The sequence below is a fragment of the Passer montanus genome, unplaced genomic scaffold (genome assembly GCF_014805655.1).
Source record: "Passer montanus isolate IOZ18808 unplaced genomic scaffold, ASM1480565v1 scaffold39, whole genome shotgun sequence".
In the NCBI taxonomy this organism is placed as follows: Eukaryota; Metazoa; Chordata; class Aves; order Passeriformes; family Passeridae; genus Passer; species Passer montanus.
In genome coordinates, this window is record NW_024368707.1 from 5,510,781 (window position 1) to 5,632,676 (window position 121,896).

At 43.6% G+C, this 121,896-nt stretch overlaps 4 protein-coding genes across 8 annotated transcripts; 2 read left to right on the plus strand and 2 right to left on the minus strand.

Moving 5' to 3' along the window:
- The first annotated feature begins 20,630 nt into the window (after positions 1-20,630).
- Positions 20,631-22,992, plus strand: NDUFB4 (NADH:ubiquinone oxidoreductase subunit B4). The gene is made up of 3 exons (XM_039717993.1): positions 20,631-20,886; positions 21,132-21,278; positions 22,827-22,992. Exons 1-3 carry the CDS (start codon positions 20,686-20,688, stop codon positions 22,890-22,892), a joined length of 414 nt encoding a protein of 137 aa, XP_039573927.1. The 5' UTR covers positions 20,631-20,685; the 3' UTR covers positions 22,893-22,992.
- Positions 22,993-26,394: 3,402 nt separating this feature from the next.
- On the minus strand, positions 26,395-51,264 carry HGD (homogentisate 1,2-dioxygenase). Of its 2 annotated transcripts, none has more exons than XM_039717992.1 (14): positions 51,109-51,264; positions 45,950-46,021; positions 42,785-42,873; positions 41,008-41,113; positions 38,173-38,232; positions 37,608-37,699; positions 36,981-37,015; positions 35,766-35,845; positions 35,537-35,636; positions 33,080-33,204; positions 32,407-32,511; positions 31,136-31,262; positions 27,350-27,531; positions 26,395-26,766 (listed from the first exon to the last, which is right to left on the minus strand). In XM_039717992.1, the coding sequence occupies exons 1-14, from the start codon at positions 51,121-51,123 to the stop codon at positions 26,635-26,637; spliced, it is 1,320 nt and encodes a 439-aa protein (XP_039573926.1). In that variant the 5' UTR covers positions 51,124-51,264; the 3' UTR covers positions 26,395-26,634. The 2 variants fall into 2 exon arrangements, with proteins under 2 accessions (XP_039573926.1, XP_039573925.1); XM_039717991.1 differs by lacking the exon at positions 51,109-51,264 and adding an exon at positions 50,395-50,642.
- Positions 51,265-58,820: 7,556 nt separating this feature from the next.
- Positions 58,821-70,653, minus strand: RABL3 (RAB, member of RAS oncogene family like 3). The gene is made up of 8 exons (XM_039717947.1): positions 70,545-70,653; positions 70,269-70,360; positions 68,557-68,686; positions 65,060-65,174; positions 63,746-63,896; positions 63,033-63,104; positions 62,182-62,220; positions 58,821-59,654 (listed from the first exon to the last, which is right to left on the minus strand). Exons 1-8 carry the CDS (start codon positions 70,588-70,590, stop codon positions 59,589-59,591), a joined length of 711 nt encoding a protein of 236 aa, XP_039573881.1. The 5' UTR covers positions 70,591-70,653; the 3' UTR covers positions 58,821-59,588.
- A 138-nt stretch (positions 70,654-70,791) lies between these two features.
- Positions 70,792-118,299, plus strand: GTF2E1 (general transcription factor IIE subunit 1). Of its 4 annotated transcripts, XM_039717944.1 has the most exons (6): positions 70,885-70,911; positions 71,148-71,401; positions 78,849-79,326; positions 108,179-108,380; positions 113,033-113,280; positions 116,553-118,299. In XM_039717944.1, exons 3-6 carry the CDS (start codon positions 78,879-78,881, stop codon positions 116,981-116,983), a joined length of 1,329 nt encoding a protein of 442 aa, XP_039573878.1. In that variant the 5' UTR covers positions 70,885-70,911; positions 71,148-71,401; positions 78,849-78,878; the 3' UTR covers positions 116,984-118,299. The 4 variants fall into 4 exon arrangements, with proteins under 4 accessions (XP_039573877.1, XP_039573878.1, XP_039573879.1 ...); XM_039717943.1 differs by lacking the exon at positions 71,148-71,401 and having other exon boundaries at positions 70,792-70,911; XM_039717945.1 differs by lacking the exons at positions 70,885-70,911; positions 71,148-71,401 and adding an exon at positions 77,001-77,199.
- The last annotated feature ends 3,597 nt before the right edge of the window (positions 118,300-121,896 follow it).

Sequence of the window (121,896 nt, forward strand, 5' to 3'; positions counted from 1 at the left end):
TACATCTGTAGACCTAGAGATGCTGTCAAACACCAGGAAAAGTGCTACCTATATTCATGCAATAAGTTTTTCAAAACCTTAAAAGTTCATCCTGGGCTTGATCCCAGACCTGTCCAGGGTGCTCTGAGGTGAACAGAAACTGACACCAGACTCAGGGTTAATCAGTTCATAAGGAAATAATTGGGAACTGCTCCTCCCCAAGTTCTCATTTAAATGGTATCCAGTTCTTTTCCAGACTGGAGGTGATTGGCACAGGCTAAAAGGGTGGCCAGGGAACATAACCATTAAGTCATACAGAAGCTGAGCTTTGCCAGTATAGACAAAGCTTCTGCTAACACAGCTGGCCAAACCTGGTGCACTTCTGCAGGGGCTCTGACTCACTGGTATCCCAATTCAATCAGCCAAGGGCAAACCATGCCCCTGGAAGCAAGCCATAACAATGAACAGAAAACATGTTTAAAAGAAAACTAACTCAATTTAAAACTTTTAATGTAAGGCTGTGAGCGTGTCGACCAGGAGCATTCAGCACAGGGAAGGCATAACAAATATCCCTGGCTGAGGTGCCATGAGATCTCCAGGAAGCCTGAAGCTCATTTCATTCATGCTTCTGTGTGAAGCAGCAAAACCATATGCCAAGCACTATCTGCAAATTGAAGTGTTTAAGCTCCCTCCTGGGCAAGGAAAATGTCCTAGCTTTGTGAACAAAGGCATTGTTTAAGACTGGAAGCGGGCTGGAACATTTGAAATTAGGAACAACTCCAAAAGTATATCTTTTTCCTTCAAATTTTATCTTTCTCCTCACAGTGCAGGCTTGGGAAACAAAAAGAAGTGCTTCTGCCATACTCAGGCAGTACTCATACTTCTCCTCTGAGAGACATGAAGAGCTGCTCATGCAGAGGCACAGGAGAGCTGGATCTTTTGCAGACTCCTTCTCCAGCCTCTGCTGATGCATTTCACCCCTCAGCTCTGCTGAGACCACTCCTCCAGTACAGAGGCAGATGAAAGGTGGGAGCAGACTGGCACTGCTGAGACTCACACCAGTGCAGCAGCCACAGCTTTTATCTTTCCTTCAGCCAAGCAGTCTGGGAGATGGTGGCACTTGAGGTGGGTGTCTCAAAGCACGGCACACCTTTCCTCACCATCCTGTTACACTGCAGAAGACAGTCCTGAAAGAAGAGCTACTTCATCCATGGAATCACAGTAACATGGAATGCTTCAGGTGGGAAGGGACCTTGAAGACCATCCAGCTCCAATCCCTCTGCTATGGGTGGGACATTTTCCAGTAGACCAGGGCTCCTAAAGGACCTTGAAGGGAATTTACTCAGGGCAAAGGACTAAGGCTGATGTTTCCAGTGTTAATATTTGCCTTTTCACAGCTAAAGCACATGAAAACAGCTAGATTGTTGTGTGAAGTTTCTTTCAAAAGTTGAGGGCGTTTTTTGAGAATGAGAACATGACATTGCAACAGCCACTAAATAACAAGGATTTCAAGCTGCCTGAGATGAGCACTTCTGCATTTTGTTCTCCTCTAATGAGGACATAAGAAAATAAAGGAGTTTATAGGAGTCTATAGTCTATCAGACACTATAGGAAATACAGGAATCTTTCCTGAAGGGTGGATATTGTTTACTAAGCCACCTTCTGATATACAATACAATAGACCTCCCATGAGTGACTAGTCTGGCACCAAAATGGGTGTTTTAGTGCGGCTGAAGTGGGAGCTACAAGTAAATGAATTCTAACATATTAAGACCCTCAGCCATGTCACCTCTTAGACAGAAAAACCTCCCAGCATCAGGTTGCTGTCTGTGGTCCTCCACTGCATACAAAAGAAGCATCTTTCACAAAATCATGTTTCCCCATCAGCTGCAGGGAAACAGACTTTCCATATTTTTTGCCACTGCATTGTTGCTATGATCATACAGGGACCAATGAACTGAGACAGTATTTTAATATGTAGTTATAAAAAAATCCCTTTGAGAGTTGAATCTACGTAGGCCAGATATCTGTTTGGGTAGAAAAGGCTGGCTGTAAATACACAATGAAATAAATAAATAATTTAAGGGATTAACATACTGAGTACGTGTCACAAAAATACAGTCTCCAAACAAGAAACATTTATGCAAAACTGAAGTTGAGAGTACTCTTTTCTAGTAATTCAGAATCCATAAAAGTTCCTTCCAAATGGCAAGAATAGCTTTTGCTTCTTGTGCGAAAAGAAAAGCAGGAAGCCCTCTTCCAAACAGCAATTTTTTGTCCTGCTAGTGCTTACATGATTCTGAATTTCCTAATATTTGATTTCTTGAAATTTCTGTGAGCAACAAAAAAATTAGCAGTACTATCATACAGGTAATACACCAGTGAGCACAAATTTCAATTGCAAAGTAATTTCTATTGCTATTCATTTTTAAAAATTATTTTTGTTCACTTACTGTTAGAAAAGTTTTGTTTGAATGGCAAACAATTAGGGGAATTTAAGTTTTCTGGTCTTTCAGTTTGGATATGACAACATTCCTATTTCACTGCTGGAACTTTGGCAAATCCTTTATGAACCTGATGAAACTTCAGGCTTTGCATTCCCACTTGAAAGCAAAAATAAAGCAGAAAAAAACCCCAAACCATAAAGACAACAAGCCAACAGTTTTAGGCTCTTAACATATTTGTGAAGAAATAAAATGCCCGTGATTGTGCACTCTGTTACTGTTCCTGGCACACCTATAAAATAAATCTCAATCAATTCTTTCATCATTTGAAACCAATGCTTACAGGCCCACTGGGTTTAGTGAACTGAGCATTCTGCTATGCATAGAGCTAAAGAAACAATTTCTTAGCCAACAGACTATTGCACCAGCCTTCCTTGGCAATTCATTTGAGGTGTGACTAACCATAGAGTCTCCTCACACAAGCTGTTTTAATTGTTTCAAAGATTGCTATGCACATATCTAAGCTCTCCTGAGCTCTCCACAACAGAAAATCTTCACAAGCACCTAACATAATATCCAAGCACAGGCAGCTCCATTTGGTGAGATATCTTTGCAACCACAGCCACGTGCAAGCTTTTTCAGCTATCTATGGACATGTTGCATGCTCCTCCAGCAATAAGAGTTATACCAACTACTGAGCTCTGGGCTTGTTTTGGTAGAAAATGGAGACCAAGCTTCAGCTATCTATGGACATCCATGTTCCTGCAGCAACAAGAGTTATACCAAATACTGAGCTCTGGGCTTGTTTTGGTAGAAAATGGAGACCAAGGCAGAGAGATGCGTTGTGATGAAAGCGTCCTTGCTCTAGTGCTCCATTCTGCTGAAAGGCTGAAGGTAAGGAGAAAGGGGGAAAATGTGTGAAGTTTTTACTTGGAATGTCCTCTTGAAGTTGGCAGGTTTTAAGGTATTGAACTACAGCTCATGGTAACTTGCCACTGTACTGATAAGGAAACAGGTCTGGGGACCTGATGCTCAGGAATTACTTTTATCTTTCTATCTCTTCCTAACTCCACACATTGATTCCTGGCATGATCCTGTGTGGCCAGCATCCAACCATGTGCACATGAAGATGCAGGAGGGGAGAGTCCAGCAGCCAAAGTTTTGCATGAGAAAAGGTGTTACTGGCTTCCTCTAGTGGCAAAGCTCATTAGAAATGAGAAGTTAGCAGGATTTTTGTGGAGGCTGTGTGTGCCTAGGAGCAGCAACACAATTTTGTTCAGGATTCAAGAAGTCTGCAAACTGAGGATCCCCTAATTTCGGTTGCAAGATCCCTTCAGCTGGGGTGAATCTGCCTGTACTGTGCTGCATCTGTAGCGTGATGGAAAGGGATGGTCAGTTGCTCAAGCATCATACAGGTGCTGTGCTGAGGTAGCTCACATAAAGTGCTTTTGCCACACTCCTCTAGGTTAAAAGCAACTGTAAGAAACTCATTCTTCAAGGACAAAACATACACAGTTGGTAAACAGATCACTCACTCTAATCCACAGGTGTTTTTGTCAAAATCTATTTGGACTGTGCTCTCCCTGCAAGCAGGAAAACTCTTCTGCTTGCTTTCCTCCCACATCTGAATCTGAATCAACCCAATATTTCAATATGAACTGTTAGGAGCTTCCAAACTCTGCTGTGTGATGGACTCACCATAAAGCTCTGAGAGACAGATTGGGTATTGAAGCACTCAAATGCTGACAGCCCTGGCTTCATACTTTGAGCTGCAATAACTGTGCTTGGCAGGGAACATGCTTTCATTGAGTAGCTGGAAGACTCCTCCAAAATCTGCCATCCCACCTGGACAATGGCATTCCCATCACAGGCAAGCCTCTGACTGCAGCAAGGAAATCCTGGCTGCAATGAGGGACCCCACCTCACAGGGGAGCTGTTTGAATTTCAAGGGCAGTACAAGCCTAACCGGAGGCTTGTACTGGCACCTGTCAGAATGTACAAACTGCTTTGGTGTCCTTGGATTGGATATTTGAAAAGGTTTTAAACTTCTCCCTCTCCTGTTCTGCCACCAGAGGGCACGGCTCCCCACTCTGCCAGGAGATGCATCAGATTGCAAGGACAAGGGGATTGCCTGCTGGATAAGTTTGATGTCCTATTTCTCCCACCTTCCCTATACCTGCATTTCACACTCTTGGCTGGACCTGAAGCCCTGTCTAGGAAGAAAATACCCTGAGAACTTTAGCCGAGGCAGAAGGGAAGGCAATCAGCTGTCACTTTGCATGGCTTGAGAAAGCATCTGACACGTCTCGTTCCTCCGTTGAGCCCGTCCAGAAGCAGCTCTGCCAACACACCCCATTTCCTATTTCAGCTCTGCCTCGTTCACACTGTGCTGCACATCTGTGCACAGCCACAGCCCTGCCTCAGCAATGCCTGGGCACACGAGGGTGAGGCTTCCTGCAGCTCTTGACCTGTGGGAAGCAAGCTGGGTAGCGAACCAGATGCTCACTCCTCCTTCACAGCCATTGCAGAACTACAAGATGCAGGGCAGCGAGTAATAGGACAGTGACCTTTTTCTGCTATGACCATCCAGTAAACAGCACATTCTATTTTATTTCTTCCCCAATAGTCACTGCCAACACACTGTGACAAGCAGCATATACTCTCCTTTGATGTGACAATAGAAATCTAACCAGAGCAGCCACAGATTTTTACTTTTTTTTCTTTTCTTTTTTTTTTTTTTTACCATAAGTAAAATATGGCTAAAATACAGGATATTAGTCATGCCTTTGGGAAGTCAGAGTAAGGCAAGTTCAGGAACACTGACAGTAAAACAAAGAAGAAACACTGAATTTGCACTAAGCTGAGGTTCAGACCTACTCAATTTACAGTGAGGCTTTCCAACAGCCATTGGGAAGCAAAAAAATTTAGCTTGCAGCAAAGCTGTTAACCTTTTCTCTAAGAAAAGCGCTTCCAAACTGGCATGGCCTCTTTGATGCTGTATGAGGACTCAGGACTAATTTCCTAGAGGTATTTCTCACTGATGAGTGCTCATTCAGGAATTCATGCAAATGTATTTGAGGTTGTGAAGTGCTGGGAAATCACTTGCACTTCCTCATAGGATGTATATGCCTGGTCTCCAAGAGTGGTACCTTTTCTGGCTTGATGATTAGAATAAATAAACTCTGGTTTTGGACATTAAAAGTCAGAAGAAACAAAAACTGAATTAGTGAAACTTTTTGGTTTAGTTTGATGAACTAAGATTTTGTTTCTCCTTAGTTAATGCTAGAACAAGATGCACACAATTGTTCAGATGCAGATATGTATGGAGTTATAAATACCTGTCATTTTCCATCAGTATGAACTAAAGTCCATGCAAAATAGGCAAACATGTTCTTGCCAAAGCAGCCACATATTTTAAAGGAAGAAATATAGTAAAACTTATTTTTATTTTTTGAAGATACAAATGGGTATTGGAAGGTACTCTGAATTGGAGTCTAGCAATTCACTGGTAAAAGCAAAAATAAAAGACAGCCTAAGATATTGCTGTGTGTAAATGCCAAGTATCAGAGCTTGTTGTGCTGAAAAAGGTTAGGAGTTTGAAGCAGTGATATAGGACATATAATTTTCCCAAGCAACCAAGATCGTATTCTTATGCAAATGATGAGGCTACTAAAAATACCAGGCAATTGAAAGGACCAGCTTTATATAAGCAGAAATACATACAAATCAGCATTCCATGAGGCTCACCGGCAGGCACCAGCAGGTTTTTAATGGGTGTTTTAAACATCTGCTTTCACCCTCTCTCCCTGACAATTTGTCTCTCTACGTGCACCAGATGCTTCCAAGGCTGTGGAAATGCCAGGAAGTCAGCCCTGGAGATTCAGAAATGGAAAGGCAATTATCATCAGTAAAGAGGAGCACAACATGGATTAGGTACCTTCCCAGGAGACTGGTGCAGTTCCTGCTGCAGGACACAAAGAATTTGGGCACTAAAACTGTGGGCTGCAAAAGCCCAAGGCAAGGTCTCCAAGGAAATGGTAGGAAGATGCCCAGGTGCAATACAGCTACTGCTCTTCCTCCAGGCCTGATCTGCAGCCTGGCAGCGACAGTCCTGCCACAAGAAGCAGGAACAATGAGAACACATCCTCATCATGGCAAAACTGCTGTGATGTGACCTATGATTTCTTTCCATATCTCCTGCCCAGCATAAAGGAACTGAAGAATTTTGCCATGTCCTTTCTTAAACCTGAGTCCTTCCATTGCCAAATGGCTCTTAGTCTTCTCTGCCAATGGCACAATATTGTGGTACTGAGGGACTCTGATCTGGCAGCACTGCGGCACCACTGCATTGATCTTGGGTGAAAATGTGCTATAAATGCTTCTGTACGTATTTCCAAATAACAAGCAATGTGAGCAATCTATAGCATCCCTTGGCAAAAGTTCTGAATTAGGCACTCAGAAAAAGCTGGACTGACTCCTGACCTTGTGCACTAAGGACCTAGATAACTCAGATGTCAAACTCTCCTTTTGCCCAGAATTTTAGCCTGTGAGAATCCGCTTTGTGGTCCTTTTGCAGTGACCAGAGGGGAACCTTAACTGAGCTTCCCATAAGTTTTTGCTTCAGCACAGAGTTCTTACTCATCCTTTTGTAGCATGACATGTTGTGCATGGACCTCTTTAAGCAGCCCTAAGAATGAGTTTTGACCCCATCATCAGATGGAAAGATGTTTTGACTTTTAATAATCCACCACGACCTGGGCCTGGCAGTGTATGTTCTCTTTCCAGCCCTCCCACACACTGTATCTTTTTAACCTGTGTTGGCTACCAGACCAAGCAGGAGAAGAAATAATCCACCACGACTTGGGCCTAGCAGTGTATTTTCTTCTCTTTCCAGCCCTCCCACACACTGTATCTTTTTAACCTGTGTCGGCTACCAGACCAAGCAGGAGAAGATTGCTTTTGTCCTCTTCCTTTGTGCCTTTGTGCAGCGCCAACACACCAACTTGTCCTTTCTAGGGAAGGACTCCCAAGGAAACACCTGAGAGCCCTTTGACAGGGATCCCTCTAGACAAATCTCTGAAGCTCTCATCTGGGTTGAGATCTTAAGTATTCAGTGTTGCTACATTGGGCTCTGTGTAAAAAAGTCTTGTGTATTTTAATTTTCTTCCTATGTTGTTTTCTTTGGGAAAGTTAACAACAGCTGGAAGAGTTCATTGCAACCCCAATATTATTTTCTGAAACGAATGCTTATTTTAACACTGTACCTAGAAACAACAGGAAGTTCCTCTAGAAGTGATGGCACTGCATCTTCTTTAAAGCAACTAGTATTTTTGGCAACAGCTATTTTTACCCACAGAATGCCACTCAGGGTTAAGAATGAAGGTAGAAGAAACATTACTTATCACAGCTCCATTTTTCTCAGTGTATTATATTATAAACTTTATTTTTTCCCTTTAGAAATTCTTCTTTGGGCTAAACCCCAGCATACTAGTCAGAATTACTTCTGATCCTATATACTTCACTGCTGCAGCCAAGACATATCTTGAAAACATATATCAAGTTTGGCATTAGGCCAGTGATCCCTTCCTTTCTGAACCCTTTACTGTTTTACTAGTTTGGGTCTGCATTGCTCAAACTTCCTTTCCCATTCAGCTGAGTATAATTGTTGGCTACCTGGTGGAAAAGCATTCTAGAACTCAGTAAAGAGAATCAGTTTTGCTAAAATATGTTTGATATTGCCTAAAACTGTACAGAACTTGTTTTGACTCTTGGTTTCTGCAGAGCAGAAAATATTTTTTTCTAGGAAACAGTTTTGCTGCATCACTGCTATTCATCTCCTGCTTTCTGCAGAGCTTCACTGATCTCAGCTCAAGAACGGCAGCTGAAGTTTCTCATCAATAATAATAATTATGATAATAATAATAATAATACTAGTAGTAATAATAACAATAACAACAACAACAATAACAACAACAACAACAATCCTCTTGGAGCAGGACTCCAGCACACCTGCAGTACACCTACCAGACTAGCACATGCAGAGTCTCAGGAGGCTTTGTTTACTGGTGCAGAAAGGAGCAACCTAAAGTTACTTTGTAAAGTGAAGCAGCAGCTATTGATAATTGTTAAGAAAACACTTAAGATTTGCTGTTTATCATTGCATTTCTGCAGTTCTAAAACCAAACCAGCCATGTTGTCCAGGAGCCAGCATTTTCTGGGTATTTCATGCTAGCCTTTGCTACACTTGGGGGGGTAAAATGCAGTAGGAATTGATTTGAGAAAGCACAGAGAACAAGCAGCTTTTGCTGAAAGGAGTTTTCTTGTATTTTTATCATGTTGATATAGCTGGGTTTGGTTGAAAAAATTTATTAAAAATAACAAAGCCTGAATTGTTTTCTTTTCCTTTATCCCAGTTTCCCCCTCTTGTTTACTTCTCTGTTTCCCTTAGCAACTGGTATAAAGAGGAGAAAAGGAGGTGAAAAATAAACAAACAATTTTTTTTAATGGAAGGATGAGAAAGTGCTTCTGTTTCTGTCAAAAACCCCAGAAATGTTGCATCAAAACAGCAAATATGTGAAAATGGTTGTTGAGGGAAATTTTGTCAGACAATTTTTATTGGTATTTTTATCACCATCATCATAAACCCAGTATGCTCTCTGCACTACCTCTTACTGCTGGGAAAGACTGACGACTTCTTCAGAAATCCTGGACTGGATCCAAAGATTTGAAATCCTGAGACAGGGTCAAACCATAAGGAGGGTGCCAAGCAATGTCCCAAAATGCAGTTCTAGCTGTTGGGTTGTTCATTCACTTCTCCTGTCCTAAACTAAAGATCACCTTTTTCTCATCACATTCTGGCCTTTCACTGCCACAGAGCACAAACAAGAAGCAACTCTCAAGCAAGAAAGTGATCTTTATCAGAATAAATCACTTTGAAATATCTATACTCTGATCAGCTAATGTTCTGTCCAAGGGACACCCAATCCTGACTTTTCCTTTCTTCCAAGAATAAGGTATTAGGCAAGGACAAGCCAGTGCTAACATGGTCAGCCCTAAACTCCTAGGGACATCTCTCTGCATGCTGTGCCCCAAGGTCACCCTAGGGCCATGAGCATGGCAGTACTCTCTGTAGGAAACTGTTCAAATTCAGTCCTGATCAAACCTGTGACTGTCTAGACTCTGGGACCAAGAAATACTTTTGCACCTTTGCTTCTGAACAAGGTCAAGATAATGCAGTGAGTGACAACTTCTCCCTCCACAGTGTCACATCTTGCAGTTGTCTTCCTGTGCACCATGCACAGCACATCAAAAAGTCTGTGTGAGCAGTATGCTACATGATAGACAATTCAGAAGAATTTGTCCCAAACAGAGTCAAAAATCCAGACAAAGCTGGTGCCAGGTGCTATATAGGTCCACTCAGAGAAGAGAGAGATGCTGGTATTTGGAAGAGGTTGTGCTGCAAGAAAATGGGATAAAAATCCATAAGCTGTCAACTGAAGTTGTCAACTACCTGACAAATGTCAGAGGTGGGATGATGCAGCCAGAGGTAACTCTGCTCTGAGACTGCTCTGCAGGTCAGAAAGACCTTTCCTATCATTGCCTGAAAAAAAGGCAGCATTGCTGTCAGGAGCAGTTCTCACTTCTGTGATGCAGAAATTATGTCTAAGAACAAGGAAACCAAAGCTTCATAATTTCACTGATCTTAAAAAATATGCAGGAGATTTTTAAGATTAGGAGCTCAGTTTCCTGCTTTGTTCAAGCTCTTTCTACAATGAAGTAAAACAAGTCGATTCAGCCCCACAAGGCAAAGCAAAGGGATGGGAAATGGGGTCTTGCTCTGTGCTGGGGAGAAGTTATATAACTGTATAAAAAAAACCAAACCCACTTTAATTTTGATGACTGTTGTGCTGCAGGTGTTTTATCATATTTCAAATTTTCATTTGGATTTGAGACAGATTTTAGCATATTAGTTTGTCTCATGAGTATATCCCAGACAGTCTCAATTATTCATGAGAAGAACTATCCTGGAAAGAATTAAGCAGGTCGAGAGGTGAGTCACCACCCTTTTTCTTTCAATTGCTGAGATGTGTTCAGTCCTCAGGGAAATTATGGAGAAATGCAACCTTCCTATTAATTGGTCCAGAAGAAGAGGCATCTCAGCCAGCTGTGAAAGACTGATACAGACATAACAGCACCAGGCTTTGCAATTTCCCTTGGAGTCATTCCGTTTGAGACTTTGTGCTGTGGGCAACTCTGGTCACTGCAGGGACTGGTGGACTATGTTTGGAACAAGAAAGGGCTGCCTCCCTGGAGCTTGCAGCAAGACCAATACAGCAACAGAAGGTGGGGACACCATGCCTGCACCTGAGTCACAACAAACTCTCTCCTGACATATGCTGCACACAAAGAAAGGAAGGATTCACCATGAAAAGCATTAGTACAGAGCTGGATGGGCCCTTCTCCATAGCCTTCACCGTGATACTGGTCAGTAAAACTAAAAGGCTGGTTGTAGAAACTGAGTTTGATCAGCCCCCTGTGCTGAGGAGAACCAGCAAGCAGTACAATGGCTGCTTGCACTTCCCTTAGCTTCAGGCCCAGGAAGCTTCTGAAATAATTTTGAAATAATCTCAAAGCAAAGGAGGAAGAACTTCGAATGCTCCTGCTCCCAATGTGCTGTGTACACATTGCTTGATTCAAAGGAGATGAGAAGAATCAGGGAGCAGAGTACCAAAAAGTCATCAGTTGTCATCTATCAAGCATGTTGCAAGTGGCTGCCACCACAACTGGATCTACTTTTGAAGATTTTCGGATGAAAGTGAGCAAGATATGTCCAGTACAGAGCAGGGAAAATACTGAGCAGTAAGTGAAGGAGGCAGAGGAAGTCAAAGTAGGTTGAGGGAGTAAAGAGCCCCTCAGCAGTGCTGGGAGTGTGAGAGAACAGAATTAGGTAGGGCTAAAACATGTGAAGGAAGCAGATGCATGTAAGGGGATGGAGTGGGGGGCAGTAGGAGAGCAGGAAAAGCACTGAGTCTAAAGAGTCCTGCAAGGGTCACACCACGAGTAGAAATCTTCCCTTTAAGGACTGAAATCACAATTACACTGGTTGAATTAGGGAATTATGGCACTCTAAATAGAAGTGGTTTACACAAAGAGCAAACCTCTCTGCTAAGAGATTATCTAGAGAAGTATGGAAACATTAATTTAGGAAGCAATTTTTAACCTAGGCAGCTGCCTTACCCCATCTCCCCAAAAAGACAGGTGAAACCTGTTGGATACAGGGTTCTGCAATGCAAAGGCATATTTCTTGTTTAGTGAATGTTCCTGATTTATACAATGATAACAGTAATCCAGGGACATTGCTCCTCTGCCTTTCTATTCTATGGGTCAGAAGTTTAAAGTTCTAGTATTGCCATAATTTTTTTTAAACACTGAAATACCCAGTCTGGACATGGTGTATCCTTTCCACTAGCTGGCATTCTGCAGCAACAGCCTCATTTGTATTCTGTCTTCTACTTGAGCAAAGAAAAAAACCACTCTGCATTGCCACAACTATAGTCCTTCCCCACTGCAATACAGAGACTGCCAAACAGTCACACTAAATTCAACATGTTCCTACTAACATATTTTATTCATACTTATGGTCTGCTTTCACAATGTGTTCCCAAATACTTGATTTAAAATTTAAGCTCCATATTTCTAACAAAATATATAAAGCAAAACAAAGTGAGTATCTTTTTCTACATAGCAGTTCAACAGAGCTGCTTCTCCTTCAAGGCTCATCTATCACAGATTTCAGGCAGGAGGTTTTTTTCCCCACACAGGGTTGGAGTGTCTTCCTGTACAAAGGAGAAATTTGTGACTTCTAAAAGAATCTTTGTCTATAAAGTCCTACTTCTTTTTTGAGATAAAAATGGATTTCAGGCTATGGATAAGTTTTGGACCTGATGATACCACAAAGTGAGGCATCCTCCAAGGTAATCTTCCTGAGTGGATTCCACCTCCCTAACTCCAAACCAACAGTTGAGGCACTGTATTTCTGTCTTGACAAGCAGGAGTGGCCATGTCTGCTTGAGTGGACTCCACCTGGGCAGGCAAACTAACTAACCCTCCCTAACTCCAAACCAACAGTTGAGGCACTGTATTTCTGTCTTGACAAGCAGGAGTGGCCATGTCTGCTGGGGATTAAAGTTTCCCTGGCCCCTCCTGGTTGGGTGTTTACACAGCAGGCTTTTCTTTACACTCTGATTCTGTTTGTGAAAGAAAGTCCAGCTAAACCCATCAGGTAACTTCAAGTAAGACATTGCAGACAATCTGAAAGCCTTGTGGGCCAGAGCCATTAGGCTCTCCTTTGCTGTCAACAAGTCTAGCATTTCACCTGTGGATCTGAGAAGAACTTACAGCAGCATCCTTCAAGTGCAGTAAAGGCTGTGTAACATTTTGCTCCAAGCTACACAAGCCATGGCACTCTGATACTCAGGGAGCTGGAAAGTATCTGGGCTACATTAAAGTCCTTCCAAAACCCATGAAGAAAAAATTAATTTCTAAGTGATGGCTCACCTCTCAGATATATTTTGTGTTAAGAGGACTCTCCCCATCATGTCAGAAAGAAGCAGGCAGAGCTCACAGTAGGCACTGTTACTTTTCTGATACCCAAACTAAATGAGGCAAATCTATAATTTCTTTTTGTGGGCAGAGCAAAACACCTGCAGAGAAATGGGGGAAAAAAGAAGCATCAGCTTCTGGTGATGGTCTATGTCCGGAGCAGCAGGCCAGAAAAGATGCCTCCCCTTATGCTGCATGAGCCATTTCCTGCAACACTTGAGTTTCTCACTGACTCCTGTTAGCAGCTGCTTTGTGAATTTTTACTGGCAGCCATCTGAGTTCACCCTTGGCACCACATACACACTCCAGAGCCATGAGGCTGAGCACTGCTCCATGGGTGACACTGCAGTCCAGGAGTGGCAGGACTGGGCTGAGCTGGGAGCCAGACAAGGTGATGAGGGCAGGTCCAGTGGCAATAACCATAACCAGCTGCAGTCCAGTGTTGTCCAGGCAAAGCCAAAGTAATGAGGAAGGCCTGAGGTCAAGCTAGGAACTTGAGCCAAGCCTAGATACAACATACATCTCACATAGTTCAGGCCAGCTCTAAGGCCAGGATCTCAGCTTTGTGCTGCACCTGGGCCAGGTGGAAGGTGGTTGGAGCAATGACAGCTTGCTGGAGTACTCCAGGTTCTGACATCCATTGTGAGAGGAAGTCTAGGAACAGTGTTAGCCCTCAACTGGCTAAGCACTTCTAACACTTAACCAACAACAGGACTTACCCTCAGACATGCAGGGTATGTTTCAAATTCCCACCCTACTCTGAGACCTCTTCCTCTCCCACTCTTCATTGATACGTAACTATTAATAGTTTCTCGTGTGAGGAGCTGGAAGCAAAGGGAGAGCTAAGAATATAACACTATTAAATGCTACAATCAATGACTTGCAAAGGAGTGGAGAAGGGCTGCTGGCTGCCAGCTTATCCTTCTCTCACCAGGGCCGCCCAGGCGGCACCAGCTCCCTGGCTGAGGCAGCTCAGCCACAGCTATAATTCAGTGTGAGTGCAAAGTTTTCTTTTGACAGGAAAAGCTGAAACAGCAGAGGGCTTCTTGCCATCATCTCTGGACAAGCCAAGGAGAGGCAGGAATGGTTTGTTTAATGCCATGTCTCATTATTCCTGGCACTTCATGACTCATTAAATGTCCTAGTTTTGTAACTAACTCCTGCTGAGCTCAACATTTGATACACATTTATGGGTGGCCTGTTGGCTGTACTAACAATTCATAATTCCCCTAACCATCTTAACTCCTTCCTTTGCATGCTAGGCTTCCTTTAAACAACTATAAAATAAAGATACTGGGGACTTCAGTTCTTAACACAGAATTAATTACATGTCTCTGGAAAATTTATTAATGCTGCAGTTAGAGGCACTCGTTCTGAGTTCAAATAAACTGTGCTGGATCCCAATGCTTCTTACACTGCTCCCCTTCTGTATCCATTTGGCTTTTACCATGGATATATCCATGCACCTGAATGCTTGATATTGATGTCCCTTCAAAAGAAGCACAGCAGCACACTCAGCAGTATTTATTCTCAAGGAGCCAAGTGACCCTTCTTGGCCATTACATATGGGAATTAGAAGTAAGGGGGCTCGGTTCAGGAATCTTCTTGTGACATGAGTGATTTTGTCAGCTTCCCCCATTTTCCAGCTTGCTGTCTTTGCAAAAGGTCAGTGGGAATTCACAACAGAGCCCAGCAACATGTTGACCCAGTCTGACAACGGATTCAAACAGGGCAACTGCAAGCACTCAGCACAAGTCTGACAGGCACTAGTATTTTTGGAGTTGACAGCATATTTAACCTGCCTCTTCTGAAAACATCATGCATGGTCACCTTGGAGGTAGCTAGACAGGTATGTGATTTAGGTATTTTTTCTCTCATTCACTTGAAGCACAGAATCACTTAGTCTGGTCACATTGAAAAGTGTGGCTTTGGGTACACAGTCAAAAAATCCAGTCTGTGTATTTCAGGGCATGACTGAAAAGCCACTAACAAAATCACACAGTTCTAAACTGAAGGTATCTTGGATTACTTTAAACTCTAGGTGGAAGCTATTTGCAGCTTCAATCAAAGAGTGTCATAGAAGTGTGTCTGATTTCAGGCTACCTTGTATGAGAACAGTCTGAAATTCAGTGGTGTCAGACAGCTTTCAAACTGCCTTTGTACTGGGTTTGGTTGGGATGGACTCAGCTTTCTGCACAGCAGCCTATAGGGTCTGTGCCTTTCATCTGTGGTTAAAAGAGCACGGGTAGCACTTGGGTTTGGGTATTGCTGGGCAGTGCTAGCACAGGGTCAGGGCTTTCTCTCCATCACCCCACTAACAACTTTGAAGGCCTGTAGGCTGGAGATGGGCAAGAGACTGGGAGGAGGAATAACGGGGACAGCTGACTCACATAACCAAAGGGATATCCCATGCCGTATGATGTCCTCCTTAGAAATAAAACTTGAAGAAAAGGAGAATGATGGGAGGACATTTGTGGTGATGTCATCTGTCTTCCCAAGCAACTGCTATGCCTATTGAGGCCTTGTTTCCCAAAAAACAGCTGGACATCTGCCTACTGATGGGTTGTTGTGAATGAATTCGTCTTTTTACTTTGCTTCCATGTGCAGCATTTGCTTTTCTTAACAACCGCACTTTTATCAAGCCATGAGATTTTCTATGTCATTTTCTCCCCCAGCTCTTTCAAGGAGAGGAGTGAAAAAGCAGCTGGGTCGATGTCTGACAGTCAGTCAAGGCCAACCCTCCATGGGGTTCTGGACAAAGATTAATTTTCTTGACTGTTCTTTCCATTTTGGTTACTGCTGATGGCAAAGAAAACAGACGATGAAAACTGCAAAGGCATTTTTATAGGAGAATTGTCAATTTCACTTAATACTGCCAACCTTGAACATTCAATAAACATCAGTCCTAATTAAAAAGAAGAAAAACCACTTGGGGTCTTACCTGTTAAGCCTTGGTGTGTGAGCCCACGAGGATGTGGTTTTACGACCAGCATATTCTAGTTCAAGCCTATGCTACCCTACTGAGACTGGCCCCGCCCTTACTAGAGCCTATTTTACATTCCTGCTGCTTGCTTTAGGTCAACACTGGCAGTCAGGAGGAGAGTCAAAGGAGCTTCAAGATCTGGCTGACAAAACAGGGACAAGAAGGGTCTTGTTCATTCTTGCAAAATCTTTTGTTTCAGAGGTGGTTTGCAGTAGCAGCAAGACTGCGTTCAGCGGCTGCCATAGGGTGGTCCAGGAGGAGCAGATGATGCAGGAGGTCTGCACAGGAGGACAGTTTGTCACTGCAGAATTTCTGCCTGGGAGCAGCAGTTCCTGTCAGCAGGAGAAAAAACAATCACTGATTTCAGTCAAGTGCTTTGTCTGCAGCATTTCTGTCTTTGTCCTGCATTGCTTTATGCAAGGGTGAAACACTGACTATTGGTGACTCAGGCTTTTGCTGAAGGATGTGTTCTAAAGTTAGAAACATGGCTGTTACAAAACAAAGAAAGTGCACAAATTCACCCTGGAAGAGTGAAAACAACAAATTGAAATGCACAGGCTTCAGGGTCAGAGAATATTTTTCTCTGGAAGGGATTTAGTTATTTTCTTACCCCATGAAACAGGTGCCATCTCTCAGAAAAGACTTCCTGTGAGGATTTTGATCCTTTGGGAGGGAGGATGAGTTAGCGGCTAGAGATGAAATGCAAAGGTGTTTTCAGCATAGCAGCTGGCTGCTCGGTTTTCTAATACAGTACATTACATTGTTAATGGAAATGTTGCTTTGTACCTTCTGTTTTTCTCCCAGTAGAATTAATTCCAGCACTGTTTGCATGCCAAGCATGCACACTCACAGCTATGAGCTCTGGGGAGAGGCACAGCTTGGACAGCACTGATAAGATCACAAAGATTCTGCACAGGGCTGGAGCTGAACCCGCTGTCTTTGCCAAGTGACTTCACCGTGAGACCATCTCTGCTCCTGCCCACAGGAACCATCACACACCACTACAGACAGGCCTCAGGAGTCAGCAGATTGGGGCAAAGGCATCTGGCTGTTTTGAAGTCCTTTGGGAGATTTGCAGGAACAGGGTTCTTCTGTTCCACTCTGTGATACAGCAAAGAGGGAAAAAACCCCATTATTTCCCACAGAGCAGCTAACCCTTCCTAGTTTGCTAATCCAATCTGCAGTCCTGCTTCTGCCAGGAATCAATCTGTTTCAAGGCTGCACGTGTCATTTTATTAAGAAATAAGAGAGAGCAGGGAGGAGCAGCTTTAAAAGCAGCAAGCCATGCAGAGGCTGGGAGACACAGGCTGCCAAGTCTTTGGGAACACTCAGAGATGAAAGTACCACAGGAGTGCCACATGGCAGTGCTGCTGGTATAGGTACCGTGCTGCTAAAGCAGCTCTCTACATGGCAGTTATGAAGAGACACAAATTGTGGAGCTGGAGACAAAAAGCTCACTAAATCCAATGGTCACAAAATGGGAAGTAAAGGGAGTTTATTTTTCCATGCTATAGGAGCCACTGACCCAAGCTGAAAGCTCTGGGAGAAAAAGCAACAGGGCATATTAAGTACTTCCCTGGGAGCTGACTGTGAATGAAGCAGCTTGTTTTTCACTTGGATTTGCAGACACATGTTTGTGAAGAAAATGAGGGTGCAAAAGCTGGAGAGATTTCTGAGAGGACTATAGGCTTGTACTTGAGAGAGGGAAATGCATCTAATGCAGCGTGTTATGGTGGGGATGCTCAAGGTACACAAACTGCAGAAACATCCAACTTGTATTTCATCCCGCTGAAAGCAAGTCACAACTCCTAATCAGCTGTTCAGACCAAAAGGAGGTTGTTTATTTTCCAAGTGCTTAAGAAAAAGAGTGAAATTGTAGGATGTGAGGAAGAGCTTGTGCTCTATTATTGCAGTGCCAAAGCACAGTATCTTAAATAAAGTCAGCAGTAATATTTTGTGTATGCTTAGGAGGAAATTGTAATCCCTCATCCAACATTACCCGAGTCTGCAGTTACCACAGTCTGAATCAAGCCATAACTATATATGCACAGCCATTAACTTATTGGGTCCCAATCAGCATAACTATCACTGTTATCACTAGAAGAAGAAAACACAATAGTGAACTTGTTTATTGGCTACTTTGTTTCCATAAAGACAACTTGCATTGTCTTCCTTTATATCACTGGAGACCAAAGTACTGAATATCAACAGGACAAAAACTTCTTAAAGACAAAGCCTAAGAATCATTAAGGTTGCAAAATAACTCTAAGATCATCAGGTCCAGTGATGAACCTGGTACTGCCAAGTCCATCAGTAGACAGTGTCCCCACATGCCATGTCTTTTGAATATCTATGGAGAAGGTTCACTACTTCCTGGAGCAGCCTGTTCCAGTGCTGGATAATCCTTTTGGTGAAAAATTATTCTTAATATCAAATCTAAACCTCAGGTCATTTTCTCTTGTTCAATCACTTGCTATATGGGACCAGAGACCAACTCCACATCTGGCCACAGCCTCCTTTCAGACAGTTACTGAGAGCAATAAGGTCTCCCCTGAGCCTCCTCTTCTCCAGGCCAAACAACCCCAGCTGCTCCTCACAGGACTTGTGCTCCAGACCCTTCACCAGCCCCACTGCCCTCCTTTGGACACGCTCCAGCACTTCCATGTTTTTCTTGCAGAGAGGACCCCAGAACTGTTCACAGCACTCGAGGTGTGGCCTCACCAGTGCCAAGTACAGGAGGACAATCCCTGCCCTGCTCCTCCTGGCCACACCATGGCTGATCCAGGCCCGGTGCCATTGGCCTTCTCGGCCACCTGGGCACACGCTGGCCAAAAGCAGTGCGAGGTCAAACCCTTGTTTTCTTTGCCCAGTGTTCACCAAGCAGAGGGTGAATCCTGAACCTGTCAATAGTGTCCGTCAAGGTGGTGAGTCACCTCTTGAGAATCCTGGAGGTTACCTGGCAGCTTGTCCAGTCAGCTCAGCCTTGGTTAAAGAATCAAAGGGACAATTTGAAGCTGAAAGCCAGTAACTGTGGGATTTTGCAAGTACCACTCTGCCTGCAACATATCTCTTGTGCAACATGGAATACTGTTCAGACGTAGGGATTTTTTATTCAGTTCAAAAATGAATTAATGTTCAAACGTAGCTATAACAAAGCTCTCTGTAGCACTGACAGTGTAAATTAATTGCAGTCCTTCCTCATGAGGGGAAGTGGAGGAGCAGGTACTGATGTCTTCTCTCTGGCAAACAGTGACAGGACCCAAGGGAGCGGCCTAAAGTTGACCATGGGGAGGTTTAGGTTGGATATTAGGAAAAGGTTCTCTCACCCAGAGGGTGGTTGGGCACTGGAACAGGCTCCCCAGGGAAGTGATCACAGCACCCAGCCTGACAGAGTTCAAGAAGTGTTTGGACAATGCTCTTAGGCAGATGGTGTGGGGGGATGGTCCTGTGCAGGGCTAAGTTGGACTCAATGATCCTTTTGGGTCACTTCCAACACAGGATATTCTGTGATTCCATGATCCTGTAATTTTAAGAGACTTATTTTCAGCAGTTTGACATACGTTAACTACACTTTCTAAAACACAGAAATACTGTTCAAAAGGGCAGTAAACACCCCCACAGCAATGGCACCCCCGTGTCCCAACAGGCTCAAAGAGGTCAACACTCCTGACCTGTGACTCATCCTCAAGGCAATTTTAATTGCAGGGCACAAGAAAATTTGACCTGCTGGGACTGTTACTGTGAGAACAAAACCTTCCCCTGACATGCCCTGAGCCACAGCAGGTGAGGCCAGGTAAGGCCAAGACAGTCTGGAGAAGTGGATACCCGGAAATCTCACGAGGTTTAACAAGACCAAGGTGCTGCACCTGAGTCAGAGCAACTCCCGTATCAACACGGGATGGGGGATGAACAGGTCGAGAGCAGCTCTGCCCAGGAGGACTTGGGGGTGCTGCTGGGTGAGAGGCTGGACATGCTCCGGCCACGGGCACTCACAGCCCAGAAAGCCAAACGTGTCCTGCATGGGCTGCATCCAAAGGACAAGGGAGGGGATTCTGCCCCTGTGCTCTGCGAGATCCCACCTGGAAGTGCATCCAGCCCTGGGGCCCCTGGCACAGGAAGGACATGGACCTGTTGAAGTGAATCCAGAGGAGGCCAACAAGATGATGACAGGGATGGAGCACTTCTCCCACGAGGAAAGGCTGGGAGAATTGGGTTTGTTCAGCCTGGGAAAGAGAAGGCTTTGAGGTGACCTAATTGTGGTCTTCCAGTACCTGGAAGGGAACTCACAGTAAAGATGGGGAAAGGTTATTTACAACAGAATGTAGTGACAGGAGGAGGGGGAACGGGTTCGAATCAAAAGAGTAGGTTTAGGTTAGATATTACAGAAAAAAATCCTTTACCCTGAGTGTGGTAAGGCACTGGCACAGGCTCCCCAGAGAAGCTGAGGATGCCCCATCCCTTGGAGGCGTTCACGGCCAGGCTGGATGGGGCACTGATAAACCGGGTCTAGTGGAAGCCGTCCCTGCTCACGGCAGCGGGGCTGAAGAGAACGAACTTTACCGCCGCGGCAGCCCAGACCATGCTGCGGCTCCGTGAGGGGAGGTCGCTGCTCCCGCAGAGGGCGGAGCGGGGCCGGGCCGGCACCGCCCCCGCCGCCGGCAGGGCCGGCTCTCCAAGATGGCGTGGGCACCGCCTCCGTCGGCGGCCAAGCTGTACAGGCCGAACCGCTTCGTCTCGCTGCCCGCCGAGCTCGACCCCGTCACCTACGACACATCGCCGGAGAAGCTCCGCGCCGAGGCCGAGCGCCTGGCGATCCGCTCCCGCCTCAAGCGGCAGTACCTGCTGCAGCTCAACGACCCCGGCGCGCCCGCCGTCATCGTGAGTGGGGATCGAGGGGGCCGAGGGGGCAGCGCGGGGCTCGCCCGCCTCACCCGGCGGCGTCCCGGAGCGGGGCCCGCGCCTGCGGCCGTGCTTGGGGCCGGGGCTGGGGCCGGGGCGGCGGGGCGCTGCCCGCCCTCCCCGTGACCTTGGTGCCCTTCCCGGTGTGCCTTGGCCGCAGTCCCCGGGTGCGGGGCTCACTGCAGGGCCCCGCGGGCCTCACCGCTGTTGTCTTTGCACCCCAGGAAAATCCCGCCTTGATCCGCTGGGCCTATGCGAAGTCGCAGAACGTCTACCCTACTTTCCGTCCGACACCCACGACGTCCTTTCTAGGAGCTGTTTATGGGTTAGGCCCCCTCCTGTTCTGGATCTTTGTGTTAAAAGCTGACAGGGTAAGTCGGCCGAGAACGCTGAGCGTCAGCGAACACCACAAACACCAGCTTGTAAAATGTAGATCTGCTTGGAGTCTCAGTTTGTGAGATCCTCATGCGCCTAAGAATGATTAATACCATTGATGTAGTGAGGGGAGGAAGGCTGTAGCCAGCCTGCTGTCTCAAACCCTGTTACTGGTTGCAGCATCTTTTTCTGAGAGCCCTTTATTTTACCCTTGGGGGCATGGCCAGTCACAGTCTGCCTGATCAGGCTGTTTTGCAGTCACAAAGTTTTCTGTAGCACTGTGTGAAAATTAATCCTAAGTTACTCTTATTTTCAGCAGTTGACGTGCATTAACTATGCTTTTTGAACTCAAAATACACAGGAAGCTTATGGATGGCAGACCTAACAATATCTCTGTGCAGTTGCTTGACAATTTCTCTAATTTAGTGAAGCAAATGGGGAGCAGTAATTATACCAATTGCAGTGTCTGATCTCAGCTGGACACTAATAATTTGGAAGCTTTATCTTCCTTCCATTCTAACTCCTAAACTATGCGTGTCAGAATCTAAGGAATGGTAGATCATTATGAAAAAACTCAGCTATATACATACATAAAAAATGCTAACAGGTAGACAGTGGCTGTTTTTAGTAGAGAATTTGTGGCTGTTGTAAACCACTTTTATTTCCCTCTTTTGCACAGAAGTAGCGTTTTAGATCAAATCATAAACCACGAAGCACTAACATAAATTAACAGAATATTTGTAGGAAATGTTGTTTGCTAGAGTGAATTGAAAATTCAGGTTGTAGGAAACATGCTGAACATCTTGATATAAATGTTCTTGAGACTTCAATATCTCTGCAGTATTTTGCCATGCTGAAGTTTTTAATTGGTATCCAGGATAATTCACTTTCCTTTATTGTGGTTCCTTTAGTGATGTTTGGGGATTCTTCTTGTTTTCCTGGTAGTGCATAAGGCACGGTAGTCATAGTCTTTTCTCTGAGGAATGTTTGCTCTATGTCTGGGAAAGCAAGAGATAAATTACCAGGTTTTAAGTAAATCTTCTGGTTTTATCCAGCAGAAGGAATCTGACCATTATCTACAGTGCCTGTGTACTGTAATGGTACCTATCAGAAAGGTCCATAACTGCAGAGTGAGGTACAAATGGGTAGGAAGAGAGCACAGGTGCTTTTAGGCAAGTTTTTAAGAAGTTTCTCCATAATTAGATCTCTCAGCTGGGTTATTCAGCCAGAAGGAGGAGATAGAAACTAAGGTACAAATGATGAGACACAACCAGTTTGGTGAAAAACGCCTTACAGGAATTGGTCTCTGCTGGCCTGTGAGAGTGCCTGGACGTGAGGTCAATCTGAGCAGGTCTTCAGCAGGTGAAGCTAAGTGCCTTGTTATCTTTTACTTTTAAACAGCTTGTGCTCAAAGAATCATTTAGGGTAGAAAACACCCTTAAAATCCTATATGGTGAAATACTAGAACTGCTGCTCTGTTATCCCAGGCTGATTGAAAGACCTTCTCTAGCAGGAAGGTGATAAATGTTCTCTTTCTTCCACAGGATCGTAAAAAGAAGCGTATCGAGGAAGGTAAATACAAGCGATCGCCGCTCAGTGTATTCTTCTAAGGCCCTGGAACTGCAGTGATGTTCTTGGGACATAAATAAAATAAGATGCATTATGTGATGACATTTCTCTGTCACAAAAATAAATCTTAATTGCTTGTTGGTTGTCTTGCATCTTTAAAAATCCTGGGAAGTGCAAAACTGTAGGATCTTTGTATCTGAACCAGATGGATAGAGAGAGGGTGTCTGGAACTCAGCCACTCTACTTTTGGTGTACATACCGAGGATCTTTTTAAACCATGGAAGTTGCTGTTGTCCAGGAAGGTTGAAGTTTAAAATTACTAGCATGCTGAAATGCTAAGCAAGACCAAAGCAGTTTCCTAAAGGAACTACTGCTTGCCTTCCAGATGTTTCTTCTTGGTGTCACCTTGGCTGTGTGGTTTGCCCTAACTGGATAATAGGCAAGTTGTATGAATCATTTTTAAGAACTTAGGAGTCTGCCTGACTGCTCTCAATAAGTTGAGTTAATTTTTCTTTTCCCTGATGAACTACAAGCCTCAACTGTGTGTTTGTTTACTGTAATAAACTTTTATTTTTTACTAGTAAGAGATTTGGAAATAGTGGGCTCAATGTTGTCATGCTGTATGTAACCAGAACTTCCAGTTCTGTGGTTCCTGTGAATGAGAGACAAAAAGTACAAGATTAGGAGTTTTACTTTGACACTGACTATCTTGTAGTATGGGAGAATTCATCCCTGTAAGCGGGCTATGTTCCAAAAAAAAAAAAATCCACCATCAAGCATAACTGAATCTTATGCCTGCAAAGATGCCTTTTCTGTTTATTCTTATAAGAACACAAGTTCTTGATGCCCAGATCAACTGGTATAGAGGACTGTGGAATTGTTACTGTCAGTGTACTGAGGTATGAGTGCAAAGAAAAGATTTTTGATGCATACTTGAATTTTTACATGGCCAGTAGGTGCCATCATGATGCAAACAACCCTCATTCTTCAGAGGTTATGGAACTGGTTTCTTCCCAGACACTGAGGTTCATGCCAGAAGCTCAGTCTGATACAAAAGTTGAAAACTTCCCTTTGACTGCTGGGAAAGCAGCCAGTGTGAAGTCGGCAAAAACAGGTCTACTGCATTCTTTTCCTGCATGATGAAGATGTAAATGTGGGCCATTTGCAGTCACTAGCAAAAACAGGTCTACTGCATCCTTTCTTTTCCTGCATGATGAAGATGTAAATGTGGGCCATTTGCAGTCAGTCTCCAGCAGAGTGAATTGATGAGCTTTTTCACATAATCACTAAGTGGCTGAGGTTGGAAGGGATCTCTGGAGGTCATCTGGGTCTTGCCCTCTGCTCGAGTAGGGCTGTCTAAAGTGGGTTGTCCAGGACCATGTATGTACAGGTGGCTTTTGAGTATCTCTAGACATGAAGACTCCATAACTTTCCTGAGCAACCTGTGCCCATGCTCAGTCACCCTCACAATAAAATCACTCTCACTGTATGGGTTCTTTTTGATGGTGGGTTTGTTGCTTGGGGGATTTTTTTTTCTGTTTGTGTGGGGTTTTGTTGTTTTTTGGGTTTTTTTGTTTGTTTGGTTTGGTTTTGGTTTTTGTTTTTTAAATTAATTTTTTTAAGTGTTTCCTATTGCAGTTCTTCATGTGTGGGCCATGAAACATCCAGGCTGCACGGAGCTTGGCACTAATGCTGTGTACAGAAACTGGACTAGTCAGTGCTAGGTTTTGCAATCCCATATGTGCTCCCAGCAACCCTTTTGCACCAGTTTCTGCAGCTTGTTCTGCTAGTTTAACTAAAGCAAACCCGTATTATTCTCTGCAGAATAGCTCCTAAAAGACTGTCACAAATGATATTACAAGATAGAGCTGTGGACCAGTGCAAAGAGGCATCAGTGCATGGAGAGAGTGGTATTTAGGGAAAGAAATAATTGCTTGTCTGAGCATGCTAAATTAGCTATTCTTGCTGCCACAAACTAATTTGATCTCCCAGGACCCATTTCCTCAGCTAATTGGAACTTGAGTTGCCACACATGTAAATTCTCCCTTGCAGCTGTATTTGTTTCAGGCCAGCTGAGCAAATGCTTCGGGATGGGTTGTGGATGAGCACAGTGCCTCTGGTCTTTTAGGGCAGCGTTGGATTGATGCTCATGGCACCTGCCACAGCCCTTTCCTTTCCAGCCCTGAGTCTCTGATGCTATATCCCTGCAGATTAGGGCATGGTGCTTGGGGAAAGGCTGCCCTACTTTTCTCTCTTGTTATTTCCAGAACTCTCCAAGCTGTTTTCTTCCTAGGAATGAGCATGCTATGCTGCTGGAGGTGGGGTTGATGTTTGGGGCAGTGGTGCTGGGTGCAGTGAGGAAGGAAAGAGGTTTCCCTTCAGATATCTAGGGTGGAGGTAGGAAAGTGAATGTGCCTTGTGGAATTTTACCCTTGGCTGATGTGTTACCACCCATATATGCCTTGGTGATTTGTCTGTATGAGAGAAATTCAAGCCTGTAGGTCACTGGATGATAATTTTGGTTCCAAACAGAAAACAAGCTCTTCCCCTCTGCCTGTGAAACATTTAGACCTCATTTATCCCTGGATCAGTCTGATTAAATCAGCTTCTCTGGCAAATTGATTCTCCCAAATGTCCTTTTCTGAATTGGCTATTTTAGAGTAAAAGTCTCCATGTAGATTTCATAATACTTTGCTCAAAGCTGATGCCTTTTTTTTCCCCAAGGACCTGTGCAGATCCAAAACTGATGATGGATGTAACTGACTGGTAACTGTGTGTCACAGGTCTGCATTTTCTTCTCTTTGGGAAAATTGCTTCTCTGGGGAAGTAAGAAACATAGATCTGGTGGCACATGGTTTAGAAACTTCCACGTGGGTATGTGCTAAAGTACAGGCCTGAAGTGTGGGGTGCCTGGGCTGTGCTCCTGGTTCCCTACTTGGGAACTTTGCTTGCTCCCTCCACCTTGTGGAATTCACCAGCTGGGGGTGAGGCTTGCGTACTCCACTCAATGTTGAGGTCCCCCATGGTGTCTGCAGTTGAATTTTTTTCCAGGTACCTTCCCCAGGACAAATGCTTGGACTGGCCAGAGAAGCCCTTTCACATTTGATATGCTGCAGATTAGCACAGAGCTAGGGAGAGAATTTGTCAAGTGTTGACAAACAAGTCAATATTGCAGGATGGCCAAAGTGTGGAATAGAAACTTTCCCTCACCTAGCAGTGAAGTGCTTTGGATTTCCCACCTTTTTTCATTGGTGGTCTACTTTCCTGACAACCAAGTCTTTCCTTGGCAGCCCTCCATGATGAACAGGTTGAAGTGGCTTGCTCTGATGGTGGGCTTAGGCCTGGTAGAGCCTTCAGCTCTGTTTATAAAGCTCTTTCCATACAGATAGCATACAATGCTTTGTCAGTCCCTAGCTTCTCCCTGGGAGAGACACACTGGGGTGTATTTTCAGGAGGCCCTGTGAATGGGAGCTAGCTAGCACCTCATGTCCACACAAGGTGCAGCTTTCACACCAGGCCCATGTGGTGAGAGCCACACAAGTATTTCAGCTTCAACATGTCACCAGGAAAGCTTTAATTAGATACTTGAAAGATAAGAATAATGATGGGTTCTACTGCATTTCCCAGGTTACTTAGGGATGATCATTTTCATGGCTCAGTAGCTGGTGGAAGTGCCAGTCTGTGCTGGAGCATTCTGCACTGCCCGAGTTGACTGTGCCATCACATGCAGGTATGCTGGATTTCCCTGCCTTCTTTCACTCATGTTGCAGAAAGCACTTCCCTTTACTTGCATTTAGGGTTGAAATGGCTTTTCAGAGGTTCCCAGCACTTGTAGTAGTTTTTATCTAGGCGATTTGAGGTCTGGAGGCCCCATTTCGTGACAGCAAGGCTGAGGGATGATTCAAACATGAAGGCCTATTGGGAAGAGGAAAGGTAGGTTAGGGTAAAAGGAAATCCAGGCAAGGTGTCTTCTCTACCACAAACAGAATTTGTATACATGGTCCAGTATTTCCAGGCTCTCTCTTCAGCCTGACCAGCTCAGGGAGAATGCTCTTCAGATCTGGCAATGCAATGCTGGAATTAGTCAGGTCTCAGGAGTGACTTTGGACTCCCTGCCTGCCTAGAAAAGCCAGGTTGATCCAAACGCTCTAGTTCAAGGTCTGTTGCTGATCATTAGATTTTAAGGGGTAGAGACAAGAGGACAGTCAGGTTGTTTGCTTCTTTGCCCATAGGCTAAGACAAAAATGAAATTCCCAGCTTCCTGCTCAGGCAGCAGTTTATGTGGGCAGATGATCAAAGCTGGCTGGCATTGGATGTCTCCAGGGGAGCTCCTGGGAGCTGAGCAGTGCTCACTGATAAGGGAGCTGAATGCTGCAGCAGTTGGGTTCAAGTACTTTTCCAACTTGCCAGCAAGAAGTGACAGAACTAGGCTTTAGTTTAAAAGTGGGCACTATGCCATGCTCTACCCCAACTCTTCCGAGCTCCCTTGGCTCCTTACCATGGTCCCGTCTGCGACCCGCTCCGGCTCCAGCTTGGCTTTGCTCGCCTTCTCGAAGCAGTCAGCATCTGGCCCGTGAGGGGTCATCATGCTGTGCAAGCTGCCACCTCCCGGCTGGAAACCTTCCTCCTTTGCTTCATAATGGCCTTTGATGAGCCCCATGAACTCGCTCATACAGTTCCCTGCAGGAGGCAAAGAGAAGAGGCTGCAGAGAAGGGTGGTTGGGAGGGATCATGGACAGGCTGTGAGCTCCTTGAAACCCATGAGCTAAGCTGGGCCAAGCACAGGGTGGAGTGGAAGTTTCTAGACAGGGTATCACGCCAGGGGACATCAGGCAATGCTTGTAAGGTTGTACAGGACTTTACTACCTGATTGAGAAACAGAGCTCCCTGATTAAGGACGTTCATTAGAAATCACCTTAACGAAAGGGGTTCCATCAATCCCTAAATGATGTTGATAGACCTGTGCTTTTCCTGCATCTCAAGTTGTGTTAGTAATACACCTGCATACGGACTGCATGGTGTAAACTGATTTTACAGACTTGCATTAGGGACTGTGAAGCATTGGAAAGGAAGTTCTGTATAATCATTCCTGTGTTACAGACACAATATACCTGATCAACAGTCTTATGAGAGAGCTTGCTCTGCTGTCCCAGGTTATAAGCAGGAAATTATTTTGATACTCTTCTACCACTTCTAGTGCAGTCAGCCACTTCACTACCTTATGCTTTTAATTCATGCATTATCTGCCTACTTCTCTACAGCCACTGTATTCTCAAAGACAAGAAGCCAAATTCTGTCCTTCCCTGAGGAAAAATACTTTCAGTAGACACTCTGAAACCACTTGAGTAACATACCACTAAGTTAGGCAAGGATAGTTGTATCTAATCATTCAGTACTTACTGAGTTATGCTCCCTGTAAGGAAAGTACTTTAAAACCTGTCATCGAAGCTTTCAGCTTTCCTACAGCTGATGTGACTAAACAATATGGCAACTTTCTGCTCAGCAGGTAGTTTTTGCAAAACCTGGACATGCTTCCCTAGCTATTTTATATATAGCTCTTTTTAACCACTAGTTCAGTCTTTGTTAAGTACAATCCAGGCTCTGAAATGTTTAACAGCAAAACTAATTTAGCTCAAAGTGGGGTTGGCCTATATATGTATACAAACATTCATTAATTTTCATTCCAGGTTGTCAGTGTCTCATGTAGGACTGGATTGTTACAAGATTTTCATTGAACCTCCTCATGTACTGCACTTGGCACATTTAAATTGCAGTACAGACCCTGAGAGTTGATAGCCAATTTGTCTGCAACAGGAATTTTAATATCTCTTAGGAAGACTGGGCAGGTAAGTAGGAAACCAGCCTGGAACTTAGGAGATGAGCAGAATCTAGTCTCTTTTTCGCTTGTGAATTTCATATATGAACCCAAACAACTTAGGTGTGCCTCCCTTCCCTGTTAATTAAATAGTGTTGTCTACAAGCAGGATATGGTGAAGTTAAAAATCTCTTAGTGGCCAGTAGGTATTAAGGACCCACTATAATGAGAATCACATAAGCACTCTCTCAGAGAGAAGTAATATATGCCCATGGTATAAAAAGTATACCAGATATTTTCAGTCTATGTTCAAAAGTACTTAGGAGTAATTCACAGCCTCTAAGGATGTAAATGTAGCCAGGAGAAGTCAGTATTTACAAGCTGTATGGCCCCCTTTGTAAGTGAAATTGTTATGGTGTCTAAGAGTAATATTTTTGAAACACCATTGCTGTACTTGGAGCAAAGTTAATGAAGTATGAAAACCATAACTCTTCAGTGCATCAAAATTCTCTGAACACAGGCTTTCAACTGCACCAGAGGAGACGAGGCAACAAAGGATTTCTGGCATGCAAAATAAGCCTCTGGTGAAATACTTGGAGAGAAGGGAGTTCAGCAGAACTGAACTTGTTGGAATCAGTATGGAACTTCTACCCCTGAGTTGCTCAGTCCTGTGATACCTCTTAATGCAACAACATTCTCGTCACAGCACTAATTGCAGGAATTAACGTGTGCAGTTGTCTCTGGTGAAATACTTGGAGAGAGGGGAGTTCAGCAGAATTGAACTTGTTGGAATCAGTATGGTACTTCTACCCCAGAGTTGTTCAGTCCTGCGATACCTCTCTTAATGCAACAACATTCTCGTCACAGCACTAATTGCAGGAATTAACGTGTGCAGTTGATAATAGTTGATAGATAGTTGACAATCACAATGTCTGCCTTACTCACTCAAGCTCTTCCCCTCCATGGCTGGGGTAGAGCAAACAACCAACCTGCTCAGCATGAATTTAGTGTTCCAGCTTATGGCTGAGGTGCTGTGGTCAAATGAGGAGCTATGGCCGCCACAGCTGTCCTCATGGGTGCTCTTAGATCATCACAACGTGGACAAGATGCTTTGGCCATCAAAAGTGAGGAGCTATGGCAAGTGAGGAGCTATGGCAGCCACAGCTGTCCTCATGGGTGCTCTTAGATCATCACAACGTGGACAAGAGAAGGAGAGCTTTTTCTGTCTTTTAGCACAAAAGAAGCAAGGTTGAACAACTTCATATTTGTTATGGCTCACAATGCGTCCGTGTAAAATTAGCACAGCTCTGCTGATGAGCAGCAACTTCATCGTAGTTAACCAGCAGTGTGTCTCACCTCCTAGGGTCTAGAAAAGAGTCTTGGCACTATCCCAGCCAGCCAGGAGATGTGTTTTCCTGTCACCCTGATTATTGCAAATGAAAGCAGAATGACAGGGCAGGACTTTGCCTGTGGGATTTACTCAGATGACTGCAGAGCTGCCTGCTATGTTTGCAGTGCCACTAATTCTGCTGGCCTCCAAGGTGCTTGGAAATAATTTAAGTGGCAGAAGGAACTGGCTGTTAAACTGTGGTTAGTAAGTGTGCAGAACTTCTCTCAGCACTTCAAAGTGACCACAGCATGGTCACTTGATATCTTCTGGGATGAAGCCTGTTAGCTGTTGATGTAAGGCGTGCAGGATGGCCAAGCTTTCTCTCTCAATCTGACAGAGCAGGATGTCTCATCCTCTCCCTGGAAGGGCAGTCCCATGTTGGGAACTGGATTTCTAGCATCCATTCAATGCAACATGTTGCCATGCTCTGCCAAGACGAAGCCAAAAAACTGCCAAAAAAGAAACCAGGTCTGCAGATGGCAACCAAATCCAAAAAACATCAACCAACTCCCTGCCTGAGAAGCCAATTCCTTATCACTGGCTTCTTAAATGTGAGCAATACCTCCATCACTGTGCAGGTGGCAAAGAAGGGCTGTGGAGAGCCAATTCCCTCCTTTGCTGTAACTCTGATCTCACCATACAAGTGCCAGCTCTACACCCCTCTGGGCTTCTCACCGCTTGTAATATGATATTTCCCTTTCTCCTGTTCTTTATATATGTACTCTGATGAGATACTAAGTGATTCATGGCTGGGTGATAGGACAATATCTGACTCATTTGTACAATGCCAAGTTCAATATGCACCTGGGCTCTCTGGGAGCCCCTCAAGTACAGACACATCCATCTATGCAGAAGCAATGAGCCCATCACCTCTAAACTTTCATGAGATGCTTTAAATAGGAACATCTTTGGATTTGTCCATTTTCCAGGGGGGACTGACTGACTCCAAGAAGCTGACTAACTAAGCCAAGGACAACAAACCAGACTGCAGCTCCCCTGCACATGCTCTCAAACAAATGGAGACTTGTTTCTTTCCTGCAGTCCCAGACTCAAGCGCAGCCTGGGAAGCGCGGACGTACGGTGGTAGTAGGGAGGGCGGAAGGTGTTGTTGGCTACCCCCCATCGCGGGGGGAATATGACAAAGTCAGCGAGCGCCACTCCAGCACGGGTGGTCTTGGCTGTCAGGACAGTGAAGATGGAAGGATCCTGGAAAAAAGTAAAGCAAAAAAGCATGAAATGGAGCAGGGCTCAGAGCTGTCTGCTCAGGGCACCAAGGTGGTAAAGCTGATCGATACAGCCTCTCCCTTGCCTAAACACTTCTGTCACCCGCACCTGATGGTGTGGATGAGATGTGGGACCCTGGGGAACAGCACTCAATTCCATGCTGTACAGGGAGGACAAGAAATAGGTCTGGATGGTTCTTCCTTTGAGCAGCTTCGACAATCCTTCCCATCCTGGCCCTTGTAGCTGGCAGCATAAATGAGGAGGGTGCATGACCCTGCAAGATGAGGTACTGCAATTCCAGGAGCAATCTCCAACATTCCTACCACAAAACTACACCTTTTCCCTAGCCATTTGCAGAGGACAGGAACATCCTGCTAGAGGCATTTACCCTCATGGCCCTGTTAGTTTACAAATGGAGAAGAAATTGCAGAGAAATAGTGGCTTGTTGAAATCTCTAGTCCAGTAAAATGATTTTCTGGGCTTTGATCCCAAACCTGTCCTTCTCCTGGCAGATTTTTCTGGAGTTTTAAACAATACTTTCTATTGGTTTTCTCACTAGAAATGCTCCAGTCTCCCTTGCACACCCACTTGCATTGCTGTGGGCATCTCTCCCACTGGACTGGTTTCCTTTTCAGATGAGTTGCTTACATTAGTTTTGGCCTTAGTTATTTTCCATAAAATCCAGAAATTATTACAATAAAAGCTGCCAGCTCTTCAAAATGAAATTCAGTGCTGGACTCAGAGGAACCAGAGGAAGGAGCCTGTCCAATAGCAAGAAATAAATCAAGGCAAAAATTTGAAGCAACAGTGTTTTTGCTGAGTTGCACGGTGTATGTTGGCATCAGTATTCACTCCTCCTCCAGGGCACAGAAATTCTATGCTAAGCTGCACAGAACTGTTTAAGAAGCTGACCAACCTCCAGTTATGTGTTTGTACCACAAAAGAGGACGTCTTCTCCTATGAAACCTTGGTTTGGACCCAGGGAAAGCGGCACTAAAGATTTCACACTGTTTCTTAGAGTGCAACATATTTTCTAAGACACTTAGAGCCCCTGGAGCTCAGGGTGGACTTGGGTGGTACAGTGGCCACAAAATTTTTCTTTGCCTTGCTCAGTTCCAGAACTTACCGCGTGGTCAAAAGCAACAGCATTAATGACCATGAATTTTTCCAGGTGGTATTTGTATGGCGTGTAGTTCCCATGCCAAGCTACAACATTGTAGGGGGAGTAATCCTAGCAAAGCAAAGAGACAGAGGATTACCACATACAGCCTTCCAACATGCTGCACATGTGCAGCATGCTGCTCTTTCCCAAGTGAAAAGTGGGTTTAGTACTGGTTAGAGGTACACTGGCAGCTCTTTAAGCACAGCCCAGTGTTGTGAAAACGAGGTTTTCCTCAGCATTTATGCTTGGTGAGCCTCTGGGGTTTGGTCTCTAAGAACCTTTGAGTGCTCAGGCAGTGTTTGGACAAGGCCAGCTGCAACACCAGCTCTCTGGTAAGGAAATTCTGGATTTTCACAGTAGCACCAGTTCTTCATTTCTACGTTGTCACTATAAACATATGGAGGCTAAGACCACTGTTGAGTTTTTGGACAACAAAGTCTTCACAAACACTTTTTTCCCAGACGGAGGATCCTCAGCTGGGAAAAGGAATGACCCAAGAAGACAAGGACTCAGTTCTGCTCCACATAAGTAAGCAGGACTTTGTGAAATGACATCTGTGCTACTGAGCTGCATATCCCAGGCCATGCACTGGCAGTCACTGCACTTCAGTGTTACCTGTTCTCCCAGGCATCCTCACCTGCTGGGCTGCAAACAGCTTGCCCTGGTACTTGCTGATCACTGTGTAGCCCCCTGGCACTTGGCGGTCCTCGTACCATGCCACGGGCACCAAGAAGTCACGTGGGTTGGCCAGGCCATTGGCTCCTGGGAAAGAAGGAGAGGTGACAAAGCTCTTTGGGCAATCTGCCAGGGAAGTGAGAGGCTGGCGCAATCTCCTGGCTTTGTGGGTACCCTTCTGTGTTATGAATGACCCAACTGCTTCCTGGCCACCATGAAACCTGAAATAGTCATGTACTTCTTGTGCTCCTATGAGTAGGTGATTGTAATTCATCCTAGCATTCAAGTCCATGCTCCCTTTGTGACTAAGAGAGGTCCCACCAGTTGCCTTCAGAACAAGATTAGTACGTCATCCTCAATTAAAGGCATGTACCAACCAGGAATTAAGTGAAAAATGGAGGATGAATTGCTCTCTGTTCCTGGACATCCTGCTGACAGGATGCTTAGCCATGCAGAAGTTACAAGGCATGTCACGGGGGCAGCCAAATACATTTCTGAATGCTAACAAAGAGAGCAATAAAATAGTGATACCTACAGACTCGGGGCATACTGAGGGGTTGCTTAATGCAAAGAGTGCATTTTCAAAGTGCAAAGCACCATACGGGTGCTGGAGCATTCTTCTCCTCGTTAGTATTATTGTTACAAAGTGGTTTTGAATTTCTTGGATAAAAATGCAGACATTACTACCTGCTGCTAAGGTTTAACAGTCACTGCTTTTCTCCAGCTGTCACTTTTTTCAAGTGAAAGGTGAAGTTAAAATAAAGCAAGACTGCAATACAAAGGATCTTGGTCTCTGAGGGGAAGGTGGGTAGATGGTGAGAAGAGGAGCTCTTGTAATTACCACCTCCTGAAAAGGTTTACAGGCAAGTGCAGTCTTTTTCTTTTCTCCAGAAAGTAAGCCTTATAATAGATTCCTGCCTTCTGTAGACAAAAAAAACCCTAAAAAACCACCAAACCAAAATGCTAAAGAAAGTCTAACTGTGTCTGAAAAACTAGCTAATGGGAAAACTTATTGCAAACAGGCTGGGCAACCATATCAATAATCAAGTGAGCAGGCATAGGGTATGATAAGTGGGGGATGGCAGAAAGCTGCAGCTGGCTAAAAGGCAAGCTGTTGAAAAATCACTGTAAGCTCCATGTGGAAAATTATGTGCCCAGAATGTCACACAGAAGAGATGCTCAAGGGGGGTTTCCACTAAACAGCTGCAGATTGGGTTGGTTCTCCAGTGAAAGGAGGACCGGGTTCACTTCTACCATGTCAGTGAGATACAAATGCCCCTGAAGGCAGATGTGTCACACCAAGCTTGTTACTGAATGACAATACCAGTTAATTTCCTTGAAGCATGGCCAGTCCTCCAGATCACGCAGAGAGCTAAAAACATCTAGTGGGGAAAAAAGCCTCAGTCCAACCTAAAACAAAACAACCAACCCCAAAACACCACTCTGAAAGTGGAGAACTGTTGGCACTGTTTTTGTAGTTATTTTAGCTGTTAAAAGAGGAGTTTCACTTCCCTTCCCTGGGACAATCTTAGTAGAAGCAACCAGGAGGTGTTTTTCTCAGCAAGATAAATTTGGAGGCAAGTACCCAAGGGATGAGGAAGGTGACATAACCTGAGCTGAGCACTGCCAGAAAGCTGACTGGGTAATCATGATGTGGGCAGCAGGCCTTCAGATGCTGTGTCCCCTCACAATATCTTTGTCACGACAGCAAAAGGCTGTGCCTTCGTGATCTGTGACTCTGCACAGAGCAGGAGGCATCTGGCACAGAGGATCTGTGATTTCTGAGAGCTAGACCTGCACTCAGTGAAAGCACATCCTCCCCAGCAGCGCCACACGGAGATGTGAATGTCTTGCTGATCCAAGCCCTCCAGTGCTGCTCATTTTATTGGTTTCTAATTCTCCAGAGGAAGCAGTTTCTGACACTAAAGCACTCTAGAGCTCCAAGGTTCCTCTGTTAACTGAAGCAGGGGGGAAAACACCACTTGTTTAAATCTAAAATGGGCCTTCAGGAATATCTCATTTTCAGTTGCCTCTGAAATCTGCCCTTCCTTTTACCAGGAAAATTCTCTCCTATCACTCCAGTTTATGCTGTATCTGTAAGTACAAGGCATCAGTGGTGATGGCCTCTTGGGTTTCTTTTGGTAGGAACAGCTTCAGAGACAGCAGATGGGGACAAGCTGACCAGAACTGAAAAGAAAACAATAGAAAAGAGGGTGGGAGATAAATGGTCCCTTCAGTGCCAGGGGAATCTCTGGACAACTAGTCTGTCACATTTTTTTGGCTCTTCTGAGGAATAACAGTGCTGGAACGGAAAGCTTCTTTGTAAAGGAGATGTGCATGGGAGGATGTGATGGATTTGGGCTTGTAATTCATGCCTGTCCCTATGAAATTCACTGTAGGTGTAACAGGAGATTATTACCAATGGGTCCCAGGTCAGGCAGCTCGAAGTGTGCCCCATACACCTCCAGGATGTAGCCTCTGGTCTCTCCAAACACCTCCACACTGAAACGCATTCCTTGCTGGAAAATAAAGAAAGATACTAGGATCCTCCCAGGACTTTGCTGACAAACCATGAGCATGTGAATGCAGGAGTTGGCTTGCTCCAACATCTGACTCTGAGCCACAGGCAAGGTGCATTCAGCCCTTACCTGGATGACACAGATTTCATTGGGCTCCACTAGCATCTTCCCAAACTCAGTTGTGATGAGCAGTTTTCCTTGCTGGGGCACTGTGGAAACAAAATGCAGACAGAGGAGCTGAAGTAGCATGATGACTGCCACCTTCTCTTACTGTCAGAGCACCCAGGCTCCATGGAAGAGCAATGGGCCCTTTCTGGCACAGCTACACAGTGAGTCTGGGCTCCCATGCAGACTCCTGCAACAGAGAGCCCCGGGGTGAAGCTTCCTCACCAGCTCCATCCTCCCCATGTCACAGAAGGTACTTGTATGAGCCAAAACTTCGTGGCCCCTTGGTGTAAAGTTTGCACCACAGTCCAGATAAATGGGATTTGATACATTTGGGTTCATACCTCTCTGTCTCACAATCTTCATACGAAACAGTGCATGTACCCATCTTTGTCAGGACTGTGGCAGTGTGAGATGTCTGGGAATAACTGCTTCCTGAGGGTAGAAGCAATACTCTTGCTAACATCTGCATTGTTTTCCATGACTGTTCTGGCACAGGAGAGCTCACATTTTGACTTGAAAAACTAGTAGATTTACAGAACCTGCCCTGGCACTTCTACTTCACAGTAGTGAGGGAGGTGAGTGAGAACAATTTAATAGCTATTTGATGGAACAAATGTTCCTGTTGGTGTCCCGAAGGCATTCCTGTTCCTTAGTCAAGAAAGATACAAGCAAATATCTGCCTTCTGATACCACTCAGAATATTTTTCAGCATGTGTGGACTTTATGTGTCAACCTCCACACTCACTGTGGCAGTCTGGTTGCCTGAGGCTGGCACAGCATGGGAGCTAAGCTGCCGTGCCAAATAATATTGGGCTAAAGCAACAAAGGCATCTAACTGTAAGCTGCTCTGAAATCCTGAGGTTTATGATTGCCAGAAAACCTCTGCCTGTGGCGTGTCTAATACCAGTCTGGAGAGCACTGGGAAATGGTCCCTGAGCACCATGGTCAGGGTGGAAGCTGGGTCACTGCTCAAAGAGTTGAGGTCTGGCACAGGAGCAGTGCAACTCGCCGAGCTGGTGCCAGAACACCAAATCTGCATGGCATGGGGGTGAAGCCAACCCTCTCCTCCAAATCTTGGCCATAGAGCCCCAGGCTCTGGAAGAACAAAGAGGGAGGCAGGTGGTAGCCCAGGCAGAACCAACTGGAGGAAAAAAAGAAGCCAAAGCATCAACTCACCAATCAGGAAGTCGCCATCAGAATTATAAAGGCATCTAAAGAAAAAGGGGAACAGTAAGGTTAAGGTGCTATAAGCCCCATGCATTTGTGCACATCACAGCCACAGCTGGAGAGTTTTGAGCTGGGAGACTGACATGGCAGATTTTCACAAATTCACAGAATATTCTGACTTGGAAGGGACCCACAAGGATCAAGTCCAACTCTTAAGTAAATGTCCTAGCCTGGAAACAGGATGTTCTCTGACCTCTGCCAGGTCCCTGCCTTTGTACTCATGGGCACATCAGCTATTGTAAGCTGGGGAGTGGGGCTGATTTCCCCCCTGGGCCACTGCAGGGAGCAGCAATGCCTGCTGCATGTGTGTTGAATTCTGAGGAGTAGCTAGAGGACCTAAATCCAAGACATCTCCTCTTGCTGCACCCCCATGTCCAGCTGCCCACTTCTCTTGGTGGTTCCTCAGGCACTCCTCTGGTGTTTGACCACAGAGCACAACCCACTGTGGACACGGAGAACACGTTTGCCTGTGCACACAGGAACACAGAGCACAGAGGGATGCTGGGAGCTGGACTCCAGTTGATGGCAAACAGACAGCCTGGAGCAGCCTGAGCCACCAGCACAGCAGGCACTGACCTGTCAGTCATGGAGGTGTTGCAGACAAAAATATGGACAGCGATGCCATTGCGTCCTCTGGGCTCACCAGCTCCACACAAGGTGTGCAGTCCCTGCAGGCAAACCCAAAGCACCAGGAGTGAGCAGAAGACAGGGCAGCAGGGGCAGCCCTCTTTCCTCCCCTCACCCCACCCTCTTGCTGGGTCTCACCTCCTCTCTCACTTCCCACACTGCTACCAGCCTTCCTCTGTGTGGTCCTTTGTCAAATATGTTGGATTCTTTTTAATATAATAAGGGTTTCTTAAAACCCGTGTAAGCTAGTGTTTTCCAGCCAAGGGTCTGGGGAAAACTGAGGGTTGGGGCTTTTTTATTTCTTTAAGAGTTCCTTGAAAGTCAATGAAGAAAATCAAGCCCACTGCCAGTTGCTTGGGGTCTGCAATCCTCTCCCCTCCCACAGATGCTCTGCAAGCCCAGTGGTTTCAAAACTGTCAATATTACCCCAGTTCTGAGCATCTTGTGTGCCCTGCCACCCCCTGAGGGGAAACAGAGATGGAGAATGCCCAGATGCCCTGGTTCCCCAACTTACGCTCACAAAGTCCATCTTATTCTGAGGGGCTTTTGGAATCTCAAAAGGTTTCCACCGCAGCTACATTGCAGCAAACAAAAAACAAGAAGGAGATGGCAGTGATCAGAACACAAATGGTGGTAATTCAAAAGAAAGTAGGCCCCTGTCCTCCCCCTGCTTCTCCTTGCTGAGCTGTCTCTTTCCTCTCTTTTCTCTTTCCTTATTGCCTTGATCATCTGGTTTACAAGTGTTTTTTTTTAATTTAAAAAATTATTTTGCGGGGGCTTTAAAATTTTTTAATCATCATTTTGTAAAATAATTGGCAGGTCTGTGTAGTGCCAAGGTCAAAAAAATCCTCTTTAAAATCTGCCTCTATTAACAACAACATTTTTGAGAGCAAAGAAATTCAGATAAGCAGCTTTCTGTAGTCCAATTGTTATGGTCCTGTGCTCCAATGCTAAATGATTCAGTCCTTCTGTGACCCAAACATGACATTTTTGTTTGCTCCACCTCATTTTCCCCCCATCCAAAGCAGAAATAGCTCTGCCTGCATGAGCAGGAGCCATGAGCAGCACTAATTACTTCTTGCAAAGCCTATCAAGGTCCTCAGGCAGAAGGTGCCAGAGGAGTCCAAAATATTTGTTGGATTTGAATCCACCTGCATCCTCTCACAAGAAGTTCCACAGTTTATGTTTGTCTGGAGCTTTTTTGTTTGGTTGGTTGGTTGGTTTGGTTTTGTTTGTTTGTTTACTGTGACATTTGTTATTGGTATTTGTTTTTTCCCTGCCTCTCAATCATAGCTTCTCTTTGTCATCTCTGTTCCAGTCTGGAGAGCTTTCTTCTGTTTCAGCATTTCTCGCTCAGATGCTACCCCATATTTTTTCATCACATTTGACTCCTTTTCAGTTTTGTCATCTTTTATAATTCTGCCATTGTCCTTGGGTAATTTTAAAGTGTCATTTTCCCCACTGACTTCAATGGGCTTTGCATGAGGTGCCTCCATATGGCCATCTTTTTAGATGCATGAGGACTGCTGAAGCTCCTTAAGTACCTGGGTGAAACACAAAGCATCTCAGGCAAGAGTAGGTGTTGTCCAGCAAACTGAACCTTGTCTCTAACTTTGCTTCAGAGAGGATAAAATGGAAAGCAGGAAGGTGGCTCCCACTTACTGCCAGGAAATAACTCTTCTGGGTTTGGGGGTTGCCACTGAAAGTGGCAAGAGAGGAAGTAGGCAGGAGCTTTGCTGCTGTTTCCTTAGACAAAAAAAGTACTACACGGAAATGGTTTCACATGCTTGAGAGCTGGGCATCTTGGAGTTACTGTAATGATAAATAATCATAAAGGTAGATGTGGGATGCAAAGGACATCAAGGATGGATGAGGTGATAACAGAAGTCATTGGAGCTTTATCTGGGAAGGAGCACCAAAGGCATGTAAATATGTGCCTGTCACTGCTCCCTGGTCAATGGCTGGAAAACATATTCCAGCAGATCCAGGAAATTATTTAGACAAATGGTGAGGCTGCCAGGAGGCTGGAAATTAGCTAATCATGATGCATCAAAGGGCAAAACCTGAGAGAAGTGAAAACCAATGACCATGAGATGATGGTGAGAGGAGAATGGCAACAGATTAGCAAAACCAAATGTTCTGGGGCTGGCAGGGAGGAAATCATGATTAAAGACAATGGCAAGGCTGTAACAGAGGAAGACAAATGCCATCTCTCTGTGTGACTCTCCAGAATGAAGCTAGATTTCCCATGAGGGCTGCAGAGAAATGGGCTGGCAGCCAGCAGCCTCTCCAAAAGCACAGGGAAGGACAGGATGGATGCCAGAGACACTCAGCTGCTTTGCTGGCTGAGCTGGGGCATGAGAATTTGATGGGGGACACTGAAGGAGAAGAGAGAGCAGATTAAAAAGTGGCCAGGAGGAGCCCCAGGGGAGATACCAGGTAGCACAGATCTAACCCTGTGGCACTGTAGCCGTGCTGGGAAGCAGCACAAGGATCTGTCAAGAGGTGAAGCAACAAGCTTTGAGGGCTGTCATTCCTTGGGTGACTGTGGTGAGGAACAATGAACAGGTGGCAGACAAGACCCTGCTTTTGAATTGGTCAGACCCCCAGGAACCTGTGGCTCCTTCAGACTTCTTGCAACGCAGTGCCTTTGCACTTCTGGTTAGTTTGACATTTGACTGTCCTTTGTGGGAATCTATAAAATCAGAAAGTTTGGGGAAAGCTGCAAAAGGCAGGCCTCAGAGACAGCAGAACTGTGATTAGAGTTAAGCAGTAGCCATAAAATAAGTCAGCAGAAAAATAATGTAAAAAGTAGAAAAGTAAGGACAAATGGAACAATGGTCTGTGTATTAACGCTTGTGTAGAATAACTCCCTAAGCTGCAAAAAAGTATATCTAGCGAGATATTAGGAAGTTCTAAGCTTAATAATGGAGCTCTGTGCATTGTGTTTTAAGGCTTACAAGCAGGTATTCTATTCGAAAAAAGCAAACATTGTTTTAACCGAAAGTACATGTGTTTATAGCAATTGGATGGAACAATCAAACATTGTTTTAACCGAAAGTACATGTGTTTATAGCAATTGGATGGAACTACTGTCAATATGCTTTTGCTTTGTGTGATTGGTCAAAAAACTTATAAAGCAAGTTGTAACATTAAGTTCTTGATCTGCTGCCTGGGATGTGAGCTGCTGGCATCTTCCCATTGCCATAACCATGTAATGAGACTGATGCTGAAAAATAAAATGGCTCGAGGCACGTTCCTAGCAATCCCATCCCGTTAGTGATTTGTACATAGCCCCTGGCCGGCGATATCCTCCTGGCAGGACCAGAGCTCCTTCCAGCATGGTTACCTGGTTGGGGTCAGGTTCAATTTCATCCCAGTCGTGTGTCAAGTGGCCCTCCTCAAGAGGTTTGAAGGGTTTGTGGCAGACTGAAGGTAGGATTCGATACAGCCAGCTACAAACAAGGAAAACACCTGGATTAGCCTGGGGAAGAGGTTGAACCCTCTGGGTAGCTGCTGGCTGATTGAGCTCCTAGAATAACATTTACATGAGTGGCAAGTGGAGCAAAAGGTTTATTAAATATCAAATTAGTAATATTAAAATTACATAGCAAACAACAGCTCACAGCCAGAGGTTTCCAGAGAGATGGCTTTTATTATGGGCTCTAAATACAAACATGTCCTGCTTTATATAGGTAAATGTCTATACGTGTATTTGCATGTAATTGCTTATGTCTACGTTCACACATATGCATATGAAAAAATAAAAATACAGCTTTTTCTGTTGCTGAAATACAGCAATCTCACAGCTGGAAAAAGAAGCTTGTTTAAACACAGCTATAAAACAGCTCAGACAAGACAGGGGTGAGCAGTGTCCAATGGAAAGAACAGAGGAGCTCTCTGGAGATAGCCTGTATCTGAATTTGGATGAATTACAAAAGTAGCATCCTTTGCTTGATATGCCATGCCCATGCAGCAAAGCCCAGAGTTTGGAGCCTCCTACAGCCCAGCTTCCTGCTGCTGTAGGAGGCTCCCCATGCCTCTGTCACTGCCTGGGACCATCGCTCTCCTTCCTTGCTGCCTGCTGTGGGTGTGGGCCCTGCCAGCACTGCCACTCTGGCATCCACACACCCTGCATGCTGCAGCCAAGACCAAAGCTGGGCTTTCAGTCAGGTGAGAGAGCAGAGGTGATCAGAAAAGCCTCAGCTAGGCAGGGCAGCCAATGCTTGTGATGTGTTAACATTGGTGGTTGCAGTTTGGGCAAGCTGGGGAGGGGAGGAGGGAGCTCTCCCTTGAGAGCTTGAAAAATTCCATCAAGGACAACTTCGTGCAGCAAACAATGATTCATCCCTTTCCCACGCACACTGAGAGCTGGCACCAGCCTGGAGAGCAGAGGCATCTCAGATGATGCATTTGCCTTTCATTTGAACAAGCAGCAAAAGGGACAGAAGAGCCACAGTGGGAGAAGTAAAAAGAGAAACCCATCTTCTGCAATCTGGTTATGGCTGGAGCATGACAACCAGGACAGAGCTCTGGGAATCTTGCTGCTGGCTGGAACAAGCTGTTCCCAGCACTGCTGAGGTGTTTAAGATCATGCTGGGTGCCTGGCACTTTTCTGAGGCCCTGGACAGCCCCAAAATAGGAACAGACTGAGCTAGCAGCTCACTGGCCCCAACCACTGTGCAGAACATCCCTTAGGAGGAAAGAATCTTTCTCAGAGGCTTGGCTTTGACACTGTGCAACATCAATTGCTTACCAGTGCCAGGGCCAGGGTGATCTTTCCATAGAAGCAGCAGGGCTGAAACCCTGAGGTTGTTTCACACAGCACACATAACCCATCAGGACTCTGTGGTTCCTGTGAACATCCCCCTCCTTCCTCATCTCCCTCAGAAAACCACTTTGTTTCCCACCCCAATCACTCCTTTTCTCAGCATTTTTTTAACCCACTTGCCCCACCAAAGCCTTTTCTCTCCCTCACCTGTGGTCTCCTGTCCTTGGCCCTTTCCCAGTGCACAGCAGGGCTTTTTTTACCTTTCTAGGCTTACAGAAAGCACTGGTGGCACTGAGACAGCCTCTCCACCACTCCCCGAGTGCCACATCCCCCCCAGAGCCAGGGGTCACGGTACCTTCTCCTGTTGGTGGGCCGGGGACAGGTGAAGGCAGAGCCCGAGAGCTGTTCCGCGTACAGGCCGTAGGGGCACACCTGGGGGTTGTTCTGCAGGGGAGGAGAAGGAAAAGAAGGAGTGAGAAGCAGTGGCATGGAACTTGGCTCTGAAGCCTCCAGCAGAGCACTGACCTGGGCACCCAGCACCCTGATGCTGTAGGGTGCTGTGCTCTCCTGAGGCTGTGCTTCAGCTCCAGTACTTGTGTGTTCTTGCTCCTCTGAGGCACCAGCCAGACCCCAAACACCATTGCACAGAATCACACAGAATCACAGAATAATGAGGTTGGAAGAGACCTCTAAGATCATCAAGTCCAATCTATGCCCTAACACCTCGACTCAGAATCTAGACTATAGCACCAAGTGCCATGTCCAGCCTTTTTTTAAACACATCCAGAGATGGTGATTCTACCACTTCCCTGGGAAGAGCATTCTAGTACTTTATTATTCTTTTGGTGAGAGATTTTTTCCTACTATCCAACCTATACCTTCCCACATGCCACAGAAGTGCCCTAGGGAATCAGCACAGCCACTGGGGCAGCAACAGAGTAAGCTGCAAGGGGCAGTGCTGCACAAGGTCAGAAACAGGATTATCAGGGAAAAGGAAATAATTCCCAGTTAATACAGACTGAAAAGCACACTGGTATTGAGCACAAACTTCTCTCAGACCAAGTGTTACCCCAGAGCATCCTGTCTGGCTGCCTTTCCAAAAGGCTAATAAAGACACAGAAGCTGAATGCACTGAATTCCCCCTTCTCCTGCCCTCTGCCTATGGAACTGGTGCCCAGAGCAGGTGTTTTGGTGTCATACTGCTTCCTCCTGACAGTGCTGCTTGCTGCCCAAAAGCATCAGTGACCTGCAGGGTTTCTGCACAGTGAGAGCCCTTCTTTGGAGTACAAAGGGGGCATTTCCCCCTTTGCAGAGCTGTGGGCACAACTAGCACAGGTTGCTAGTTTTAGCAACCCTTATGAGTTCACAACTGGAGGACAGAGTCCTCCTTTTCAGAGAACAGAAACTAAGCATTTTGATCTAAGTAGGCCACCATCTATTTGTTCGAGATCAGCAAGAAGCAAAGACATCCCAGAGCTGCATGAAACACCCCAGTGGGACAGTCATACACCATTTGCTGTCCCATCTCCCTCCTGCAAGGCATGGCATCCTATATCCTGCTGCTGAACAGACCAGCCATCCATACAGTATCAAACCCTGCCCTGAGAGGCAGGCAGAGGGGAGAGCTAAAGCTCTCTGAGTTCGTGTAGCTTCCAACCTTCCACTTCCATCTTGTCAATACGGGTATGCAGTGAAGCAGGAGGATCAATAACCCTTGGAATTTTTATCTTAGCCAGCACTCCTGCAGATGCCAGTCTTATAAATACTGCATCGGAAAAAGAATCCACTCCTGGGACTGAAAATCTTTTTTGTCTAACTTGTTTTCAGATTTTTCTATTAACTCTTTTGATACAGAGTCCACACTCTGTCTGGATGAGAGCACCTCAGCCAGGGGCTGGAGGAGTCTGCTCTGGCAAATGGTGCTGCTGGGAAATCCTCAAAGAGCACATCCACACATCCCAGTGCCTTTTTAGACCAGCAGCCACTATTATTGATCTTCCAGTTTTAAGTTTCTCTATCTTACATTTTTTGTCTAGCCAGCCTCAGTAACAAGACACTGCATCAGCCAAACTACCAGCCTGAACCAGCACAGCAGTTTGCCTTTCTTGTGAGCACACCGTGGGCTGCCATGCAGACTTAGGGGACATTTGCATTTAATGTGTCCCTGTGTTGTGCGTTAGTGTCCTCACTGACACACAACATGACAAATATCAGAGCTGGGGAAATCCAGGAAACTCAGGAAAGGCAAAAGTTGAAAAAGTCTTCATTTGACCTTAATTCTACTGGCCTCTTTGCATAGATGGGGAAGAGGAGCACCAAGGGATGTAATTAGCTTAGCACCAAGTCACAGAACCCTAGAATGTTTTGGATTGGAAGGGACCCTAAACCAACCTGCCATGGACAGGATCACTTCCCACTTGACCAGGTTGTTTAAAACGCCATCCAACCTGATCTAGAATATTTCTAGGCATGGGCTATCCACAGTTTCTCTGGGCAATCTGTGCCAGTGTTGCACCATTATCGTAGTAAAGAATTTCTTTCTAATATCTAATCTAAGCCTGCCTTCTTTTGGGTTAAAGCCAGTTTCCCTTGTCCCGTCCACTACCTGCCCTTGTGAAAAGCCCCCCTGCAGATCCCTTGTAGCCACATTTAGGTACTGGAAAGTGCTATAAAATCTCCCAGGAGCCTCCTCTTCTCCAGGCTGAACAACCCCAACCCTCTAAGCCTGTCTTCATAGCAGATGTGCTGCCATCCAAGTCCCAAGATTGCAGGAGATCCAAGGGAAGCCACAGGCAGCCTCAGAGTGTGTGCTGGTGTAAAGGAGACCAGCACAAAAGGAGGTGAGAGAGGTTTAATTCTTCAGGGTCTCATTCTCACCTTTGGGCACCAAGAGGGTAGTGCTGCATGGGTTGCAATTCCTTCCCTTAAAACAGAATTACCCCATATAATTTATTTTCATGAAAACATGTTCAGAAGTTACTTTTAAAAATTAATCTATCAGTTTATTATTACAGGTGTTCATGTTCCCTCCCTACAAAGAAGCTTCCCCCCTGCAAAAGATTTGTATGTCAGCTTCATTGAACCCCATTCCTACAGAAGTTCTGAAATCTCCTGCATGCCTCTCCTGCATGAGCATATCTCCATGCCAATCTTCAAACTTCTGCTCTGGTTTGATCCAGAGCTGGTGGCTTCCTTCTCAGTGTGGCTGAGCCACTTGTATTGCACACTCCTTTAGGGAAAAAAAAAACCCTGTTGCTGAGCAGAGGTAATTTAGGCAGGTCTTAACACCTAAGGTGAAATTTGAAAGCTCACAAATAACTTTAAAATAGAAAGTATTAATGGAAATCTTTATTTCTGACTTCTGCCAGCATCTTATTATTCCAGTCTTGTATTAAGAAAGCTCCTGGAGATTTTCATGGTGACAGAGAGAAAGGAAACATGTTAAGATGAAAAGAAGCCAAAGGATTAGATATTCACTCAAGAGTGCATTTTGATAAAACACTTAAAAACCCCTCAGTACCTGTCCCTCCGGTAAAGCTCCCGGACAGCGTGGATCCTCAGAAGCATGTTCATTTCCAAATCCTGACATGTACTGTAAAATAAAGCACACAGCTCATCACCATTTTGAAAACACAATTAAAACCTCTCCAAACAACCCACCCATTGTTTTCCCATGCATTTTTCCAGGCTTTTTGTATGCATTAAGACTTTCTCAAGTGGTCTGCTTGCATGTTGCCACAGACCATTTTCACAGCTCCTGGATTTGCTTCATTAGCTAACTGTGCGGTGGGCTGGGAAGCACAGACAGGAATTGCTCTCCTAAGACTGTATGTCTACTTCTACTGCATTCTGCTCCATCAAGGCACTTGAGAAATAACCCAAATATCACATATACTGTCAGACTCAAGGACAACAGGGTGATTGATAGGAAGAACTGTGCACCAACATCATGGATGTGTGCTAGCACCATTCACGCTCAATCTGACTTTGCTTCAGTCATGGGTGCTCCAAAATCTCCAGACTGCCTTGCAAATTTGTTCACTGGGTCCTCAGATTCTTAGAGAATGAAACTGGGAATCATTCGGTTGGCATGCCTTGTGATAAATCCCCATGCTCAAAGAAAAGGTCAGGATGTAGATGGGATGAGAGATGAAGGGAAAGACAGCCAAGTTAAACCGTGTCACTGATCTGCCCTGAGTAAGCCTTGTCCTGTTGGGCATAAAGTGTCCACCATGGTACTAAGTAGAATTAATCCATTACTGGGTGATTTTCTGGGTCTCTAGAGCAGTGAATTCCCAAGAGACCCACAAATGGAACAGACTACACGTCCTCCCATACCTGCCCTGCCTACAGCTGTCATGGTCTGAGCATGGCTAAAAGCCACAGGATAGAAATGATGCAGATCCAAGCTTTGCAGCCCTGGGAAAAGCACACAGCAAGCCTGAGACACATAAGGGAAGCAGGAATAACAGAGACCTTAGCTTTGCACTGTCAGAAATGTAAATACAGTCCCTTCAGATGCTACAGGAAGCCACAAGGAAGCTCTGCTGAACTCTGCATGAACGCAGAGGTGTTTTTTGGCAGTGACTGGCGGTTCAGCCCCGTGGTCTGGGGAAAGAGTTAAATATTAATGCTGCCCTCTAACAACTGCAAGAGTAGCGGGGCTGCTCATCAGCCTTCAGGCAGCGGTGCCAGGATGGCAAAGCCCAGGGGCCCTGAGGCTTGGCTGTCACACATCCTGGCTGTCAGCAGCACTGAGCAGCCCTGGCAGGAGCAGGGACCATCCTCAGCATGGTACGAGCCTCCGGGAGGCACAGGTCTGAGATTAAAGTGGACAGATGCCCCCATAACCTGGTTTATTTTATATATAGTATTACAGCACCTGGATTATTCCCCCCAGGGGTGCTCAACCTTGGGCAATTTGCAGCCCCCTTGTAATTTTCCCAGTGTAGTAGACACTCAGAGAGCAAGCCTGAAACCTCCTGAGAAATCATGTGTTTTCCTCAGGCTCCTTTCAGCCACCTGTAAGAGAAGACCATTCCCAGGGGACTCAGGCTGGCTGGAAGCCCTGCTCAGCCTGAACCTGAAAACATCCTGGTTTCCCTCGGCTCAGGGAGGATATTTCTCTCGTCTTGTAAATGAATATACATCGCTAGGAGCTGCTCTCCGCTGGGTTCTGCAAGAAGCATATTGATATGCAAAGCAGTAGGTCACCTAAGCAGCCTTGGCAAATGTATTGTATTGGAACATTCCCCCCACCCGCCCCGTTTTCCTTCCCCCCTCCCTTTTTTAAACGGAAATGCAGCAATATCTGATGGGACTGCAGCAGTTCCAGAATGAACTGAGACTTCCACACTGCATCCTCCTTTACCGGGAACACGGAGGTTGTCCCAGCATTTGCCTTCGGGGCAGCCCTGGTGAAAAGAGGAGGAAAGAGAGAAGAGGACGAAGAGGGAACAAGCTGATTTTCTGGAAACATAGCCAGCAAGATTTGACAGGCTCTGCTGAGTGCTGATGGAGGGCTGGGAGGGGACAGTCAGTGGCTCTTCGGAGGGTTTGTGTACCTGGCAAGAGTTGTGTGCTCCCTGCAGCCCCGTGCCACACTGCTGGGGTCAGGGGGACAGGAGGCACAGAGATTCTGCTGTGGCAAATCCATCCCTTGTCCTTCAGCCTAAAAAGCTGGAGATCTGCACATCTGAACTGCCCATCCACATCCCCAGAAGTCCTTTTGCCTCTGCTTGCTGGGCCAGAGAAAGAAAGAACCATCTCGTGGAAGCAGCTGCTCTGTGCCCAAGTGCAGCAGGGCAGGGGGCCCTTTCCATGGGCTGGATGCTGAGCTGCTGCCTTCCCCAGCTGCACCAGGGGCTGCAGGGGGTGGCACTGCCCTGCTGCCTCCAGAGTGGCAGCAGAAGCTGCTGCATCATTGTTTGGTCCAATAAATTCTTTCTTGCCAAGGAAAAAAAGAAAAGAATTCTCAGGTAACTGCATCGAGGGTTGAAAAAAAGACATTGGCAGGACTGCAGCTGCTGGAGGGGAGACGCCTTGCTGCTGCTGAGTGTGGCTCCGGGACTTTTGCCTAGAGATTGGATGTGGCTTTTCTCATTCCCTGTTTCATTTTCTCTTTCCCTGTGGCATACCTCAGAGAGGTTTCTCTCCTCTACATGCCCATTCCAAGGCATGCAGGGAGCTGGCATTTGGCACGTGCTCCCTGCATGCCTTGGAATCGTCATGCTCCAGGGCTCTGGGGCACTGTGCAGGGACCCTGCTGATACAGGTTGGGTGGGAGTAGCAGTGAAAGGGCCAGGCACATCATGGTTTTTCTCCCTTCCAACCCTCCAGACCCACCTCCCACTTCCCAGTTTCTGTTGCACAAGGTGCCCCCAAACCAAGGGAAATTACCTCCTTCTGCCTGCCCAGCAGCAGAGCATCATTCCTGGGCTGAGAAATCTGTGAAAATGGAACCCAACCCCTCTCCATGACGTGGTAGCCTGATTTGAGTACCAGAGCACTTCCCTCTAGGTCTTTGCCTGGCCTCTGCAGTTCCTAGAGAAGTTATTGAAATCTCCAGGCTGGGTAAGTTGATGGGCACTATTGTAATTGAGCGGCTGGTTTCTCTGTTACACAAAATAGTCTCTGTGGCTCTTTGTTTTCAGTCCTGCTTTTAACTAGTGTTGTTATTTTGTTCAAGATCCTGTAGATTTTTATGCCAACAGGACCTTAGGTGTTCATCTGACGCCACTTTGGTTTTTGTTTTGTAGTTTTTCGATAAAATGAGAGAGATAAAAGCCCAGCACAGCATAAAAAATTCAGCATAGCTCATTGATTGGAATAACTGGGATGTAAAGCAGAGTGCTCACAATGGGTGTCGTGCTCTGACCTATAAACCATAACCTTTTGTTCTCCAGATTAGACAGCAGGCATGGGAAAAACACATTTGAAGTCTGAACACATACTCTGCAAAATAATTAAGACCCTTCTTCAAACACTGCATAATATATTTCTCTATCAGCTCCTGCTGCAGGACACAGGGAAACAACATTCTTCTCTCAACAAGAAGCATGGCACTTTTTATCAGTTCAGTCCAGTGAGCCCTGGAGTGTTTAACACAAATGCAGAAACATTGACATGAGCATTTGGGGCAAGGAGCAGAGCAGGTCTCTCACCTTCTGTGTGGTGCTCCACAGCCTCCTTGCAGGCTGAAGCCAAAGCACACAAACCAGAGCTCTGCCCTGGTGATGCAGGGCCAATATCCCCAGAAGAAACTGACACCTCCCCTGACATTTCAACATCCCTGTTCCCCAAAAGTGCTGGAGATGGTCCTGGGCCAGACCTTTCCTGAAAGGAGCTGCTCAGCTCTAGGCTGGGACATGACACTCTGCAGAAAACAGAAGAGAGGGATGGATGCCAGGGGAGTGGAGAGGAAGGGCAAACCAACAGTTCTGGAGGAGAGGTTTCTGGAGAAGGTGAAGCAGGTGAGGTGATGACGGAGTAGGGACACGTGTGACGTCCCAGAGAGGAGCTGCTGGCAGAGCAGCCTGTTCCCATGGGCAGCTCCAGGCAGAGCCACGCTCAGCCTGCAGCCACAGCCACAATGGCCAGCAAGGCATCAGGGCTGCTAGGAGTGAGTCAAAGATGGACATGGAATATGCAGTCACAGCCATGATATGAACCAGCTGGAATGGTACAGGGACAAGGCTGCCCTGCTGCTGAAAGGGGATAGTGAGAGCTGGGAAGTGTCATGGACAGGCAGGGAAGAAGCACAGTGAAATCTTACTGTTTGAGGAGACAGGACTCCTCAGAGGTGAATGAGACCTGTGAGAGCACTGAGTAAAATAATGAGCATTACAGGTGGTGGTGAAGGAGCAAACACTTGTATCTCCAGAACTAGGAGCAGGCTTAGTAACAATAACATCCCAAAAGTCCAGGGAGAAATATGATGATCCTACACAAGTTCTTGAGACTCACCATGTCCTGAGGTAAGGCCTTGCCACTCCTGCCTGCTGCAGCAGCCCATGCACCCCAGTGGCTGTGGGGCAGCTGGCCCCCCATGACAGTGGTGAGGTGCTGATGAGATTCAGGGCTGCAAATCTCATGTTCCTATGCTTGAGCCACAAACCCCCTTATCACACCCTTCTCCCAAAGCTCTGGCAAATGCTGCAGGGAAAGCTCCTGCCAGCTGCCCTGCTGGGGCTTGGAGGGGAGGGCATGGCCAGAGCCTTGCTGCTCCAGAGTGCCCTGCAAGGGGTACTGAGAAACAACCCTGAATGGAGCCACTCCTGGGGCTGCCGGGGAAGATGATGCGGCCAAGGTCACAACATCTGGGCAGATGTTGCCAGCCAGATTTCATAGGCTGAGGGGGAAACACCCCCTGGCAGCCAGGATGGGAGGAGGGGCACATGCAGAGGGTGGGGAAAGGACAACTCCCACCAGGAAAGGACAATTCCCACCATGAAGCGGTCCTGACCAAAAATGATTTCCAAAGAAGGTGAAGAGGGAGAGAAATGCTTATTTATAGATGAAACACAGCAAAATACTTCATCCCAAGAAAGCTTTAAAAACACACCTTGATACACAAAAAAGGGGCACAATAAAATGAAACAGAGCCCCAAAAAGTTAGTGTGAGCAGAGAAAGGGTGTTTACAGCCAGCACTGGTGGGTTCCAGGCACCCGACCTCTTACCTGCAGGCCTGTCATCTCCTCCTGGTTATCCTCCTCCTGGAGCAGACACAAACCCCGAGCAGGTATCTGGCCAAAGCAGCCTGGCAAGCAAAGCCTGCTCACTGATCAACTGAGCTGGGCTGGAGGCAGGCTGACAGTGCTGGGAGTGAGAAAGTCCAAGGGAATTTTCAACCTGTTTGCTCAGCCCGGTGTGTGTTTAACCAAACGCCCTTCTCTGCAGAACCAACCCCAGGATCGATCTGAATAAACAGGGGGTGAGGGGGACTGGGTTTCCTCATCACCCCTGCTCCCCCTCAGATGTTAAAAAAGGGGTTATAGCTCCCACACATGGGGAGGGGGAAAGAACAAGGTGTTTAGAACCAAGAAAAGCCATTTTGCAACTGTTTTATAAGCTCCTTTTGTAAATTGTACCTCTAGCAATTTTCAGACATAACCCTCTAAATGTGTGGCAAATATTTGTTCATTAATTCTCCTGAGTTGTGTTACACTGGGGATAGAAGAGATCACATCTTCATCGTGGTGAAGGTAGTGATATTTGTGAAACACTGTGTGGCAACATTACACAGCATTTTGAGGCCAAAAGCAGGGAAGAATTTGGTATTCATGTGATTAGAGCTAGTAAGGGAAACTCACAAATTCTGAAATATTAATATTCTTCAAGAAAGCTGTTGCTGGGGAAGAAGTGGCAGCAAGCATTTAGCTACAGAATACTAATGAAAGCAGCTCTGCACTCCAGAAGTTGCAGGGGAAAAAACACAATTGATTTTATTTGATTTTTTTTTACTTTGAAATCTCAACCCCCCGAAAAAGAAAAAGGCAGCATTTTTTCCATTTCCATCACCTGCTCTGCTTATATGTCCTACCAGGAGGAAATTTCTAGGAGGCACCTACTGAAATTTGAATGTGACCCTGAATTAATGTCTCTTCCTCTCCTAGAGCACTCTGAAAGCCTTCCCTCCACAAAGCAGTTACCAGCCTCTCTGAACCCCACAGAACCCACTGAGCTTGGGCTGCAAGAGGGGCAGGTCTTAAATCACCTTTGCTTCTCTGAAAACTGGTACCTCCTCACCCAAAGCAGTTACCCCCTCCTGTGACCCCCATAGCACCCACTTGGGCTGCAAGAGAGGCAGGTCTTAAATCACCTTTGCTTCTCTGAAAACTGGTACCTCCTCACACCACTCTGAATAACACATTGCAGCCACTGAGAGCTGCTGCTTTTAGGAGCTGGCAAAATGGGCAGGCTGCCCTGAGGGAGAAGATGGGCTGTATGAAGAGACAGTGGTTCTGGATGGGGGAGAGGGAGAGAGACTTTTCCTTGGCTCTAGAAGAATATAGACTGAGTAACCTCCAAGTAATAAGCCTTCTTTGAGTCTCTGCTTCTGCACACCAGGAATGCTCTCTCCATACCCTGGTGTCTCCAAGATTTGCCATAAAAAAAAATCGCTCCTGCAGAGAGGAATTCTCCAGGACAAGGAAGAGACTGTGAATATGTTAGCTCACCCTGAGCAGCAATTCATCATTGCCAAAGAAATGAAGTACCTGGCACCTGTCACCTACCCTTGAGACTCCTTTTCTACCAGACAAGATTTAAGAGTAAAAAGTTCACCTCACTTATTTTCTGACAGTGAAGAATTACACATTTGACTACAGTTTAGCGAAGTGCAGTTGCAGAGTTTCAGGGGTTTCCAAGATCCTCTTTTACTGAGACACACAGCAGGAGAGAGAACATCACATTTTAGCTTACATTTCCCTTTGAGAGCCTACATTTCACCTTGCTCACATCTCCTTACAGGTTCCATTCTCTTGTTTTCTTCTCATGGGACAGGTAAAAATAAAGGTGTTACTTTTTAATTATCTGTAGGCTTATTTCCTGCTTGTTTTTGCTCCCTAATGTCGTCACTTTACTCACTCGATGGCCATGTAATGTTTTAAAACTGATTAGTCTGCCTAACCATTCCATGAAAAATGTTATTTAGTAAGATTCTGTTGAAACGCCACTTAATTTATTGATCCCCTAATTATATGCAATATGGAAAAAAAAATCTTAACACATTTTGTTTCTGTTCTAGCCCATACCATTCAAGAGGGAAATAAATCCATGCTGATCACTCCAAATCATCATCATGCTCTTCATGTGTGTGAAAATGTTTACCAGGATTAGCTGCCTTGAAGCATGCCTTCTGAAAGATGGAGGTGAGGCTGACTGTGAACTGATTTCTGCTAGCCTTCTTTCTTGGCCATAAATATGAATATTAAGTGGTGGTCAGACACTGGAACAGATTGCACAGAGAGGTTGTGCATTCTCCACCAGTGAAGACATTCAAAATCCATCTGGATATGGTCCTGGGCAACCTGCTCCAGCTGACCCTGCTTGAGCAGGGGATTGGATGAGATATTTAGCCTAAACAACTCCTTTAGTTAGTTGCAGTATAAATCTTGACTATAAATCTTATGTAACATGAAATATAGATGTACTTCATTAATATTTTAGCAACTGTATTCATTGTCATGTAACTGTGAAACATGGAAACACAATGAATTGTTATTGCATAAAAGTCAACTAAAGGGTGACTTCCTCCCAAACTTGCCCTAAACCAGGACCATAAACATGGGGCATAAACACAATGAATTAAGCCTGGGAGAACGAGCATTGAAAGCATTCAGTGTTTTCTCAGCTACCTTTCTGGGTTCATGACGTTATCCAGTGCATGTCTTTATCTGGCTTTTACTCCAAGGAGATTCCAGCTGAAAGATATAACGAGACCCAAAAGAAATGTCAAAAAGGAAAAGACATCCATACCACTGTATTTTGCTACATGATGCATGTACAGCTGGATGGTACCTACATACCAGCAGCTTATTACTTGTGAACTGTTCTCAGAGGCATCTGAAGAGGTGTTCAAAGAGCTCATCTACTTCAGAGAGGCAGCATGAAAATACCAAGGGACTTGCTTGAAAATTTAGCAGCTAGTGTTCAACATCCTGGTGATGAATGAAAGATGAGGAAGAGAATGGAAAATATTTCCTTTCAATGAGAAGTTGAAGCAGCTTGTATTTGATCCAACAGAAAAAGGGGACTAGAAAAAATTTGAATTCACAGCATATGCATTAAAAGGCATTTTGTTTCCTGCTGATTCAGGTAGTGGGGCCATGGTGTGAACTATTATTGGATCACAGCCCACCACTGCTTCCTGCATCAAGGCATTGTCCGGTCTCAAGAGTCAAGCTCTTCTCTCCTGGGAGCAAAAGACGTCACAGGTGACTGAGGCAGATCCCTTCTGATGTATTTGTGCCCCTCCTGTTGCAACAACGTGTTGTTTTTCACAGTGATGCACCCTGCTTCTAAACTGACATTCTCCTCCTATCTCCATCAGCTAAACTGCATCTGTGATATATGTATTAACAAATATCCTTATTCACTCCTGTCTCTGTGATCCCAGCTTCCCCAGCTCGCATCTGTTCTTTGCTTGTTAACCCTTTACACACTGCTAAATTGGACAGGAGCTCTTTAGAGCACCTGTCTTTGTTTATCTGACAGTGTACCACTTAGTACCAGGAGAATTAATCTCTTTTTTGAACCTTTCATCACAATATACCAAAATGAAGCAATAATGCTTATACTTTTATTTTTTTTATCATTGCCAACAGGATTGTGTTAAAAAAGGCTCTTTTTAATAACATATACTTTCCTGTAGAGTGGCTCTTATGAAATATGTCCTTGTCATTTTTCTGGGACTGTTCAGCAGGAGATGCCAGACAGGTTAATTATTACCATTTATTTGTGCAGGAAAGATCATAAAAGTTGTCTGCAGCAGAAAGCACACACTCCTTGTTGCCAAAAAGCAGATGCTGCATGAATAGAAGCTGGAGAAGCCACCTGCTCACGTTGCTGTGATGTTCTGCCTGCAAGCCAAAACCACCACTCTTAGAAGTCAGCAGAAAATTTAGTCACATTGCTTTGTTCTGTCTTCCCCACTCTGGTGCTGATTTTGGACAGCCACTGAATTTGCAATCTGACCTTTTATTCAGCAAGGGTAGGACAGTCCATCAAACCCATGTAAGCCACAGCAGAACAAGCCTCAGGAAAAAGCAGATGGTATCAGACAGAAAGATAGAAGCTCTGACTACAGTCGTGGCCTTCACAGCTACTGGGCATCCTTGTCCTTTAAATAATCTTTAACCCAAAGCCAGCAGTGCATTCCCACTGTGTAAACATCAACTTTCAGGTCAAAGGGAACGTAGATGTGCATGGGTTAATTACCCACTATTTCCCTTCATGCTCCTCCTATTCAAAAATATGATGGAATTTTAAGTTGGTTTGCTCACACAGTCCAGACTTCATTTTGATCTAGTCAAGGAAGAGCATGTGATTTCACTTATGAACTTGTCTTGTGCTCAACATCTTTTTGAGAGAAGTCCATGGTGGGATGATAAGAATAAACCTCCCTGTGCAATTCCAGTAGGTATGGAACCAGCATTTCTGTGCACCAGTAAGGCCAAGGGGCACAACAAGCTGTACCTCAGCAATACAATGCCAAAGTAGGAAAAAGAAAACACATTTATGTATTTAATGGTGTTTGCAGCAGGTGCTGGCTGAACAGCTGAACTGACAAAGTTAGATTTCACAGCCTCTTTGCTGCCACAGAGAGCTCTGAACATCTAAACCACCTTCCTTACAAGCATGCTGGGGACTTGTCCTCAAAGCTGTGCTAAAGCATGTCTTTCACAAAGCAACTAATGCTACTCTGAAAAACTCTAAACATTGACAAATCCACTTTTTTTTCCCCAGTAACTGTTTTAGGCATCATCACTCACTGTTAGGGAGCTGCATCTCATTTCAAGATCCATTCAGAGCCAGGTCCTGAGTACTGCTGTTCATTGCAGCTTTGCCTGCACAACTGGAAATCCCTTATGCTGCTCACATGGCCACTGTTAGTGACAGAGACGCTTCCTAATTTCTCCTTTGTGTCCTCATGTACCATAAAGAAATATATTTTCCATACTTACTGATCAGATGTCAGAATGAAAACAGTAGCACAAGTGGAAAATAAATACTAAGAATAATACTTTTGGCTACATGTCACAGGCCCTCACTAGATGGGAGAGCTTTGCCATTGCTACTTGAAATTAAAAATTGGAACTACCTTTATTTTTGTTCCCCTCTTCCACCTGAAAACTATGTGATTTTTTTTTTCCCTAAAATTTCTGTGTGTCTGAGGACCTAACACAGAACGCTGCAGCAAAGCACACCCTAAGGAAAGCTTTACCTCTGCACACTTCCTGGTAACTTGCCAGCCAGTGACAGGTTCATCAATAATGATAATGGCTTTTTGTTGAGGCAAACTAGTGCACTAAGCCACACACTTGCTCAACCCTACAAAGGAATCAAAGTAACCAGCATCCTCCTAAGGATAGTGAGACAGAAACATGACTTCTAACAAGAGGAACTGACTAACAAAAGAAATAGAAGGATTAAGCTTCCTTTGCTGAAAAGCAGAAGCAGGTATTCAATCAGCAAAAACTGTCACCTTGTTATCCACTGAGAAATGAGAACCCAAACCCTGACTTCACTGTAGCTGACTGACTGCAGGCTACGACACAGCAGTTCATCTCTCATTTGTGACAAATGCAGCATATTGCAGCTGCCTCTGCAAATACAATCAATAACAAAAATTTGTATTAAGGTATTTTGCACCCAAAATCCCATTACTGGATAGGTTTCACATGCCAGTGGCATCCTTGCTAAATTTTCCATGTTAAGAACATACTCATATTCATTCTGACTATCCCCCCAGTCATCAAAGTGGTCATAGATCAACCAGAAAGCCAAGCCCCTTGGGAACAGGGAAGGCTCATGGTTTATTTGCTCTACATTTCACCTGCGTGTGCATGGGAGATCCAACACATCTCACATGTACCTGCACGAGCCACCTCCACTGCCACCTCTGGAACACAGCACCTGGGCACATATTTCTGCCTGGGAAATAACACAGAGACATTGAGTAGCCTGAATTTAAAGGGACTGGTTCTGATGTGAAATGTGTGTGCATGTAATACAAACCAGTGACAGACAGGACCAGAGATGAAGGAAAACAGAGAAACAGAATTTCAGTGGTACAGCAAAAGAGACAATGCATGGCACAGAGAAACAGAAAGGAAAATGGGAAAAAAGGGGAAACCAGAGAGCTGAGCAGAAAGCACAAAGAGGAGTCTTTGTGACTTCTTGTGAAACAGAGGGGTCAGACAAATGGTGCAAATGGGGAGAGAAAGAGGGATAGTATTTGTGGGAACAGGGAATGAGGTATAGGCAGGGAGAGGCAAGATAGGCAGAAGGGTCACAGGGCATGGAAGAGGTGTGTGTGTGCAGAGAAAAGGAATGTAAAACACATAAAACAAGTGTGATATAGAACAGTTGTCTGGTGTCACATCCCTAAACTTGCAAGTGAACCATTTTTGGATAGTTGAAACAGGTAAGGTGGAAAAGCAACGTAACTAACTCCAGCTGCTCACATACTCCTGGTTCTGACAAGCTGGAACTTTCTGCAAAAAAAAATGTAACATCATCCACATGCACAGCTCCATTACACATCACCTTGTCCTAAGAAGGAGAAAATATACCTATTTGTGGTTACCTGCTGAGATTTAAACAAACAAGATACTGGATTAGAGGCCTACTTTAAAACACACAGACAGGTGAGCTGCAGCCAGGGGTTTGACCCTGTAAAGATGCCACAGGGTGAAGGAGAAAACAGCACTACAGCTTGCTTGTTCTGCTCTGCAGTTCCTTAAGAACCTGAGGGAGCCCAGATCTAGTTACCCTAAGGCTGCACCTGACCTTGAGAAAGCAATTCCAGCTTTCATTATCAAAGGACCAGAGACACACACTGCTGCTGTCACAAGCTGCACAGCTCAGACATGTGTTCTTTATTATTAATATTTTGGTACCTTGTTTCTTCTGATTGTAAACTAACTGTAAACTAATAACCTATTTCACACAAGCACCTAAAGACTTACTGCACTCATGTTTACAACTGCTCCCAGACCTTTCTGGAAATGGCCTAAGGAAAAGCAAAGCATCAGTCTTTTTAATAAGTTTGACTGGTGCCCCCAGCTGTCACTTTTGTGCCTGATTAGTGGCAGTAGGCAGGTTTCCATTTATTTCCAAGTAGCTGCCAGGAGTGCTGCAGGCAGAGGTAATCCAGAGACTGCAGAACTCTGCTCCCTGTCAATTTCACACCGGCATTTGACTTTCTTCTATCCCCATTTATTATTAATCTCTATTTATATCTAACTCCAGCTCTTAGTTAGCCTTTGCCAGAGGCTTAACCATTATGGGTGACTGTGAGGAAGGTGTGGAAAGAAGGAACTGCCATAAATCAGGCTTTTACCACTCCATGTGGGATTTCTAGCAAGGTGAGAAATCGTGCAAAGCTCGGGCTACTTAGGGACACAAGACCTGTACAGAAGATCAAACCAGATCAAGTCTCCTTTATCCTTAGTGCTAACTATGTAAAGGAAACATCTCTATCACAAGAACTCTCCCACCAATCATGCTCAGTTCCTATTTTTTACACAGCTTTATATCCCTTCTAAATGTCTATCCATTCTAATTCAGAAGGTGTTCTTACATTCCATGTTTTCTGAATCCACTAAGTCCTCAGGTTCAGTAGGACCATGTCACATTTGTCCCAAATAGGCACGGTATAGAAACATACTTTTTCCATCAGTTTTCAATGAATTGCCTTTTAATTTAATATAAAAAACAAGACCACAATCAATTATGAAAAGATAAACAGGAGAACCTGATTTACTTTGCCCTCTACAAAGTAAACAATTTTAATTTAAGCAGCAGAACTAACACCAGTTGTTTTCTACTAATGATTTTCTTTTTAAGGCTTCAAATCTTTTTTTTCATATCTTGCCTATTGCTTTTATCCCTTTTGAATAGGGATGAACAGTGTGCTCTAGGTGAAACAACACTCCATTCATTTAATGAAGGCATTCCCTTATTTTCCAGACCAGTTTTCCTTACCCATTGTTATGTTTTGCTCACTTCTTTTGGTCACTTTACTGTACATGAAAGGCCCACTCAATGTCATCTTTCCTTTAGAGGTAAAATTAATGCAAATCATTGCAAAGAGTGTCCATAAGTTTTCCAAATGGATACAAGGATGTCACATATACTTGCTGTGTATGATGAAGTTTCCCACAGCAGTGAGAGGCATTCAACTTATTGCACACTTTCCCCAGATGTTCCCATAGATCCAGATGGTCTGCAATCCTAAACAATACTCTAGGCTCCCGATTAGGTCTTTGGAAAACCTTTCCCAAGTCTTTTCCAACAACAGAAGCTTCAGCAGGCTAGCCAGCTGTAATATCATTTTACTCTGCTTGACAGAAGCATTACTGTCTTTGAGCATCCTGTGGGAACAGGAATGTCTTTAGGAGCTCAGAAAAGTTGTCTTCCACTTCTTCAGTGCTCAGTCATAATGAAGGCTCTTCACTGTTCCTCCTCCAAACCTCTTCCTTTCAGAGAAGCCAGGAATCTAGAGGCAGGAAAGACAAGTTATCATGTCAGAATCAGCAGGAGCTCCCTCTAGCCCACACTGTTACCAAGCCAACTGCAGCATCTTCCATGACATCTCCAGAATCAGGGCCACAGTGCTTCAGCTGACTGCTAGAGGAGCACCTCTAATTAAACACTGCACAACTCCTCTATGGCTCATCTGTTCTGTGGGGCTCCTTAAGGCTTTTTGGCAAGGGAAATTGAAAGCCTCAATCCTAACACAGTTAATGACAGATTTCAAAGCAGATTCAAGTGCACACAAGAATTTCTCCTCCATCCATTTTTAAAACTATAAAACAATATAAACCAAGTCCTATCAAAGAGCTGTTGAGGCTTTATGCCTTCAAACCCGGGCAGCAGCACTTCAGTGGCAGTTGAAAGTACAGTTTTATCAGTGACTGAAAGCTTAAAGAAAATCACTGGGATAGAAATGGCTGCAACAATACAAAGGATTAGCACTCCTGCTTTTGCAGCCCATCTGCAGACACTGCTTACACAGTGACAATGGATGTTTACAAAGAAAATCGACTTGAAACCATCAGAAGCTTCTCTGGCCTTAACAACATTTCAGACAGATTTTCAATCCAATGCACCTGTGAATCTCCAAAAGAAGGTGATGTGCTGCTTTCTAATACTGAGTATCTGCCCTATTGGTATCATAAAACTATTTGATTACAGGCCAGAGTAACTTTTACCTTACTCATTACAAGCAAGAAGAAACACACCTTCCCAAAAGAGTTCCACAAATTCATAGGAAATACAGTCTGTTAAAATGGAGGGAGTCAACCAAGCCCTACAAATCATGCCAGAAGAACATGGGCATGTATGGGACAAAAACACCATCTACAATTCACAGCAGATTGCTGAGGTTACACACTTCACTGATAAGCAGAGAGCTGAAGAGCTTTCCCAAAATAAAAGTCCTGTAAAAACTCCACAGATTAAATTTACTTGGGGTTTTCAGGCCCAAAACTCAAATATGCAAGGTATTCACTAAGGTACTAGTTTATTCATCTCTGAAAAGCAATCATCTCTAAGGATAAAATCAGGCAGATTCTGTACAAAGGTTCACCTCATGAAAACTGCTTCAGGAATTTAAAGAGGAAAAATGCAATCATTATAACTAAAAAGGTAAAAAGTTATCTGCATTAGCATTTTTTACATCAAAGTCACTAATTAAGAGTAATAATTATTTATCACATATCTGATTGAAGTCATAGCTATGAACAATTTGAAACTTATCATTCTTTTCATCCTGAAGAAGTTTTTAACAGAAATACCTCAAAACACGAATGATCGTAGCGACCTATTGTAGAAAACCCACAAACACATTGGTAAGAATTACATTAAATAGACAACTTCAAATTATAACATTAAGAGGTTGTACTGAAGTCTCCATTTCCAATTTGGATTTTGCCTCTTTAAACATGACTGTTTGCTGTTTAAGATTTGTTTTGAGCTTTTGAGCTCCTGTCAGGGAAGTAGGCAGTCATCAGCAGGCTGCAATCTATGGCACACAGCCAAAAGGAATGTACAGTTAATCCCTGGCTAGCCACTAAATAGGATCAAATGATAAAAATAAAAATCTTACATTATGCATCAAAGACAACCAGCACACAAGCAGGTTTCTGCACTAAGATATTATTCTCATGAAAGAGAAACTTCCTTTCACTAGAATGTGTGGAGGAGAGGGGAATAAAAAAAGGCATCATGCAGAACTGAAAGAGGGAAAAGCAAATTTATTTTCAAAAGGCACTGCAAAAGCACTCAAAGAAAGGAAGCATTTTGTAATCTGTGACTATTTCCCCCCCACACCCCAGGGGCTTTCAGCACAATGTACAGGTGTGACTGTACCTCAGCAATGCTTTTCATGGTAACTTGCAGCACCTTGACATAAGGTAAATGCAACTTCACTACTCCCTGCATGGCAGACTGCACGTGGGAAGGTGGGGGCCACAAAAGATGAAGTGGCCTGCTCAAATCAGAAGTCATTTTGCTAGTACTTCCCCAACTGGCTGAAACAGTTAATTCAGTCCTTTAGGAATTAATAACAAGCTGATATCATACTGCCATTTTCCTTGTGGCTCCACTGAGTCTCTGGAAACTACCTGTATTAGACATAAAATCTCGTTCCAGCTGTACAAAACAAACCCTTTCATTGACCTTCAGGATATCATCTATGGCCTTAATCTACAATGGAGCAGCCTGAAGCTGACAGAGCTGAAAGAAATCATATTTGCCTATTTTACCTCATTCTTCCAACTTCCACTATGTTAGCATACTTAAGTATTTCACTGCCAATCACTTTACAGACAAATACTTCAGCTGACAAAAGTCAGCCATTCTTCTGTCTAGCCTTAACAGCTGTGCTCCCATAGATACAAGAATTAAATTACCAGCACAGATTGTCATTAGGTTGCACAAAGCTTGTGTGTTAAAGAGGACTATGTCAGCAGTTCACATTACACGGGAAGAAATGAAACAAAAGAGGAAGAAAAGTAACAAACCTGATTGCCATCTCTTAAGAAGTATCTCTTCTCTATGACCTGGAACAACAGAGAATGATCTTAGCTTGCACAGCACACGCATAACCTGGGATTGCAACCAACACTCACACACAAGCACTAAAACTCATGGCTAACTGGGACAAGGTCTGACCCCACTTCTCTGCTCCAGGCTACTGCTTTAGTGCAATGCTCTAGCTCACACAGGAGTTGCCACCTACAGTCATTCTTAGACAAGCTGTCCAAGCTGTCTAGTCATCCTCAACTTCAACACAGCCCTCCTGGGTAATGGAGGTGATGGTTTGTGTGTCTCCTGCTTCAGACTCAGTTACTCCCATTCCCTCTGCAGGGATATTGGCTCCTACTACTGCACAGTAGCCCCACTATGCTATCTTTGCCCAGAGGATGCTTAAAACAGAGCATTCCTTCTCTCATTTGTACAGTGGACCTTTATGGTCTCTTTTTAAGGAAGGGAGAATAATATTCTTAATTAATTTTCTTAATTCCTAAAGGCTGCTTTAACTAGGATCAACAGAGACAACCAGTCTTGTATCTCCCCACACCAGAATGCTGCAACCCCTCTGGCTTGCCAGACAACTTCAAAAGCGTAAGCAGAGTGTCTTTGCACATTTGTGAGTTCTTTGTCACTGCTCTATGCAGATCAGGAACTAAATCTTCATGCAGATCAGCTATCTCCTGTAGGGTTCCAAAAGCAGATCAATCTTTGGCCTCCCCACACCTGACCTGAACTACCTCAGAGAGTGAAATGTGAAAGGAGCAGCTTAAACTATTGCTCATGCTCAAATCCCAGTATTTGATGCACAGGATAATAAAACATTGTTTCATTGACTTACCTTATCAAAAAACCTGCTTAGTTTGACAGCGTTGGATGAACCTGCAGCCAGGTAACGAGGATTGGTGCAGTCCTAGAACACCCAAAAGACAACAACAAACCAAGCACAAGGAAATCAGTGCAAGGAAGCCAAACACAAGGAAAAGGAGCATACCCTTTCCCCCGACACACACTATCAGCAAGGGAAAACAATGATCTGCTAATTTCTGCTCCACAGCCACTTCAGAGAAAAGACCAACTGCTCTGTGAATCAACTGCAGAATTCCAAGCAACCCCCAAATGCTCCACATCTTCCTTCCACCACCAGATGTACAGTCAGGCAAGGATTTGTACAGGCTACACCTGAGACTGGGAGTGTGTATACAAGCATTCACACAGCACATGTATATTTTTGTACCCATAGATCTATATAAAGTCATCTTCATGTTTAATTTGCAGACAGTCTATGTCAGAGCTATGAACAAGAAAAAGAAAATTTAACTCGCAGCCAACAATTCAAAGCTTAAGGGACCTTATGCAACACCCCTTACATCCACCTACAGTGAAACAAAGAAATCTGTTTCATCAAGCAAGGGGCAAAGCCAACAGAAACGTGAATGACTGGCATTACTGGAAAAATCTCCAAAAGCCAAATTTTTGTTACATCTTTGCCTACTAAAAATTGGACTCACTCCTATACAAAAGAAAAACAACAAAGACGACAAGGATACTAACCAAATTTATCTCTTCAGCATTGAAATCCTCTGCCAAGAATGCTGTTCTGGTCAAAACTTCATTTCTCTTAGTTTCTGGGATCTGATCCAGTTTAGTTCCTATTACCAGCAGTGGGATCTGGTTATCACCAAACTGTTCATGGTCATAGTCACTGATGAGGGAAAGAAAGACAATCCTGAATGAGACAATGGCCATGTAAGTGGGCACAAGTACGACATCATCTCCCCTGTGCCTCTCAAAAACCAGTAATTTATTTATTAACGGTCCATTTATCTAAGTTAAAATGTGCAGAATCTTTAAATCAAGGAAGGGCTTCTGCACCTGAGTCACTACATAGGAATCCAAGCTTCAATCACTTTCCTTAGCTAGGATAATCACTTGTCTGCCATTTTTATCTAAACCAAGCTTTCTAGCAAGTAATTTTACAACCAGCAACAACTTGAGCAAGGAACTGCTAGTGGCTGAACATCTGTCCTTGACAGAAGTTAAATTTCTGAAAATTAAAACAATTGTGAAGAACCTATCTGTAGAGACACTGGAGAATTTTGCAGTTTATACAATGTAAATCCTCTTTCCAATCTCCTACATTTCTAGAGAACTGTGCTGTGTAGCAGAACAGACAGAGAAACAATTGATATTTTTCCCTCAAGAAGCTACTCCTCATTATTGCCTTCCTGCTCACGTGTGAGGTTTAGCAATGATTTTAAAACCTCCTTGACTAGATGGATGACAGGAGCAAAGAGGTGCAGGAGGAAATCCTTGACAAGGTGTTGGAGAGCTAATTATGAACATGCTGTTTAAGCAGAGTTTTCTAAGCTCTTTTAGCCATGCTTCTAAAATAATTCCCCCATCACCCAAACCAAAAATATATGAAGTGAACTTCCTCACTGTTGGTGCATGGAGGGAATGCCTCTTTGCCCAGACACATTGTCCCATGACATTTCTTGTACAGTGGCATCTCTCAGTACAGACAAAGAAATCTTGTAACTGGACTGAACCCACTCTCACAGAGACCTTAGACAAATAAAGGATCATAAACATCTTTTCCCTTAGAGCAAGGTCTCTGCCACCCAGTTTGGGAATCAGCTGTCAGAACTGCCTGATATTGTCTGGCAGTATAAAAGAAAAAGAACAATCAACTTTCTTTGATATTCTCAATTTCTTTCTTTCTTTCCTTCTTTCTTGCTTTCTTTCTTCTGAGTCTAACCACATCTACTTTCCTGTGGAGACCAAGTAGCCTCAGAAATGAACAAAAACTTCTACAACTGCTTGGAATTACCATGTCTGAGCTCTGCATGTTTGTTTTTCACTCACCCATTTGTCACAAGAACTCCTGTTGGAGCAACATCTCTGTTGAGTGCTTCCAAAGACCAGCGATACAAATTCTGAGATGATTTCTTGTTGGTCAAGTCATGCACTAAAATTATCCCTAGAGTGAAAGACAAGACAGCAAGATGCCATTTAAAGATACATATTCTCTTCCTTATCTTACCAAAATGACACCCACAGGTTCCCAGATATCTGAGAATGAAGGGATGTATAACCAATTCAGTTACAGTGAATAAGTAAGGCTGAAAATATCAGGATGCAACAGGTTTTTTAAAGCTGCTTATCAAGAACTGGCTAAGAGCTAAGAAAAAAATCCCATGAAAGCAGGAAACAAACAGCCATCTCAGGCTTTAATCTGCAAAAGGCTTGCAGGCATTCACTGATTCTGTCTACTTCTCATGATACTGAAATTCTATATTACTGCAGCAGAAAATTTAGCCTTTCTCTGGTAAACATAATTATTTTTTATCACACCATCTATAAAGTCTGAAGGCTTTTTCTTTGTTTCAAAAGAGTTCAGAGACAACTACTGCCTTTACTGCAACTTCAAGAATTAATGCTATATATTTGTGGATGTATCCAAAGGGGAAACAGACACTGACAAAATTTCATAGTCCACCAAATGGCTGGTAAAAGCAAGAATTAATAAGATTTATTGTACTTAAGATTCAGTTTCTAGCATTTTTCATTTCCATGAGCCTTCAAAATGTAAATTCTGAGACAGAGTCAAGCTTCCTAGCTGTGCTATTAACAGACACCCACTTCTGATAACCACAGTTCCTAACTCAATTACCAACTCCTGCTAGCAAATTTCTTCTATTTATTCACACCTTCTGCAATATGTGGAATGTTCCCACTTCCTCCAGACTTCAACTATCATCAATTCAAGGACAAAATGGAATTATACCCCTTATCTGCATTAGGATTCATTCTCAAAACACTTCACAGCCTACAGGTGGAAAAAACTCACCAATTTAGTCTTTCACCATAACTTCCAGAGGTGCCACCCACTGCACACACCATGAACAAACTACATTTCCACAAACATTTCCCACTACCCCACATGACTGTGCACAGACTCTCCCACGAGAGTTCCCAGCATATCACAACCATAGCCCTATTTCAAAGCATTTATCTCAGTAACAGTACAAAAAGGCAACTCTGCTGCGTGTCCACCACCAGTGTAGAGAGAAAATGCCTGATACAACATAACCTGGCCTACAGCAAGATCCAGAGGCACTGCTGCACAACCTGTGAGAAACACTCTCCACCTCCACACATCCTCCCCTCTGTTATGTCTTTGGTCAGTTTCCTTATCTGCTTCACCTAAAACCTGCACAGTTTGCTGCAGCAGCAGAAAAAGACTGCCAACATCCAAAAAGCGCAGGCAGGACCTGCTCAAAGACTACTCAAAGAAATGCTCCCCCCACAACAAGGTCTGCAAGCCAAAGCTTCACTGTCCTCAGCTATCCCAGTCCCCACACCAGGTGGAGAGCCAGCAAAGAAGAAGATCTGTGGATAATCCAAAACCAAACTGTACCAGCCTGGTCAACAACCCAGCAGCCTGCTCAGCTGCTGCCACAACCAAACACTGACTGGCTTTCAGACCACTGCAAGCCCAGAAAGCACAAGCAGTCAGGCAGAAGGAATGCATTCATCTTCTCTTCTTAAATCAGGTCAAGCAGAGGCAATTTGTGAGACAAGCTCTAATGGAGAAATTAATCTAATGAAAGAAACAAGACCCAAGGTTAACTACCAAAGTCAACACTCTTCATATGCAAGCGGTCTAATTAGTATCTTTTGGGCAGTGGAGATAAATAACTCTATTTTAATGTCATCAATTATAATTCAGATGCACAAGTCCAAGACTTCATTTCCTAATGGCCTGTTCTAAGGCGTTTCCAAGTCTGACCCACACTTCCTGGCACACTGTAGATTTGCTATCAAAAAGGAATCAATTCTTTTTCATATACTGAAGAGGCTTGCTTTGAGGGCACAACTCAACTCAATTCTCATACACAGAAATCTGGTTAACAGTATAAGCAAGAGGAACCTAACACAGTTTTCCCCCTGAGAAAGGAGGAAGAAATAATTAGTTGGTCACAGGCCAAAAATGTTTATTGCGTGGCTTAACATGATATTGAAAAGTCTTCAGATGAGTGGGAATAAGCAAAGAGAATCAAACAGAACACTTGAGCCAGATTTTCAGATGCAGTTGTTAGTCTGATACACATCTATTTTTAGTGAACTATCCTGGGATGACAAAAAATAACAACTGAAATACTGCACTGTTATGTTTATAATCTCATATTTGCTCTTGTCAGAGACACAGATGAACTACTAGGCCTTTAAGACAATTCCCCAACAGAAGGCACAAAATACTACTTCCTACATATGCAGCAAGTTGCAAGATTCAACTCTTAAAAATAAGTTGGTAAGCTAAATGAGCAGAGGCAAGATGGTTATCAGCATATGGCAACTTTATGGGACACAGTTCAAATTTGCCAGGGTAGGATGTAACTATCAAAGTTCATAAAAATTGAAATAATCATTTTTATGCTGTAGGTTTTACAACCAAACAGACAAGAAAATATAAATAAAAAAAAGTCTTAAAAAATATAAATCATATTTCTGCAGTATATGAGACCCAGAAAGGTGAAGGCAACCACTGCACCTTCAAAGCCTCCCTGCTGTGCCAGCTGCACAAGACTGAAGGGAAAGGCTGATAGAGCTCATCTGCACAGGTTTGCCTGAAATATCTGCTGTTCACAGCTGCAGCCATGAAATTCTGCCTACAAATGGTATCAGATTTGTTCCTGTATAAATCAGAAAGGAGAACAATGTAGCCCTCAGGCAGGCTGCCTGAAACTCTGGCCCGAGGGACAGCTCCTAACAGAAACAACAGTAACACCATAAGTACACCAAGCAAACTCACCATTCAGCAAATTATAGAACACAGCTCGTGTGCTTTTCACACTGGTGGCACTGCCCACAGAACCTCCAACATCCCACAGCTCAATGTAATAGGTCTTCTCTTCTGGGGTTCCTTCTTTGTAGTCATGGATCTGATGAAAAATTCACATCACACATAAGGACAGCACCGTGTCACGGGAGTTAATCCACTTACACTTCCAGCTGGAAGGATTATTGCACTTGGACAGAAAATTGGAAATTCTCGTGCTGACACCATTTCAGACCTCTCAAGTGGAAGAGAGATGGAATGAGTCAAGCAGTAGCCACTGGACACCACAGAGATGGAGATCACCATCTCATGTGAGAGGGAGCCTGGTGAGTAAACAGGGAGCATCTCAGTGCTAACAAACCCAACATCTCATGGTGTGCTCAGACACAGTGTTCTACTAAAGCAAATAGAAAAATTAAGGTCTTGACTCCTTATAGTTGTTAAAACCCACACGGCAGCACTGCAAGAATATTAACACAGGAAAACAACAGAACACCATAATTACACCAAGCAAACTTACCATTCAGCAAATTATAGAACACAGCTCGTGTGCTTTTCACACTGGTGGCACTGCCCACAGAACCTCCAACATCCCACAGCTCAATGTAATAGGTCTTCTCTTCTGGGGTTCCTTCTTTGTAGTCATGGATCTGATGAAAAATTCACATCACACATAAGGACAGCACCGTGTCACGGGAGTTAATCCACTTACACTTCCAGCTGGAAGGATTATTGCACTTGGACAGAAAATTGGAAATTCTCGTGCTGACACCATTTCAGACCTCTCAAGTGGAAGAGAGATGGAATGAGTCAAGCAGTAGCCACTGGACACCACAGAGATGGAGATCACCATCTCATGTGAGAGGGAGCCTGGTGAGTAAACAGGGAGCATCTCAGTGCTAACAAACCCAACATCTCATGGTGTGCTCAGACACAGTGTTCTACTAAAGCAAATAGAAAAATTAAGGTCTTGACTCCTTATAGTTGTTAAAACCCACACGGCAGCACTGCAAGAATATTAACACAGGTGACAGACCTGGATTCCAACTGAGCTCATCTTTTTCCTACACAAACTCTGACATCTCAACTGAATTAATCAACAACTTCTGTCCCCAGATCCGCTGAGTAGTTTTGCTCCACAATCAAACAGGACTGCCATGTTCCTCTCCTCAGATTCTGGAAATGCATTCCTAACCTAGGTTATGCATTTCAAGGAGAATGCAGCAAAGAGGGATGAAGGGAAAAAGCATCTGTCAATGTGCCATGAGGGCTGGAGGCTGGGCCAAAGGACTGCTGGATGAGCATCCTCATTCTTCCTACAGCAGGTCCTGCAGCAAGTAGTCAGGAGGAGAAGCAACCCCATGGTCACAACTGCCACCAAAAACCAGGAAATAAACTCTCCAACCCAGTTAGGTTAGAAAATCAACACTACTTTGTTCAGCAGTGAGGTGCATGAGTAGCTCTTCACCAAATGTGTACATCGGTCACCAAAACTTGCAATTGTTTATACATTTTGGCAAACGAAGGAATTAGTGCTCACTGGCTTACAAGTGATGCAGTTCTCTTCACTAATTAGTATTCAATCTTTTAAGGGTTATTGATTTATCACTTCTCATGCTAAGCAGCCCACTTTTCCAGCCTTTTATTTATTATCTTATTCCCAGGTAGGGAGAGTCTTGTTAATTCTCTTTGCTAGTTTCTTCTTCAGCTCTGCTTTCTGTAACATGTCTTTGTGATTTACAAATTCTGCATTCCTGGATGTCCCAGTCTCAACAATAAATTTCTCCTGTCAATTTCCTCATCCAGGTCTAAGAGCACTGAAGCACGCCAGGCCCTAAATTTTAATTTGTTTTCCTAACACAGGAGCATCACCCAGAGCTCTCCTGCGTCTCCACAAGCTAAATGAGTGAACTGCTTTTTCCTGCTGTGTTTGGCTGACAGTTTGGCTGTTCCTTGCCTGTTTCTCAAGGAATCAGCCACCCTGTGACTTGTAACACGTCGGAGCTATGAGTGACAAACGTCTTGTCTGACTGTGACAGCCTTGGAAGCTCAAAACTTGCTTACACAAGTGCTTGGCTCACATGCTGCTTGCATCAGAAGATGAAGCCCTCAGCAAAACACATGGTCAAAGTACACCTCCTTCTGGGGCGGTAAGTAATTAAAATAAAAAGTCAAGGCCCTTTCCTCACACGTCAGGCTCAGGGCCACCAAGGGGCCGTGCACGTCACCTACTCGCACATCCACGGAGCAGCCCACCGTCCAGGACGGGTTTCCCAGCACCTGGTTGTGGCACAAGAGGTGAACGAGCGACGATTTCCCGACACCTGCAAGGGCACAGAGAGAGAACAACTCCTGCGAGGCGGTGCCAGGCTTGCAGGTGGCGAGGCCGGGAGCGGCACTGAGGGAACGCGGGCGGTCCCGGCCCCTCAGCGGGTACCGGGGAGGGAGGCGAGGAGCAGAGGGCCGAGGAGCGGCCGCAGGACACACGGCCTGGGGACACGGACTCACCGGAGTCGCCCAGCACCAGCACCTTGACCCTGTCCAGAGCCGCCATCTTTACCCTGCTTAGCAACAACGCCCGCCCACCGGGGCGCCCGCCAATCGCGGCGCGCGTTCTTGCCGCTCCTCCCAACCTATTGGCCGCCTGCCCGAGGGGCCGCCGCGCTTCTCACTTCTGATTGGCTTACCCCCGGTGAGGGCGGGAATTCGCCGTCCCTTGCGGGCAGGCGATTGGCTGGCTTCCCTGTCGCTCGGCCCGCCGGGCGGCGCGGCGCACGCGCCGGCGGTGCGGGCGGAGGCGCGCGCGGCGGTGACGCGGGTGGCGGAGCCGCTGGAAGCGCCGCCCGGAGCCGGGAAGAGCTGGAAGCGGCGCCAGGTCAGTGCCGGCCCCGGGGAGCGGGGTGGTGCCTGCGGCCCGCGGAGGCCCCCGGCCCGGCGCTTGGGTGCCGCAGAGCGGCCCGCGGGGCCCGTGCTCCCCGCACGTTGTGCCCGTCTGGGCCCCTTCGCACCCTTTGCCGTTCCTCCTACGGTGTTTGCTGAGGCTTCTTTGTTTTGTGTTTTCTTATTTTTTTTTTTTTAAAGAGGTTTTCCTCACCTCCTCTTGCCCTACAGAATCCCACACAGTTCGATGTTGAAAGCTGAGCACACGAAATGGGAATGGGACGGGAAGCTGTGCAGCCGGGCAGGGATTCTGCTCTCTGCCTGGCCTTAAAGCTCCCGGTGCTGTTGTAGGGAGCTCTGTGTCCTGTGGGACCCGGAGGGACACGCAGGGCTGGGGGCAGCTGAGGAGGAGCTGCTGCCACAGCGAGCTCATTCCTGTTTGCCAGGTTTGGGCCAGCCAGCTGTGCAACCATTCCGTTTCCCAGGTCAGCAGCGTTTGTTCGGGTTTTTCCTTCTTCTTTTTGGTTGTTTTATGGGAGTTTTGGTTTTTTTTTTTTTAAATTTTTTTTTTTCTTGTGTATTACATTTCTCCTGGTTCCCCGAGAAGCAGGCTCACATCTCACAGTGGCACCGAGCTGCTGTTACATTGGTCCAGCTGTTCAGCTTGTGCCACTCCAGGCGGCTCACAGTGAGCAAGGAAGATCAGCATTCTGGAAGGGGTGTTCAGCTGTGCATAGCTAAGATGCATCTTCTGGAAGTCTAGGCAGATTAATGTTTTTCATTCACAAAAGGTGGCGTTTTTTCTTTCATCTTTTCCAGTGCAGTGGCCTCCTCTCTTACATGCTGGTTCTGTTGCTTGTCAGAGTTCACCACCAGCTCACTGAACTGTTGAAAAACGTATCAAAAAGGGGAAAAAAAGGAATTTTTTCTACCTTGAAGCAATCAGTTTGGTGCACGGGATGGTGTTGTGAGGGCAGAGCCATGTGCCTGGGGGAGCAGCACATGCTTTCAAGCAGGAGTGAGGCTTGATGGGAATTGCATTCCTGCCTTCCACTTCCTGTGACATACAGCTCACTTTCTCACGGGATGCTTTAGGGGATTCTTCTGAACAAGAAACTGTGTTAATTAAAGTTAACCTGGTGTCTTGTTACTTAGTTTCTTTGTTCCTTTATTGCTTGTATCCACGGTGTACACTCGCTTACTTGCACTCTAATGTGCTAGAACAGTACTGAGCCCAATACTTCCACAATTTTTCATCGTCTTTTCTGGAATTTCCAAAAGGCAATATTGCTCACATCATCTATCATGATGAAAAGTGTGGTGTTCCAGGTCTTATTGAATCCATAATGTGAAAAGCAATTACTGCTTTTTATCTGTCAGAAACGGAGAAAGGAATGCTGGGGTTAAACTTGCTGTGCTTTGGTGTAATCATGACTTCCTAGGCTTGATATGTGAGAGAAATGATCTTACTTTCTTCCCTTTAAGAAGAAAGGGAAGGCTTTTTTGGGGGGCTTTCTTCTTTAAAGAAGCCCCCAAAACCTTACAACTACATTATGTGAGGGCTGATGCTTACATGTCTCCAAAATAACACATATTCTCCTGGTAGGTTCAGATCAGGGTGTAAATGGTAAGAGGTTCTGGTTTCCATAACTAAAATTTTCTAATATCATCACATTACAGTCAGATTAACTTGCCACCATATGGGGAAAGCTCCCCACTCATCTACATCCTTAGCCATGCATTTTTTTCTCTGTTTTGTGTTGGCTCTAGTCTGGTAACTTAAATGATTCAGTTCTTGAACTTTTCCCCTTTGACCTCTCCGAAATGTCCCACTTTTTATTTTGGCATGTTATTTTTTCACTTTATCAATTGATTCTTGTTGCTACATGAATAGTGAACTGCCAGAATGAGGATAGAAGGGTGTGGCTTGTGGCTAAAGGCAAGGAAGGAAAAGAGATGAAATGTCCCACTTTTTATTTTGACATGTTAGTTTTTCACTTTTATCAATTGATTCTTGTTGCTACATGAATAGTGAACTGCCAGAATGAGGATAGAAGGGTGTGGCTCGTGGCTAAAGGCAAGGAAGGAAAAGAGAGACTTCCTTAGGGGAGGGAAGGTGTAACTTGACGTAAACTGCTACAGGAAATCTGTGTACATGCACACAGGTGGTCCTTTAATTTCCTGACACCTTGCTATTGTTTATGATGGGTTAAGATTATAAAAGTGATTGAGAATTACATCCTGAGTCTGCATTGTTCAGTTTCTGCCTGGTGTGGTCAAACCTTGTGACCTTATTACATCTTGCTCAGTGTGTTTTTACTTGTGAAATTAGGGGAAAACGTCCTCATTTCAGCCAGGTCCCTCAGCCCTTCTGTGTGCAGCTGCAGCACAACTTCTCATCCTGAGTGAAGCAAACCCTTTGATACCTGTGGCCTTCTGGTTTCAGTTTATGGAAAGCCAACAAGAAGATGGGATTTCAGTGAAAGCAGATTGTTCTTTTCTGCCCTCATACTTCAAGGCAGGTCTTGCAATGAAAACACACTTATTTCTAATCAAGATGTAGTGCAGGAGGAAGGCTGAGCAGCAGTGTTCATGAACTCTCCAGGGAATGAAACTCAGTAAGCTCTTGATAAAATGTCAGAAGATTTTATTTTGCAACTGATGTGGGATAAAGGCAGTTCTGGGCTCACTACAGAGAAATGCAAGTGTAAACAGGACTTGAAGGAGGAAGATTCTGTGCCTCTTTCTGGAAAGGATGAATAGTGTCTGAGGTTATGTTGTACAGACATGGAAAATCCTGACAGCAAGTTTTCCCACTGTAGTTCTGAAATTTATGCCTTCCCTTTCTGTTCTCAGGAAGATGAGGTTAAGCTAAGAGAAGCAATCCTGAATCATCTTCTGAAAAGGAGAATTTTAAATCTGCTTAGAGTGAGAGGCTACAAAACTACTGGGATCTGTTGTTTGCAAGTGACAGCTGGAGCAGGATATGGCATGCACTGGCTCCAGGAAGCCTGTTGTACCTGCTGCATTCACAGGAGAGGGGATTCTCCTGTTATAACCTGATTTTGATTTTACCTGAAGAAACTATGTCAGTGGTATAAGCAAATAATGTTTTTGTCCCCTTTTTAAAAAATCTTGTGTGAGAAGCTTGTGGAAGCATTTTCTAAGCAAATCAGCAAAAGCTGGTTTCAAAGATGAAGTGGGAAAGAGCAGTAATTAAGTAAATGTGGGGAAAAATAGGAACCACCTGTGCAAGTGTTAATGGTGTGTCTGATAGGTTCACAGCCAAACCTGCAACTCCAGGTTTTCCCCCAAAAAAGATTTGGGGTGTTAAAAAAGCTTTGTATATCCACATGAATCTGAAGGGCAGTCTGCTTCCTTTTTTAACATCCTGCTTTTAAAGATCCTCTGTCAAATATATTAATGGTGAAACCATTGAATTTTCTGGGTAAAACTAATGCAAGTCTCAAAAGTTATGTGTTGAAACAGAATGGTCTACATTTGCAGTATTGGATAAAAATTCATACTGATTCACTGGGTGATGTACATTTTCATATTTTCTAGTACTATTTTCATTACATTGTGGCTTCTAGGTTGTCACCCTTCTAGCACTTTTTGCCTCACTTTTAGTCAGGAAAAGCATGAAGAAAAACAGATCTAAGTTCATTAGCACAATTTCTGTTAGAGTTCATTGGAATTGAAAACTCTTGAAATTGTTGTATGTGGAGAAGAAGAGTTCAGTTGTTTTGATGTTGCATCAGGAAGGACCTGAAAGTGGAGGTGTTTGCTCAGTTCAGTTTCTGGCTTCTGTGTAGTCTCTGCTCCCATCATACCAAAGGGGTTTTTTCAGTCACTTGTTCTCCCCCTGACATCCTTGCTGGTGTCTCTGGTTATGCTGGAGGCCTCATACATTTTTCTAAGCCTTAGGTACAATCTTGCAGAAGGTACCCTTATTTTCTCCACCCAGCACCTCTGATTGTGTTGTGTAACTGTAAGTCTCTTTTTCCAGTGCTGCCTTTTATAGACACATCAATATTAATTCTTTCAATTACAGCAAGTTAAAAAACCCAACAGTTGTGTATTTAGGTTTGCTGTGTATTTAGGTTACTGTGTTAACAGACAGGGCTGCTTTCCTCCTATACCCATAATACTGAATTGTATTAATGTGATTACCCAGAACAATTCCTCACCAACTGTCTCTTTTAATAAAATCCATGTTTAAATTTGGAAATTCTTCTTTTGGCTATTTCTGAACATGATGCTGTCCAGTGTGCCTTATTACTGATGCTGTAGGTGCTTACTGGCATAGCTGAGTATCTTGGCTGTTGTACTTTTTTTCCCTGAAAATGTTCCTTGATGTTCATAAATTATTAAGGTCAGTTCAGACATTATTATGAAACAGATGCACTTCCATTAAAACCTTGTTAAAGGTGTTACCATATTTCTTTGCATATGTAATTAATTCAGGTTTGACTTACTGCTTCAGGGGAAGGTGAAATCATTGCTGAAGGATGCATTGGTTAAGTCCCCTGGGTTTGAATTTTGTGTGCTGAATCAGTGTCTTTTTTGCCTGGTGAAAGATGGTAAGAAATTGCAGTTTAGGGATTAAAAGCCTTGGGTTCTTCATGGACCAGACACCAGCTTGGCCTGATGAGATCTGGCAGTGCTTTTTTTTTGGGGTTTTTTTTTTTGGTGGTTTTTTTTTTTTTTTTTGCCTTTCAAAGATGGCACTAGTCAGTTGTTTCACCCAAAGACTGTCTCCTGCAGGATTTAGAACTATTTAGAACTTAGTGTTAATCCACTTTTTGGAGTGGAGGATAGCAGAAAAGAATGGTTTCTGGTGTTTCCAGAATGCTTTCCATACTGTATTTCCATATAGCTCCACCTGGAAGAAAACAGTAACACAGTCAAGATGCCCTCTCTTACCTGAGGACACAGAACATTTCGACATCACTCAAAATCTCTAGCAGAGTTAGAAGAAACTGTTAAAACTCCTACTCCCACTAGATGAAAAAGAATATTTTCTAGTGATTGACACTAAGAAATATTATTAAATCTCTGAATGTTGCTGAAAACTCTTGGAGTTGGTTTTATTTATTGGTCCCTTTTAGGTCTCTTTTTAAGCTGTTTGAGTGCATTATTCAGGAAATTGTACTTTAAACCTGTTTTGGAAGTATCTGTAGAAATCTGCAGCTGTCTTATCAATGCGGAGAAAGTGCTTTCCATCAGCTCTCAGATGAGGTGTCCAGTGAGATGTGCTTATTTAAAAGCACTTTTCTCCTTTTTTATTTCAACTGATATATGAAGGTCACTGTGCCTCTGCAAGTTGCATCACCAAGTTTTTCTGCAAAGAAGTTTTAGGGAAAGTGGATTGTTAAGGAAAGAAAGTTGTCTGCTCTTCAGATGAGCACTTAACAAGCTTTTGACTTTAAAGATTTGATTTTTTAACTCTCCTGGGATGCCAGGTTTTATTTAAAATTGATCTTTACTTTTATTCTTTACTGTGCTTTAACTCTGAATAAGATTTAATCAATTTGAATAAATCAAGGCTTCCCTTCAGCTTCTACATTGGCATTATTTTATAGTGTCAGGATGTTGCTGACAGATACAGTCAAGACCAAGATTTGTCTGTAAGTGGCTGAAAAACTGAAAAAATACCAACAGAATTTTGTTGATAATCTGTGACAATATCCTGTGACAGTATTTAGTTTTGGTCTGACTTAGAGATTCCAAAATACTGCATGGCTAACTCTTGGTGGGCATCATTTATTGCTAACACTTTTACCTTCAATGCAAAGCTCTCCTTTGTGTGAGATGAATCAGTGTGTCTCTGGCATGCACGAGAAACCTGGCTGACTCTAGAAGTACTTGTTTCATGGTAAATTCGTGGTGTGATAGATGTGTTTTAATTGAATTTCCTTAAAGGGAAGCTGTAGCTGGACATCCAGGCATTGTTTGCTGGGAGCTATTCTCAGCCTGCACACCAGCAGTCAACAAATGTCATTCAGTTAATTTCAATTTCAGCACTGCAAATACCATTTGACTCTAAGTTAGAGGAAAAGAAAAGCTCAAGCAGGGAAGTGTTCTGAAAGAAAACCACAAAGGTGGTGTTTTTCTTATCCAACAGGCAGAAAAGACAGGATGATCTTAATTCAGTTACTGTGAAGCTTCACATTCCACAGCCCAATTGCTTTGCAGTAGTACTGGCCATAACCCTTGAGAGGAGCATCCCTCTTCAGTGGCAGCAGAGAGCAGGGGTGGAAGAGGAGTAAAGCTTCAGTGGGTAATGCTACACTTTTTTGAAAGGACACTGTTTATCATAAGAAAAAAAAATCCAAGAAGACTTCTGTGATAAATGATCACAGATCTTTGAAAAGTCTTAGCTGCTGGAAGTGAGTCAGCAGCTGCTTGGTTACATGCAGAGTTGGTGATCTTGGAGGGATGTCTTAGAGTGGGGAGTGGACAAAAGTTGTGTGATGGTGTGTGTGAGGAGGCCTATCAGTGGTTTTATGACAGTGATGAAAAAAATAGGATACTCATCCAGATCCTTTCTTCTGCTGTTGCTTTTTGCTTTATTTGATAGGCTTGAATACTGGGGAAATACATATACAGTGTGTGAAACATCTAATGGAAGTGAACATTAGGATTGGCAGAGTTTTACAATTTAATATATTGGATCACAGGTACAAATTGCATAGTAATGATGAAAAAAAACAGAGATTAGGGTGAGGAGGGTTTTCTTTAGTGGTAGAAACCTTTTGCTGAAGAAATGGTTACTGATGTCCCAAACTAGCCTAGAAAACTCATACTGAAAAAGTTAGTTCAGAGTCTTATTTGATATTAGTTGGAAGTGCAACCTTCTCAATGGCTATTTCAAAACCACCTCTAATACTTTCTTCTTCCCTTGAATCCCTTCCCAACTGGTGTTGGCTGTGAGCTAAACATGGCAGGGGTAACAGTGTGAGGAATTCCTTGCATGTGATTTTATCTATGTTGCCATGTATGTCATAGTCATGACCATTTGTGCCATTTGATGTTATGGTGAAGAAAAGTAAAGTGAAAACAGAGTGCTTAGAAGTTACTGTCTTTTCACAGGCAGCCTGGTAAGTGGTGGTAAGTAATTCAAAGGATACTTCATGGAATACTTTCTTCTTTTTTAAACACATAATGACTTCATATTTGGTATGTCTTGACTTTTGCTTCATTTATTTTGCTTTATTATTCATGGGCTTTTAAGGCTTAAATGTGGACTTTAAATGAAGGTTCAATCCTTTGTAAGGACCTCTTTGCTCATGTAAGAACAAGGCTGAAGCAGTTTGTGGTGTAGGAGTTGGTAGTGCTAATGGTTTTCATGCTGCACATAGTTGACTGAGGTCTGTTTATGAGCAAGGTTCTGTTCTCCTGGTGCAGCTGGGAGCTGTTGCTTGAATGCATGCCAGCCTGTCCAGCAGGCTGTCCTCACAGTGCATCTCTGCCCAGGGATGGCTGAGGTGTTAAACCAGGCAGGGCTGCTTACAACGGCATCAAGTGATCTCAGCTGAGGCCCTCAGACTCCACTCTTGGGCTGTCTTGGGACCTTTCGTGTTGTAGCCATTTTCTGCTTTTCCCAATTTACAGGTCTCAGCTATCCCAAAGCTGTCTTCTGGAGGACAGCTTTCTTACTCAAGCTGTGTTGGCTGTGACTGAATACAAATGAAATCTGCTGTGTGTTTTGGTACTTATTTCTTGTGTGCTTTTAAAAAAGTTTTACATTGTTTTGCTTTGAATTTTGTCCTACTTCTGTAGCATTATTGTCACCTAAGGAGACAGTACAAGGCTTAGAAAAGGGAAGTGGAAAACACCTCATCCTTTTCTTACCTCTAAGTAACATAAATAAGAACTTTGGAAGTTAGAAGACTAGCTAAGATTCCATTTGCCTTTTTTTCCTTGCAGTATACATGAAGCTCACAATCTGGACCTGCTATGACTGACCCAGACGTCCTCACTGAGGTCCCAGCAGCTCTCAAGCGCCTTGCGAAATATGTGGTGCGTGGCTTTTATGGCATCGAGCATGCTTTGGCTCTGGACATCCTCATCAGGAACCCCTGTGTGAAGGAGGAGGACATGCTGGAGCTCCTGAAGTTTGACAGGAAGCAGCTGAGGGCTGTCCTCAACACCCTCAAGGGTGACAAGTTCATCAAATGCAGGATGAGGGTCGAGACGGCTCCCGACGGCAAGACCACGCGCCATAATTATTACTTCATCAACTACCGCCTGCTCGTCAACGTGGTCAAGTACAAGCTGGACCACATGCGCCGCAGGATCGAGACCGATGAGAGGGACTCCACCAACCGCGCCTCTTTTAAATGCCCCATCTGCTTCAGCACTTTCACAGATCTGGAGGCCAACCAGCTGTTTGACCCCAGGACAGGTAAGGGTACAGCTGTCGGAGTGCTCTTGCAGTCTCCTGTGCCTCTAAGTGCTGGACTTCAAGGAGACAGAGCCTTAGGAAAATTCTCTTTGAGTCTGGCCGGAGCTAGAGGGCACTATGTTTCTACAGGTGGTAAATGTTTGAGCAAAATACTAAAGTAGTGTATTAGATTTATACGGGCAAAGAGGAATCTTGGTGAAATGCTGTTGAGTGACAAGCAGTAGAGAAATGGAAGTCTTATTGAAGTCACACTCAAGGGTGAATAAGGCAATCTGTCCTTGTTGGAAGTTGATGGCTTTTCAGTATAACCTCTTGCCAGTAAACTGTAAGACTTCCAGATAGTTTGCAGAGAAGGCATGTGTGGAGTTGATTTTAGTTGGTCATGCAAGAAATGAGTTACTGTTTAATATTCTCTAGCCTAGTGCATTATACTGCACAACCTTGCTTCCCAGTACAAGGCAGTCTCACGAAAGTTAAAAGAAATTAATTATGGTCTTGTCTGTGGCTGGGAGTAAACAAGATTCTTATTCATGTATAAGTCTCAGTGGAAGTGTGTATCTGTCTCATGCATATGAAATAAGAGTCTTTCTTGGGTGTCATTGTCTACTTTCTGCTTCTGTGCTTGGGAATAAAAGGAAGAACACCTGCACCCGATGAGACTCTTGTTTTGCTAGTCTAATCGGGGATTATTCTGGGGGGAAGGCAGGGAGGTTAGGTGTTAATTTACTTCTTAATTTTTTTCTTTGGAATTCTGTGTCCTGATTTTACTTTTTCAGAAAAGTAAAAGGACAAAAGTTAGGAAAGCTCTCGGATACATTGAAGTATGATGTTTTGTGTTAGTTCACATAATGAGGAACAGAAAATTTGACTGTTTAGCAACACTGAAGTTTTTAGTCTAGGGTTACTGATGTTTAATCTGCCAAATGCAAACACCCAAGAAATGTTCAGCCTATTATTTTCCCTTTTTCCTGCCTCCAAAGTTAAAAAGCTGTGAAACTCCTTTTACTTGAGCAACCATGAAGATGTTAATTAGTACTAGAGAAGCAGAATCCACTAAGTCAAGTAACAGTTGCTGATGAAATCCAGTGCCACTCTGAGTAGAAATTGCTTTTTTATAGAGCACCAAACCAGCAGTGCCAGCACAGAATTTCTGTGCTCACCACTTGAGTGTAGGAACTCTACATGCCCTCCACATGTAATGATCATCTGTGGTGTCTACGGTTGTTTGTGTTGAAGGAAAATGGTGCTTTTGCAGTTTGCATTGGTAAGGAGAGAGTAGAGAACCTGTGCAGAGAACACACGCAGTGGGGAGTGTAAGACACTGATCCCAAGGGGACCTGCAGCACTTGGCAAAGGCCTGTGGCCATTGCCTCCCAGCCTGTGTGGGCAGTGAGTTCTGAGAGCAGAGAACTGCCTGTCAAGGAGGTGCTGAAAATAATGCTGGGATTTGGCTTTGACACCAAGGCCTGTGCTCCAGGAACTGATAAGGTCAACCAAGGGTCTGCCTGCAGTACAGGCACTGTCCAGGCTGTACAGTACAGGCTGTGTCCACAATGTGAAATCATACATGGCATGTTTTATGTTCTGATGGAGGAAAAGGCTGTGTGCCGTTTTCTCAGCAATTCCCAGGAGTTCTGTCAGTATTTGTGCAAGTAACAAGATTGTCATTTTACCTCTACTTACTTTCAGTAAGAACATATCTGCCTAGAATTTACATATGTTCTGTTTCTCCTTATATTATTTTTGCATCAATGATAGCTTCACCTAGCTAGTGCACAATGATACTGTTTTATGTCTGCTTTACATTGCAGTGGAATGTGTTGTCTCCATGTTTCCTACTGCTCTGAATTCTGTATTAGAAAAGACCTGAGAGACCCCTAGGTCTTTCACAGAGGAAGTTCATGAAGTCAAGGCATGCAGAGAAACAAGGTTTATTAGACAGTGAAGAGCCATGCTTTTCCAAGAATGTCTTTAGCTCCTGTCAGTGCTAAAGATAAACCTCTCCCAGTCATGGAAAGTTGTGGCAGTACAACTGCTGAAGGGTAGCTAAAAGCCACATAGCTTCAGTCACAGCTGACCTGAGCTGCTCTTAGACTGCAGCTATGTTGATAAAACTTCGTGAATTAAAAGGCCTGCAGGGCCAAAATCTGTTAATCCATGGAGCAGGTAGGACATGGAAGGCAATCTCTGCCCCAGTCTGGACCAAGCTGAGAGCTTTTTGTTAAAAAAACCCCTTTTTCACTGCCTGCCTTTTGTCCTTGTCATTCAGAGAGGGTGTGATTTAGATGGCCTGTGTTTTCTTCTGTTTTGTTTTTCTCTTGCCTATCTACACAACTCAAATGCAAACTCTGAGCAATTGTTGTAGAATTGGAAGAGTTGCTCTTACACTTCCTTATTAGCATGGGTGAAGAGATTTCCAGAGTCTCTCCATTACTGTGGTCATTATACTGGAATTTGTGAATCAAGAGTGCTTATGAAGAGCCTGTTCATAATTTGGATCTGTAGAGCTCTTTAATTTTTACCACAGCATCTGTGTCTACTGCTTGGATTTAGCAGACCTTTGTTTCTTACAGGTCAAGTAGCTCTCTTTTGGCTCTGTTCTTTATTCCATCTCTGAATAATGTTGAAATAAACTGAAGTGTTTATTTTTCATCAGAAAATGTGATTATTGATGGTTTTGGAGGGTAGACATGAGTCTACTGAGAGAAAATAATTGATAATGAGAAGAGTGTGTTTTCAGGACATGTAAGTACAGATGTGCTTTGACTGCTCTTCAGTTAACTTGGAAAAAATATTTTGAACAGATTAACATGTTTGCTACAACAGTAATTTTTAAATGTAGATTTTAAGTAGTAGAAGTGTTATTTTGAGAGTGTGCTCCCTCTTTTTAAAAACACTGTAAGATTTTTCTCCATCCCTTTTTCTGCCCTTAAATGTCTCAACCCAGAAAACTCCAATGACTTTCTCTGCTGTCAAATGTTGAACAACTCTTTTCTGGTACTTGAAGGGAGTTCAAGGGTAGGATGTGAGACAGAGAAAGTCAGGATGATGCCGAAAACTGGAGTTTTTCTGTTGCTTCAACTCAGAAGATCTTCCAAAAAGTGAAAAGAAATGTATGTTGTGTTGAAGTTGCTTGGTTGGATGACCAGTGAGTGAGTGCCTGTTAACTGTGAGCATGGCATGCCCAGGTCAGGAGTTTTAGCCCCATCTCTTCTACATGAGGAGCTTGAACAGATCTTTAGCTGTCACACTTTCTCCTCAGTGGTGCTTTTTACTGTTGCCTCCAAAGAAGCTATATCAGTAACCCCTGGTTTTAGAGGCAAACAGTGTGAACACAGCGTGATTTTATTGTGTAAAAGTTTGCAATGGAAACTTGTAGCAAAACTTAGAAGTGCTTTCTGATTGAGGAGTTTGCCTGTCTATGGAAATTGGTGCAGACTGGGTTGTTACAGGCTAAGCAGCCAATTCTCTGAGTGTTTTGTTTACAGGTGAGAAAACAATAATGCTGATGAATGAAAGTGTTACTTCTAGCTTTGTTTTTCAGATAGGGTGACTGAGAAACAAAAAAGATGGTTGTTTTCCTGGAACATCCTAGTATGAGCACTTGGTCCTTGCCTTTCTCTTGTGCCATCATCTGCTGTCTGACTACTCTGGTATTTCATCACTCCTCATTCTGCACATGAGCTATCCTAGTATGAGCACTTGGTCCTTGTCTTCCCCTTGTGCCGTCATCTGTGCCATGTATGTGCTAGGTGATGCTACTACTACAACAATTTACAGCTTTTAACCAGCCAGAATGAAGACTTGGCAAGTCTTAATGTCTGACTACTCTGGTATTTCATCACTCCTCATTCTGTACATGAGCAATAGTTTGCAGCTGCTGCTGTGATGACATCTTATGCTGTTTGAGCTTTATGCTGTTGTTTCTTGTCCTTTGAGTTCAATGATTTTCAGACTTTCTGGATAGCTTTGTCTGCCATGTAGTGAGTGCCATGTATGTGCTAGGTGATGCTACTACTACAACAATTTACAGCTTTTAACCAGCCAGAATGAAGACTTGGCAAGTCTTAATGTAAACAGGCATACTAAAACTTCCCTTGAAAAAGAAAGGATTCAGAACAGTTCTGCTTTGAGCAGCTTCAAGTTCTGTGAAGTTGTGTGGTTTTGTTATCATTGTTAGCTTTCCAAGTGCATAAAAACCCATCAGTGTGATTTTCCTTGACTCTACAAGCACATTTTGTTTGTCTGTGCTGCCACTGAGAGCTTTTGGCAAACACCAGCAGAAGGAAAGTGTCCATGCTCTGTTTAGTTTTTCTATTTCTATTCCAATTCCTGGCAAAATCTCCCAGAGTATTCCTGTCAGCTTCACTCTGCTTCAGTTTGATAAGGCTTGGAGCCACAGGGAAAGGAAAACTGAGAAAAACATATCAGAATTAATGCATTCTTTCCTCAAACTAAGAATACTCTGTAGAATGAATGAAAGGTTGCATCTGTAACTTGAATCCATTCCCTGTAGGTTGGGCACCCTGTCTGGAAAATAACCAGCTGGTCTAACCATGGATCTCTCAGTTTGATGGGGAAATAGGTGAGGGTAGGGTTGGAACCTGTGCTGTGCAGAACAGCAGCCAAGAGGATAAGTTGCTGCCTCTAGAATGCTAGCTGATCACTTCCCTGTATTCCACACTGACCTCTGGCTGGAATGCTTGTGGCTCTTAGATTAAAAATCCTATCTGATAAATGAATGCCGTGACTTACAATATTGATGCCTTTTTTTTTTTTTTTGTTTTATCTGTGAAGGGCATTTTATTATTTGAAGTACAAGAAGTAATTGCCCTTCTAGTAAAGGTTATCACTTTGACTTCTCTTAGCTTTGCAAATTGAAATAGATTGCAGCAAGATCTCTGTGAAATCTGTGAGCATTGCTAAGCCATTTATAGTGATGAAAGCTGAACTGCAGCATTCCTTCCTTTTATTCTAGTGACTTGTTCTTTTGAAACAGCATCCTTGGTAATATTATCTGCAAAGGGTGTTACTGTTTTAGGCATGGGCATCTGTAAGTGAGCTCAAGAGCTCATGGAGAATCCTGTAACTTGTATTGCAGTCTCTCTGCTATTGGATGCAGTGCAAGGGTATAGTATGTTGGCTCAGGTGGTATTTTGGTGTAGTCTTCTTGACTGAAAGAAGAAACACCTGTCTGTGGTTCCCACTGGGCTTCATTTGGATAATCACTCTGTCCAGTTGTGTTTTCTTGGCTTAGTGTCTGGCTTAATTTATCCACAGTTGGACCAAAGGAAGAACTCTGTCAGCTCAGAGCTGTTGAGGTTGTGCATATGAGCTGCAGCAGAAGCAGCTTCCAGAGAGGAGGAAAGGATTCCTCTCTTCCAGTTTATAGTGAATATATATTAAATCATCTGACGCTTCTGAATTAACAATAATTTGATGTGTCTCATGCAGACCAATTTTTGAATGTTTAATTTACCTTTTCAAGAGAAATGTCTTTGCTTAAAAAATGTTACAATAATTTTAATTTAGTTGAACTGAAAATGATCTGCACACTGAGATGAATGAGCAACGTGGTGTTCCTCTAGGTAAAGTTGTTCTTAAGGGGCTGCTTTTTTTTTAAATTAACATTAAAGGTTAAATTGTTCCCCTTTTGTAATTGCAAATCCAGCTCATCAGGAAGGCGAAACTGTAGTGTGAAGTATAGGTTAATGTTGTTGTGAAATGCTGAAGGAAATTTGGTTGCTATCTTAAATTTTCTTGAGTTTACTGCCTAAATTATGGTCAAGAAATAAATAGTTAAATTGTTCTCCTTTTGTAATTGCAAATCCAGCTCATCAGGAAGGCGAAACTGTAGTGTGAAGTATAGGTTAATGTTGTTGTGAAATGCTGAAGGAAATTTGGTTGCTATCTTAAATTTTCTTGAGTTTACTGCCTAAATTATGGTCAAGAAATAAATACATATAGGGGCAGTTCCATTTACACATTGCAGTCTGTGATCAAGTTGCTATTTCACAGCTGAGTTACAGCACTGCTTTGCCCTTAGAGCACCTTCCATGCCTCATTCTGCACTGATAACCTGCTGTGGCCTCCTGGCAGAGCTTATTAACTTGTATCCTTTACAGTGCTCTAGAGAAATGTATTTTAAACTGCTGACTGGGCCCCTGGACTGTCTTTGTATAGCTGCACTTGGTTCTTAGCCAGGAAAAAAGCTGATGTCTTTTTGGCTTTCAGTTTAAGATCAGAGTTATACAGCTGGGTGTGTTTTCTCCCAAAGTGGTGTCAGGGTACAAGCTGGAGGCTCAAGTGTGCGCATCTTGTACATCAGGATGTGTCTTCCAGAGCACACTGCAGGTCAGGCATGGAGCTTGAAGAAAGAAAATCTGTCAACCCATGTTCAGGTAAGCGATTCTGCCACTTGAGGAATGAGCTTTTTTACAATTAGAGTTACCAAGGTTTTTTGGCTTGAACAGTGTGAGATGTGGGAATGCAGAAAGAGGAGAGTGGAAGTGCAGACAGAGATCATGGGATCTCAAGTGCAAGGTGAGATGCACTTTAGAAGATAAGTAAACAGTCCAGTGTTCAGTGTTCCACCTCAACTGTGCTCTCCTGAGAGAGGCAACAATAACAAGAGGCATGAAATCCTTGGTGAGGATTTGCACTTCAAAGGGATTGGCAAGGCTTTTAATTCTCTCTACCAGGGATGGCCAGGAAGGGCATTTCATCAGAACACAGCATCCTCTCTTCATTGATTAAAAGAAATCTTGGTGTCAGAAGGGAACAGGCAGCTGCTTTGATGGAAAAGGAGAAAGCTCAATAATACAAATCTGTTCTGAAAATGCCAGTCTAAAATTGCATCATGGAACCATTTTCTCTCTTCACAGTCAAAAATTTTCTTCCTCTTGGGCTGTTTAATAGTTTTATTCTTACTTTCTTGTTTCTTCTTGGGGACTTAACATGAATTAACACAACTGGCTAATAATCAGGTTCTTTGGTTGTGCTTACAAGTGGAGGTAAGGCAGGCTGTCTTTTCTGGATTCCTTTTGCTGTTAGTCTGAAACTGTATGATCCAGTTTGCTGACTTCAGGCTGGGGAAAAGAGTTAAACTACTCTCCTTCTGAAAACAATCCTGTTGACAAGTAGATAAATGCCTTTAGTTGTTTTACTGCATGACTGGAGTATATAAACTCCTAGTGTCCATTATTATGGGGATACTTGAATTACTGTAGTTTTAAGTTGCAAAGAGATTAGCAACTTCTGAATGTAATTCAGTGGAGCTGAAAGAAGAGATACCTTTTTAATTTCCATAATAATTGCACTGAGCTGCTGAAACGGATTAAAAAGGAGTTTGTTTATCTACCCTGAAGCCTAAAAAGCATTGAGGACAAGGATGTAACTTGACCATAAAAGACAAAAGATTAGGTGATTTGTGAATCTTCACTCAAGCTGAAATGGAGAGATGGCAGTCTCAGTGGTTCTTCCTGCTCTGTGAGCAAGATCACATGAATATATGATTGCTGTTGGGAAAAGAACACATCAATTTTAAAAACAAACAAAACTCATCTGAACATTCTTTTTATATGAGAAGACAATAAGACCTGTAATTAAATTGGCTGATCTGTGTGTCTGTATAAAAATATTGGTGCAAAAATCTTAAAAATGTCAGAGAAGCTTATGAAGGAAGAGGCAATCATTCTCGCCTGCTGTATGTGATGCTTTATCAGCTAAAACTATAAAAATATTGGTGTAAAAATCTTAAAAATGTCAGAGAAGCTGAAGGAAGAGGCAATCATTCTCGCCTGCTGTATGTGATGCTTTATCAGCTAAAACTTTGCTCTGCTTCTGTGCTTGACTTGGTCCTTTTTTGTATTTTAAAGAATTTAACTCAAGGAAATCTGTGTGTTCTTAAGACACAGCTGAGCTGATTACTATCGTCCAAATATTTTTATGTGATAACTGAACATCGCGTGTGTAGACTGGAATGTTTTTGTTGAGGATTGAGTTCCTCAGTCCTGCCTGTGGTCCTCCCTCTCAGCCAAGGGTCTTGCCACTGGTAAATGCTTTAGTGATTCATCTTAATCTGCCTGGAGCTGGAAGTTAATGACCCACAAAAGCAGTAACTCAAAAGCTGACAGGACCTTGCTGCTTTCAGGCAATGAAGGCTGCTGTGCTTCTCAGCAGTTTAGTATTTGATTCCAAAACATGATCCTGGTCACCATCTGAATCTGTAGTACTCCTTCAGGAATTGGAATGCCTTGTGTGTTCTCAAGACTGCAGTGGTTACAGTCTAGTGAAGAAAAAACAGCTACAGTTGTGAGAAGATGTGACTGAGCCTGAATTTGACCTGTGCCCATCAGCATGCAGCTTTTAGCTCCTCCTAAATGCTCCTTGGGTGACTGTGTTGTTTAGATGTCACAGCTTAAACTGGGCATGAGCTCCAGAGATCCTCCTCTATCACATCCTTATGTGGCTTTAGCACTTACTACTTAGGTTCTCTGTCTTCCAAATGGGAAATGCATAACGCTTTTTCCTCACGCTTGCTTGATTTGCCTGGTTAAACTGACAGTTGTTGAAGCAGAACTTTTTCTACCAAATATTTTTTGCAAGACTCCAATCCTGTGCAACTCTGAACTTCTGTATCCCATGTGAGTAGGACCAATGCCTCATGAATACTAATGAGTCTCTGCTGGTCTTCAGCACTGCTCTGAAATTTTATGTTTATATTTAACTAGATGACAAAATTATAAACAAATGTTTACAGATTTCTGAGGTTCTTCTGTCTTTCACTGCTCTCTTGAATTGAAAGAGACTTTGTTACCTTGTTAAATGAATCATATTTACCCTTCTCTCTCTTCAGAGTACAGGAAATAAGTCATATCTCAGATTCAAGATCATTGGAGCACTGCTGCTCTTGCACCTCTAAAAGAAAGGAATAAGAGCTTGCTTTTCTTAACCCCTTTTTATTTGAATTTTAATTTATTAGCTCACTTCTGTCATTTCTGGTGCATTTCTATTAGCAAGATGACAATTTGCCTTGGAGTTGAGCCAGTTCTGCTTGCTCTGATGGAGGCATTTGTGGCACCAAGGATGAGCGCGTGCTTAAGGAGAGGGAAAGCAAATGCAAGTAAACAGCACAGCAGGCCTGCTCTTGAAACTCCCCGTGAGGGCTCAAAGATTTGCAATTAATGTCCATATGTTTGTTTATAATCAGTTTTGAAAGAGCATTAAAACCCTGTAAGCTACTGAATGCTGAAAGACAGGAAATCGGGTTTGGAAATCTGAGAATTAATTTATGGAGTTGTTGTTTGTTTTCTTCTCAGATCACTGCCAACTGCCTGTATCAGAATTTGTGCAGTAAAACATTTTTAATATGTATTCATTGATTTTTTATTAAGGCTATATAAAGTCGCTTTAATGCAATGGCAGTGTTTGCTTACAGGTATGCTGTACAATTTAATGGTGTCAAAACACTGATTCCTCAACTTCTGACTCTTAAGATCTGCTGTCAGCTATGATGCAAAATCCTTTAATATAGTTTTGATACACCTTTTAGGTTACAACAATTAAAACTTGGAATTGATCTCTTAGTCAGAAGTTACTTTGTTTGAGAGCATCCTGTGTGATATAGTTGCAGGCATAGACACTCATTTGGATTGTTTGCATCAGTCTTGGTAGGTGCCCCAGTGTTGCAGAGTCTGAATGGTGATGGAAGATACAGTTTTGATACCTATTCTGACAATCCAAAGCTGCTTTTTAAGGCTCACAGCCATCATCTGTAAGCAGTATGAAAAGTAAAGTGCAGGTATGGAAAAAATAGTGGAAAAATAAATGGATGCTTTGGACTTCACTAAACAGCATCTTGTTGACTAATGACAATTTGTGTAATTAATAAAGACAGTTTTTCATTCCAGTTGTGTATTCCACCGAGGATTTGCCACGTTTTCCACTTTTGTCTTGTTAGTACGTAGCATATGTACCTAAGAGTCTACATTAAAAATCTTTAGGAGAAAATATGAAATTGAAGTGAACCAGAATAGACTCTTGAAATGCCCTCTAAGGCTAACAGTTAGCAATGATTTTTTTTCTAAAAGTGGTGTTCTCCACCAGGTGTGCAGTCATTTTGTGATTAGTTAATCTGGACGATGTTTCTTTAGTTTGCTGATAAGCATCTAGAACAGCTGAAGATGGTTCTTCTCCCAACCAAAACAGATTGCTTCCTGTTTTTCTCATTATCCTTTATCTTATCTCATTATCCTTCTCTAAAACTTAATTTGGCTCACTTTTTTTTTCTTCTTATAATTCATACTCCTGATCAGTTCCCTCCTTATGGGTAAATTCTCTTCCATGCTTTAGGCTCTGCCAATATCCAGTTTTCCTGAATGTGTTATGGAGCATAACCCCTAACAAAATGGGTTGAGTCTCAGCTGTCCTCCACCCTTCCCCAGTCCTGAATTCCAGTCACTGGATCTCTGACATCATTATTTTTCTCTGCATTAACTGAAGGTAAACTCTATTCCTCACTGAGCTGCAAGAGATCAGATAATGTCTTTGGAAGTAGGAAGGAGGAGAAAAGGCCATCTGCAGCAGTCTCCAAAGTGGGATGCATGCAAAACAATCCATCAAGGTGGGAGGAATACTAAGAAAATATTTTTTGTAACATCAATAAAAATCTTCTAAAACTGTTTATCATCTTTATCTTTTTCCTAATTCTATTTTTGTGTATGCTTTAAAACATAGAGCATATTATTACAGTACCACATGTATAATTTATAAGTAAATATTCTTATAGTTTGCTCAAAAGTTTGTTTTTCTGATGGATTGTGTAATCAAAAAAGTGATCTGGAGCTTCAGATTTCCACTTTTCCAGTCCCTTGTCCATGTCAGGATCTTATTATGTAAGTTTTTTTAATCCTTATTTTTTTAATCCAGAGCAGAAGGATTTTGTTATTTGAGGGTTAAATCAGACTCTTGGTTTGTTTATAAATGTGAAAGGCAGTGTTTTGTGCTCTTGAGAAGACTTGCATGGATTTTAATAAAGCACCTTGATCTCCTGCTGACTGCTTTTGTCAAAAATCTGGATGCTTCTTCTTCCTTTCACTGGAATCTTTGTCTGGCTTTCCTTGACCCTGAAATAAACTCCTTTTACACACTGAATACGCTGTTGTGAAATTGAGATTTCTCTGGCATCTTTAACCTGTCTCATGTGTTGCTGTGCATCCCTTTGGATGTCATCAGATAAAAAGAATTGCTGTGACTCTTACGTGATGAACTAGCTGAAAGGTAGTCCTTGGAGCACACAGAAGAGGATGCCACTAACTTTGTAGTGCTCTTCTACATCTTCTGCCCAAGGAGAATTGACACCATTCCAGTTTGGGATTGCAGTGATAACAAGTGTTTGCTTTTGTCCCTGCTTCCCATTGAAAGCTCTTCTCTTCTTAATGCTGCAGGTTACAGCTGAGCAAGGTTATGTGGTTTGAGGTTTTGGTTTTGTTTTTATCCTCTGTTACCTTCCTTTGTCATAGCTCTAAGGCAAAACATCCCTGTGTGTTCAAATAGAACAGAACAAATTGCTTCATTCCTCAGGTTGTTGTGAGTGAGGCAAAATTGTTTTGGAAATATTTAGGAAAGTTGGAACTTTTTGTTAAAAGAAAAGCCAGCAAAAGTGATGGGATCTTGGATTGTGTAAGTAAGGAAAGATGCTTATTTGTGTGGGAAGATAATTTTTTGATAGAAACTAGCTCTGAAAAAATGTGTGTTTAACATAGGAATAGAGACGTACTCAGAATGCTGTTTCTTAGATTTTTTCAAAAATGTATGCATGTAAAAATTTATTCAGGATGCAAGGCAGAGTAGAAAGTCTATTGTCATTGGACTCTGGAAGTTACTGCAGTGATGAGCATGAAATATCTAAAGAGTTTTCTGGTTTGGGTTTAAGAAGAGTGAAAAACTGATATTAAAAAATCAGAAAATTACCATTGTTAAGATAGATTTTCAACTTTATTTATTCTGTACATAAGCATTTGACACAATCTGCATATGCTCTTCTCAGAAGAAATTCAAGATACTGTTTTTCTGAAAATGAGTTTTCTGCCTTGTATGCTGTATCAGATAGTGTGTGCTTGCACTAAGCTGCTTTTTCATGTATAATGTTAAAATATGCTGGCACTCTTAGCAGCTAAATTCATTAATTAGAAAGAACTCATAATTGTGTCAGTAATGTTCTTCTCTGATGGCAATAATTGACAGTGTTACAGTGAGGTCTTGTGAAAGTATATATAAATGTAAATAAATTGCATGGGTAGGTATATGATGTGTTCCTAATTGGAAATAACTTGGTGACAAACCTAGAAAGAGACTCTGAGTTCAGACCTCTGAATTGTCATCCTCAGAGAAAACCTGAAAGGCTGGGATATTGTTATTTTCCTTCTGATGCCACTGTTTGAAACTGTAGAACCTTTCATCTGCCTGTACGTCAAAATATGATATTTAGAGTGGCACTATTCATTAGTTAATTTTGCTAAAGTAAAAGGAAAATGTAGCTCAGGAAACTGATGCAGATAACTCTTGTATTCTTTTGAAGATTGGAGGGAAGGAAGCCAAAATTAGCGTCAAGAATGCTTTTGTTTAAAAAAAAAAAATAAATTACTTGCAGAACATTAGAAAATGTTCCAGTTATACAATTCAGTAAATGGGAGAGAGGGAAAGAGAGTCTTCCCAAGCATGGGAACTGAAACTAGACAAGGTGTTAGTCTTCCTGATTTTAGGCATTTACAGAGCAGACATGGACACTTGAGGCAGAAGAAAACTGTAAGCAGAGCATCTTTCTGTCTGCTGCCAGTGAAGGGAGCCCTGCAGATCAGTAGCCCCTATGTTCTTGTCTGGTTTTGTGTCCTAAGTTCAGTGGAAGTTCTTTCTGCCTGTCATGTGCACCGCAGGAACGCCAGTTTCATTCTGTGACTCTGGAACACCTATTAAACTGGCACAAGTTAAAGCTAAGCTCACATATGGTCTGGTGTGTAACTTCTGTGTAGAGCAATCCAATTCAGAAGAGATAGTGAGCTGTGCTACAAAAATAACAGGGCTTTGTTTTCTTCATGAAAGCTATTAATTAATAAAACCTCTTGTTTGTGACACCAACCTCTATCCCTTACGATAGTTTTTGTGCTAGTCATTGTTATTATTCAGCTGTGCTTTATATTTTGCTTCACTAAAACCACTAACAGCAAACAGATTACAAATATCATGGCTCAGATTCTGTAGAGTGTATGAAGTAAAATTCCCCATGTGTACTTTGTTGTCTTGATCCCTGAAAACGTTTTAAAGTGTGAAGGATCAAGCTTGTCACTGGTTTGGGGTTTTTAGTAGTCATTGCTAAAATAAATTCAAGTTGGGTTAAGCTCCCTTCCAGCTTTGAAATTGGCAGGTTCACTCTATCCAGTCTCCTAGAGGGAGAGTGTGTGCCTCACGGCATACCTTGTAAGGGAGTGTGCTAGGAGCAAGAGAAAAGAAATGTGAGGATCGAGAATTTGTCATAGGAATCAACCTGCAATTTTTTACTCTTCTTTCAGCCTGAATGTGTTGGAGACTGGGAAAACAGGACAAGAGCATCAAGAGATGTTCAGTGCCTAGTCAGACATAAAATAACCTGTTAAAGTAAAACACACAGCTGGGACTTTCACTTGAACAGGTTAGCAGATGGTCTGTCAGTCCATGTGTAAGGCGCTGGTGCAAGTGTTTGCTCCAGTCCCAGCAAGAAAGGCATTCAGGCTCTGTGGGGTATTGATTAAAATATCAGTTATTGGAACTAACAAGAAGGCAAGGGAGAATGGGTAATCACACAGGCCTTCAGAGAGGTGTGCTTTCTGGTGCCTTTCAATTACTGTGACCCTGGCTCACTGGCTTCCAGCATCAACATAGTGGAAAAACATAGTCTAAAACTGGCAATCTCTTGATTAAAATGTAGAGGAGAAAGCCCGAAACAAGATAGACAGCATTTGTGAACCAGAATGCTGATGCAGAATCAAATTTTCCAAGGAAAGATGTTGTTAACAATTCTATTTATTAAACAGCCCTCAGTGGTGGGAGGGAAGTTCTGTTTCGATTTTTCATACTTGGTTGTTAATTTTATGGTTTGGGGTTAAAAAACATGTGTGTTTCTGCTTTGAAAAGTAGATACAAAATCAGGAATGAGTATACAGTAAAAGTATCTGCATTTCAGAATATGCTGAAGATTATTTTCAGATACAGTGCAGGGCTAGAAGAGATAGCCGTGTCATCATCCTTCTCTGAAGCAGAGTAAATTTAACCTTCATGGCTGGCATATTCCAGGCTTCTTATCCTCAGTTATTCATAGTACCCTCACCTAAAGGGGTTTTTTACCCCAAATTAAAGCTGTGAGTAATCTTTTTATGTATGTGTGAAATGCAAGAACAGTTTGTCACTGTTTTCATTACTGTAATACCCAAAATTCTCTACCACCAGTTCTCTACCACCACCTTCTTAAAACTAAACAAGTCTGTCTTCCCAATTTTTCCCTAATGAAACATGTATTAAGCTGTGTCATTTTGTTCATTTGGAATTTTTACAGTTGGCCCCTAACTGCAAGTATGGAATCTGAAGCTGCACCTGGTTTATCAGGAGGAGATATTCATAGGGGAGAATAAAGCAGGGTAACATACTGTAGAGAGTAACAGTCATAGTCATGCACGACATGGTTATTAATACACACAGCAGCCAGATTTTCTCTTACTTTCCTTGCAGCACAAGTTTGGTTCCTGGCTTTGTCCTCTGTTACAAACCTGAGGTTCTTTGCAGTGTGCTGCCAAAACAATTACCCCCTTGTGGTCACACCCCTTCATTTTTTTCTTTTTTCTCCTTTTTCTTTTTTTTTTTCCCTAACCCAAGTGCTGTATTTTCTACCGATCTCTACTGAATTGCTTTATACTTATTCCAAGCATTTCTACATTTGGAATGGCAGTCCTGTCTCCTAAAGCATTGATAAGCCCTATTCTTTAAATTCCAAGCTAAATTCACAAAATTTAGTTACCTGACACTCACTAGGAAATACTGTGATGAAGGCCTTGCTTCATTCCCACCTGACACCAAATTACTGATGCCTACTCACTGAGAATATTGGGAATATTTTTCAGTTGTGCATCCTCCATATTGTTATTTCACCTGTAACCTTTCTCCCTGGTGAGGATGTTTTTCAGGACAGTCCAGCATCAGTTTGCATCACACCTAATACCTGTTCTTCTTGAGCAAGACATCCCAGAGATGTTGTGCAGTCTCCACCCTTGGGAGTTTTCAAGACATCAGCAGATAAAGTCGTGAGCAGTCAGGTCTGATTGCCCTAATTTGTGCAAGAGGCTGGACTGGAGACATGCTAATGTCCATCTGTGTTTCCATTCTTCTCAGATCTGATCTTTTTACTCTTTATGTTTGTCCTTCTGATATTTTGATGGTTCTTCATACTCCAGAGCCTATTGTCAGCAGTTCCCTGTTTTCTCTGGGGGAATCATCGTCAGATATTGCTGATGGTGTATCACAGATGTGTAACTTGTTTTACCAGCTGTACAAAGCTTTAGGTTCCAGCTGATTTCCTTCTTTTCTCTATTACATCATATCAGTTCCCACATATGATGTTGTCTACGGGCAGTTTGCTGGTGACAGCAACACTTGTGAGCAGTGACACAGCCACAGTGACCCTGTAATTGCCAGATTCTGGACTGTGCCTGAAGGCAAGGAGCAGGGCCATGCAGTTACAAAATGAACCTCCTCACTCCCCTGTCTTTCTCCCACCCCTCAGCTTCCTTCTCCATGAGATATAACATCTTGGTGCTCCTTCTCAAAGGAAATTATTGGATCTAGTCTGTGCTGTACCAGGAATGTCATACTAACTGGCACAGCAGCACAGCTCACTTAGGCCAGTGTCTGTCTGTGAATGCTGCATAGTTTTAACTTTCAGAGGTGAACTGATCAAAAAAAGCTCTTATGTTGAAATTTTGGGTAGACATCAGAAAAAGTAGGCATGCATATTCCCCTCAGTAACTGGTCCACATCCATCACTTTCCCCTAGTTCTCCTGCCACCTTGGCCTGTTCATTTAACCTTATCTAACTTGCCCACGGAACTGAAAAACCACCAGGTGTTCCCTGTCTGCTGGAGGAGAACAGGCATTTGCCAGCCCCTCTGGTGCAGAAGCCCTTTTTCCTTTCTGGGATGCTGCATTTATCCATCTGTTTCCCATCCACCGTGGCTCAGGGGTGTGTGAGTGGACTTGGCCCCTGACAGCACCTCCCAGCACAGCACTTCCAGGGGAAGGCTGCCCTTCCTGCCATGCTCTCTGCACTGGAGGGAGCAGGGGCTGGTTAAAAATAAATTTGGGACCAGATGGTGAGGCAGATTATTGTTCATCCTAGGGTGATGATGATGATGTGCCAGCTAACTGCTGGTTGTCTATCAGAATTAATCAGAAGCTGTTGTGGCACATGATCAGTGAAGCCACTGCTACCCTTGAACAGAGAAACAGCTCTGTAAAATAAATAGTTGAAAAAGCACTTATTTTGAAGATACAGAAAGTTTCTGATGGAGAAAAGACTCTAATAAGCAAAACAGCAATGTTTTTTAGGATTTGGTTTTGGTTTTTTTATGTACTAACACTTTTATATATCTGCAGTTATGCTTTGCTTCTGAAAAGCAACTGAGAAAACTTGGTCACTTTCTTCTTGCATGTGTTTTACTAGAATTGTAGATCATCTGAAATGAAAAAGATTTAAGAGGTTTATAGGACCCTTACAAGTACTATATCTGTTGCTGATATGAACTGTTATCCATGAATGCACCTGTTTTGGATTTGTGATCAGTGTCAGAGGAAAGGACTTGACACTTGCTGTGCTCAAAACATTTCACAAATGTTAAAGCTCTACACTCACAAAATAGACAAGGCAAAAGCTGACTCAACCCACTGAGCTGAAAGGCAGTATCAGTTCTGATGCTTTAGCAATCTGAAGGGTAGTTTATCCCTGTTACCTTCCTTTTCACTAGAGAGGTTAATGAAATGGTTTAAGAATTAGCAGTGATGGATGACATTAAGAAATAAAACAGGAAGTACATTTTTGATTATTGTTTTGTAATAAAAAAAATGGTAATTTTTAATCACTTAATCCACTTAGATAACCTGTCAGTCTATTTTGTTAAGCTACTAACACGTGTTAAACCAAATTTCTTACTTTGTATATTTAGCTTCTGTTGTCCAGGCTATGTCATGGCATCTCCTTTCAGAGTCCACCCAATGTGATGTTCAAAGATATGTTTTGCTGGGATGTAATTTTTGGAAAACTTGTGCTTTGTTTTGGAAGGTGATTATACTAAGTATTTTTTATCTAAGTCAGGTGTGTACAGTCTATCTTAAATAACATATTCTCCACAAATATACACTAAAAAATACAAAAATTTGGGTTCAATTTGCTATTTCGTCACATTTTTAATCTGTTCTCATTTTATACTTTCTATTAAGAAGGTAGTGCTGTTTTAGGTTATAACATAATCTGAGGGCTCTGTCTGTGTGTAATAGGGAGTGTTAAGGCAAGGCTGAATTCAACTGCTTCAGGTTTTATTTTTCAGGTGGTCTAATTTGATATGTTAAAAATAAGATAGAATGGCTAAAGAGAGGTGGTGCCTCTGTACTTAAAATTTGCAGGTGTCAGACTTTCTGGCATTACTGTAAGCTTCATCAGCCTCTGTCTTTAACAGTTCCATCAGTGAGATGGCAGGTCACTGGTGGGTTATCTGTAGCAGCAGCAGCAATCTGTAGATCAGGAACCCTGTTAAAATATTCCTGATACTAACAAGTAATTTTCTCTTGCTCGGTGTAGAAAGTGATGAGAATTAAAATAATTTTTTTTTTACTGGAGTATTTCTTGTTGTGCATAAGTCAGACTGAACTGGAAAACTAGTCTCACTGGTGTTGTTTCTGATCAATTCTCCTGTGTGCTGCTGCAGAAAGGTCAGGCTCTTATTATTTGGCATCTGTAGCACCTGAAATGCCCTTTTGGTTTTTTTTACTAAGTGAAATAATCTCAGGAACCTATTTATTTCATTTCTCTTGCCCTTCGAAACTGCTGCTTTTGGTATGCATGTTGCTGGAGTGAGAGAATGGCTTAGAGGAAGTTGTGTGCATGTGGGGTGGCTTGCTCTTTAAATCTTTTTAAGAGCTTGGATGCTGGTAAGGTGAGGTTTTGTACAAGCCCTGCAGTGCGGAGGCGCCTGGCTCCATGGGTGAGCATTACTCAGTTTTACCATGAAACCCGTGATGAGAGACTGCAGTACAGAAGGCAAAAATTGCCCTTAGCTCTAGAGATATTTCTCCTCTAAGAAGAACAGTAATTGAAAAAAAGCACCTTCTTTCAAAGCGGGTAGTATAAGTGAGAGTGCTGGGAATTTGGTCTTTGAAGTGTTTTTAGCAGAAATTCTGTTTATTAACACAAGCCTGTGGCACTTGTGACTGTTTCACCAGGCCACGCTGTTGTTTTAGTCCCTCTCACCTGTGTGGACCCATGTGGTTCCCACTGCATGAGTCAAAAGAAAAGGACAGAGAAGGTAAAAAATACACCTCCTCTATTCTTTCTTTCCCTGAGGCAGTGTGGGAGAGAGGTACCCAGACCTCAGTCCAGGCTTCACAAGAGATCCTTCCCAGCACTTGAGCAGCCTCAGCAATTTCTTCTGCATGTTTCACCTGATGCCCTGTTATTCCCTCCTATTTTCTTTTTTCAACATTTTTGTAGTCCTAGTCTGTGTTAGTTTCCCTTTATGCTCCAGGTTCCCTCCTGGCATCTGTGCAGTTCTTTCACTTAGAAACTGCCAGCTTATTTCTGTCCATGGCAATTCTGGCACCGTCCTGCAGTTTGGAGCTCAGCTCAGTCCCGAGGAGCCTCTCTTTGCATTTATTCTCCCTTACATTTAATGAGAAAATGGGGTCCTCCCTGGCAGCCTCTGGGAAGCTCTGCCCAAGCTTTCAGCCATTACTCTAATGGCTCTGCATGGACAGAGGGAGGAAGGGTGGTTAAGCACTAAGTGCTGTCTTTGGAGGAAGCTTTTCCATCACCCTCCTTTGGACTTCTCTTCACTCTGTTCTGCCAGCTCTGGCCTGAGGCCCAGGTTATGTGCAGGTGAGAGCTGGCTTGGCTGTAATCCTTCCCCAGCCAGGAGAGGTGGCCCTTCATGGAGCACTACTGGGTCAGGTTTCATGTGGCATGTAGTTTTCACAGGGAGCAGGGGAAAGGTATTTCCTTTGGGAGTAAAGAACAACGAACTTCTGCACAAAGGAGTTTCTAAAAGGCATAACATTAAGGAGAAAAGAGAACAGTGGGTGGCTTGATTATCCAGAAGAAAGTCTGAAGGAACCAAAAAGAATTCATGGATATTTCTGTTTCCTTGATGGCAGGTAAGAAGTGAGGCTTCATGTGCTAAAATGTGAGAAATACAGAGTGGATGAATAGATTGACAAAAATACCATGTAAGGCAGCAGTTAAAAGCTGACACTTCAGGCAAAGGGTGTGTGCAGAAGTTTCTTAAGGAAACCTGTTACCTTATGTATGGCTGAGAATCCAAGTTAGTTGAGTAGAAAATGCTGCCTTGCATCATCCTTCACATTACCAGCAGAAGGTCAGTTGCAAAGCAGCATTCATTCTTATCACATACTGATGTATAGTTTTGCAGTGCTGGGGCACCTTCAAAAGCTGCAAGCTAGGAGCATGATCTCTTCCACCAGAAAATAGTTGGTCAATATTGCCCATAAATTTTTTCACACCCAGAAGAAGGAGGGTAGTGTGATGTCTGTTCTGGTAATAGTCTGTCTTTATTCTTAAGTAACCAACATCGGAAAAACCTGCTTTGTTTGTTGTGAAGGGCCTCCAAAACCTCTTGGAAAACAAAAAGTGAAAAGTGGACTTAAGAGCAGCTTGTTCTCCTGGTGTTGGCCCATTCCATTATGTGATGCTCTTGAAACTAAGGCTGGAAACAACATGCTGGCTTGGAGTCCTGCTTTAATTCCTCTCTTCCTATTTCCAGCTGCTGCCATCCCAAGCACTGGTATAGAAACGCACGCTTCTGATATTGGCCCTCTTAGCCTTTCAAATACTGCCATGGGACCATGGTTTAAGGATTTTGTTCTTGTTCTTTGTTCTTAAACAGATTTCTGGTGTATACACGAGCAGATTTGTATGAAATGCAAAGTGTCAGCATCCACTGTGTATTCCCTTGGGTGCCCTTCTTTTTAACTAGAGTTTATTATGATAAGGCAAAAAATGACATATTACATTTTTTCTGTTTATCTGTATTGTTCTTTGTTGGTGGCTCTGGGTGCTGATGTGGGAGATTTTTCTTGCTACACATGAACTCTGATTCTGAATTCTCTGAGGAGAATTTGAATGTAAAGGATTTAAGTTATTGCCATTTCTGAGCAATGGAATTTGAAGTCCTTTTGGACTATAAGTAGCATAGTAGGTATGCCAGAGTTCTGGATCTCTCTGCTCAGGGAATGTGTTGTATGATAATAAAGGGATTTGGTAGTGGCAGTGAACATGGAAGAAAAGATCTCTCTCAGAAAATAGAAGTGCTGGTGTAGTTTAACAAGTGGATCTCAGGCATGGGGAAAGTATTTAACACTTGCCATTGCCTAAAACAGGGCAATCTAGAAGAAGCCTCTGAAACCTTCTGTTTCCCTGTCCCCAAATACTTGTGATTTTCAAGGAAGAAAAACACTGGCCTTATGTATTTGAAGGTGTTGCCAAGGGTGTCTTATCTTGGCAATTCCTCCTTCTATTGTTAAGAGCAGGGTTCATTTTGTGCTGAGAGGGTCCGGAATGAGTGCTGGACACTATTCTTAGCCATCTGTAATAACATTCTAGCACCACCATTCTTCCAAATTATGCCTAGGATCATGTAACTGCTGGAGTAAAATCCGCTCTGCTGCTTAACAGAGGGACCTTCTGTTTCCAGGACTGCCAGTCCCTCAATTTTTATACATTTACACACTGCTCTCTGGAAGAATAAATAATACATGAACATATGCATTGGCTAAGTGAAATTTCCTTCTGATTATAGTGAGACACTGTTTAATGGCAATTATAAAATATGTTTCTTTCATCTTTTGCTATTCCTGCTGTGTGTTGAAGGGTATGCCTTTATCCCTTTTGTTGTTGTTGTTTTAAGTTACCATCTTGGTTTTATTTTTTAAACAAATTGATCATTTTTCATATGTTAGTGAGTTGCAGTTTTTAAATCTTCTGAACACGTTTCTGGCAGAATTACCTCATCTAAATCAGAAATAGTGCTACTGCATGAGTGCCCTTAAATGAGGTGGCTGCTACATCTATATTACAAGAATAGAAGTTTTGAAAGGAAACTGATTGACATTTATCCCAAATGAAATGTTTACTCTCTGTTTAATACCTGGTGGGCAATTCAATACTCTGAATCTATATTAAACATGTTTAATATTAAAATGTTTAAGAAGCATTATTAAGGCTCAAAATAGGTACTCAAAAGTCAGAGCTGTATCTTGGTATGCATTTATTATGAAATGGTGTTAAATTGTATGGTGAAACACTGGGTTTTCCACTTATTAAATTCATAGAATAAGCCCTTTTCAATCACCCATTTTCAAAGGCTGATTTGGAGGGTAGGAGTTCCTGGCTCCTTCCCAAGCCTCTAGGCTGGGGAGTTGAATGCTGTTTCAGGAACCTGGATTTTACTCTCCTGTCCCCACTATATAGTCTCATTTCATATTGAGCAGCAGGTCAGTGAAGACAAGCTGTTGGAAGGTGAACAGTCATCGCTCATTCCCTAATTCACAGAAACCTATCTTAAAACCTTATGGTCTGATACTGAGAAGGATCAATCTCATAGCTGTTGACTCAGTAGGATTTATACTAGAATATGTACAGACTTGAGAAAAACTGGATCAAGATTTGGGGCACATAAAGTTAAAAGGAGGGGTTTTTGCTTCATTTTGGAGTCTTGATCCCATTTGTAAACAGTAGATTGCACAACTTTCTTAATAATTCGGATATTGTGGAAAAATTAATAAATTAAAACCTTTATTCGGATAATAGTATTAGTTACATTATTTGTTCCTAGCCCATTTTTAGCTAAAGTACCACGCTTGACATTTTCTAATGTGCACTCCACATGCTTCCTCGCTCATCTGAAGCAGAACTGTGATAGAAAAGATGTTTTAGCAAATTTCTGTCTGGGATCTGACAATAGAATGTGTCCAACAGTGTGTAGCATTGGTTGTTGCTGTGCCTCCTGTCCATAATGGTAATTGTATGTACCTGGTATTAGGTCTTCAGGAAAAGAATAGGGGCATGGAGAAGATGCTGTAATTCGTGAGGCTGTTACTAGGAGAGCTGTCAGTTTTGGGGGCAGGATCTCTATTTAGCAATCTGCATCTGCTCAGGCCTCATACAGCAAGCGTGGTGATTTGGGTGCAGTGCTGTTTGAGGGGTGATGTGCTTGGCTCCAAGCTGCAGCCACTGCACTGAGCTTCTCTGGGCAGCACTGCCCATGAACCTTTCCATTCTGTGCTTTCAGGTATCACCCACATGTTCTGGATTTGCCCTGTCACCATCTCTGACCAAGGCTACTCATCTCAATTGTGATATCCCATTTCTTCCTTATAGAAATTGCAAAGCAAATTGGGTGAAACCTGATGCATTTTGGATTTCAATAGCAAAACTGGATGTTTTATTACAGAAGTGAGTCAGCAAATTGTCCCAAAATCCTGACATTTTCTACACATGGCCCAGTGTTTGTTTTCATGCCATGAATTCTGACAACAGGGTCTGTTCTGGGTTATCCCAAACAGGACTAATATAAGAAGTTAAACTTTGTGTGTCACATTTCAAGAGAGAGTACTTCAATCAGCCCTGGGCTGTGGAGTGGCCCCAGGAGCTTAAGATTCAGTGGACCATGAAACCTGTCTCAGAAAGACGAGATGTGGCATTACATTTTATGTAACACACTGTGCTCGTAACTGGCTTTTTTATTGCATGTGTAGAAGCACTGAATTTCTTGCAAGTATTGCTGTGGTGTTCAGGAGACAGCTTTTATTGGTGGATGTCTCTTGTTTTTTTCCTAAATCCGCTGCATTTTTGGAACTCATATGTGAATAGAAATGTTCTGGGGAGTATTGGTTTCCAGTAAGTGAGAAAAGAGGGATGGGGCCAAAGAAGGCTGCCTGATGAAATTAACAGCAGACTCATCTTTCTGTGTGGCAGGAGTGCATTTCCCACTCAGACACACTGCATTGCTTTCTTGTCGAGAAGGTGAGAACAATTTGATGAGGGCTGAGGAGTCTGTTTAAGTTTGGGAGTCACTACAGGACAACAGCTGCCACAGTCTAATCTGCATTATGATTAAGCCAGTTAACAATCAACTGTTTTAACAATTAGCTCTGTTGCCAGATTAAGGTCATTAAAACTCTCTTTGCTTTCATTTAACCCCTCAGGTTGCCACTTCTTGTAGGTTGAGTATCCTTATAGCAAATTAAGAGTATGTTATGGTAACTGATGATCCAGGTCTGTTGTAGCCACTTGGCCTACTGTTTGGGTCTTTAATGATTCAGCAGAGATATACCTTTAGGTGCTGCTGTAAACAGTCCTCTAAATCTTAAAAATCAATGATAAATTAAAGGAACTTAATTATAATTTGTACTGACAACGCTGCCTGTATTTTCATTACATGAGATTGGCTTATTGGTGGAGGGAAGGCATAGGAATTGTTCTGTGATTTCTGTTCTGTTCAAAACTTTGTCAAACACCGTATGCTGAGTTTTTCCCATTCTATGCATCTGACTATGTTTAAATTGCTTAGGAAAATTTAATTAAAAACAGTTTTGCTGTATTGAAGAATGGGCTGATGAGAAAATGGAAGGAGAAACCAGAAAAATCTATATTCTTTTGCCTGTGTATTATTGTTCTGAATGACTGGTGGTGCTGTGGAAAGATCTTCCATCTCTCTGGCTTGAAACAGGAAATTAGTTTGATGACCAGGGTTCAAATCAAGAGGCAGAATTAGTTGATGTAATAGTGTGGGGCAGAGAGGCACAGGAATGAGGAGAGGCTGAAGTTGGAAAAAGAAGTCCAGGAAAAGAAGAGTGAACAGAGAAGTCTGAGAAGTGAGTGAAGCCCAGGCTGAAAAAGTAGAACAGCAAGGAGAACAGGACCATCAGTGAAGGAAAAGCCCAGAACTGGGATAGGAAGCAGATAGGAAGAGCTGGATAGGAAGCTTTAGGTGTGGGGCTAGCAGGTGGAATAGCAGATTCCCACAAAGCACCTCTCTTTCAAGAAGCTAGAGCAGCACCCAGGGTGTTTCCTTCTCATCCTCCCTTTGTTTCAGGGAGCAGGCTGGCACAGCATCCTGCTCCCCTGCAGCACGTTGTCATCTTGCCTTTGGTGACTCCAGTGGCAGAGGCCTGTGTGGAACTGAGGGTTCCAGGTCTGCAGATGAACCATACGGCTGCTGGCACAGCATCCCATGGTGGGAGGCATTTGTCTGCCTTCCTGGTGGTAGGGACCTAGGAAACTCCTGTCCTTTCCTCAGGGTCTTTACACTCTCATTTTAACATCAGGTGAAGCACTCGGGGTTAAGGAGTGCTGAACTGAAGCTGCCTGTGCATCCTGTAACTTTTTTTTCTGTGACGTAATTCCCCCCTCTGCCAAGACATGCTGTGCTCAATGAGAGAGAGGAGTTATGCTTATAGAATGCACTTCTTGTCTGGCTTGCTGCAGAAGGAAAAATGCAGTGTAAGAGTCAGGGAATTACTTGAAGAAAGTGGCTGTAGAAGCCACAGGAACATGATCTGGTCCTCCAGGCCATCTGAGTTTGTGTGATGTTGAACTAGTCATTTTAAACTTTTCAGAGGCTGTCATTAGCCACTGTATCTTATTCATTGGAGATGCCCAATCCTAGAGCCTGAAAGAAGAATACTGCACGTTCTGTTCTGAAAAAAAAGTTTCATAAAAGCATCTCAAATCAAGTACTGCTCAAATCAGCAGATACTTCTGAAATTATGCCATCTGTGCCTCAGCTCACTCACCATGTAATGGTAATAATGCTACTTCTAAAAGAAGGTTGTGGGAGATTTTGAAAATAAATTAGCTTAATGTTTTGTGATGCCGTCAAGAAAAAAGAATTGGATGAGGGTGAAAGCTGGAGGAATATAAAGGAGCTGAAAGATTATACTATCAAGTAGTGTCATGCACCTGCCATCTAAGGCAAATGTCTGCTATAAACATGGAGTTCATCAACTGGAAACTACAAAGGAGAAGGAAAGATACAAAGGAAAAGGAAGATCTGGGAACATTGCTGGGTCTTGCGATAATTGAGGCATCACTTTCATGGTCTCTCACAATGTGATCTTAAAAGGTCTCGGTGGCTATCAGAGAAGCACTAATGCCTTTGAGCTTTTGAGAGAGCTCATCTGGACACTTGTCTGTACTTCCGTCTTCACAGCAGAAAGATGAGAGCAAACTGGAGAAAGGGCCAGCAAGGCTGTTAGGAAGGTCAAAAGAATGGGTGGCTAGTTTTAAAAGGTAAAGAAGAATACATGGCCTTGCAAAATGAAGACTGAGGGATGAATAAGAGAACAGTTTGTAAATACACCTGAAAGATTAACAGCAAGATGGAAACCCCATGAGATGAGGTACAGTTCTTGGCAAAACAATCATTAGGTTTGAGATTAATGGGAATAAATTGAGGTTGAAAATCAAATATTTTTCTAGGAGAGTAGTGAGAGTCTTGGGCAGCATCCCAAAGGATAGAGTGGAAGACCCCTTGTTGGGCTGGAGATGAGGCTTGAACCCTTTGACAAGGGTGTGAGCAGGGCCTGGGCTCAGACTCAGGAGTCTATAGCCAGTTAAAAGTGTTAGCTGTAGCAGATGCTGCTTGGACATCCTGCCTTCAATACATGTGGGTGGTTGACCTTTTTCTTCTCTCAAGTGAAATCAAGTTATTAGGAATCATCTCTAAATATTCTGGCCCCATACTTCAGAGCTCCAGCTGCTTTAATCTTAGTAAGCCTTGGGGAGCCAGATTACCAGCATATCTGTCCCCCAGAGTCCATGAGCATATGAAGAGATCTCTTTCAGATGGCTGGTTTTTAACGTGCAGCCAGAGAGGTCTGTTGAGTGCCTGAGCATGTGTTCAAAAAAGGGGATGTATGTGCTCTCTGTTAGCATTTCCAAGATGCAGAAAAGCCTCATGTCTGTTTGCTCCAGGATAGCTGTTAGTCCTGGTTTATGCAGCATTTTGGAATTGAAAAACTGTGTTGTGTAAGGGCTGAAGGAAAAAATACATCGTTGGAGTGGAAACATTGCCGTTTTCAGCCTTTGGATGGCCTCCACTTCATGTTTGTCACATGCAATTCATATCTGAAAGGAACATGTGTCACTGCTGATGTGATGTGCCATGTCATAAAAGCTTTGGTGACATTTTCTGACCTCTTAAAAACTAACGAAAGAGGTTTGCAACTTGTAAATGCCATCTGCCATGGCAAAGCAGCTTCCCAGTTCTCTAATCACATATGCCTCTTGTGAAATGCTGCATCACCTTGAAAAAAACCCCAGCGTATTAATGGAGGAAGCTTGTCATTTCACTCATTCCCAAATTCTTTACATAATTCATCTATTAATTTTTTTTCCTATTATGAACCCTGAGGGGTGGAAGTTGCAGTAAATCCTTGGTAGCTTTAGGAGTTCTGTTTCATTAGAGCTGTATTTACTTTCTGATTTTTTTGGTATTCTGAATTGGAACCATTCTCCCTATGAACTTAATCTTTTGCAGATACTCATGGGGTTCACATATGGAAGTGTGAAAAGTGAGCTGTCTCAGGAACATGTAACAGGTCTTGGGGGGCGTATAAAAAGAGGGGAGCGTTCTTCATTAACCTGTGTTTGTTCCCATGGTCCATTATGGGAACTGAGATGTGCTAATTATTTTTAATTGATTCAACTTATGTCACACTGATAGCCTCAGATGTGGGATAAGGAGACCAAATGTTGGGTTCAGTTTTTGCTGGTCTGACAGCTTATATAATGAACAGTTTTGAATCAATGAGGACAGTTTTTACAGCCTGGAAAAAATAAGCTAAGTGTTTCATGCTTGGATAGGAGAGAAGAAGACTTTATCCACTTGTCTTTTACTTTGCATAGTGCTGTTGTTGGCTGCTCTGGCTTTTGCATGCCAATAAGACAAATTTTCTAAAGAGACAAATTATCGCAGGAAATGTGTCCATATTACAGGCCACATACACAGCATGCATTAATTTCTGAGTAACAATGAGCAAAAGCTGCTTCAGATGGTGCCAGGGTACAAACCTGCATCTCTGCAAACTGGTGAGAGGCAACAGATCTCCCTTCTGTCATAAACAGTGCTTTTTGTGTTTGCTGAGACGAGTGCGAGCATTGTCTAGCCCTCACAACCAGCGCTGAAGAAGTTAGGTCTGTTTTTATCACTGTATTACAGGCAGGGAAGGAGTTCTGCTGAAAAATGAAATGACAACACTAGCAAATCTGTGTAAGCAGCAAGCCAAGATACCAGAAGCCCTGGCTTGCCAGCCTGTGTCATTACATCATGCCCAAGTGCCCTGGGCAAACCCTGTTCTTTTGACTGTGTTTGTCCATAGCATTGGTGGCTTAGCAGACTTCAATTCTGATTCTAATTCTGATTTTTATACATAAGATTATAATTTCCTTGGCAGGACCTATCCTCAGGCTTCTTATTGGTAAAAAGATCTTGTCATTGCTTCATTGGGGTATTGAGAGGTGAGGCTAGATGTGCGTGGGTGTCACGGAATAGATAAATAAAAAATACCACCCATGGGGCAAGAGAAGTCAAGAAGCCTGTGAGCATCACTCTGGATGTCATGTTCTGAGGGGTATGTTCTCAGTCCAGCACTTGCAAGACGAAGCCATTGCAGTGCTCTGCTCCCTGCTAGCAGACCAGATGGAAAGGTCCCAGTGTGCATGTACCGCCCCAAGGGTCCTGCTCACAGATGGAGTGATGAAACCCAAAAGCTGCTGTGCAGGAGTTCAGTGGGTTTTTTGTAGCTGCTTTGCCATGTAGCCATTTCAGTCTGACCTGTTTTTATAGATCTTGACGAGGTCTGCAAAACAAACTTATTTTTAACTGCTGTTCACATGATTCTTATCTTACCATTCGTAATTTTAAGAAGCTAGTATGGGAGTTGGGTACGATAGGTTTTTGCATTGACTGCTCTGCAGTAATGACTTTTTTGCCTGGTTTGGCCTTGAAACAGAAGGGGAAGCCATCTCTTTTTTTTTGCAGTAGCTGCAAAGTGACAACGGTTAGATTAGCAGTTACTGCAGACTGGTTGGTGCAGTGTAAAACTGCACTGTTTTATTGTGAAATCAGCCTGTTGGTGTGGCCCGGGAGATAGCGTCATAGGCACCTGAAACAGAAGATATTTGAAGTCCTTAGAGGATACTGTGTAGCTTTTTATCACAGCCCAGTCATAGCTGACATTTAAAATGTGCAGCAAGGAGGGAGGGAGATTAGGAGATGTCTCAGTAGAGGTATTGCAGCCCATCTGGGCTTTTCAGAGCGAGAAACTGTACCCAGCTGGGTATCCCTGGATGGTATCAAAATACTTCCTTTGTTGTCTGCTTGAATAATAACCAGGTACACCATGTGTGGGAAGGGATTTTCAGGGCAGAAAATCTCCTTAGCATCCAGCTAAGGGAACAGCAAGGCGCTGCTGTTGGGAAGGCTGCATGAGGAGCCAGGCGTGCTGCTTTCCTTCCAACGCTGAGCAACTTCTCTCGTTTTAGGAACTTTCCGCTGTACGTTCTGCGAGACCGAGGTGGAAGAAGATGAGTCGGCGATGCCCAAGAAGGATGCAAGGACACTCGTTGCGAGGTTTAACGAGCAGATCGAGCCCATCTACGCGCTGCTTCGTGAGACAGAAGATGTTAACTTAGCCTATGAAATCCTGGAGCCAGAACCCACAGAGATTCCTGCCCTGAAGCAGAGGTGGGAGCACACCTGGTCTTTCCTCACTGCACTGCTTCCTTGTAGAGTGTTCCTCTGCTCTGTGGGGCTTTCCCAAACCTTGTGCAGCACTTGCACCAACAATGCAAACAGCTGACAGACAGAGGGCTGTAACCATTTTTTACTAAACAAGGCAAATAACTGTTCTTCTGGTCAGCCCACTTCATGTATTTTTCTGTGAGGTGGGATGCTTGAATTGCCTGCTGCTTGCTGTGCTGCAGCTGGTATGCACACCAAGCCTTTGGCCCAATAGTTAAAATTGCAGCTGCTTGACAAAGGTCTGAAGGTGCCACCTATGCTATCTTCTATCTCTCAAATACTTACCTGTCATCTTCCTTTTGCTTCTACCCAGCTTTTGAAATGAAGCTATCTGCAATCCACACCTTGTATTTCAAATCCTCATATTACAGCATTCTAGTTTGAATACATTACTTGTAATAAGCAGTTTTTTCTTCTGATTTTGTCCAACTTGTTACACACCTCTTCTTTTCAGGAGAAGACCATGTTAGAATCAAAAACTCCTTAAAATGTTCTTACCCATGGGAAATGACACTTTCTTTCGGAACATTCCTAGCTTTACAAAAACAGATGATGCTTAAATAATGCAAAAAGATGTGGGGAGCTGTCAGTTTTGTCAGCTGTGGTGAAATGTGATGCACTTCTCTGTATTTAAAAAAAAATTAATTATACACACGGGGGAAAAGAGCTGTACCATGAGGGGAAGCATTCCCACAGTGCCTTGGGGTGCTTGGCTTTAGTTAATAGGAGAGCAAGCAAGATACTCTTTTTTTTCTCTCAGGCTAACCTTGAGAAAGAATGTTCCTCATATATTCATGCTAGACAGCTTCTAATTAATATAATAAAAATTCTTTGTCTATTCATAGTCTTTTTCTAGCCAAGAAGGTAGCTATTTTTCCTCATCATTCTGATAGAAAAACAGAAGCAGTATAAAGAGCAGAAAAGATTTTTCCAAGGTCACTCAACATGTCTTTGGTGATATGGGGAATTCTTTGAAGCCTTTATACCCAATCTGAATCACTAGACTTTGCTTTAAAATCCCTTTTCAGTAGTTTAAGTAGTAGAACTGGGATAACCCTACCAAAAAGAGAGTAATTTTTTAGTCTTCCCTTTTTGTACAGGAAATTATCACAGCAGAGGCCTGGTGCAGTCCCATGATTAAATAGCAGTGCCCACTTACTTGACTCTTAAATACTTAAAAAACATTGTAAATGATTAATTACTCTGTGCAAGGAATAACAAAATAAATAGGCAGCTTTCTAAATGCTTACTTGAACACAACTTGCTTCAGCACATACAGTGATTTAATTATTTATTAACGCTTATTAATTCAAAGCAGTTAATTCCATGAAAGCACTGCTGTGAGATTTTTTTTTTAAAGTGCCAAACCCTGGGTTATTTATCCTCTCTGTTTTTATGGAGTCTTAAGTGTCTGAAATCATTAAGAAAACTGACATTTGGTGATTCTGAAACAAGCTGAAAAGGTCACACAATTCCTGCATCTTCTCTGTGCAGTAACTTGGGCAACTCCATGTGTTTTCAGGAGAATTACAGCTCTGAGTGGCCCCACTGGCACTGCATAGCTGTCATTCACCTGCCCTAGGAAACTGGGTAGATCTTCATTTGTGTTTTCCTAAGAGGCTGTTAATTTTCTTAATCGTGGGAGAGCATGAATTAGCCCCACAGGTTTCAAAATAAACCTGTTTTACTTAAGCCCTTCTCTGTAGTTTTTGAAAAAATTATGGATTTTAATAACCCTTCTATTTCCTTGTGTCAAAATAGCATGATTTTAATTAACAAAAAGTCTTCACAGAATTAATTTTCTGTGGTCGTGCTGTCAAGAACCATGGGTTGTCTTTTTTGAAGTTGAAACTCTTAAGAGCAGCGCAATGAAAATGTGTTTTGTTTTATCTCAAATGTGGCAAAAAAAAAGAGAGTTATCCCCATTATCCAAGACCTTTCTTAATAGTCTGGGCAGGACTGAGATGAAAATTTCAAGTTGTTTGCCCTCTGCACAGTGTGGTTTCTGTGGGCCATACCTCAGCTGTGTCAAGGGCTATTTGTGTTGCCTTTAAAGGCAGCTAAACCACTCATTAAGGGATTTCCATCGAGGTGAATAAAACAGACTAAATGTAGCCACATCTGGGCCACTGAGCTGACACAGTTCCTGCCTGCAGGGTGGCCATGTGAAGTCTAGAGCAAGGTGGGGAAAAAGCAGTTTGTGGATCTAAGAGAGAAAGAGAGATTTAAGGGATCCCTTCATCTGCTCTGTGCTGCCTGTAAGGCAGCTCCCACACCTGGCCCTCTGTTGGTGCCTGGTCCATGGTGTCTAATGCTGTCCTTTGGAACAGGTTGCTCAACAGTAAGTTCTCTTCTTGCAGGGTGAAGTACTCCCCTGCTCAGGTAGTCTTGGGGTGGTGCTCACACCTACCAGCAGTGTCACTGAAGATAAAGAGACATCAATTGAGGTGCAGTTGCAAAGCTCACTGGGGTCCAAAATTAGACAGAAAGTGTCTAGATGGCTCCAGCTCAGTGTAGGACATTGCAGTAGGTCACATGAAGTAATTAGTACTGTAGGTGTCTCTTAGAAGTGTTACTTTCATTTTTGAAACGTTCCTGACGTCATGGAATAAGTGTTTTGCTGCTAAATGGTTCTGTGTAGGAAAAAAAGTCAATTTCAGGCACACTCCCAGAGGCTTCTATGCAAAAGTATTATTATGTAGTTCCTGGCACTACTGAGGGTTTAGTGTCACGCTGTAGTCATGGGGAGGGAGAGCTTGGGGGAGAGCTGCATTGTGCATCCTGTGAGGAAAGTGGATTACATAAAATCGTCAGGGAAACGCTAGTTAGAGATTTCTATTGTGTGGGAAGCAGAGTGGTGCTTTTCACAGAACACACGCCTGTCTTGGAGAGCTGAAAGGTACCAACACTTGAAATAACACGCTGGGGAGAAGGTCTCTGTGTGGTTCCTTAGGTTACATAAGCAATACATGCGCATGAGCCTTCTGCCCCAAAATTCAAGGCTGCTGTGAAACTCTCCTAATAGAGCTGGCTGCAGGATTGCTAAGGACACGAGACATGCTAACACAAGATGCTGTGAAGTATTTTGTTAACAGATCCCAGCTATTCCACTACTGAGAGCCTGTGAGTAGCTCCGATCAACACTGTGGCTGAACAGACCAATATTTTTTATTTGGGGAAGAGCAATGTTCACCTACCTGTGTAATTTCTCCTCACTGTTTACCCCTAAAAATCCAGCAGAATTAGTTCATCAAACAGTGGTAATGTCCTTGCTGCACTACAAAAACCCTGATATTAGTCAGGTCTTCTCTAAGTGCAACTTTAAGTTTCTTGGTTGGAGAAAAGGTCACTGGGTAGACAGCAGCAACTGAACCATGCTCACTGTTGACAACTGTCAGCTCAGCTGGCATCCTGGAGTATCCCTGATGGATTTAATCTGGACAAGAGAAGGAGTCAGAGCAGGGCTGTTCCTCATGAAAAGCTGTAGTTACCCCTGGCAATTGGATGACTGAAATTATATGGATGAGGGAGGGTACAATCTGCAGTGGATTTGCTTCTCTGGAAAGATGAAATCTCATTCTGAAGTAGAGGAACAGTCAGATTTGGATTTCCTCACTCTGCATACGTAGCAGCACAGGCCAGGGTGTATTTTAGGCTTATTGCCATCATCAGTGTGCAGAAAATATTTCACCTGATACCCTGTTTTGATCAGATCCAAGCAGGAATGTTTTTCTCCATCAGTCTTCTGAGCTAGAAGCGGCCCTGCAGGGAAATGTGCAGAGAGCAAAGGAGGGCTGGGCTTTGACTGCCATACACTTCACGTGGGTCAGCCCCTTCATTTCTCCACTTTTTCCACAGTGAATTCAGTTCTTCTGTCTCCTCCTGCACTCCATCAGCATACAAAGCCTTTTGTCCGGCCCTAGTCCTCTGGTTTGAAGGTGCTCTCTCTTTTTTCTTCTCTGCCTGGGCTCCCCAGTCCTCCCAAGGCTGCGTCTGTGGATAGTACAGATCTCCTGTGTAACACAGGAGAGGTGACTTCTCAAGTGCATTGTCACTCACAATTCAAGCAAAGGTTTGAACTGTGTTTTTTCTGGTGAGTTAACTCCTTCAGAAGTCCTGTGATTAATAACAGTTCACAGCTCTGAGCATGCTGAGTCCCTGGGCCTACTATCTACCCTGGTTAAACTTCAGAGCTTTTTTAATGTAGTATTTGGCTGCTGTGTGAAGGCCAAAAAGAGGCTTTTCCAAACACCAGACTACTGTTTGACTGTGTTTTGCTGCTGTGGCTTTTGTTTCAGGCAGTTCTGAGATGTTGTGCTTGTTTTAACCTAAGTGCATTTGCATCTCTAGTGCTGCCTCTTCTTTTCAGTGTCTGTGGTGGATGTTGCCATGGCCCTGTGTAGGGTTTCCTGCTAGAGATCCACAAGTTTCTCAAACCAGCAAGCTGGCACAAAAATTCCTGGCAGCACATGTTAGAACTGAGAATGAAAGTTCTCAGTGCAGATCATGAGAAATAACTGATCATCATTTAAGTTTTTTTGTCTAAGGAGGGGCTTGTTCTGAGCTCTGTTTTTCTCTCTTTAACTTTCATGTAGCAAGGAGCGTGCAGCTGGTGCTGGTTCAGGGGCAGCAGCTGGCCTTGCTGCTGGACACCATCGGGAAGCATGGACCACAAAGGGACCATCGTATGAGGACTTGTATACCCAGAATGTTGTCATCAGCATGGAGGACCAGGAGGATCTGAACCGGTCTGCAAGTGAAGGAAAGCCAGCCAGAGAGAGACCCATTTGGCTGCGGGAGAGCACGGTGCAGGGGGCTTATGACCCTGATGAAATCAAAGATGGTAAGAAATTCACAGAGCAGAAGTACTGCTGGGCTTACACAAGGCCTTTACAGTGCTGTCAAAACCATGTTCTGCTGTGTGTGTGTACAGCTGCTGCTCCCAACACTGGAGTGTCTGCTCCTCTCTGCTGTGCAAAGCACCTGTGTGTAGGCAGATGTAAAAATTCCTTAGACCCAGGATTGAAATCTAGGTCAGTAAAGCTGAGCTGTCCATGAAATTTTTTGGGGGCTTCTAAAATGTTAATTAACTGTTATGTCTTCCACCTTGAGAGCTTATTGCTTCTAGATGAAGGTCTTCCAGTTTCATCTAGAAAGCTGTCTCCCTAATAGGTCACTGCTGAAAAATAACATTTATTAATGTTCAGTGACCCTGAAGCCTACTAAATCTACCAGCGCTGTTTATATGCTCCCAGCCTTCTTGATAATTGTTTCTCAAAACTTGTTATGTATGAAGAATACTCAGAAATACAGCTTCTGGGAGTACAGTAGGAAGGTCTGTCACCATGACAGGTGAGTCTTTATTCCCTTCTGTATGTTTCTCAGTATCTCTGTTTTTATTTTCATTCATCTTGGGGTCAGGTTATCCACAGACCAATGGTCAAAATCTTATAACCATTAGTAGAAACATTCTGCTTTGGTATGTGTGGTGTTTAAGATTCCATGCCAAAATTGGAAATGGAGACCTTTTATGATTTTTACAAGAGTGAGTCAATAGATAGAGTAATTTTAGGATTATGAACTGAAACTGTTGATGCCCTAGGAAGAAAATATGGCAAAAAGGAGTCATATGTGTGAGTATGTGACCCTGGAACTTGTGCCATGTTCAGGAGAGGAACGGACTTAGGTGTAGCAGAAGTGAAGGAAGTAGATATAATGGTCACAAGATACCTAAAGAACTTTTCACATGTAATGCCTTTCAAATGTATTATGGATCCCAAAACATTTTTCAAATAGGTTAAGCAAAATGAGATGATTGAACAACCCGCTGCTGCAGTCTGTAGCAGATGTTGTTGTTACTATGGTGAGTTCTCACCCCATTTTTCTGCTAGACATTCAGTTCACCTGTAGTTTTAAATCAACTCTTTGAGACAACTTTTGATATACACAGCATAAGTGTTTCTCAAGAAGTCACTGAGGGACATCACTGGCATCAGTGCTTAACCTCCTCAGCTATGGAGATCAAAGAGGAATCTTGTGGAAATAGCATGAAATTGCTTCTGCAACACATAAACAGGAAGGACAGAAACCTGGGACCATTGACAGAAAAGATTCACTGCTTGGATCTGGCACTGCTGCAGTCTGTAGCGGATGTTGTTGTTACTCACCAGCCATGGTGAGTTCTCACCCCATTGTTCTGCTAGACATTCAGTTCACCTGTAGTTTTAAATCAACTCTTTGAGACAACTTTTGATATACACAGCATAAGTGTTTCTCAAGAAGTCACTGAGGGACATCACTGGCATCAGTGCTTAACCTCCTCAGCTATGGAGATCAAAGAGGAATCTTGTGGAAATAGCATGAAATTGCTTCTGCAACACATAAACAGGAAGGACAGAAACCTGGGACCATTGACAGAAAAGATTCACTGCTTGGATCTGGCAGAAACAGTTCTTGCAAGCAAGAGACAGCCCTTCTGAGCCGTAAAGTCAGCCTTTGTGGAGCTAGCTCTGGCTGTTGTCATTTCACAGCTCTCAGTGTGATGAGCTATGATATTATTTCACAGAGATGCTCTCCTACAGCCTCTTCTGCTCCACAGTCACAAGCAGTGAGCTGGGCACACGACTGCCAACACGATGCCTTTATTCTTCCTTTCTTTCAGGAATTTGGCAGTGCTCTAGTATTACTAGTTGTAGCCATCACCCATTACTACATCTTTATTTACAATGAAAACAGAATTCTGGTGAAATTAGGTAGAGTTCTTTTGGCCTTTATTTTACCACAGGAAAGGAGTGACCACAAACTGCCCTGGCTTTTAGTACTAAGTGCCTTCACATTATTTTTTAATCTCAAGTTGAAAAATATGCAGTAATCAGCACTGGAGAGGGAAAGACTTGGGAGCTGCCTGCCTGGATGTGGTGCTGAAATCATGAGGGTCCATGTCTTGGAGGAGTGGGCAAGTGGCTGTCTGTATGAAGGCAGAATGCCAACACCTCAGCTCCAGCAATTGTTCATAGGCAGCATCTTTGGTGTAAGACAGAAAGTTTGCCACAGGGAGCCTGTCTTACTTTTTAGGCCTTATTTTTTTTCTCCATATTTAATTTTTTGTTCTGTTTTTTTTTTTCCTGTTTTTTTTGGTGGTGGTTTTTGGGTTTGTTTTTTTTTTTTTTTCCAATAGTGCCTGGAGTTCTTTTGATGCTAGGTGTACTCACAGCCCTCTCACCAAAGGTAGGATTAGGAGAGGTTTTCTGTGGGATGCTACTTTTGAGCAGAATTTTACCTTTAGAATCCATGAACTGCAGACATCCTGCCTACCAGAGCCATATTGAACCCTCCCAGCTGTTGTTCACCCAAATTTTCTGAAAGAGGAGCACAGGCCAGGTGTGTCAGCTGGGACACTGCAGTTCCCTTCAAATAAGAGGCACATGTAGGGAGCCACAGGGATTGTCTGGGCTGTGTTTCAGCTTGGAGAGCAGGCACTGGTTAGTGCTGTGCTGCACAGCTGGACTGCAGGTTGTCAGCTGCATCTGCTCCATGCCATCACCATCTTCCTGTAAGGAGCATTTCCCCTTTCTCCCTGGTATAGGTGCACGTCTGAGCTCACCAGGCATGGCTGCTCTAAATGTTGTTTTATAACACATGATTTCCACATATTCTTTGTCTGCCTGGATCAATTTCTTCTCTGTGTTAATTCTTAAAGGCAGGGAGCTCAGCAGGATAGGGCCTGGGCTTGGGGTCTGTATTTTAAGGATTGCTTTGCTTTCTGCTCCACTGTAGTGCCAGAGTTGGACACCTCCCTGAGGAAGTCTTTTCCAGGTGCCTGCCCATCATGCATTTGTTGTCTTCACCTGCAATGTGCTCCTGGTGAAGGCTTCCAGCTGGGAGCCACAGTGACTCTAGGCCTCCCAGCTCCTAGGAGATGCCAGTACTTGCTCTGCCATTATGAGACATAACTGTCTCTGAATATCAAGAGAGAGGAGGAGTTGGCATAGAGAAAGGGTGTGACTGCCAACTGAGCTCAGTGGCAGTAATTAATGAAGGTTAAGAAAGCTTTCAGGGCCATCACACAGCTAGCTCTCTGCGAGGAAATGCTCATTCCCTCATGTCCCTTTGCAGGGGGCCGGGATCTGGATGCATTCCAGGAGCGTGAGGAGAGCCGGGCAGCCCTGGATGACAATGAGGAGGTGATGCGTGCCCTGCTCATCCACGAGAAGAAGACACCTTCCGCTTCCACCGTCACCGTCAGCGGTGCCGCTCCTCTCTCCGGCGGCAACGCCAGTGACTCCGAGAGCGAGACCAGCGAGTCGGAGGAGGAGTCCCCTCCCCGCCCTGCTGCCACGGCCACCACAACATACGGGCTGGAGGAGGAGGAGGAGGACGAAGAGTTTGAGGTGGTGGCAGAAGACCCCACTGTCACAGTGGCTGGGCGCCCACATTCTTACAGCCAAGTGAGCCAGCGTCCCGAGCTGGTGGCCCAGATGACGCCAGAGGAAAAAGAGGTTTACATAGCCATGGGGCAACGCATGTTCGAGGACATGTTTGATTAACTGGTCCCTGCCATGACGTTTTTTAAAAGGTGACTTTTTAAGGCAGAGACTCTTTAGCAGAACAGAAGACTGGAGCGCATCTTCCCTCCCCTGTGCATAGGCAGGGTCACTGCAGCTCAGCACTGCTAATCTCAGGCATCCTGCTCGCCAGAGCAGGAGAGCAGCAGAGCTGCATGTGCCAAAACACATAGGGGAGGACGAGTCTCAGAAATGAGGATGCTTGCACAGTAAAAATCTGCTTCAGGGTGCCCTGCACAGGCACTGCTTTAACCTTCTCCAAGGCTCTAGCAGCTCTTCCCCCAATGGCTTTAATTTGATTTTTGTTGCAGATCCCAGTGAAGTCCTCATCCCTGTGCTCAGGGGACATAAGGGTTCTGTAGTCTGAGCAGAGCACTCTGCAGAGGAGGGCATATGTAATATACAGCTGCCTGTGCTCAGCGAGGCGAGAGGAGATGGAATATTTGTCTGCTGATGGCAAGCTCGGACAGGGCTTGTAGCTGAGCCTCTGCCAGCAGCCACTGGCCACCAGAGTGGCTCTTTCTAAGCAGACCTGTAGGCAGCAACCTTTTCTTGCTCCCCTTTGCTCCCTACTGGGACTCAGCACCTCAAGGTCTGGTGTAACTTGAAACAGGCAGAGTGAAAGCCTTGGCAAGCACATGCAGTCAGTCACTTCTTGTCAGTGTAACAAATGCCCTCCATGGATCTGAGCTGCCAGTGCTCTGACTTGCCAGGAGAAACCTTCATTTTCCAATATTGCTGCCCGTTGGTTCTGCATAGCCCTGTCCGTGAAGACATGCAGGCAGTTCACAGTGGGCAGAGCTGCTGTCAGGCAGTGCCAGAGAAGGAGCAAAACTGAGTTTTATTTGCAATCTCACCAGGGCTATATGATTTTAAGAGGAATTCTGCTTGGCACACTCTTTTACCACAGAAAGACATTTATCAGTGCCTATAGAGCAATATAATGTTTTTAATGTTTTTCTCTTTCAATTGAAAATGTTGCATTTTTAAAATTGTTGTGTTTTCCTACACAGTACTACAATAAAACAAAATTATAAAAGAGTTCTGTGTTCCAGAGAGCAGGGGCAGCATTATGTGCTGTTCCACTTATATGGGCAGTACAAATTTGCTGCTCACTGAGACTGTAAATCTGTTTTATACTAACTATGCTTTCTATGTTCTGCTAACCCTGTAATGCCTCCTTTGTGGTTTGATTTTCAGCTTCTCAATACTCTGAATCCCCTCTTTTTTAAATAGTGTTTTGAATTTTCTTTTAAGTCATTTTAAAGAGGAATAAATAAACAGAAACTTCTCCCCTTTGTCATGTTTCAGTTTATCTTGTGTCTAGTTGGGAATAGTGTTTGCTTATCATTTTGATGTATTGGATTCAAGGAAAAAAAACCAATTTGAGGTCTCCTTTGAGAGGACCATTTGAAATCCCACAGCACATTGTTTCTCCTTAACAGAGGTTCCTTGAATGCCTCCTGGAATCTCCTGCACTTCCAGGATGGATGTTTCATTACATCAGTGTTATGTAAAAAACAGAGGCTGCTTTTGATCAGCACTTCCATTTCTTTCTTCCTTCCTCAAGGGAAGCAAAGGCTGATGGTAGAGGACTTGCAGACATCGTACTGCTGGTTAAAATGGTGTTCTTGTGTAGACAGGCTTCCAAGATTTTGTATCAAGCTTCTAGATATCAAGTCACAGAGCTGATAAGTCAGATTCAGTGATCAGCTAGCAGAAAAAAACATGCTATACCCATTCTGTCTAGATTTAATCTGGCTGAATTCAATATTTTCACTGGAGAAAAGCAGGTAGATTTACAAGGAGCCAAAAGCAGAAACTGAGAACTAATCCTGAATACAGAAAACTGCTCGTGCTCTGAACTCACCAGGGCCGTATAGTGAGTTTTCAGTTTGTAAAATCAAGCTGTAGGTTTTGTTAAGATGAGGTGAGGAAATAGCCAGCACAAAAATCTATAAAGTAGTGGTTTTCATAATAAAACACATTTAATTGTGGTTTGTGCAGCAGTTGAAGTTTTTGTCATTCAGCAAGGCATGTCCTGCATGTGGGGAAATCAGAGTGGTGGTTGTGGGGTTTGCTTGCCTTCCATCTTTCACCCACCACATGCAGCCCTCGGGAGGACTGGAAAGGTCAAAGGTGCATGAGGAGATGCCCTCATTATTTCCTGCCCTCTCCAGCAGTTCCTGGCATTAGAAAGGATGGCTGCTCTGCTCTGTTCCAGCCAGTTTGGGCTCTTGAAAGGCAACCATACACTGCTGCTTCCCTGTCATGACAAGCCTGCCTTGAATGAACAGAACACACAGTGGATAGTGCCCTCTTTCTCTTCCTGCAGCTGAACAGAGCTCTGCATGCATGGCAGGAGGGAAAAACAGCCTCTGCAAACAAAGCCAGGCACTGCCAGCAGGTTGGTGCTAATGCAAGGGATAAAGCCATCAATTCTGAGGAAGGCCCAGCCATTTCCCCTGCCTGCTGGACCACATGTGCTGCATTAACGCTAACCCAATAACGCTGACAAGCCTTAGTGGATGTTCTAACTCCATTCAAACCAGTTTCTGCACCTGCTTCCGGCCTAAAGTGCATTTTATCCGATGAGTGATACCTGAGAATTCAAGAAGCATTTGGACAACACTCTCAGGAATATGGTGTGATTCTTGGGGGTGTCCTGTGCAGGGCCGGGAGCTGGACTTGGATGATTCTTGTGGGTCCCTTCCAACTCAGAGTATTCTATGGTTCTATAGAGGGCAGGGCACTGGAGCTCTCTCTGGAAAGAGAACTGTGTTTCTCAGGCTGCTCGTGCTCCTCTTCCCAGTGGTCAGAGGTGCCTCTCCCAGCTGGATGAGAGCTGCCTCTGTTCCTGCTACCACTGCAGGTCAAGAAAACTGCAGTGCAGTTTTCTGGCCCAGTGCAGAAAAGACCAGAGCAAATGAGCTAAGCTGTTGATGGAGAGAATGTGCACTGTCAACCCTGAAGAACAGAATCATTACAATATTTTCTACTAAGCTTCCAAAAATTGGCTTCCTCCATCCGACTCTTCCTGTGCTGCTGCCTCCTTCAGACTTGGATTAAACAGACTTACTCTGTGAGAGTCAAGGGATTTGAAGATCCCCTGGAGGAATCCTAGAGGGCAGAAAAATAGCATCGCCTCCTTCCTGAGACATCTGAGGAGCTGTCCCTCAGTGATGCCTGCAGCGCCAGCACATGCTGTGAAGTTCAAGAGGGCCTGGCAGGGGAAGCAGCCTGCTGTGCTTAGGTCTCTGTCTCCCACTGAGACTCCCTAGGAGGAGAGAGAAAATTGTCTCGGGAATCAAATGCAAGACAAAGCCTTCATGGAAGTGGAAAGGTTATGATGAGGTGGAAGGACATGTCAGCAGCAGGGCGAGCCAGCGGGCTGTCCAGGGGCAGACTGTGGGGGCAGAGCAGCAGCAGCCCTGTTCCTCTCGTGTGTGTCAGCATAAATGAGGGAAGCTTTGGGCCCTGTCCTTTGGAACAGGGACGTGTCACACAGTGCTCCAGGTTATTGCTCTGGGCTGTCCAGGACTGGTACTGCTCTATCCCACTAGAAGCCTTGGGCTAGGTAACCATGCCCCAGGCTTGTTCACAGGAGGCTTGGGAATATTGATCTAAGTGTGGACAGCCAAGGATCCCTAAGCATCACAATATACCCTAGTTTAAGGTGTATTGACTGTGAGACAAGTCTCCAGCAGCAGAGGAGCTGGGGCTGAAGAGTACCTTCTTTCTGCTGAGCTGCTTCCAGAATAATGATCAATATTTACAAAGCCCAAGGACATCATCACTCGTACAGCCTTGATAGGAGGTGTAGCCAGATGCTTGAATCTGTTTAAGATGTGAATCCACAGAGAGTCATGGAGAGGCCACTGCTAAAAGAAGTGGCAGCCCAAAGTGTGGGGAGCAATGTCTGAGTGCTGGTGCTCTTGGAAAGCTGCCTTCCTGCCTGCCTGCCTGCTAGCAAGCAGAGAGCAGAGCACTGGCAGCACCAGACTGTTCAGACCTATAGTCCTGTCCCTGTGGCAGAGCTGTTTTATCTCTCTTTCAAAGACATCCAGGGAAATCTAGGCTTTTGCCTTGTTGGGATACCTAAATGAGCTGCCAGAAAGCAGTTTCTTATTTACCAGCGTTTAGATTGAGAGAGAGAATGAGACTAATTTATATTCAAACAAAAACCAGACTTTGGAAGCACCTGGTATCTCATTAAAAAACATTAAGGACGGTGAGTACTAGTGCAACCATCCTGAAGCAGCAGACAGTCTCTGAAGAAGATGCTTTCAATATAATAGGTATTTTTGCTTAAAATATGTTTGTGACCTAAATATAATTTAATTTCCATGCCTTTGAACGGTGTGATGCTAATGAAGCAGGCAGGGGTGGCAGAGAGGAGGCTGAGGCAGCCGCAAGGGAAGCGGCTGCACTGCAGTGCGTTAGAGCCCCTGCGTGTGCTCGCCCCGGCTGTCACAGCCACCACTGCGCCAGCCCTGCCCAGGGCTGGCCAGGCAGCAGGAGGAAACCTTGGGCTGCTCAGCCAGAGAAATGGGCAGGGATCCAGCCAGGAAATGAAGGCTGACCAAGTGCTGTTTCACGAGCATTAATGTCTGTGTACAAAAAAAGGTACATCTGGCAAGGAGGAAAAATCACATCTCATATAGATGTGATTAAAGCCCTGACAGACTGCTTGTGCTTATTTTTCACCTGGAATCTGTATCGCCAGCCTCTGCCATCCCCTTACTTGCTGGAAGAAGGAGGGTGAGCAGTGGTAATTTTGCAGTGAGCTAAAATTGTGCATAGAGCTGAGAAGCCTGGCTCTGTTCCTCCTGGTAAAGAGATCCTCCTAGTCTTAAGCATTTATTTTCTGCACTTCTGACAATGGAAGTCTGCCT

What these genes read in the sequence shown, in the direction of transcription:
- GTF2E1 (XM_039717943.1), top strand. Translation starts at nt 78,879, where the DNA reads ATGACTGACCCAGACGTCCTCACTGAGGTCCCAGCAGCTCTCAAGCGC. An exon ending in GCTGTTTGACCCCAGGACAG is followed by an intron (nt 79,327 to 108,178) that starts GTAAGGGTACAG and finishes CTCTCGTTTTAG; the next exon opens with GAACTTTCCGCTGTACGTTC. An exon ending in CCCTGATGAAATCAAAGATG is followed by an intron (nt 113,281 to 116,552) that starts GTAAGAAATTCA and finishes GTCCCTTTGCAG; the next exon opens with GGGGCCGGGATCTGGATGCA.
- HGD (XM_039717991.1), bottom strand. Translation starts at nt 50,478, where the DNA reads ATGGGGGGCCAGCTGCCCCACAGCCACTGGGGTGCATGGGCTGCTGCA. An exon ending in CGGCCCACCAACAGGAGAAG is followed by an intron (nt 41,114 to 42,784) that starts GTACCGTGACCC and finishes CCTTGTTTGTAG; the next exon opens with CTGGCTGTATCGAATCCTAC. An exon ending in ATAAGATGGACTTTGTGAGC is followed by an intron (nt 37,700 to 38,172) that starts GTAAGTTGGGGA and finishes GTTTGCCTGCAG; the next exon opens with GGACTGCACACCTTGTGTGG.
- NDUFB4 (XM_039717993.1), top strand. Translation starts at nt 20,686, where the DNA reads ATGGCGTGGGCACCGCCTCCGTCGGCGGCCAAGCTGTACAGGCCGAAC. An exon ending in CCGGCGCGCCCGCCGTCATC is followed by an intron (nt 20,887 to 21,131) that starts GTGAGTGGGGAT and finishes TTTGCACCCCAG; the next exon opens with GAAAATCCCGCCTTGATCCG. An exon ending in TTGTGTTAAAAGCTGACAGG is followed by an intron (nt 21,279 to 22,826) that starts GTAAGTCGGCCG and finishes TTTCTTCCACAG; the next exon opens with GATCGTAAAAAGAAGCGTAT.
- RABL3 (XM_039717947.1), bottom strand. Translation starts at nt 70,590, where the DNA reads ATGGCGGCTCTGGACAGGGTCAAGGTGCTGGTGCTGGGCGACTCCG. An exon ending in GGAGTTCTTGTGACAAATGG is followed by an intron (nt 63,897 to 65,059) that starts GTGAGTGAAAAA and finishes TTCCCTCATCAG; the next exon opens with TGACTATGACCATGAACAGT. An exon ending in ATGCTGAAGAGATAAATTTG is followed by an intron (nt 63,105 to 63,745) that starts GTTAGTATCCTT and finishes TGGGTGTTCTAG; the next exon opens with GACTGCACCAATCCTCGTTA.